The 122,782-nt window shown below is 37.6% G+C and overlaps 8 protein-coding genes and 1 long non-coding RNA gene across 11 annotated transcripts; 4 read left to right on the top strand and 5 right to left on the bottom strand.

The window, feature by feature from the left end:
- The first annotated feature begins 5,949 nt into the window (after positions 1–5,949).
- LOC104758168 (4-substituted benzoates-glutamate ligase GH3.12-like) lies at positions 5,950–8,871 on the top strand. Its single transcript, XM_010480990.3, has 3 exons — positions 5,950–6,298; positions 6,388–6,489; positions 7,319–8,871. Exons 1-3 carry the CDS (start codon positions 6,030–6,032, stop codon positions 8,679–8,681), a joined length of 1,734 nt encoding a protein of 577 aa, XP_010479292.1. The 5' UTR covers positions 5,950–6,029; the 3' UTR covers positions 8,682–8,871.
- A 6,943-nt stretch (positions 8,872–15,814) lies between these two features.
- Positions 15,815–22,145, top strand: LOC109124840 (DExH-box ATP-dependent RNA helicase DExH3). Its single transcript, XM_010480989.2, has 19 exons — positions 15,815–16,543; positions 16,651–16,805; positions 16,903–16,990; positions 17,198–17,428; positions 17,525–17,620; positions 17,712–17,900; positions 18,049–18,208; positions 18,320–18,450; positions 18,564–18,734; positions 18,826–19,098; positions 19,211–19,405; positions 19,505–19,708; positions 19,801–19,870; positions 19,955–20,103; positions 20,205–20,510; positions 20,605–20,664; positions 20,758–20,910; positions 21,004–21,114; positions 21,200–22,145. Exons 1-19 carry the CDS (start codon positions 16,166–16,168, stop codon positions 21,674–21,676), a joined length of 3,597 nt encoding a protein of 1,198 aa, XP_010479291.2. The 5' UTR covers positions 15,815–16,165; the 3' UTR covers positions 21,677–22,145.
- Positions 22,146–23,410: 1,265 nt separating this feature from the next.
- LOC104758164 (lysine histidine transporter-like 1) lies at positions 23,411–40,152 on the bottom strand. 3 transcript variants are annotated; one of them, XM_010480987.3, is made up of 15 exons: positions 39,790–40,152; positions 39,455–39,616; positions 39,161–39,351; positions 38,939–39,069; positions 38,354–38,481; positions 38,055–38,252; positions 37,758–37,965; positions 36,996–37,150; positions 36,550–36,733; positions 36,238–36,437; positions 35,617–36,010; positions 35,391–35,496; positions 35,188–35,279; positions 35,000–35,068; positions 23,411–23,694 (listed from the first exon to the last, which is right to left on the bottom strand). In XM_010480987.3, exons 1-15 carry the CDS (start codon positions 39,801–39,803, stop codon positions 23,596–23,598), a joined length of 2,331 nt encoding a protein of 776 aa, XP_010479289.2. In that variant the 5' UTR covers positions 39,804–40,152; the 3' UTR covers positions 23,411–23,595. The 3 variants fall into 3 exon arrangements, with proteins under 3 accessions (XP_010479289.2, XP_010479290.2, XP_087352172.1); XM_010480988.3 differs by lacking the exons at positions 37,758–37,965; positions 38,055–38,252; positions 38,354–38,481; ... (2 more) ...; positions 39,455–39,616; positions 39,790–40,152 and adding an exon at positions 37,255–37,374; XM_087496046.1 differs by lacking the exons at positions 23,411–23,694; positions 37,758–37,965; positions 38,055–38,252; ... (3 more) ...; positions 39,455–39,616; positions 39,790–40,152 and adding an exon at positions 37,255–37,374 and having other exon boundaries at positions 34,873–35,068.
- On the top strand, positions 28,704–29,388 carry LOC147924695 (defensin-like protein 90). The gene is made up of 3 exons (XM_087497279.1): positions 28,704–28,769; positions 28,862–29,000; positions 29,210–29,388. Exons 2-3 carry the CDS (start codon positions 28,922–28,924, stop codon positions 29,359–29,361), a joined length of 231 nt encoding a protein of 76 aa, XP_087353405.1. The 5' UTR covers positions 28,704–28,769; positions 28,862–28,921; the 3' UTR covers positions 29,362–29,388.
- Positions 40,153–42,849: 2,697 nt separating the features above from the next.
- LOC104758163 (small ribosomal subunit protein RACK1y) lies at positions 42,850–44,483 on the top strand. Its single transcript, XM_010480985.3, has 2 exons — positions 42,850–43,848; positions 44,231–44,483. The coding sequence occupies exons 1-2, from the start codon at positions 42,970–42,972 to the stop codon at positions 44,330–44,332; spliced, it is 981 nt and encodes a 326-aa protein (XP_010479287.1). The 5' UTR covers positions 42,850–42,969; the 3' UTR covers positions 44,333–44,483.
- Positions 44,484–46,105: 1,622 nt separating this feature from the next.
- On the bottom strand, positions 46,106–47,394 carry LOC104759845 (F-box/kelch-repeat protein At1g48625-like). The gene has a single exon (XM_010482725.2). It carries the CDS (start codon positions 47,391–47,393, stop codon positions 46,176–46,178), a length of 1,218 nt encoding a protein of 405 aa, XP_010481027.2. The 5' UTR covers position 47,394; the 3' UTR covers positions 46,106–46,175.
- Positions 47,395–57,740: 10,346 nt separating this feature from the next.
- On the bottom strand, positions 57,741–59,857 carry LOC147924694 (uncharacterized). Its single transcript, XM_087496896.1, has 3 exons — positions 59,155–59,857; positions 58,317–58,891; positions 57,741–58,238 (listed from the first exon to the last, which is right to left on the bottom strand). The coding sequence occupies exons 1-3, from the start codon at positions 59,855–59,857 to the stop codon at positions 57,741–57,743; spliced, it is 1,776 nt and encodes a 591-aa protein (XP_087353022.1).
- Positions 59,858–63,949: 4,092 nt separating this feature from the next.
- LOC147924693 (uncharacterized) lies at positions 63,950–69,715 on the bottom strand. Its single transcript, XM_087496895.1, has 6 exons — positions 68,948–69,715; positions 68,183–68,828; positions 66,599–67,375; positions 65,372–66,085; positions 64,933–65,269; positions 63,950–64,760 (listed from the first exon to the last, which is right to left on the bottom strand). Exons 1-6 carry the CDS (start codon positions 69,713–69,715, stop codon positions 63,950–63,952), a joined length of 4,053 nt encoding a protein of 1,350 aa, XP_087353021.1.
- A 25,174-nt stretch (positions 69,716–94,889) lies between these two features.
- On the bottom strand, positions 94,890–95,390 carry LOC104758162 (uncharacterized). Its single transcript, XR_015586199.1, has 2 exons — positions 95,236–95,390; positions 94,890–95,121 (listed from the first exon to the last, which is right to left on the bottom strand). It is a non-coding gene; the product is annotated as an uncharacterized LOC104758162 (long non-coding RNA).
- Between the last annotated feature and the right edge of the window lie 27,392 nt (positions 95,391–122,782).

Below are 122,782 nucleotides of genomic sequence, written 5' to 3'. Positions count from 1 at the left end.
ATAATATTCTTGTAGAAATTTAAGAATGTTTAATAAATACATAGATTAATGTTTAATAAAAAATTTAAGAATGTTTAATACTATTTAATAATATAATGTTTATTAATATTCTTAAACATATTACAATTATAAAAATTTATAAAATAACATTTTAATTGCAAACTTATAAAATTTTTACTAAAATTCAAAATACAATGCCATATTTTTATGAAACAAAAAAAACATTGTAAATAAAATTTTTTAAAAAAACAAACGAACATATTACTTAATTAATTAAACAAGACAAACATTTTATTTAATTAATACATAGATTAATGTCCAAATTTATTTCATATATTCTTAACCAATCTGAGAGAGACACGTCACACAAGATCAGGCCCAAGAACAGTTCTAGAATAAGATCAATGAGTCTGATCTTAAGTCCACTATTCAATTATTTTTATTTTTAGATAGCCTAAGAACACCCCATCTGATCTCCCTATAAATATGGGTAAGTAGTTTGAGGCTCTTATACCGGGTTAGGAACTTTGTAAGTTTTCGGTTTACAATCCAAATTAGCAATCTCCAACTATCAAATTATAAATTTAAGTGATACCTAAAATGATGTTTTTAATTCTGCGCAGTCACTCGGAGATAAACTAATATATTTGACAGCTTGATTGGTTTTCGAATCGATTCGCACGACTTTTTATGTTCTGATTGCGTATTTTTAATAGTTTTGTGCCGTTGAAATTATCACTTGCACGTAATTTTAAGAGTCCGAATGTTAACCGTGGTGCGGGAAAAACAATTTGATAGTAAGATACGGTTCAACAGTAGTTCATGCGGAAAAAATATTTTTATGAGATAAGTGCATTTTTATAAAATAAACGATATAAAATAAAGTTTGATTGGTGAAAAAGCAAAAAACGGTATTATTAAAAAGAATCATTTGTTAATAAAAAAAATTAAGCATATGTTTTTCTTTAAAAATGATATTTATGGTTATATATTTATATATTATATTAAAAATTAAAAATGATATGAAGCATAATAAAATTATACAATTGTTATATAATTAAACGGACATGTATAATTTTAAAAAATTAAGTAAATTGGATTATAAATATTTTTTTTAAAAATAACTAATACATGGAAACTCCATGATCTATGACTTAACAACCACTATGATAGTAGCATTTATAATCATATTATTTATTTTACAGTAATGTTATTTACTAAACAATAAGATTCATATTTTCTTTAATATACAACTTCAAACACATATTCCAAATCTACTGAGTAATATTGAAACTGAATTTATTAAACATTTAAATTAGTCTTTATAAGTATCTATTAAATCATTTAGAAAATGTATTTTTGTATTAAATCATTTGAAAATATATTAAATATAACTATTATGAAAGTGTTTTAAAAAAACATCAGATTAATCAAAAATTTTTTTAACTGAATGTGAGATAGGAAGGAAAAAAAGAGAACACAAAGATAGATATTTTTTTTCTTTGCTAATTTGCCTTTTTTTTATAAAAATATATTATATATAAAAGTCCATAAAATAATAGTTATATCTGTGCAGTCTAAAAACTGTTGGTTATAAACAGTTGTTGTTTTCAAAAGGCTGTCCATGTTATTATACACTGGACAATCCACATTTTTTTTTCAAAAAACGCAAAAAAGTAAAGTTTTGTGATTGGTATTTTCTCTGCGGTTTTGGTAAAAAAAAGTTTGAAAACCGCTTTTAACATGTTTCCATTCACTGCCTAAGTGTGGTTTTTAAAAAACTGAATTTTACACAATTCACAAAATAACAATTAGCTAGTATAATTTGCGTTATTTAAGAAAGAGAAAAAAACTGTTTGTATTTTTCAAAAAAGTAATTTAACTAATGGATCGCACTTATGTTATAACTGACCAATTAGCTAGCGTTATTTGAGAAAGAGAAAAAAAACTGTTTGCATTTTTTGTTTTTTTTTTTTAATCTTGACTTAGTAATCAACATATTTTTTTATATGTTGAAAACCGCTTTTAACATGTTTTGTGAAAGACGCAAAAAACTAAGTTTTGTGATTGGTGTCTTCTCTGCGGTTTTGGTAAAAAAAGTTTAAAAACCGCTTTTAACATGTTTCCATTCACTGCCTAAGTGTGGTTTTTAAAAAATTGAATTTTACACCATTCACAAAATAACAATTAGCTAGCGTAATTTGCGTTATTTAAGAAAGAGAAAAAAAACTGTTTGCATTTTTCAAAAAAGCAATTTAACTAATGGATCGCACTTATGTTATAACTCACCAATTAGCTAGCGTTATTTAAGAAAGAGAAAAATATACTGTTTGCATTTTTTTTTTTTTTTTAACTTGATACCAATTGTTGTTGCTCAATCCATTCTTCTGAATCTACAAATGCTGTAGCAATGAGAATACTGTAGCAATGAGAATGTTTTCCATATACCCCAAATAAGCCACGGTATCACATTCCTAACATGCTCAGGTAATGAGGGCCATTCCATCTGTTCCAACACATGTTTGATATTCTCTGCAACCAAGCTTGAGAATCCAGCTTGGGAAAGTGGAACCGGAACTTCAGACCAGACGTCCCTTGCCAGAACACAACCAAAAAGCAAGAGAGATTATCTCCTCCTCAACGGTGTCTTCTCTGCGGTTTTGTGATTGGTGTCTTCTCTACGGTTTTGGTAAAAAAAGTATGAAAACCGCTTTTAACATGTTTCCATTAACTGCCTAAGTGTGTTTTCTAAAAATCTGAATTTTACACCATTCACAAAATAACAATTAGCTAGTGTAATTTGCGTTATTTAAGAAAGAGAAAAAAAACTGTTTGCAGTTTTCAAAAAAAGCAATTTAACTAATGGATCGCACTTATGTTATAACTCACTAATTAGCTAGCGTTATTTAAAAAAGAGAAAAAAAAACAATTTTTTTTTTTTTTAATCTTGATACCAATTGTTGTTGCTAAATCTATTCTTATTAATCTGCGAATGCTGTAGCAATGAGAATGCTGTAGCAATGAGAATGCTTTCCATATACCCCAAATAAGCCACGGTATCGCATTCCTAACCTGCTCAGGTAATGAGAGCCATTCCATCTGTTCCAACACATGTTTGATATTCTCTGCAACCGAGCTTGAGAATCCAGCTTGGAGAAGTGGAACCGGAACTTCAGACCAGATGTCCCTTGCTAGAACACAACCAAAAAGCACAAGAGAGATTGTCTCCTCCTCAACAGTATCTTTTCTGCGGTTTTGTGATTGGTGTCTTCTCTGCAGTTTTGGTAAAAAAAGTTTGAAAACTGCTTTTAACATGTTTCCATTTACTGCCTAAGTGTGGTTTTAAAAAAACTGAATTTTACACCATTCACAAAATAACAATTAGCTGTGTAATTTGCGATATTTAAGAAAGAGAAAAAAAAACTGTTTGCATTTTTCAAAAAAGCAAAAAGCAATTTTAATGGATTACACTTATGTTATAACTCACCAATTAGCTAGTGTTATTTAAGAAAGATAAAAAAAAACTGTTTGCATTTTTTGTTTATTTTTTTTAATCTTGAGTTAGTTATCAACATATTTTTTTTATTGAATTGTTAATACTTCTTATAGATTATTTAATTTTTAAATGTGTTTTTTATAGATAATAATTACTTCATTAATTTTTCATAAGTTGTAAAATAATGAGTTTTTATGGAAAAAACAAATTAAAAGAAAAGAAAAAAATAATGAGTTTTTATAATTTATAAAATAATGAGTTTTTATAATTTACTGATATTTGTTATATATATTATACTTATCTTTCAAAAAATCACATATACAATAAAATTATAAAAATTTTCTTATACTATTTTCTTATCTTCTAATAGTTTTATTAATCTATATTTTCTTAATTCAAGATTTTATTATAATAATAGGGTATATATTTCATTTGTAAATAGATAAATATGATTAGTATATAACTATATAGTTATTTTATTATAATAAAAATTAAAAGATAATTTTATATAAACATATAATATGTAATATATCACCATTTTTACAAAAAAACAAACAAAATGGCTTTCACCATGTACTTTGATAATTTTATTTATAATTTGTCATTTGTATCGTTTCTTGCAATTTTACCATTCAAACATTCTATTATAAACCGCAAATAGTTTTTTTCACCAATCATATTTTATTGTGTACCGCTTATTTTGTATAAACCGCACTTGTCCTACAAACCGCATGTACTGCAGTTGACTCGTGCCGCATTCTAAAACCGCTTGCCCCATATTCGTATGGTAACAGCGTATTTGGTTATATGGGAAAAGCGGTTTTATTGTGCGGTACAGTTCAACTGCAGTACGTGCAGGAGAAAAATATTTACGAGACAAGTATGGTTTAGGACAAATAAGTGATACAAAATAATGTTTGATTGGTGAAAAAATTACTAGCGTTACTGTTAATAAGAAAATGTTTTGGTTCTTAATAAGAAAATTTTTAAACATGTTATTTTACTTTTAACAATATATTTGATTATACACATATATATGTTTAGATAATATTTAGAAAAAAATGATAAAGATGTGGAACAATAAAATTTGTACAATTGAAGTATAATTCAAGGACATATAAGGATGGTGATTGGCAACCAGGTTTATAAACACTTTGAATCTATTTTCCTGTTTTTCATCTCACTTGTTTAATCCTTTGTGTGTCCTACGACTTCACCAACTGTACAAAAAGTAAGATTTTTACCATTGCTTGTGAACCGATTCAACTTGGGGGTCACAAGTTATTCAACTTTTGACTCTTTTTTTTGTTTTGTTTACAATTACAATTTAGGGTTTGTTTATCTCTATGTGATTTCTATGTGATTGCTATGTGCTTATAGGGTTAATGGCAGATTGTGGCTTCTCATAATTCGTTTGTTTCATATGAGAAGATGCATATGGAGAGGATAACGTGGAACATGTCTTTTTCATATATTCAAAGTGAACTAGTGGCTGTTCATTGGATTGTTTCAAGGGAAAGTGAGCAGAAGAAAGGCTTGGATGGGGTACATGTACATGTAAAGCTTGTCTCTGTTCTTGTTCTTTGTAATGTTAGTTTTATTTTGTTTAAGACTTGGTGGCATTTGATGTTATGTAAGACTTATCTTGGTTAATATAATATTAAAGTTATGTATGTTGATTATTTTATGAAATATAAAAATATAAAATCTAATTTAATAAATTTTGAAAAAAAAAATACTACCACATTATATAAAATAGCATTAATCGTAGAAGTTCCTAACATAGCGTGTAAAATGACTTATGACATTAGTTTAAAAAATTAGAAAAGCGCAATAACATAGCATTTCGGTACTGCTATGGTAGAAGACTTTATTATAGCATATGTATCCGGTGCTATCATATGTATAGTACCTACGATAACAGTGGCCTAACATACCATTTGTAAAAGAGTTATGAATAACATATTATAGCGTTTCTGTACTGCTATCAATATAGATATTTGTTGTAGTGCATGTATAATTTTTATAAAGTAAAGTAAATTGGATAACAAATTTTACAAAATAATATTCTAAAAATAATCTTCTATTATTGTAAATACAATTTTAATAAAATAAATTTTATAAAAAAGTGAGAAAAACACATTTCTGATATAAAAAAAAACATTAGCATGCAATACATATATATGCTTACAAAAACTGCATAAAAAATTCCAAAACACATGAATTATGAGCGTTATTTACTGCTGCACGCGTTTTTCAGTTTCTTTTTGAAAAATTGAACCGCACATTAAACTACTACTTTTTGGTTAGCAAAAGAAAAAACGCAGTGCATTTTTAAATGTTATATTGATTAGTGAACTTAAATAAAATGCATAAGAAACCGTCCCATCTTTTACAATTACGCTACTCTCATTCACTATCATAGGTATCAATAAATTAATTTACTAGTGCTACATAAAGAGCCCCAGCCCTTTACCAGAGATATCAATAAAAATATTTAGTCAAACTTAACTAGAGATCAAAACCAAATAGTATGAGTTTAAGCGTTGATCTCAAGGATCTGGACGTGTTAACATCGAACGCAAAGCAAATACAAGATGATGTATTGAAGGAGATACTCACACTTAACGCCAACACAGAGTATCTCCAACGCTTCCTCCATGGAAGTTTTGATAAAGATTTGTTCAAGAAGAACGTACCGGTGGTGAGCTACGATGATGTCAAGCCTTATATCGAACGTGTTGCAAACGGAGAGCCCTCGGATGTGATCTCGGGCGGACCCATAACTAGATTCCTCCGAAGGTACATAACTTTTTATTATCATGATCATCAATTAATGGATCAGCTAGTTATCAACTGAAGAGTATGATTAAGAACTCGTTGTGTTGTAGCTCCGGAACTACAGGAGGGAAAGAAAAGATATTTCCAATCAACGATAAGTACATTGAAACGCTGGGATACCTTACGGCTCTATCGTCTCTCGTTACTTCCAAGTAATTTTCCTTCGCTATCTGTTTTTTTTTTTTTTTCCTAGAATGAGTTTGATTTGGTAAATTGAATGGGAAATGAAATGATTTCGATCTCTACAATTTTTCTTTTGGGTCAAACCGTCAAAGTATCCTCAATTTTTAACTTGTTATTACTTATATAGGAAAAGACAAGTTAAAAAGTATAATTTCTTTATTGCTTAAAAAAATATTTGTTAACTTGGGCAACGCAGATGAAAGAATTGGTCAATCTTAATGCATTGTTAAGTTTATCTAACTTTGATTGAGTCTAATTGGACGAAATCAACGTAAAGTTGAAGACTTATTGGTTAGAACAAGAGTTTAATATTTTGAAATAACAAAAATTATTTTAATTTGTAAAAACAATATAAAAATTACAAAAATTTGAAACTTTTTTAAGAATATAATTCCGTTCCAAATGTCATCAATAGAACGAGCGACTTCTAGGCATTGCTACCAGATGCGCTAAGAAAAAAAAAAAAAACACCTAATATCATTTTTTTGCATGTTTACCTTAGATTTCCAAAAAAAAAAATACATAATCTAATCCACAAAGTGTAAACACAAAAACAAAACCCCTCGAGAGGAGAAACCAAAATCTACTCTCAGAATTTATAACCACTAAACAATGTGATGGTACTATCTATTCCAAGATATACATAAAGATTATATTCAGAAGGATAAAAAAAATCTTCAAATAATATATATGGATAAATTTTACTACTACGTACATTTTTTATAACATACATATATATATACTATGAAATAATATACCTTGTACAGTATATTGAATTTATCTTGGTCTGGTGTATAGGCATTTCAATGACAAGGATGCCAAGAAAGGAAAGAAAATGATGTTTCTTTATAATAAATCGGAATCCACAACACCCTCCGGATTACTTGTTGCTCTAGCGTCTACAAGCATTGTAATGAGCCCTTATTTTACTAACCGGCCATCAAAATGTAATTCTGATTTCACAAGTCCCGACCAAGTCATATTGTGCCCCGACAACAACCAAAGTGTGTATTGTCATCTTCTATGTGGGCTTTCCCGAAGAGATGAGGTTGTGGGAGTTGGTTCTTCCTTTGCTTATGCTTTGGTCCAAGCAATCAATGTTCTTCAAATTTACTGGAAAGAATTGTCTAGTAATATCAGATCAGGTCATGTTAGCAAGTGGATCACTGACCTTAATTGCAGAAACTCAGTCTCAGCCATTCTTGGAGGACCTAATACTGAACTGGCTGATGTGATTGAAAAAGAATGCAGCAACAAGTCTTGGGAAGGTATCATCTCACGACTTTGGCCCAAAGCCAAATATTTTGAATGCATTATTACCGGACAAATGGCCCAATACATTCCAACATTGGAGTTTTATTCCAACAAACTTCCTATAGTTTCCACGATATATGGGTCTTCTGAAAGTTTGTTTGGGGTAAATGTGGATCCTTTATCCAAACCACAAGATGTATCCTATACATTTTTGCCGAACATCTCCTACTTTGAGTTTCTACCTGTTGATCATGGGGGAGATATGGCCAGCATTGTTGATCTTGTGGATGTCAAGTTAGGGTGCTACTATGAACCTGTGATCACTAATTATTTTGGTCTACACAGATATCTTATTGGAGATATTCTAGAGGTGACTGGATTTTACAATAGCACACCTCAGTTCAGATTTGTACGCAGAAAGAATATGGTTTTAAGCGTCGAGATTGAAGAAACAACTGAAGAGGATATTTTAAAGGCGTCCGCTCTTGCCACCCTTGTCCTTGATCAGTCTACAAATCTAATGTTGACGGGATTCACATGCTATGCTGATATATCCACTTTTCCAGGTCATTACGTTTTTTATTGGGAACTCAAAACTAAAGATGTTAACTATGTTGTTGAGCTTGACGTAAATGTATTGGCGGAATGTTGCTATGCGTTAGAGGAATCATTTGATGTTTTTTATAGAAAACTTAGAAGTAAAGATGGATTAATTGGAGCTCTCGAGATAAGAGTGGTGCAGGAGGGAACATTTGATTCTCTCATGGAGTATTTCATCTCCCAAGGTGGTTCGATTGGTCAATACAAGACACCTATGTGTATCAAATCTTCCGAAGCCTTGGCAGTTCTTGAAAATAAGGTTCTTGCTCGATTCTACAGCAAAAAATTTCCTCCTCTGGACTTATAGTTTTTTTTGTGTGTGTTTAAATGCTTTGAAGAAAGGGTACTCAAGTTGTCTGTGCGCCTACTGGTAATGTTTGCAATTTATAATAACGGAAATGTGTGACATGCAATGTAATTTGGAAACTTTAGAGAAACATTTTCACAACTAGCACCACAATGTGTTATTTTTCTTATCAAATCTTGCAATCTTTGTACTTGATGATCAATATGATTTAATCTCTTATCTTTTACGATATATATTATGTCATCTTAAAGCCACGGCCAACTATCCGATCGGATTGGGTGTTATGACTTTTGATATGCTCAAATTTACCCTAGAACTACTCTCTCAAATTAAGAGATCACTGCAGTACTTAGGGGTCGAATTCCACAAGGACTCAAGACTACACAATAAATTATAGAGTTTTTCAATTATGCTAAACAGATTAAATTGAATTAAAAATAGCAATGCAAAATATTAAATAAAGCTTGTTGTAAATTCAGAAGATCAAAAAGCTAGGCCTAGGGAATTTCTCAGGAAATTATGAAATATTAAATCAATCAATAAATTAGGATTCAAACAAATAAGAACAGATCTAGAACTCTAAACACTTTTGTAAATTAAATCAGTTCTCACTGCAAATAATATCTAAATTTAAAACCAAAAAATCCAAATCTCTTTGTAAAATTCTAGGTTAAAAATCAGCAATAAAATCAGGTTTAGATTGTTCACAAAATTATTAAATCAAATCTCTTTGCAAAAAATAATTTTGCTCATCAAAAGGTTTTATCAGGAAAACAATTATATTCTCATATCAATTTATTTTCCTAAGGTATTAATTCTAGATGGCCAATCAAGGATTAATATGAAGAACAACCTAAGATGAAGATCTAGCAAGATAAAGAATCCTAAATAATCAGATCTAATAATTCATAAAATCCCTGTGAAAAACCCTAAACCTAACAAGCAAACTACTCAGACATAATCAATGAAGAACAAAACATGATTCTGAATAATAAGCAATTGAAATTAAAAGAGTAAGGAAGGAGTTTAAGAATTCTTCTCTCAAAGCAGTTCAGATCTCTCTCCCAAAAGCTCTCAAAATCTCACAGGGTTGCAGAAAAATAAAACTCTCTAGAATAAAACTTAAGGGTTTTGAAAACCTAAAAACACTATTTATATGTCCTAAAACACGTCAGAGACTTATGTTGCAAATATGGAAAACTTTGGGGCAGATTTGTAAATTTTCCAAAACTTGGGTCTTGAGTCGGCAGAGATGAGTGTCGATCGATGCCTCCTATCTTGGTGTCGGTCGATGCTCCTGCTTTCATCCGAGACCAAATTGATTCTGCAAGATTTATGCTCCAAAACATCCAAATTGCTCCATTTTGCTCCTTCCATGCTAAAAACCTGTAAAGACTCAAAAACAATCTAGAAACAAATGAAAAGACACTAAAAGACTCTTTATATCATGGTTAAAAACCACAAAAACCATGATATATCAACTCCCCCAGACTTAGCCTTTGCTTGCCCTCAAGCAAAACATAAACTTAGACCTGTGAAAGAAGTTTGAAAACAGGGAACTCACTCAATTGCATGATGATTCTTATTTGCACTCTTCATTTACCTGACTCAAGAACTTACTTCTTATACTCAACCATGATAAGCATCAACATTCCTTACTCAAATCCCACAATCCTTTCGAATCTCTGAAATCTCTATTGTCATCTCATTAGTCAATATTAAAGCACAAATAAGGTGAATTCTTACCTTGGATGTATTGATCAGTGACACATGGACTCTCTTCAGGCCAAGACATTCTTCTTACATCTCCTTTCCTCTCCCTTTTCTCACTTCCATTTTTTTTCTTTTCTCTCTTTTCTTATTTTTTTTCTTCTAATCATAGGTGTAAGCGAATACCGGGGTCATCGGTAATTTACCTACCTCTCGCTTCCAAGCTTTGTGTGATCATTTGACTCAAGAGTAGAATAATGAGGTCACAAGTAATTTACCTACCTCTCTAAACTGATCAAAATCATCTCATCTTTTATTCTCTCTTTTTCTGATTTTTTTTTTTAAAGCATTGAAGGGAAGAGAGAGGGGAGACATACTTTGAAAAATTGCACTGTCTTGTATGGCCTGAAGAAGAAGTCTAGTCCACTGATTTCCAACCCAAAGTAAGAGATTAAGTCCGGTTAAAATCCTGATAAAAGTTGAGACAACGTTAGATCAATCATATATCCATTAAATAAGGGCTTTCAGGATTGTTGATATGGCTCATAGTCTTTCTAAGCTTCAGTTCTGAGATCAAGCATAAACAAGTAATCATTAGAGTGTTAGCCAAATAAGAGAAATCATTAGTCAAGATCATAATTCCCAAAGATAAAAAGAAAAATTTTGAAAAATTTGACTCAAACTTTATGGTTTTGACTGACACAACTGGAACTCAAAAACAGAAAACATAGTTAGTAACTAACCTCCCCCAGACTTAAACAACACTGTCCCCAATGTTATCAAGTAAGAGGAAAGCAAAAATAAAAATAAAATAAATAAAAAATCAAAATCAAAAGAAAAAGAAAAACCTACCAGTGGGTTGCCTCCCACTAAGCGCTTGTTTTCAGTCATTAGCTTGACTGTGTTGGAGCTCAGACATCCGTAGGAGCAGAACATGGCATTGAAGTCCTCTTCATCCAAGGTGGTGTATAAGCTTTAGGTGCATGAGGTCTGCCAAGGATGTGAGGAACAGGACCAGGATGGGATTTAGGGATTGGTTTGCCTCTCTTATGTCCTGCAAAATCATCAACGGAAGAAACAAGCGCTCTACGATAATCTCGTGGCTTGGTTAACTGCAAAACAGTTTTTCTCTCTTTGAAATTCTTATTGATGATAGGAGGAATTTTAGGAGAAGGAGAGGTGTACCTTTGCCTTACCTGAGGGCTTTGGAGTGTGGATTGGTGACTCTTCTGTTTGGGAACAGGTTTCTGACTTGAAGCATCAGTTTTGGACAAGCTTTGTCGCGGTCGTGGAGGGGTGTCGATCGATACTCTCTTGGTGGTGTCGATCGACACTGAGCCTGATGCCCGTGTTGCAGAAACTTTTTCAGCAGAAAAAGTCTGTCCATCAATAGTAGAAGCCCTCCTCAGCTTATCCATCTCAAAATTCATACTCAATCCATCCACATTCAGTGTTATGTGTCCTTTCTGCACATCAATGACTACACCAGCTGTAGCCAAGAAAGATCTTCCTAAGATGAGAGGATCTTTAGGCTCTATATCATACTTCAGCACCACAAAGTCAGTGGGAATCATGAAGTTTCCAACCTTAACTGGAATGTCCTCTAAAACACCTTCAGGAATTCTTCGGGAGCGATCAGCCAAGATAAGAGAAATCTGAGTTGGCTTGAATTCTGTCATCCCAAGTCTCATAGCAACAGAATGTGGCATCAAGTTGATGCTAGAGCCAAGGTCACAAAGTGAGTGTGCAAACCTTCCTGCTGAGATTGAGCAATCAAGACAAAGCTTCCAGGATCTGGTAACTTCTCTGCAGTCCTACATTGAATAATTGCACTCACTTCCTTAGAGACAACCACCTCCTGCTTCTTCTCCTTCTTCCTCTATGAAGGCTGGTTTAACAGAATTGCACTGCCATCCTTAGTAAGCAGTGCTCCTTCTTCAGGGCTCAAACCATTGGATACCATTCTCTTTACATAGCGTTTTAGTGGTGGTGAAAGCTTCACTGCATCAATCAATGGCATCTCAATCATCACCTTGTCCATCATTGCCTTGCATCTAGCTTCCTCCATCTCCTGCTTAGACTTTCTTGGCTTGGGAAAAGGAATCTTAGGCTTGTAGACCCTTTCAGCAGCTGGAACCTGAGATTTTGTGTTTTCCGATTCTGTCTGAGAAGGGTGTCGATCGACACCCAGGTGGTGTCGATCGATGCCATCATCTGAAGCCGAAGAATTTTGCGATTTCTCTCCTTTTTCTGCAGAAACAATTTCACCAGCATCTTCATCTCTCACTGATATGGCATTGCAAGCATTTCTAGGATTTGACTCAGTTCTTGCTGGAAGATAATTCTCTTGCCGTTTTACAGACCCAGCAGTCTGTGCAACTTGAACCTCCAGCTTCTTAACATGAACATTCAATGCATCAATCTTCCCATTCAGCTCAGTGTAGACATTGCCAATCTTCCCATTGAATGTCACTGTCAATTGCTCCTGTCCTTGCAAAAGCTGCTCAAGCATGGCTTCCATTCTACTCTCTGAAGAATTCTTAGGAGGTGGAGACTGATAAGATGAGTTCCCATATGTCCTTGTATAGCCATTGTTCTGTTGTTGCTGCTGATACTCTGGCTTGGAAGTGTAGCCTAAAGAGTTCCCACTGTAAGGCCTATTGCCTTGCTGATTTCCAAACCGCTGTCCCTGATTCCCATACACATAGTTCACATCTTCCTCTTGGTGTCCTTGATCAGGTTCTGGCTCATATGTCTCAACCTCAGCAGCAAAATGAACAGATTTCTTTCCCATAAGGAGATTATGCACTGAATCTAGCTTAGCATTAACAGAAGCTAACTGGTTTGAATCAAATCCTCCATGCAATCTCTTCCTTTCAGCATCTGCTCCCTTAGTGCTATTGCTAGAAGCCAAATTCTCAATCAAAACTTCAGCATCTTCTGGCATTCTTGTCTTAAAATTCCCATGACTTGCAGCATCCAAAGCTAACTGATACTTCCAGTCACACCCTCTGAAGAAGATACTCAACAGTTGTACCCTTGAAAAACCATGGTGTGGACAGTCCCTCTGATAAGCTTTGAATCTCACCCAAGCTGCCTTGAAAGCTTCCTCTGGTCTTTGCTTGAAAGTGGATAACTTGACTCTCAACTCATCTGACATTGCATCATCATAAAAATGGTTGAGGAAAGCCACTTTGACTTTTTGCCAAGATGTCAAAGATCCAGCTGGCAACTGCTTCAACCACTGAGATGCCTCTCCTGCAAGTGAGTATGGGAAGAGCTTGCAGAATATGAAGTCCTCAGTTACTCCATTAGCCTTGATACTAGTCACCAGATCCTCAAAATGCTCAATGTGATCCAAAGGCTTCTCATTGGGCAAAGCAGAGAAAGGTCTCTGCCCAACTAGTTGAAAGTACGCAGGCTTCAACTCAAAATCATTCCTCTGAAAAGGGGGAGAAACAATAGCAGACCGGTTCTCATACACCAGATCAGCCCTATTGTAGTCAGCAATGGTCCTGATCAAGTCCCGGTTGTTCTCCTGTCGTCGAACTGGGTTCTATACGTGGTTGGCAGCTCCACGCACGTCTGCAGGTGGGTGTCGATCGATTGTGGCATCGATCGACACCGTCGACACCATCAGCTGGTTCGTCGACAACATCAATTTCAGCAATCACATTGCCCTCAACATCAATCTTTTGGCCCTGCTCATTGCGCAAGTGGCCCTCTTGATCCCTCAAAGCACCATCCTCATCTCGCATCAGAATGATTGGGTTAACCATCTTCAGAGATTTGGCTGCTTTTCGGTTCTCACGCTCAAGTTTTCCCAACTCTTGGTTTGAAAGCTTCAGAATTGGACCAGTCTTGTTGCTCCTTGTGTTAGGCTTATTAGGCATACACCTGAAACACACAAGAGAGAAGAAAACAAAAGCGTGTTAGTTTGAAAATAAAAAGAAAAAATCTAGACAAAATCAAAAACTCAAATCTAATGGTAGATCAAAGAGTCCCCGGCAACGGCGCCAAAATTTGATATGCTCAAATTTACCCTAGAGCTACTCTCTCAAATTAAGAGATCACTGCAGTACTTAGGGGTCGAATTCCACAAGGACTCAAGACTACACAATAAATTATAGAGTTTTTCAATTATGCTAAACAGATTAAATTGAATTAAAAATAGCAATGCAAAATATTAAATAAAGCTTGTTGTAAATTCAGAAGATCAAAAAGCTAGGCCTAGGGAATTTCTCAGGAAATTATGAAATATTAAATCAATCAATAAATTAGGATTCAAACAATTAAGAACAGATCTAGAACTCTAAACACTTTTGTAAACTAAATCAGTTCTCACTGCAAATAATATCTAAATTTAAAACCAAAAAATCCAAATCTCTTTGTAAAATTCTAGGTTAAAAATCAGCAATAAAATCAGGTTTAGATTGTTCACAAAATTATTAAATCAAATCTCTTTGCAGAAAATAATTTTGCTCATCAAAAGGTTTTATCAGGAAAACAATTATATTCTCATATCAATTTATTTTCCTAAGGTATTAATTCTAGATGGCCAATCAAGGATTAATATGAAGAACAACCTAAGATGAAGATCTAGCAAGATAAAGAATCCTAAATAATCAGATCTAATAATTCATAAAATCCCTGTGAAAAATCCTAAACCTAACAAGCAAACTACTCGAGACATAATCAATGAAGAACAAAACATGATTCTGAATAATAAGCAATTGAAATTAAAAGAGTAAGGAAGGAGTTTAAGAATTCTTCTCTCAAAGCAGTTCAGATCTCTCTCCCAAAAGCTCTCAAAATCTCACAGGGTTGCAGAAAAATAAAACTCTCTAGAATAAAACTTAAGGGTTTTGAAAACCTAAAAACACTATTTATATGTCCTAAAACACGTCAGGGACTTATGTTGCAAATATGGAAAACTTTGGGGCAGATTTGTAAATTTTCCAAAACTTGGGTCTTGAGTCGGCAGAGATGAGTGTCGATCGATGCCTCCTATCTTGGTGTCGGTCGATGCTCCTGCTTTCATCCGAGACCAAATTGATTCTTCAAGATTTATGCTCCAAAACATCCAAATTGCTCCATTTTGCTCCTTCCATGCTAAAAACCTGTAAAGACTCAAAAACAATCTAGAAACAAATGAAAAGACACTAAAAGATTATTTATATCATGGTTAAAAACCACAAAAACCATGATATATCAACTTTCATAAAGGAACAAGGCTGACCCATGGCGTATGACAGTGTTAACACCTTAGGTCATCCTTAACTTCTCTTGTCTTGATTAAGAGGAACAACCGAAAATTACATACTAAACTGAGGTGTATACTAAGGAAATTACATACTAGTAGACATGAAATTAAGGAAATTGTATACTAAACCAAATTCTAAGGTTGTTCTCCAAAAATTTGCAATCATATGGGGAAGCAAGAGATTCCAACCAACCATCATATAAACACACGAAGAATAAGAATAAGAATAAAGACTAGTCTTGGTATAATCGGGTTGGCCTAAATACTACTTCAGCCCAAAACAAAAAAGCCCAATAAATAAATCTCAGAGTCGTCTTCTTCCCCGTCGTGGCCGTCATTTGAAAGGGTTGTGGCACCTACGCAGCCTCACAAAAACCTCACCTTTTCATCAAAAACTCAAACACCATTGTCTCTGTTTTAAACTTCACCCAAGAACAGAGACGGGTGTTGTTTGGTCGTGAAAAAGACAACTCTTTTAGCAATTTTTCAGATGTTCTGATATCGGAAAAAAATGCCTTACTACTCTGCAATTTTCCGAGGACATATCAAACCTAACGCCGTCGTCGGTGCTGCCTCCATGTTTATTCAACACAACTCCGTCCAGCTTCACCGGACCCCTAAATTGTTGTTAAGACCTTCATCTGTGGTTAGGTCTCTTCACTGTCGGAGGTCAGGTGGGTTGGTTACGCATTCTCAGAGGTCGAGGGTCTTGTCTGTGAAAGCAGGTCGTGGTGATGCTTCTTCTTCGACTCTTGGAGTAGAGTGGAGAGCAGCTAATTTACCGTACTTCCAGAGGCAAAACTCTAGCTATGGACGTATTGCTTACAATGACTATGAATCAAGCGATGAGTCGGACAGAGATGTTGGGTCTTCTCAGTCTCAGCAAATGGTAAGTTGGATAGAGTCTGTTAAAGGTTGTTTTGGTGGTATCTTCAACACTTGTCAAGTTTGGTGAATTTGAAGGCTTTGTTTTGTTTTCTTGTGTTGTTGTTATAGGCGGGTTCGACTCTTGATAACATTGATCAATGGAGATTTAAACTAACTATGCTTCTCCGGAACAAAGAAGACCAAGAAGTTGTGTCAAGGGAGAGAAAAGATCGGCGTGATTTTGACCATATCTCAGCTATGGCAACTAGAATGGGATTACACAGGTAGAGTTTCGTTATGTTACCAAATATGTCCTTGAGGTTGAGGTTTAAGTTATACTCTTTGCAAGTTTATAGAGATATGTTCTGTTTTTTTTTGCAGCCGTCAGTATTCGAAGATTGTTGTCATTAGCAAATCTCCTTTGCCAAATTATAGACCTGACCTTGATGATAAACGTCCACAAAGAGAGGTATGTTAACTGATTCTTGAAACTTGTTGTCGTTCTTTATATGCTTCTGTGTCTACCTTTTGTTTACTGGGATAGGGAGCTTGCTTATTAGAGATATTCAAAGCTGGCTGATTTCTGTTAGGATATTTGTATTGCAGTTTCTTAACTAGTTAAGTTTCTTACATGTTTTATGCTTTGTTCATTTTCATGGCGTCTTGGATATAAAAGGTGGTCTTGCCTTTTGGTCTACAAAGCGAAGTAGATGCCCATCTGCATGCTTTCCTCGATCAGAAAAAAACATTGATTCCAGAGATGCCTAGGCCAAATAGTAATGATAGTTTGTCATCCGATTATGGAAAATATGAGAACCCAGAGACAGTGATGCAAAATAGTCTTGCAAGGGAAAGAATACTCCGTCCGAGAAGCTTACAACTGAGGAGCAAGCAACAGCAATGGGTGGTTGGTTTCTCAGAAGCTGTAGCCTTTTTTCATATATGCTATGAATCAGATGCCTTTTTCATATCTTGTTTAATGTATCTCTGTGTCTTTTGACAGGATTCTCCAGAAGGCCAGAAAATGGTAGACTTTCGCAAAACCCTTCCTGCTTACAAAGAGAAAGATGCACTAATGAAAGCTATTGCAGCAAACCAGGTGAACTGCAAAGCTTTCATTTATTTCATGTAAATATATTAACTAATCTCTCTAACTGTTTGGCATCCTGCGTATCATGTACATCTTGCAGGTCGTAGTGGTTTCTGGAGAAACTGGATGTGGTAAAACAACTCAACTTCCCCAGTACATATTAGAATCTGAGATCGAGGCTGCCCGTGGAGCTTCATGCAGCATCATATGTACCCAGCCTAGAAGAATATCTGCTATTTCTGTTTCTGAACGAGTTGCTGCAGAACGTGGAGAACAAATAGGAGAATCTGTAAGTTATACACTCTTTTCTTGTGCGGTTAATGTACTTATATATGATTTGTTGGAATGAACAATCTGATTTCACACTATAACCTAAGATGAAATATATTGTGATAATACTATTTTTGAGGTTGATTTGCACTCTTTCGTCTTGGAAGGTTGGCTACAAAGTGCGGCTTGAAGGAATGAGAGGGAGAGATACACGTCTTCTTTTTTGTACAACTGGTGTTTTACTTAGAAGGTTACTTGTGGATCGTAGTCTGAAGGGTGTGACTCATGTTGTAGTTGATGAGATTCATGAACGTGGGATGAATGAAGGTAAAATTTGGTATTATACTAATATGTTATTTTACCAAAGGCGATCCGTCTGTATACTGCCAGTACCATATCAACTCCACTCTTTCTCACTTTCTTTTTTTTTTTGGTCAGATTTTCTGCTTATCGTGCTGAAAGATCTCTTACCTCGTCGACCTGACCTAAAGCTAATCTTGATGAGTGCTACTTTGAACGCCGAGCTCTTTTCTTCTTATTTTGGTGGTGCACCAGCCATGCATATCCCAGTAAGTTTATGCACTTGTTTCTTTTGGTAAACATTATTCTTTTATCCATACCTGGTGAAATGTATCTTATGTTATAGAATAGTATTTGAACTAAAGTGAAAATTTCCATACAGGGTTTTACATACCCTGTCCGAGCCCATTTTTTGGAGGATTTCCTTGAGAAGACTGGGTACAGGCTGACAGCATATAATCAAATTGACGATTATGGTGAGGAAAAGACATGGAAGATGCAGAAACAAGCTCAATTCAAAAAAAGAAAATCCCCGATATCTTCTGCTGTTGAGGTACGAATTTTTTTGTTAAATTACACTACAGAGTTTGTAATTTCTCAGGTTATTTTGCTGAAAAGTATGATTCTTCCAAATTTGTGAGCAGGATGCTCTTGAAGCTGCAGACTTCAAAGGATACAACTTTCGTACTAGAGATTCTTTGTCATGCTGGAGTCCTGATTCAATAGGCTTTAACCTCATTGAGAATGTGCTTTGTCACATCGTTAAAGGAGAGAGACCTGGTGCTGTTTTGGTATTCATGACTGGTTGGGATGATATAAACTCCTTAAAGAATCAGCTCGAAGCTCATTCTCTTCTAGGAGATACGAACAAAGTTTTGTTGCTTGCCTGTCATGGATCCATGGCCAGCTCTGAGCAGGTAATTCTAGTATCCATTGTTTCCTATCAATGCACACAAGTACAACATGTGATAATTTTATTCTGCTCTTGCTATCATTTCTTTGATGATGTTTTCCTTTTCTTTCCTACAGAGGCTGATTTTTGATAGACCTCCAGAAGGAATTAGGAAAATAGTGCTGGCCACCAATATGGCTGAGACAAGTATCACCATCAATGATGTCGTATATGTCATTGATTGTGGTAAAGCAAAAGAGACGTCTTATGATGCCCTTAACAATACCCCTTGTCTGCTTTCATCTTGGATTTCGAAGGCTGCTGCTCGCCAAGTAAGAGACAGAAGTTGATGATTGCTGCTTAAATGTTTTTGTGATTCACTTTCACATGTAGCGGTAAATAACTGTGACATTTCGTGTCCTCTATTACAGAGAAGAGGAAGAGCTGGTCGTGTTATGCCTGGAGAATGTTATCACCTCTATCCTAGATGCGTCTATGATGCTTTTGCTGACTACCAGCAGCCGGAACTCCTTAGGACACCTTTGCAGTCTTTATGTCTACAAATTAAAAGCTTAAGACTTGGAAGCATTTCAGAGTTCCTGTCCAGGGCGTTGCAACCTCCTGAAGCATTATCTGTATTTTTCTACTAAAGTTTTATTTGTTCTCTCCTCGTTGGGTTTTCCTTTGGGGTTTAACATCTATTGTTGATCGTTATGTTGATTTTCAGGTCCAAAATGCTGTTGAGTATCTAAAGATCATTGGGGCTCTTGATGACGATGAAAATTTAACAGCTTTAGGTGTGTTTCTACGGGACTTTTTTCTGTTACTTACATATCTGGTTTCTCAAATTCTGGCAGGAACTCATTATATTCTCTATGCAGGGAAAAATCTGTCTGTGCTTCCGGTGGAGCCTAAACTCGGAAAAATGCTTATTTTAGGGGCTATCTTCAACTGTCTAGATCCAGTAATGACCGTTGTCGCTGGTCTAAGTGTCAGAGACCCATTCCTTATGCCATTTGACAAAAAAGATGTAAGTTTATATTTAATATTCATGTGATTCATTAAATTGACTGGAGGCCAGCAGAAACCAAGAAGTTCCTCTAATTATTGACCTGTTTTCTTTTATCGCAGCTGGCAGAAACAGCAAGGTCCAAGTTCTCTGGCCGTGATTACAGTGATCATTTGACACTAGTTCGAGCATACAATGGTTGGAAAGCTGCTGAAAGAACACAGTCTGGGTACGAGTACTGCTGGAAGAACTTTCTCTCTTCTCAAACTCTTAAGGCCATGGACTCTATGCGGAAACAATTTTTCAATCTCCTCAAGGAGGCTTCTCTGATTGATAACATAGAAGGTTGCAGTAAGCTGAGTCATGATGATCATCTTGTCCGCTCAATCATTTGTGCTGGCCTGTTCCCTGGAATTTGTTCTGTTGTTGTGAGTCATCGTCGCCTTTGCATTTAGTTTTCACCTCTTTCTCTTTCCTAAATTTTGTAATTTTACCCTACAATATAACTATTCTCCTCCGCAGAATAAGGAAAAGTCAATCACGCTCAAGACAATGGAAGATGGACAAGTGCTTCTATACTCAGTGAGTCCATGTTTTTAGCTTACCAGTCTTCAAATTCCCCTCAGAATCAAGATCTTAAGCTTCTTACCAACATCTCCTTTTTATATTTTTCAGAGTTCTGTGAATGGCAATGTACCAATGATTCCCTTCCCTTGGCTAGTCTTCAACGACAAAGTGAAAGTCAATTCTGTGTTCCTGCGAGACTCTACTGCTGTATCTGACTCTGTGCTTCTTTTGTTTGGAGATAAAATATCTTCCGGTGGATTTGTAAGCTATAATCCTATCCTATTTTGTCAAATTCCTTGTTGTTCTTATTTTCACATCTGATTTACATCATCTCATCTCTGTGTTCCCCAAAAGGATGGTCATCTCAAAATGCTTGGAGGATATCTAGAGTTTTTCATGAAACCTACTTTAGCATATACATACCTATCGTTAAAAAGAGAGCTCGACGAACTTATTCAGAATAAGGTAAAGTTCCAACCCTAGTCTTGAGGATACATCTTTTGTTGTCTTTACCCTCGTTGACAAAGTTTTGTATCACGTCTTTCTACAGCTTGTGAATCCAAAACTTGATATTCAACCATACGACAAACTTATGACTGCCATTAGATTACTTGTGTCGGAGGACCAATGTGAGGGAAGATTCGTCTATGGCCGGAAAGCTCTAAGCCCTACACCGACAAAGAAGTTAAAAGAAGTAGGGACTCAGCTGCAGAACAGCGGTGGTGAAAACAACAAGAACCAACTTCAGACATTGCTTGCCCGAGCAGGACACGGAACACCTGTGTACAAGACAAGACAGCTTAAGAACAACCAGTTCCGCGCTATGGTTACCTTCAATGGATTGGATTTCATGGGAAAGCCATGTGGTAGTAAGAAAAATGCGGAGAAGGATGCAGCTCATGAAGCTTTGTTGTGGTTACAAGGCGAGTCCAAGTCGAGTCTGAATGATCTTAACCACATGTCAATGCTGTTAAAGAAGAACAAAAGTAAAAAACCCGCAAGGGCATCATCAGCTAAATGGGGTTAAGGGCTCATAGGAGAGAACCAAAGAGAAAAAAATTGAACCTGCGATGGTATGGATTCTTACCAACCTCATGATCTCTCAGGTTTAAATGACAGAAAGGGTCGTGACTAGGAGATTCTGTAGACAAAATACTGAGTTGAGAGGGCTTGGTGGATTTTGGTTAAAGTTTTCAGATATGCAGATGATTTTATTCTGAGGTCTTGATTTGATTGGAAAATCAAGAACCCAACCAGGAAGTAACTTCACTGCTCTCTAAAAATAGCTCTGTAGGTTCTTGCTGAGTACTGAGTAGTAAGAGCCAAATAAGAGTGGCTCGTGGAACTAGTCTTGTTATGTCTCTCTGTTCTTGTCTTAGTTTAAGTAGGTTATGATTCTTCTTCTTTATCATTGTATACGCATATATACATATAATCTTAAAAGTATGTAAGATACTTGACCAGATATTTCAATATTTGAATGTGTAGCTTCTAAATTGTCTAATTTATTCATCGTGTGTATTCATCAATCGATGGATTAATGTGAGTTAGAGAAAGATTATACACTAATTATGTTTTACCGACCTCACTTGAATTTTGTTCTTTAAGAAAAAAGCACATCAACCGAGCAATCAAGCTCTAGGTCTTTCGGATGCAAAGGTGGTTTGATTTTTCTTGTTTTCGTAGAATGAAAACACCATATACGTCGGTAAGTAGGTTTGAAGATTTGAACTTATCACCTGAATTGATGAAAGGCGTGTACTTTGAGATGAAATTCGAAAAGCTGAACAAGATCAAAGCAATGAATTTTCCCATGATAATGACGCCGCCTTACAAGCATCTGGTTGCTCAAGCGCATAACGGGTCAGGCAAGACGCGCGCCATGTTTCGTGCTTTACATTTGTCCTACTAAAAATTAACAAACCAGGTTAGTTTAGTATTTGATTGTTGACTTGTGAAAACATGTTAAGAGCTTGTGACTTCATCTATGGCAGAATATGGAAGTCCTTCAGAAGATGGGGAAGTTCACTGACACTGCTGAAGTAAACTTTGTTGACGTATTTGGGGTTTTCTTGCAATTTTTATCAGACTACAGAACAGAGATTTTCAGACTTGTGTAGTTTTTTTATTCAGGAAAGCCACATAATTTTGATGTCACTGTAAATCACTTGAGTATGATCCTAACCAACAAAGCATTTCTTTACAACATTGGAGTCATAAGACACAAACAAGACTTGGTTTTCTTCACTTTCAGTATGATTCCAAGTCATAACCAACAAAGCATTTCTTTGCAAAGCTTTCTAGTTTAAAATGATTGAGGTTTTAGCAACAAGATAAATCAGTGCTCGTTGTTGATATCTATTACGCATCTTCTTGTATTTTAATGTGTAAAACGAAACCGCAGAGCATCATTATTGGTAGGTTTGTGATTTTGGGGCTCTTAAATTTTTTAGTATTACAAAGTGTATTTTTATAAAATAAAAACCTTTTGTTTGTTAATTAAAATTGTACTCCTCCAATGGTAAACTCTTATTGATGAGGTTCTTAGTTTTGAAATCAGATATGCATACACACCTTTATTCTTGTAAGATAATATTGTCATCAACTCTCCATAAAGTGATAAAACGTAAAATGGTTATATTAGTTGTATTTTCTTGTACTGAGTCTTGTTTTCTTATGCATAAAGAGAAACTATATAGTTTAGAAGAAGAAGAAGAAGAAAAAAAAGGTCTAGTGATCTGATATTTTTCCCGGCATAAATACCTCAATAACATTTTTACTCATTATCTTTATGATAAGAAAAAATGAGAAATTTATGTATTTGATCAAGGAAAAGTATCTTTCAATCGACATACGAAACATGAATGGAAAATTTGATAAATCTATGTATTTGCTAAAGAAAAATCATTTTTTCTATTGTAGATTGTGTTATTATGGGAAATTTAATCAAGAGAAGAAAGTGTAATCTTTGGATTGAATAATGATTTGCCTTAATCCCCCTATCGATGATAAGATCATCAGAATAACTCCAAGCACTATACATACCTGTTACATACATAACCAAATCTCATTGTTAGAGTTTTTGTTAATTTAATGCATCTTTAAGAATTTATTTATCTTGTTTACGCTAATCCTACTATATTAATTGAGAAGTACAAAAATAAATATAACCTTTAAAATGTAAAAAATTACATTAAAGTGCCATTAGAAATAGTTAATAAAAAGATAGAATCATTAAGAGTAAAAAAAATAATTAGTCACCTAACTAAACAAATTAATGTTACATGGGTAATAAAAAAACGATGAAAAAAAAATCACTTCCATTAAACAAGTTAGATTTTGTAACGATATCCTATATGTACGGAATATATATCCCTTTAACAGAAAAGAAAACAAATTATAATATCAGTTCAGCTAAAGAAAGTAAAAAAATATCACATTGATCCCCTTATCGTATCATACATATTTACAGAATGTTTATCCCATAAACAGAAAAGAATATCTTCTATATTTTTTGAATAATTCTTTCACCAAAAGTAAGATTATACTAATAATCTCTTTTTACATGTTACATCTTTTACGTATTTCAGAACCATAACAAGGATTAAGTGATATTAACAAATATTTAAACAATTTTATATTCATCATTACATGCTAATGGTTTTTTTTTTCAGCACATGCTAATGTTTTATTGACAAAGGTTTTTCATTAAAATATCTCTCTTGACAATCACAATTATCAACTATATACAAATAATATCATTAATATAATGGTAATTTTAAAGCTACCCAAACACAACAACAAATTTTTAATTTAAAACAACATTATTTAAATTCTGTAGAAATTTTTTTTAAAAATAGAAAAGTTATTATATAAGCAAACATAATTTATAATCTCAAACTATTAAAAATAACATAATAACAAAATATATTACAAATTTACATTAAATAAAAAATTCAACCCACGGTCTCTACCGTGGGTCAGTACCTAGTTAAAAGTATAAGGTCAGTTTTGAAAGTTAAGCACTAATTTGAAGTAATTTGTTTCTAAAATAATAACGAATCTATATATAGTCCTGGGCATTCGGATTTTCGGGTTTTTGGATTTAGACATTTAGAATCCGTCCGGCTTTTTTAAACTATCGGCTCGGGTTCAGGTAATTCGGGTATATCCAAACTCAAACAAACTATGAAAAAAAAACTAATTTTTATATTTTATAAATTTTATAACACTGGTATCTATACTAGTATTTTTGCAGCAGTTTTTCCTCAAAAATATTTTTTGGAAAGTTTTTACATTGAATGCTATTTAATGCTTATATTCATATCTAAACAAGTTTAGTTAACTTTCTCTACTATCCTTATAACCAAACACAATAAAAATATTTTAAGTATCCATATATATAATGTTTTATAATTAATATACATATTTAGAAGATTTATTCCATATTAAAAAAAATATTCTCCTATCATCTCTTTTTGATTTTAAAATTTAAATGTAGTGATCATCATATAATACATAAAGTTAATTAAAAAGGTGTATTTTTCCTGATGAATTTCTTAAACAGTCATATATTACTCAATTAATATAAAAAACTAGATAATAACCCGCGCTGGTAGCGTGGGAAATTTTTTTTTATTTTGTTATTTGTTAATATTATGTTTATGTTGTATCATTCATTTACATGTTATATAATATTGTACTATATGGTGAATTTTGATTCATATTAAACAACTAATAGGTAGGCCTGTAAACTACTACTGATACCCATATTGGACCTGTTTTTCGGTTTGTATCCGTCCCGAAAAAAGGTACCCGTAGCTTTAGGGTCAAGTGAAGGGTATAATAATTATATTATCCATGAATAATGATCGAGTATCGGAAATTAATTTAATTTTTGAGCGTCTCGTTACCCGTCTCATTACCCGTTTTATTACTCGACTCATAAATACACGTTAATATTTTGTAGAATAATGTTACCAGCGTGAGGAAATATTTATGTAAATTTGGATTTGTTTGTTACAAAATAATAGTAGAAAAATTTATTAATTCTATACATTTTATAAAATCATATATTTAATTTACTTAAGGTCATACTCTGATTTCGACCCGTAGTTGGTACTACTATTTTGGTTTGGTGCAATATCAAATTCGTTAATTATACATTTGGTAAAGCTAAAAAAATCAAACAAAACATGTATTGACCCGTGATTTGGTATTACAAATTGATGTGATCGTGTTTAGAGATCTTAATATACCAAATTTACAAATTGAAGTTATTGGTATAACATGTTGTATATTAATTTTATAGGTGAAAATTACAATTAAGTTATGTATATTATCAATATTATACACTTAGTATTGTTTATATAGTGAATATTGTGTATAAACAATTAAGTTTTAGCCAATTAAATAGTTTGTTATTATTTCCTAAGATTTATGAAACAATAAATAGAGTTAATTATTTTGTAAACAAATCTAAACTTTTCTTTTGTTAGTTATTAGAATAATTAAAATATAATAGCATTTTGGTAATATGTCACATTAGAACTGGTTAAATTTTTAACAACATAGCTTAAATAAGTATATAGATATATTTAAAAAAAATAAACAATCTTGTATCCTAATTTTAATATATATTTGTTATTATTAAATGATTTGGATATGTAAATATTTAATCTTAGTTTTATAAATAAATTTAAGTTTTATAATTTTCTAAAGAGTTTGTTCTTGTTTCCTAAGATTTCTGAAACAATAAATAGAATCTATTTAATTATTTTATTACATAATTTCGAAATAATTTTATTATTATTTTATTAAATAATTTCGAAATTATTTTATTAATAATTTCTTGTAATCTAATAAATTAATAATTACTATTTTTTTGGATAATCATTTTCAGGTTACAACAAATTAATATTAAGATTCTGTTATTATATTTTGTATTAAAATACAGTGGCATTTTGTGTAATATTTTACATGGAGTAGGGTTATTTGTTTAAAGGGTTGCTTAAATAAGTATATAGATGTGTGTTCAACATAAATATATAGTAAATTATACAATTTTAAGAAGTTTACAATTTATAACTGATATAACGAGTTATATTACATGATGGGTTATATGACATTACATGATCAAATTAATAATACTAAAAATAAACTATCAGTAATATAATATTTTAATACGGGTTAAATTCTTATTTTAATGTTTTAACAACACCAATATAAATATGTTGAATCAAACTGATTTAATTAAGATTATAGTAAACAAAAATTATTGTGCGGTATATCACGATTTATATATTAAATCACTAAAATTAGCAAAATAGTATTAAAATAGTACATTAACAAAAAAAAATTACAAAAACTTATCCCGTGGTGTACCGCGGGTCATAATCTAGTATATATAAATATTTAACGTTTCACATTATGATAGAGAAACGAAGATGGCAAAATGGTTAAAGATGCACCCTTAAATGCTTAAGGTTTTGACTTCAAATACCCTAAGATGCATATTTTACATTTAATTCGGGGTGGTTCGGGTGAGCATTCGGATTCGGATATTACCCGAACCTGATCGGGTATCCAAACTTTAAAAATACTGAACTCGATCAGGTTTTATATAATACCCGAACCGAACCATCTACTTCGGTTTTGGGATTCGGGTCCGGATAATATGCACATGGATATTTTATTATATAAAGTTGGGTTTTCTCTTTCTCTTTCCTCTACCTCATCACTTTTTATTTTCAGTTTTAACAAATTAATCCACATCATCAAAGGAACATATCTAAAGTTAATACATCAATTAATTCACTCATTTGGGTAATATTTTTATTATTATTAGAAACAATAATTTATAATAATTTAAACTAAATTATAAACCAAAAAAAAATGAAAAACAATATACAACCAAAAAAATGTATCAAATTAAAATATAAATAGAGGTTACATAAATAAAAAGTTAAATATTTCTATCATGGTATCGATTAAAAGTTGGTGTGTATTATTTTAAAAAATCCTCCATTATTATTTCAATTTTAATTTAATACAATTAATAATATATATATATATATATATATGTAATAAAACAATTATAATAGTAGTGGTAGATTGTAGAATTTTAATTAAAATTGAAAAAGAATTCTATTTTTGGATAAATATACATATTTAAAAATTAGAGTAATCTTATGAGTTTTTGGATTTAGGAGAATTGAAATAAAAGAAAATTATATAGAAACATAGTAGACTGTACATATTTAAAAGTAAAAAAAGTTATATATGTGAACATAATTTTATTTTGTCAAACAGTTAAGATAAAATGTAATATTTGATACTATGATGTTTATGGATAGAATAAAGTCCAATTATGAGATTCATTACTAGAAGCAAAATTTACGTGTAGTATAACACTTCAATGAAACTTCGCTATAAAAGGTGGGTATATTCTGTAAATTTTTTTACGTCTACATTAGTAAGTATTGATCACTCAAACAATAGTACAAAAGAGTATTGGAAGATGATAAAAGATGAAAAATACTTATGATATGTTTTTATAATCAATATATTTTAATAGAGATAAGAAAATGTGAAAAGAGAGTAGATACAAGAGATGACGAGTGTATACCAAAAAGTAAAAAAAAGTATTAGTTGTAAAAAATATTAAAATAAATAGATAAGTTATGTATGGCTTAATAAAAGAAAATTGAAATCTATATAGATTTGTCTTTTTAATATTGAATCATGTATTTATATTCAACTATTCATATTAATAATAAAAAATTATAGTCTCGCGCAACACGCGGGTTATAATCTAATGTACACATAAATGTTGGATTAAATTGTTTACTTTAAATAGAAATATATTACTTTGACCACAAAGTAGAAATATATTACTTAACATGTAAATGCAATATAAAAGTGAAACATAATAAATAATGAGCCTCATTGACCAAAAATTGTCGACCAGAATTACATGTTAATTAATATAATATGGAAGGTTTATTATATGTGTGTTTATATATATATATATATATATATATATAAACAACACACACAAAACCAACACAATCAGTTCTCAGTAAATAACTTGTTTTACTCAAATATCAACAAAAAAAGAGGTAAATGAGTTATACATATATAAGTGTAGGTTCGTATAAAATGGAAGAACTTGTTTTACTCAAAGTAACAAAATTAACCTTATTTTCTATAGGTTCTATTTGCTTTGCAGGATATATACACAGAGTTGTTTCATCCTCGAGAAAAATAACTAATGGCAACAAATAAGTTTTCATCTGGTTTATTACTTTCGTTGTTAATGTTTGCTCTCATCCTTTTGCCTATGATTTTAGGTAACACATTTATTTGACAAAGGATATAATTTTTTTTTTAATTACCTGAAATTTTATGAAATATGATTTGACTTTTCATTTGAAACAATGGTTTGAATCATAAATACTAAACATACATAAAAAAAAACTCATTTGTAGACATGTTAAAATATTAAATTGATTATTTTGTAATCAGACTGTTATTAATGTGTTTAAGATGAACCACATAGGGCAATATTACCAATGCATTGGCGTATGTAAACTCACACCGGAATGCGATAGGAGATGCATGTCTATGGGATACCCAAGAGGAGGGGAGTGTCGAATATATAGTTTTGGCAGTATTTGTTGTTGTGAACTCAGTGCTAAACCTCCTTACTAATTCATTATTAATGCATTATCTATATATGTACTTACAGTCTCAACTATATATGAATAAAAATATTTTTTAAGTATGGTTCTTGGTATGCAATTGTTGGTGCGGAAATTGACACCCTCAACATACCGATCTAAACCAATAAGTAAACCGGTTATCGGAACCGGAGATTCAGCTCAGAGTTGGATCCAGCCTTCGAACGAAGGCCCAAGAATATCAAGAAGCCCAACTTGGGAGCAAGGAATCGACTATTCAGATCGCCCGTCAGCCGACCTCACAAGAAACAAGTTACTTCCCTAATCTTGATCTAATTCCTTAGGAAAGTAGTTATATTCTGTAATCTAGGGAACCCTATAAATAGGAGATGTCTCCCATCTTGTAAGATCATCCAACAATTAATACAAAAACCCTAATTGTTCATAAGTTCTTGAGCAAAACTCTAACTTGTTTTCCAAGAGATTTCAATTCCCTTTTGCTTGTTAGCTTTGATCCGATTTCTTAGAGATATAGCTTTATTGAATTTGTTTCTCCTTTCAAACAAATTCATTGTGTGAAACTCAGTTTCTACAACAGTCTACATTGAATCATACAGACACTGATAGTAACATAAAAAAATTTCCTCTTTTTTTTTTTTTTTGATAATCCAGGTATCCAAAGCCCAATGGGCCCTGACTAGCCCACTACCCCGAAGGCTTGGCGTGCGTCCCGAAGGCGGCAAGAGTGGTTCCTGGAGGCCGCATAGCCCAATATTAAATTTTTCTGTGGTGGCCACTTAAGGTGTTTGCAGCCGTGAGTATTGAGAATCTCACCCTCAACCCAAAATCCATCCTATCATTGGCCCACCTATGAGTGGTTAAAATTTCCTCTTTTCCTATACATCATATAATTTCTTTAGTTATCCAAGATTATAATTCCTTTAGTTATTCAAACATCAAAATTTTCTCGAAATTCTCACTCAACAAAAAAAAGAAAGCAACTAGCTGAGTTATATACATAATACACATAATATATTTATGTTTGTTTCAGTAATTTTATGTTAAAAGATTAAATTGGTTATTTTTTACTTTATTTATGACCAAAGTAGGAATAAGTCACAAACCGGTTTATAACGTAAAGATATGAACACGTGTAGTGACTAATTTGGCATGAAAAAGAATGGTGTTAGCTTAATTGGAAGATTGGAGATAGAAGAGATGTCTAATTGAGATTTTGAGGAATAATATTCCCAGGTTAGGTATTATCATAATATTATATTTTAGTGATTTGATCAAAAGTATTTGTAGTTTTGAAAGATGAAAAAGTATCTAATTAACATTATTAAAATTTAATCCTCCTATATTAATTGAAAATTACAAATATGAAACTAACTTTATAAAATGTAAAATATTATATTTTTATGTTTTGGTATTATGCCAAATGTTTAATTTTTTAAATAGAGTAAAAATATAATTTTAGTATTAGACTAATGGTGTAACATTCCGACTGCCACCTTTTAGTGGGTTTCATGTCCACTTTCAGTTCATGGGTCCATCTTCTTTAATAGGCCTCACGTTCTTTTATTAGGCTCGTGAGCCCATCCATATCCAGCGGTCGGTTTGCTACGTCCGGGAAGCTTTAAAGACTTGTTACCGTCCCTACAAATCAGCATATGATCTTTTCCTGTGTTTTATCCTCACTCGCACAGTTCCGATAGTCTCTTCCCGGAGGTCACTCATCCTGAGACTACTCCAGCTCAAGCACGCTTAACTCTGGAGTTCTCTCAGAACCCTTGACCGAAAAGATAAGTACTTTGGTAACATAGGTGGCGAAATCAATTCTTTTAAACCTCACCGCAAGTCTCTGAAGCCAAGGTGGCACAATTCACTCCCACTAACAGATAGCAATGTCCTCATTGCGCACCGAGACCATCACCCCCGATGGTGTGAGCCCACTAGACTCCACACTCGTCTGCGTTCAACTCTAATACCACTTGTAATGCCCCGACCGCCACCTCTTAGTGGCTCCATGTCCAATCCCAGTCCATGGGCCCACCTTTTTTAATGGGCCCACCATCCATATCCGACGGCCGGTTTGTTACGTCCAAGAGGCTTTAAAAACTTGTTAAAATATTAAATTGATTATTTTGTAATCAAACTATTATTAATGTGTTTAAGATGAACCACATAGGGCAATATTACCAATGCATTGGCGTATGTACACTCACACCGGAATGCTATAGAAGATGCATGTCTATGGGATACCCAAGAGGAGGGGGGTGTCGAGTATATAGTTTTGGCCGTATTTGTTGTTGTGAACTCAGTGCTAAACCTCCTTACTAATTCATTCTTAATGCATTATCTATATATGTACTGACAGTCTCAATTATATTTTAAGTATGGTTCTTGGTATGCAATCTACATTGAATCATACAACTGATAGCAACATAAAAAAATTATTCTTTTCCTATACACCATATAATTTCTTAAGTTATTTAAGGTTATATATAATTCCTTTAGTTATTCAAACATCAGAATTCAGACAAGTATGAATTTTCTCGAAATTCTCACTCAACAAAAAAAGAAAGCAACTAGCTGAGTTATAACATTATACACATAATAAATTTGTGTTTGTTTCAGTAATTTTATGTAAAATATTAAATTGGTTATTTTTAAAATAAATATTTGCTAATTTTTTTATTTATGAGTTATGACCAAAGTAGGAACAAGTCACAAACCGGTTTATAACGTACATATATGAACACGTGTTGTGACTAATTATAATTTGGCAAGAAAAAGAATGGTGTTAGCTTAATTGGAATATTGGAGAACGAAGTGATGTCTAGTTGAGATTTTGAGGAACAATATTCCCAGGCTAGGTATTATCATGATATTTTATTTTAGTGATTTGACCAAAAGTATCTTTAGTTTTGAAGGATGAAAAAGTATCCGATTAATGTTATATAAATTTTATCCTACTATATTAATTGAGAATACAAATATGAAACTAAACTTATAAAGTGTAAAACATTACATTTTTATGTCATTGGTATCAAGGTAAATGTTTAATTTTTAAATAATGGTAAAAATATAATTTTACTTTTTGACTAATAAAATATTTTTTTTCTAATTAGTTATGGACAAAAATTACTAATTAGTTTTTAAAAAATCGTAAACCAATCAAAATTTTAAAAAGTAAGATTTTGTATCTAAGTATCCAAAATATTATTTTAATAACTATATTTGAAAACTTTTGTTAAGATTTTAAATTATGATTCTACTATTATTTTCTTTTATTTCATTTACAAATTGTTTTGAATTATTATATAATACATATGATAAATATATATACAGAATGTTTCGGCATAAGTTGTGATTTGAATTTAAAAAACCGAAGATATATTACTCAATCTATGAAGAAAAAAATGTTTGTTTTAATGTTCCACATCGGCAGGTTGGTAAAACTAAATTTACGTGGTTGATAAATTAATAAATTTTATTTGCTCACAATTAAAATATAATAATTAATACTTCAATATTTCAAAAAATAATGATGCAAATATAACACATAAAATAAAATAGTAATATATATTAAAAAAATTAAAATATTATAATACTCTAAAATAATTAATATTAAAAAAATATCTAGATTTATCAAACAATTGCAATATTAAAAGTAAATACTGTCTCAAACAAAATAACCTTCTTTTAAACGAATATTATCTTATTATATAAAGGTTGGTTTTCAAAGTTAGTAACTCACTAGATCGTGACACGTGTTAGTTTTAATGATCAGATATCAAAATTAAAAATTCACCATATCTTGACATATGTCAGTTTTACGATTAATTATCCAAATTAATAACTCATCAAGTCGTGATACATGTCAATTTTAACGATCAGAAATCACATATCAAAGTTGGTAACTCATCAGCTCGTGACACACATCAATTTTAACTATCAGAAATCATGGTTTTCAAGCTTGGTAAAACGATGTATAAGAATTGTAATCTTCTTATATTTTTAAAAAAATTGTTAATCATAAAAGGAAAATGATTCTAAATACACTTCTCTATAAGCAAAGAGATGATGAAATATTTTTCACCAAACAAAATAATTTCGACTACCTTTGTTTTTCTTGGTAAAATTTTATTCTTTGTTTTTATTAACTTTTTGTTTGACACATCATTTTTCTTAAAGGCAATTTGTTGTCTAATCGAAGCAAATATATAAAAATATTCATATAAATTACCACGTGTTTTCATCGTCGTTTTTTTGAATTTTGTATTGTTTCACAGTTTCATAATGCATACTACGCAATATTTGACTTTGAAGTGTTAACAAAGTTTATTATGCATAATAACTAAGGTTTTTGGGATTAACAAATTTCTCACTATGTTATTATTATTTATATTAATTTGTAGGATAGGTAGCATAAAAAAAGATGAATACACAAATGCAAGATAACAACAGAGATTATATTAACACTAGATTAACTAAACAGAAAGCGTTCTTAACGTCGAACGATAGTATGTCTTACAAGAAAGTGGGAAGCAAAAAATATTTAAAAAAATAATGAGCTCATTGGAATAAATTTTCTCATAAAATATAAAAGGGAATAAGGAAAATATACAGAACATAATTAATTCTAAAAATGTAAATACTCACTTCTATATAAATATAGACTGTCTCATATTATTCACCTAACAATATAATTTATCTAAAAATATTGATTTCAACTTTGTTCTATTGGTCAAACTTTTTTAATAGGAAAAAAAAATTTTCTTATTTTTTAAAACCAAAATATACTCCTACTTTCTACTTTCTCAGTTTGGAATAGGTAAGATTATTATGTTGACCAAAAAGAAATGGAAGATTAATATATGCATCTTCTTTCTCTAATACTGCATTTTAAAATTTATTGTAGTAGTTGTAGATTGTTTTATTTAATTTATATTTTCATCTTTGAATTATTTGAGATTCATATATTACCGTGCTTGTAATTTTCAATTCTTTCATTAATTATGTCAAATTAATTTTCTTCTAATTTCTCAATCTTGTTTGGTTGGTCATAGACATTTTCTTTTTGTGCAAACATAATTATTACCTTCAATCTCAAAAGAAGATAAAGAGAAGAAGGTTATCAACCTAATGGTTGGATAAAATAAGCTAATCAAACGCAAGCCTACAACAAACATAATAGATTGGAAAAACATAAATCATTGTTGATAGATCCATAGGAGTTTGGAACAGAGGCTACATCATGGTGTGTCAAAGAAGCTTTCATAAATACATTGGGAAATTTAACATTCGTTACTACCAAAAGATTTTGTGACGTTAGAAAATGGTCTTTAATTTCATTGGTTGCTGAAGCAAGCCAATTTTAGATAGCTAAAAGATGTAAACATGTTCTCTCCACACATGAAGAGGATGGAGCCGAGGTTTTCTTTATAGTGGAGGAGGTTGGACACAATGTTATCTCCCCAAAGAAGTAAAATGTGGGAAATTGGATGCAAGGTTATATTTTTATAATAAAGACACATTACCCAATTCATGCTTTATTATTATATTGTATTATATTTTTTAAATAAAATGTTGATCCGTGCTTTATAGCACGGGATATCTTCTATTTAAAAAAAAAAAACAAATAAACAAAAGAGACACATTACCCAATTTGTCCACCAAGACAGGCTAGACCTCTTTGGTTTATAGATTATCAGCCACATTATGCAAGGAAGCTGCAAAACAAAATTGTAAAGCGTACAATATTGATTACATATTAATTTGCTTTTACAGATAAGAAATTAATCTGCATAAAGTTCAAAATTTCATAAGTAATACATATATACACACTTACAAAATACGTTGTCGGAGCAAACGCGAATCCTCCAAAGAAAGCGAGAAGGCCACCAAAGAACGGTATCATTATCGCAATGAACATGGTTAAAGCTGTCCTCACATAGTAGAGAATGTTGTTTAGATTCATATAAGTTGTATCTTATCATCTATTAGGAAAATATTAAGAGATGCGTATAGAGTATATTACACCAAAGTACTTACCAACATAAACATTTCGTACAATAAAACGAAGAATTGTAGATGGTTTGAAATTCAGTTTCTTAACCAGAAATGTCTCCACCATGTCGAAAACCGGCATTGCGAATATCTGCAAGTCAAATTTTCTATTTAGAATTTCAAATTTTCGCAATGTGTCTCATGTAACATTTTCACCAAGACCTAGACAGAGGCTAGAGACTAGACTAACATTTAAAGTTATTGGACTGACCTGGTAACTACCAATGACATGCATGACGACGAACAAGTTAGCGGCTGCGATGGTCCAAACGGGCGTTTCAAGCGACATCAAAACGTTATCCAAAACAGCGTTTCCAAAAACGCCGTATCCAACCAAAGCAACCGGGAAATAACACAAGGCCACGACCACGTAAGCCACCACGACCCCTCTCCACATAGGACCTTTCGAAGGTTTATTTGGAGTAGAAGGTATCGTTGCTTGGATCTCAAGGACCACATTGTGACCTGCATAAGCAAACGCAATGCCCCCAAGCCCCGTAAAGAAACTTAAGACTGTTGATGAGGGCGTGCCTGATTTGTAACCATATTGAACGTCTTCTTGAACGCCCTTGGCGGCTGTTGTTGTCCAAGCAATTGTCGAATAACTAAAAAAAGACGTAAATGATGATTATCGATTAATATACCACTTTTTCAGAAACATGATTCTACCATTTTTATTTACAATTTATCATGTTTCCACATTTTTGAACAAAAACGTCATGTTATTATATACTATGCACATGTTCAAATATAGCTTATACATATAAAATACTATTTATCTATTGTAACGTTTTTCTAGTATATAATGCCTATACAAGATGAGTAAGTATACCTAAGAGACATGACAGCGGCGACAAGAGAGACACCCGAGATGGAATTGAAGTTTGGAAGATGAGATAAAACGAAATGAGAAGAAGCAAATATCATCACGAAGAAAGAAAGTCTGATTGGTGAGCAATCTTGACAGACGAGTTCATGAAACTTCTTCAATGATTGTCCTCCGGTCACCATATAAACTATGCACACTCCAACCTTAAATTTGTTCAAGTAACCAAAATCAAGATTTACATCGTTTAAAACATTAAATGATAAGTATTTAAAATCAATACTTTTGCATACAATCGAATTGGGAATTAATGCTTACTTCGACAACGATTTGCTGAGGAACAATGATATAAAGGCCAAGACGTTCGCCGAACGCAAACTGGCCAAGTTCGTGGTAGCGGTCAAAGCGCTTTCCAGGAACCATCTCGTGCATCTCCACCATTTGCCATAATGTGTAGAGTGTTATTACCCATGATAGTATCAACACTGTTATGCCTGGTCCCCTAACATATACAACAAGATCATGTAAAATCTTTGAATATATGATTTGATTATATATATATCATGAAATACATATACGTTCAATGGGAAAAATAGGTAAACTGATTGTTGTAACTTGTAAGGAAAAATAGATACATATATTCAAAAATACATATTTTGTTATAGTATAAAAATTTGCAAAGGTTTGATGAAACATTAAAATATTTAATTGCTTCTAAAAATGTGGATAACAAGAGATTCAAATGCAAATGCGACGTTGCGTACCATCCGAGCTGGGCCATGGAGTAAGGGAGACCAAGGACGCCGGCTCCAACCATGGCAGTCACATTGTGAAACGTGGAGTACCACCATTTCGCGTTTCTCGATGAAGTTATCGGAAGCCAATCATCAATCTCTTTCTGTCTATCAAGGTCGTCAATCTAGTTATAATCAAGAAGATCAAGATTAACCCTTCATAACTAAAGCAAATTAGATATATAAACAAAAAAAAAAGGATTGAGAATGAAAGGGTGATCTGACCGACCCGGTGGTCTAACGAACTTTGCTCCGGTGGAGTAGGAACTCCGTCAGTCATCTGAATATACATTTTTCCAGACAATTGTAATAACTCTACCACTTTGGTTCTCTAGTAATCTCATAAATGACGGATATATTTATGTATAAACCTTTGTACATGTAGATGTAGATTAGAAAAATCAACCTTAGTTCCGTTGACTTGTGTGCAAGTCCCGGCCGCAATGGAGGGATCGTGGACACTTTAAATGTTACATATATTAAAACTGAAAAATGCAACTTCCTTTACTTATTTTATAATCAAAGTTTCCAAGTGTCCAGTTAAAAAAATGTTTTCTTTCTAATCAAAAACAAAGCAACGAAGTCAACTTTGATTCTACAAGCCTCAACAAAACACAAAAATTCCTGCATTTCTTTTCAAGCTAATAAGACCCTTTGAGGAATGCTAAAGAGAAGAAACAAAAGTTGCTATTGCGGCATATTAGCGTATAAAAGAGTAAAAAAAAGTTTAACTTCAGGCAGATCTTTGATGAGTTGTAAGAACCGGTTCTTGCTTGGTTCAGCTGTAATCACATGCATCGTCTTCTCAATCTGTGGTAAGACCTTTGCTAATGGTTTCCCTGTAACCAAACCGCCTGCTACAGTCTGCGTTTCCATTTCCTCTACCAACGCGTCCGTGAAACACTTGAGCGAAATTTCCACTATATCTGTGAATTCAGTGCTGCAACACAAGAAAGACATCAAGAGATAAGGTTATTCTGCAACCATCCACAAATGTAATAAAGAGGAAATATTGTGTGTTTATCTTACCTAATGAGTACTTCTCGGGTCTCAACCATGAGTTGTTGAAACTTGGACATAGCTTCATCCGAAGAGCCACTTGTGTCTTGAGGCATCATTAAATAATCAACCCAGTGATGTGGACTTCCCGTGCTCATAAACACATCCATAACCCGCATCACAGTTTCTTGAAGAACTGCTGTGGTAATTACATCTTTTAACTGCTTTCTGTAATTAAAAACACACACACACACACACAAACATATATATTAAGTTCTCTCAATTATAGTTAACTTATGAAGGATCTACAAACGCATTTCGGAACGTACCCTTTAAGAACTTCCCTGACTGCATCCTGCATATCTGAAATCAAACCTGGCATTGCATTGGTGACAAGAAAATCAGCACTTGACAAATACTTCTGTTCATCGTTTCTATCAATGAGATCTAACTCTTCCTGCACAAAACAAAGAGGAAGATGAAAAAACGTTTAAAAGCTCACACGGCAAACAAATCACAGGACAAGCGGAAGCTGCTTTATAAGGTAACCAGAACTACGTCAAAGACTAAACAGAGTATAACACTTCAATTTTTAGAAGGGAAACAAAGATAGACAGAGCTACTAGTAGAGACGTGATTATACAAGTTGTCAAAAAATGGACCAATGTGTTTTCCCTAGAAATAGTTTCTTGGTGATGAGATAAGTAACATGTCATACTAAAATCACATAAAAGATGAAAAAATACTTGTTCTCCCAAAGGAACTCTAAGGTAAGGGCCTCAACACCATGATCACATAAAGAGGCTCTGAGAGCCAAGCACACTGACTCATGGGAGCAGGAAAGAACATGTGCAGTATCGATTTATGAACAGTAATTTCCTCAGTCTATAGAAGAGGGAAGGAGATTATCTTACAAGTAAATGAGAGCTGCCAAGAGCTCGTGCGGTGTCAACATACAAATGTCTGCCTAAAATGTTGACTTGAACCCTAATGTATAAGCTAAGCAATGTCACAGACCACAGAGACAAAACCATCCTCGTGAAACCTGGCAAAAAAACAAACACATAACATGAATAATACAGGTAAGAAACAGAAAAATTTGAAAAGAGTAAGTAGTAGGTGAGTGCAGTGCATACTCAAAATCTTGAGCTCGTCCCAGAGCTGAAGCTTCTCGGAAGAACTCAACATTCCTTTGCCTTTGTCCAGTCTCTCCATAACATCAGAGACATCGATATCCTCGCTTATACGAATACTCAAATACTGCATTGCGTGAGGCAGTGTGGTCGAATCCACAATCAACTGAATATTCTCGAAATGTGCCTTCATTCTAAATAAAAAAAAAGCATAGAAAGATCAGTAAGAGAATCCATAAGAACAGAATTCGAAAGACCTGAGGTTTTTATATATCAGCTCAAAAGACAAGACTTAACTGGTTTTTGATGAATTCGTCATTTTCACGCTGGTGAGCGAGTTCTCGTTCCAAATCAGCAAGCTTACGAGTATGGGAATTGTATAGTTTGTAGAGCAAATAACCACTTCCTAAACAACCAGCCGTCACCAAAACCTTCCTTCTATGCTTCCTCCAAAAACCCCTAATTTTTTTTTTATCACAAGGTATCGAATCAATTACAAAAACCCTAACTTTATTCACCAAAAACCCTTTCCTGAGGATTTGGAATTAGTGGGCTAGAGAGAGTGAACGCAAGAAACTAAATTTCGAATTTTCACGAAAACAGTAAATTTAAAGAAAGATGAGAACAAGAACCTGACGAAATCCATGGCTGCTGGTGAAGCTTACTTACTGAAGTCAAACAGAGAGATACATAGCTCACAAAACTCGCAGAATGATGAAGATTCACGAATTGGGTCGCCCACTCGGCTTGAAAAGGAGAAAACTTTGCAGGCGAGAGAGATGATTTTGAGTCAGAGATGGTTCAATAGATAAAACATAAAGAGGGTTTCAGTCTAATCAATCACTTCGTCTTATTCCCCCAAACGAGATTCTTCTTCTTCTTCGAAACTCGAACATGTAAAAAAAGTTTGTATCCCCCACGGGACAGGACAGTCGAAGATTGTGTTCTTTTACTACAACAAGCTTGAAATAGCCCAAACTCGGTTTGTTTACTTTAATTGTACCGACCGACTTTGATTCTATTTCATCAGAAGCTTGTCGGTCGAGTTCTCATGTGGGGTTTATCAAAACGACTTGTAACAAGTTTTGTTTTAGGCTCTAGCCATTAGCCAATTACCGTAGAATTATACTATACTAGATAAGGACTTGTCCGATGTGCGGGTTTAAAATTTTGTATATAAAATTAAATTTAACAAAAATATTTGAAAAGTTGTTGTACGTTCTTTCAAAAAATTATTTTTGCTATAATATATTGATTTATATCTATTTACAAATCTTTTTTGTATGTTACCATTAAAAGTATATTTTTTACATCAAAATATATTGTATGTTACATATATATATATATATTTTACCAGCACCTAAACAATATATGTATGAACACATTAAGTAAACTATTATATGTATCTTTATTTTCACTTTTGCATAGTTTTTTTATTTACTAAAATTTTTGGCTCAAAAAAATTTCGAATAAAAAGATATTACATAATATACTAATCAATGCTGTACAATCACAATAGTGTATGACCAAGAGAACCTCGGCTTCGCCCTCTTCCCTTATGGAAAGAACTTTGCATCCGACCTCCTCCACCATGGAGAGAACTTTGGCTCCGTCTTCCTCCCTTGGAGGGATAACCTTGCATCCAACATCCTCCACCTTCCTCCCTTGGAGAGATAACCTTGCGTCCAACCTCCTCTACCGTCGAGAGAATCTCGGCTATTCCTCCTATTGTATGGAGAGAACATGTTCACGTATTTTAGCTATCTAAAAATGGCTTGCTCCGACAACCAATGAAACTAAAGACCTTTGTCTAATGTCACAAAATCTTTTGATAGTAACTAATGTTAAATTTCCTAAAGTATTAGTGGAAGTGTCTTTGACACACTATGATGTAGCCTCTGTCTCTGCCACTTTGCTTAGTGAGCTCCATGTCCACTCCTAGCCCATTTGCCCACCTTACACAGTGGACCCCACGTCTAATCACGGCCCGTGAGACCACTCATATCTGACGACCAGTTTGTTACGTCCATGAGTTTTTAAATACTTGTTTACCGATTCTACACATCACCATATGATCTTTTCCTGTTTTTTGTTCTCGCTCGCACAATTCCGACAATCACTTCCCGGAAGGTCATCCATCTTGAAACTACTCCTGATTAAGCAAACCTAACTCTGGAGTTCTCTTAGGATCATTGACTGAAAAGATAAGTGCACTTTGGTGATATAGGTGGCCAAATCAATTCTTTTAAACCTATCCGCAAACCAGGGTGTCACAGTCTCCGAGCTCCTACGGATCTATAGACAACGATTTATGTTTTTCCAATCTATCTATCTATGTTAGCTGTAAACTTGTGTTTGGTCAGCCTATTTTATCCAACCATTAGGTTGATGAGCTTCTACTCGTTATCTCCCTTTGGGATTGAATGAATGATAACAATTATGTTTGCAAAAAAAGGTCTATGATAAACTAATCAATGTTGAGAAATTAGAACGAAAAATAATTTGATATAATTATAGATATAATAGAAAATTATAAGCACGACATTATATGAATCCCAAATAATTTAAAGATAAAAATATCTATTAAATAGAACAATTCAAAAATGCTACAATAAATTTTAAAATAAAGTATTAGAAAAAGACGCATATATTAATATTTTTTTTAAGTCAACATATTAATCTTACAATTTCCAAACTGAAAAAGAGAAAATAGGAGAAAATTTTGGTTTAAAAAAATAAGAAAATTTATCTTCCCATTAAAATAGTTTTACCAATAAAACAAAGTTGAAAGAAGTGTATATTAATAAATTATTTTTTTAATGAAAAATATGAGATGTTTATATAGAAGTGAGTATTTACAAAATTTAGAATTAATAATTAACTGTATATTTTCCTTAATCTCATTTCTACCCTTGTTGTTTGTAAAATTAATAACTTAAGTTAAAAAATAAGTAAATAATGTTATATAATTTCATAAAATATATATAGTCTCCTTATAATTATTTAAAAATAACTTTTTAATTTTCGAATTTTTTTATAATTATCTTTTTACAGTATTAATATTATTTAAAACAAAATATTTTGTTTTTTTTGTTGTAATCTCAAATTCTTCTTATTAAATATTAAATTTTACACATGTCAAAATCTCATATTGATAATTTGACACATGTCAAAATCCTGTTAATGGCTAACTTTCAAAATCCAACTTTATATAATAAGATATTGGTGCAGGACATAAAAGTTTTGTTTCGGATTTTAATTTCTAATATAATGGTATTCAAAGTAAACATAATTAATTTTTGAGTTTTACAATTCGTAATTATTTGATAGGTGTGGTGTGGGATGATGAATCCTTAATACACTCACTGCCTCGCAGCCAAACAAATAATGTCACTCCATTAGTCCATTGTAACAAAACATATTATAATTTAATTAAGACTGCAATTAGCTCTATAAACCTCTCTTCCTGCTCCATTCTCAGACAAAACAAAACACAGCAACACATTATATAGAATGACAAATCTAAATATGTGGTCTAAAAAAGACCATCATCATCATCATACATTCAACTGAGAAGAAGAAGAAAAAAAAAAACCTACTTTTATTTTATAGCCCGTTTACACTAATTGGGCCTTAAAGGTTGGCCCAAGTAAGAAGTCTCGAAAAATTCCGATCAGAAACCCTAATTATATATTTTTGTGCAGAGGTATAAAATGATCTCGTTTCTTGTTACCTCCATTTTGCCGTCGCCTCTCTCTCTCTCGGAAGAAGAATCAAAGAACCCTAAATTTCACCTTCTCAAACCCTAAACCATGGCTGAAGGACTCGTGTTGAAAGGCACAATGTGTGCCCACACCGATATGGTCACGGCCATCGCCACGCCGATCGATAACTCCGACGTTATCGTCACTTCGTCGCGTGACAAATCAATCATCCTCTGGAAACTCACAAAGGAAGACAAGTCTTACGGTGTTGCTCAGCGTAGGATGACTGGTCACTCTCACTTCGTCCAAGACGTTGTTCTCTCCTCCGATGGACAATTCGCTCTCTCCGGGAGCTGGGACGGTGAGCTTCGTCTATGGGATCTCGCCACCGGAGAGTCAACTCGTCGTTTCGTTGGTCACACGAAAGATGTTCTCTCTGTAGCTTTCTCTACTGATAACCGTCAGATCGTGTCTGCTTCTCGTGATCGTACGATTAAGCTTTGGAACACACTTGGTGAGTGCAAGTATACCATCACTGAAGGTGATGGTCACAGTGATTGGGTTAGTTGTGTGAGGTTTAGCCCTAACACTCTTGTGCCAACCATTGTATCTGCTTCTTGGGATAAGACTGTGAAGGTGTGGAATCTCCAGAATTGTAAGCTTAGGAACACTCTTGCTGGTCACTCTGGTTACCTTAACACCGTTGCTGTGTCACCTGATGGTTCGTTATGTGCCAGTGGTGGGAAAGATGGTGTGATCTTGCTTTGGGATTTGGCTGAAGGGAAGAAGTTGTATTCTCTTGAGGCTGGCTCTGTTATTCACTCACTTTGTTTCAGTCCCAATAGGTACTGGTTGTGTGCAGCAACAGAGAATAGCATTAGGATTTGGGATCTTGAGAGCAAGACTGTTGTTGAGGATTTGAAGGTTGATCTCAAGGTTGAGGCTGAGAAGTCTGATGGTGCTGTTGGTATCGGTAACAAGACTAAGGTATAATAACTCTTCTGTTTTTTGTATAGTGATCATCTTATTGTAAATTGTCTAGCTCTAAGTTTTGTTGTTGCTGAATCAAAAGTAATGTTTAGTTTTTGTCAATTGGTCTCATGTGTAGTTTAGTTTCTCAAGATTGTATTTCTGTTTTGATTGATGAACTATCATTCTGGTGGGTACGAGAGTAGTTTACTCTAAAATCTAAATTAAGAAACATGGTTTAGGTTAGCTCTGGTAACTGATAATTTAGATTGTAATGTCTGAACGCTGAAGTGATTCCATGTGGGTGTGAAGTAACTGTTTTCAGTCTAGGCTCTACTTGTTGGCTACTCTCTGTTCTGAGATAGATTGTGTTTGTACTAACGTAGAGTGCAAAATGCAGGTGATCTACTGCACGAGCTTGAACTGGAGTGCGGATGGAAACACTTTGTTCAGTGGCTACACTGATGGAATTATCAGGGTTTGGGGTATTGGTCGTTTTTAGAGAGATAAGAAGTTTCTTCTTTAATCTCTTCAATTTTTCCATCTGACTCTAAAGTCTTCTCTTCTGGATTAGTGTTTTGAGGATTTATTTTTTGTTCTTTCTATTTTCGGAATTCACAAACGTGATATTTGATCCAAGGTTCTGTTTCATATTTGTTTTTTTTACTCACTTACGCATACACCGCATAGAATCTGCTTTGAAGTAGCTTACTCTCTCAAGCTGACTTAGTCTGATAACAACTGTAAAACGAGTGTTTTTCTTAAGAATCTAAAAACAGTAGCTACATCTCAATTACAAGTTACAACACAAACTCTCATATTCCAAAAACTCTTAACACCGTTGCACCAACCGTTTTATCTATTTTACTTCCTGTGTTTACTAAAATTACAGATGATATTTGGTTTTCTATCTCTTACTCGAACAAAAGTCTTGAGAGAAAACAATGCTTCAAACTCTGTTTAAGATCAAATGCTACCGAGACTAAAGATTGGTCAGAGTAGGCGACACAGCCATAAGTTTATATGTTACGAATTCTCAGTTAAGGTGACTCGGAGTTTAGCCAAGCTTGGTGTCAGACTTCAGGTTGATGCCCATTCAGAATAGTTCTTGACCAGAAGTTGACCTCCATACGGCACAGAGACCCAAACCATATCATATCTGTTGATCATTTTACCGTTGCTGTCCCTGTTCTCTATCACATTACCTACAGTCAAGAATCACATCACTGAGAGTGAAGAGTCGCTCATGCAAGTTAGCTTAAGCACCATGTGATATAAGGAAATCACGGTCCATCTCTCCAAATTTTATTTCACCAAAACGTTTTCTGTCCACGACTGGTTGGGTTGTTTGGTGAACGGATAGTCTGGTCCCGGTATTCATAAACTTGTCTTTGTCCTCTGCCAGGTGAAAACGTTGCTGGTAAAATGTGCTCCCATTATGGCATTATCATAGAACGCATCATCTCGCCTGTTTTACCGTTGTACACCCTCTGTCCCTCTCATTTCCCCATCTTGAAAACCCAGCCCTACCACAAACATTTAGAAATTCAACAACTAGACCGGAGAGGCGAGAACCAAAGGATGGATGCCAAGTTTGCTTTTAAGTTATAAAAAGAGAAAAAAATAATAATGTTAAGTTACAAGGCAATTAATTGACTCATGCATGGTGTAGTCTTTTTTTTTTTTTTTTTGGGACAACGCATGGTGTAGTCTAATTAATGGGTTTTAACATTAATTTTGTGTGTATCCACAGTTTGAAACTTGAGAAGTTCTTCATGCTCAAAAACACCAAAGCCCTACCACAGTTTTACTGATTTTCAGAAGAAACCAAGACCCCTGGCCTATCCTACGACATGCTTCACAAGAACTATTCATTGTGCTGTGAAAGGAAATGTTTATCTTGTACCTCTAGGTAGCCTTACAATGCCATTCTGGGGCCATGCATACTAGAGAGTTTGTCTCCAAGACATGGAGAACATATAATGGAAACATCAGATTTACTGAAACAAAAGTCTCGAAGGAAAACGACTCCGGGAGAGGAGAGGCCATTTTGATATCAAAACTAAAGATGACATTTTGATAGGACATGTACAGCCCTAAGTTGTATATTACGAATTCTCAGTTACGTGACACCGAAGTTAGCAGAACTTGGTGTCAAACTTGAGGTTGATGGCCACACAGAATAGTTCGTTTAGAGAAAAAAAAAACAAAAGCGCAGCAAAATTATTTCTTTTGTCATTAGATGATAAGACAACCTTTTTTAGGCTTTGTAAACTGAGAAAAAAAAAATAGACTTCTTTATTATTCTGTTTAGTAAGTTGTAACATAACAAATCAGGCTGATATCTACCTCCTTACTGCCTTCTCAAATGCGACAAGTCTCGACATGTTTTGCTTAAATCGACGATTTTCTAGATTACTTTGACGTTTTTTTCTGTTGCCTTGTGCAAGTTCCTTGATTTGGACCGAACTTGGAACATAAGAGCACACATGTGACAAACAGTTATTTTCAACATGTTCTCCAAGATCCAATTCTCTAAAGTATCCAGCCTCTCCGATGATGTTAATTGTTCTAAGATTTTTATTAGACCCCATTGTGATTTTCTTCTCCTCGTCAATAACGAAACTCTCGTGTCTAATTGCCCATGTGTTTATTCTCAAAAACATGCTCCACGACACCATTTCGTCTTCAAGCTTAGTTGTAATCCATATCTCAAATTCATGTACATGTGTCTCGTGGCGCTGAATTAAAGCTGCAAGCTTCTCTTCTTTAACACAAGATAAGATCATATATGCATCATCGCTAACGCTAAACGGCAGAGGCAGAAGCGGTCCAAATCTCTCTCTTGTAAAATCAAAACAGATCAAGTACTTGCTGTAGTCGTTTTCCCTTTTCTCAGCAGCCCAGTATGTGTTTCCCTTGAGGGAAATGCCACTATTCTTGTAAGGTATAAACCAGTGTGGAGTGACATCAAGAGTTGTCCATAAATCAGAGTCAAAATCGTAGATTTCATACCAAAAAAATTGGTGTACGTATTGATACCTATGATAATCTATAAATCTCAAGAATTTGTGGCTGCGACATGATTTCTTACTCACGTATCCGAGAGAGTAATGAAACCTATCCTTACCAAACATGTCCTTTCGATGAGAATATCGGGGTTTGATCCACCTTGTTTGCCCCAAATACGGATTCCAAACCACAAACCTAGTAACTGTAGTTTCGTTCAAGATGCACAACAATAAACCCTCACAGTAAAAGACTTGAGATATCTTGACTTGACGCTCAGACATAAGTTTACCTCTAGGCTCTGTATATGGGTCAACGTCGTTTCTGACCACGACGCTCGTTAAATAAAGTTGGTTATTAATCAACGTGATCATTGTAGACTCCCCTTCTCTTGTTGTTGCTTTACTAATGTGCAATTTCGTAAAGCTCTCACTTCTTAAAATAGTTCCCCACTTTTTGCAAGTTAATCGCAGTGTTCTCATAGATTTCAAGGGAACCCTAGACAGAATCTCTTCTATCAAATCCCTTGGAAGATTAGAGATCATCGTCGTCATTGTTTCAAAATGTCACTAGGGTTTTTTGTTGTAATTTAAGGGATAGATAGAAGTAAATATATCGAAGACACAAACCACTTAACAAAGGTAAGGCCAATGGTGGGCTTGAGCTGAATTTCTCGTGGATACAAGTGTCAACCGCCGACAAAAAAGTGTTCAATTAAAATTTATCAATATTTTTAGATTTTTTGTAATGTTTAGATACTTATAAAAATTATTTTTCTATAGATATTTATCAAGAAAATTTGGAAGGACTTATTTATTTCTCAGATTCTTTTATATAATATTTAAATTTAAAAATATATGTTCATGTTTGATCTTTTTTTCTATCTCTACACATTAATTTTTCATTTTTTTTTTGAGATTTAGATTTGATATTTAATAAGGTTAAAATTTTATTATTTTTGAAGTACATTTGAAGTATATTTAATAAGGTTAATATTAATATTTTTGAAGTACATTTGGCAATCTAACCTTTTTAGTTATATTTAATTACATGAATTTTTTTTGGAAAAAAAAGTTTCCAAATTTTATCTAATTTCCAGAAATCTTTGTACCTAATTCAAACATAAATATATGATTTTCCTTTCACTTTTATTTGATCTTATATTTATTATTTTGAATTATTATATAATATATTTACTTAATAAATTTTGTAATTTTTTCTGCATAAGATGTGATTTACTTTTTTTTTAAACAGATATATATTACTCAGTCGATGAATAAAGAAAATATTTACTCAATGTCCCACATCAAATGAAAAATAAAACAATGGTTTATAGTCATACTATAAAAGAAACACAAATGATTCCAAAAACGAATGAGTAAGAAGCTTAATTTATCAAACATTCAAATTTATAAATTTTACTTGATTTACTCCGGTTTTTTATTTTAAAGAATTTAAATTTTTTATAATTAAATTATTATTAACTCGCCGCTACGCGGGTAAAATATCATTTTATTATTTTGTTAACACTATCCGAAAAAGAGCAAGGTATAGTATCATTTTACTTCTGTTTTTTGTATAGTGATCATCTTATTGTAAATTGTCTAGCTCTAAGTTTTGGTGAATCAAAAGTAAATGTTTAGTTTTTGTCAATTGGTCCCATGTGTAGTTTAGATTCTCAAGATTGTATTTCTGATTTGATTGATGAACTATCATCCGGTGGGCAAGAGAGTATAGTTTACTATAGATTATCTAACCTGGTTTAGATTAGCTCTGCTCACTGATTCCTTTAGATTGTGATGTCTGAAGTGAATCCATATGGGTTTGAAGTGAATCATATGGGTTTTGTTGATGTATTAAATCGACTATAAATAATACTAGAACTTAGTGGGAATAAATTGGAACTGGTCTTTTTATTTAACGTAGAATTTCAGACGGGTTTACAGAAAATGACAATTAAGGAGCTAAGCGCAGTTAATACGAAAATAATTGCTCTTCTCTCTCTAATTGCCCAAAAAAATGGATCCTCTGACGTTACAATGACATCAGGTATTTATAGTGGGACCTTGACCTAGGGTTTCTTCTGTCTCTTTGTAAAATGACGATTTTACCCCTGCGGCCTGATGGGCCTGATCCAAGACTTTTGGCCCAAAACCTCTTGAGAATCTTCTGGGCTTCAGGAATGTTGGAAGCAAAGCAAATATCCAACAATGGTCCCCCCCTAGTCTGATGTGCGATGGCTTGCTTGAGCTCGTCAGATCCAACTATGCGTCTACAGGTCCATCTTGCAGGAAGAACAGAAGATTTTAGAAGTTTTGTCACCTTCCGGAGGGTTCCGGGATGAATAGCGTGTTGCACACGTTTTTCGAGGTTTCCGGAAGATTCCGGAATGAATAGTGCGTCGTGCACATTTTTCGAGGTTTCCGGGAGATTCCGGGATGAATAGTGCGTCGTGCATGTTTTTCGAGGTCCGTTGGGCTTGAAACGGGAATCTTGTGCGTTCTGCACGTTTCCCGAGGCACGGTAAATAGAGACAGCATAAAAACTAGGGTTTTCTTTTTTACCTCGGTCAACGCGTTGGTCCTCTCCATATAAATATGTCTCCTTGACCTAATTTTTACTTCTAACTTTCTACTCTCCTCTCCAATAGGTAAGCTTATTTTCTCTCTCCCTTATCTCTTAATTTTTTTCGATTTTGGTTCTTTGTGGCTCTTGTTCTTCGCCGGCCATGGTGTCTCGTCGCCGTCCGGATTCCTAACTCGCCTACCGCCGGTCACTGCACCATCATGCCCAACTCCTCCGTTGATACACGCCGCCTACCGTGCCGTCACGCTCCGCCACCAAGACTGGGACCGTGAGGCTTCCCGGTCTCGCACCGTCCTGCCTCGCCGCCGACCGAGATTGCACCGCCCCTGCGTTCTCCTTGCCACCGCCAGATCTGGCCGAGACCGTGAGGCGTCTCGGCCTTGCCGCCGCTCCTCCAATTTAGGACGAGCTCTGCGCCGAGCTGCCATGGGAGGTCCAAACTTGCACCGCCGTGGAGGGCTTTGCTCTGGAAGTTTTGCTTCCATACTGGTCCCTTGCTTGTTTGATGCCGCCGCGTTTTCTGCCGCCGTGAAGTCCGGCATCCTGGTCGCGACATCTCCATGCTCGCCTTGCCACTTCCATAACCGGCTAAGAGCGTGAGGCGTCTTAGCCATTCCTCCCGTGCCGTGCTGCACCATCAACTCGAACGGTGCCGATAGAGTCTTGGCGAGATGCTAAGGGCGTTGCCGCGAAGTGAAGCGTTGGAGCGGGTCGTGTTTGAAACTTGATGAGTTCGAGGCTCTGAGCGACGAGGTGGCATGGCGAACGTCATGTGGGTTCTTGGTCGAGTGCTGTTTGGTGGCGGAAATCAAATCTGGGAGGTCGGAGATTCGTGAATGCTGGCGAGGTCGGGATAGCGCTGTGAGATGGCGTGGTGGATGGTTGGCGCGATTGACCTTCGTGGAAACAAAATGCTGAGGTCGAGATTCGTGAATCGAAGTCGGGACATTGGCGTGGCGTGATTGGTTCCGTACGAGACTGGTGAGATCGACGAGATCGACGAGATCGACGAGCTTGAGTTCTGCGAGCTCGAAGCTCGCGAGTTGGCTACAAGGTCGTGGTCACGGCTTGGGCGAGCTCGGATTGGTGAGATTGTACTGCGCGGATGGCGAGTTCGTATGGTGGTGTGACGAGTTCGCATCGCGCAGGTGACGTGACGCTACCAAGAGATTTGCACGGAGTGACGTTGAGGTGGTTCGTACCCAAAGCATTGCGAGCTCGAGGTTTGAGGCCGAGAAGATGTTTGTTGCTGTGATACGCTAGCTTCCTTAGTGTTTGTGCATACCGGGTCATTGGCGAGGTCGCGTGTGATGAAGTGGCGAGATGAAGGTATGACGAGATGGTCGAGCTCCAAATGTCGAGTTCAGGGAACCTCGTACGAGTTCAAGTTGGCGAGATGACCGGTTAGCGAGTCGTGTCTGAGGTCGAGTTGGCGAGATTGAGTTCAGGTATTTATAGTGGTACTAGAGTAGTACTAGGATGGGTGACCTCCTGGGAAGTCCTCGTGTTGCATCCCGCCCCTAGGTCAAGGTCCCACTATAAATACCTGATGTCATTGTAACGTCAGAGGATCCATTTTTTTTGGGCAATTAGAGAGAGAAGAGCAATTATTTTCGTATTAACTGCGCTTAGCTCCTTAATTTTCATTTTCTGTAAACCCGTCTGAAATTCTACATTAAATAAAAGGACCAGTTCCGATTTATTCCCATTAAGTGCTAGTATTATTTATATCGCCGATTTCCATCAACAATTTGGCGCCCACCATGGGGCTGAACGGAATCCTTTCATTTTGACGAAAAGAGTTTCAAGACAAGGCGTTTTCGAAAAACCAGAAGCATGTCTCATACCGATCTCTCCAGCAATGAAGGCGTCAACTCTTCCACGCCACAATCTCCCTCAGCTCGCGTCGAGTCCCCTAGGCCAACCATATGGGGGCGCACCCGTGCAAGGACAAGCCAACTCCAAGGCGTCAACAGGACCAAAGCAGTTACGGGCGAGGATGCAACAGACACTGACCGCGCAGCCGTAGGCGCTACGCGCATCGCTCAAACCAATGGCGTAGCCGTAGGCGCTACGTCCCCTGCTCGTGAAACCACTGGTGTCAATCCAACTGACCGCGAAGCCGTAGGCGCTACGCGCGTCACTCCGACAAATGGCTTAACCAATGGTGCAATCCTTCCTGATCGTGTAGCTGCTGGCGACTCTCCGCAAACCGCAAAGCTAAGGACACTACGCTTGACATTCACCCCCGTCAAGCATCCAGACACATGAAAATCAGTCAAGCCGCGCTCGACAAAGCTGTACGAAGAACCTTGGATCAGATGAGCGGTCAAGCGGCGCAGATAGAATCACAAGGGCGAAGTGACCAAGCTAGGCATCTTAGGTGACAAAATGAAGACGCATTGGCGCTGCACACTCCACGAGCTGACCACCATGCTCCGCGAACCGACCATAACGCTCCGCGAGTTGACTACCACGCTCCGCGAGTTGACTACCACACCCCAAGAGCTGACTACCACGCTCCACGAGCTAACCACAACGCTCCGCGAGCTCACCACCACGCTCCGCAAGCTGACCACAATGCTCCGCGAGCTGACCATAACGCCACAAGCATACCGCGAGTTGAGCACAATGCTAATGGAAGGCCTCGTCTCTCATCGATCATCGTTGGACCCAATAGCGAGCAGCCAAGGGTACATTTTCAGACCAACCAGATACTCGCGGACCAACATGCTGGGCCAAGTCATTCCGAGAATGCTGAAAATCGCGCAATACGTAAAGAACTTCAGCAGATGCAAGCTCAGCTAAAGACGATCACAACTCAGATGCACCGAGCTAGAAACCGTGCTGGCGGAAGCAAGACGCTCACCATTTACTGCAAGGGTCTCAGGAGTTAGGGTCAAGCACAATCCGGACAACAGCAAGACCAGAACAATTCCATACGATGGAGAAGGAGACCCCACCATCTTCCTGAAGTCAATGACAATCCACATCAATCGGTCGTATTTCTCACCTGAGGAAGCAGACGCGGGAAGCTGTCAGTTGTTCGTCGAAAGTCTTTCCGGCGAGGCACTCAATTGGTTCTCCAAGCTTGAGGCCAATTCGATTGATGGGTACGAAGCATTAACAAGCGCATTCCTTCAGCATCACCAGTACTTCATGCGCACACCTGCTTCAAATGCCGACCTGTGGAGAATGTATCAGAAGCGTGACGAGTCATTACGGGCTTTCATGGAAAGGTTTAAGGATGTCGTGTCCCGACTCTCTATAAGTGACGAATCCGCAATCGGTGCGTTGAAAAACGCGCTCGCCCAGGGTACCAGATTCAAGGACGACCTAACAATCCTGCCTGTCACAAGCTTAGGCGAAGTACTTGCACGAGCCAATCAATACATCCTAGTCAAGGAATACAGAGATAAAAAGAACCCCGATCAACCAAGTACGATAGAAAAAGCATCTGAAAAGGTTCCAAGCTTAAAAGGCAAAGCCGTAGATGAGTACCACGAACCATGCCAACACTACAACAGGGACTATGCCCCTGGCGAGAAAGGAAAGAAAGCGACGATGTTCGCTATCGATGGAAAAGAACAGCAGAATAAGTCTTGGAACAAGTGGCACTGCGAATCCGATAACCCTGGCTTCAAAGGCAAACGCTCTTATTGCGAGTTCCACAGATTCAACGAACATTCAACCGAAGAAAGCAAAACGCTTCAAATGCTGCTTCTGAATAAGTACAAGAAAGATGACGTCGATGTAGAACAAGAGCGGAGAAAAGTTGTCACACACAAAGACAACCAATATTGCCTGGAAGACGAGCAGCAACATGAAAGACAGTGCGAAGAGGAAGCTGCGTCACAAAATGACGAGCATGGGCACAAAATGACCGAGCACGGGAAATCACTCGCTTACCCTCTCCCCCCAAACGGAATCACGACGCGGAGGAGCACGATGAACCACCAGCTCCTCGCCGAAGGATCAACATGATCATGGGCGGCTTGTCAACATGCCGCGATTCTATTCGGTCTATCCAAGCCTACTGCCGCGAAGCAGAAACAAAGCGCAACACGCCTTCCCACAGCAACATGTTCAAGACATCCTCCGCTCCAATTACGTTTACTGAAGAAGACACGCGCAACGCAAGTCCAAACAACGACCCACTTGTCGTAGAAATGGTGATCGGAGAAAGTTCGGTGACGAGAATTCTTATTGACACCGTGAGCTCGGTCAACGTGATATTCAAGGATGTACTGATCCAGATGAAGATTGATCTGTGCAACACGGTACATGAAACGTAGCCTTTGACGGGTTTCGACGGAGACACCATCATGACTGTCGGAACTATAACGCTTCCAATCTACGTTGGCGGTACAATGCAGTGCTTCAACTTCGCAATTATGGACAAACCCATCGTCTACAATGTCATTCTGGGAACACCATGGCTCCACAAGATGCACGCTGTTGTTTCTACATACCATCAATGTGTCAAGTTCCCAAACGCATATGGAATCTATACGCTGCGCGGAGACCCTTTGATGGCACAGACTTGTTTTATCATCGAAAAAATGCGGAATGCAAGGGCTTTCATAATTGCTGAATCAACTCCACCGCGAGACCCCCACACACCTCCTCCAAAGGAGTCTGTAATCCAAGTCAGCATCGATCTGTCCGATCCCAAATGCTGCGTCGGAATAGGCGCCGAGTTACCGATGGCTCTAAGAGACGAGCTCGTCCAGTTTTTGTGCAAAAACGCAACCACATTCGCATGGACGATAGATCATATGACCGGGATCGATCCAAGCATTACAAGCCACGAGCTCAATGTCGATCCAACTTACAAACCTGTTAAGCAAAAGCGTCGAAAGCTCGGTGCGGAGCAAAGAACAGCGGTCAATGATGAGGTACGGAAGCTGCTTAATGCGGGATCAATTACTGAAGTGCGTTATCCAGATTGGCTAAGTAAACCCGTCGTGGTTAAGAGGAAGAAAGGTACGTGGAGAGTATGCGTCGACTTCACTGACCTCAACAAAGCTTCCCCGAAAGACAGTTTTCCTCTCCCGCGCATTGATCAGCTCGTTGAAGCCACAGCAGGAAACGAGTTGTTGTCTTTCATGGATGCATTCTCGGGCTACAACCAGATAATGATGCACAAGGACGACCGTGAGAAGACTGCATTCATTACCGAACAAGGCACTTTCTGTTACAGAGTCATACCGTTTGGATTGAAAAACGCTGGAGCAACATATCAGAGACTGGTGAACTGGATGTTCACAAGTCAACTTGGAAGAACAATGGAAGTATACATTGATGATATGCTCGTCAAATCAGCTCAGGCCGCAGATCATATCGCACACCTGAAGCAATGTTTCGAAATACTCAACAAGTACAGCATGAAGCTGAATCCGGCGAAATGCACATTTGGGGTTACTTCCAGAGAATTTTTGGGTTACCTCGTTACGAAGCGCGGCATAGAAGCGAATCCGAAACAAATCTCGGCAATCATCAATCTCCCGTCTCCAAGGAACACATGCGAAGTACATCGACTTACTGGGCGAATTGCCGCACTGAACCGTCTCATCTCTCGTTCAACAGACAAGTGTTTGCCGTTCTATCAACTCCTCCGCGGAAATAAACGCTTTGAGTGGGATGAGAAATGCGAGCTAGCATTCACGCAGTTGAAGGATTACTTATCATCTCCGCCATTCCTGGCCAAACCCGAGCAAGGAGAAACTTTGTATCTCTACATCGCCATCTCCTGTTTAGTTGTAAGTAGTGTGCTCGTCAGAGAAGATCGTGGAGAGCAACATCCAATCTTCTAGGTGAGCAAAACTCTCGATGGCGCAGAACTTTGGTACCCGACTCTTGAGAAGCTCACATACGCGGTCGTTATTTCAGCTCACAAGCTTCGCCCCTACTTTCAATCCCACACTGTAGAAGTCCTGATGAACTAGCCTCTCCGAAAAATCCTTCACAGTCCAAGCCACTGAGGACGCCTCGCGAAATGGGCAGTTGAGTTAATCGAATACGACATTGAGCACAAGAACCGCACCTGCGCAAAGTCACAAGTTCTCGCAGATTTTCTCGTTGAACTCTCTCCTGAACTCGAAGCTGACACCCCTACACCCGAGATATGGTCACTTCACGTAGACGGCGCTTCATCAAAAATGGGCTCGGGAGCAGGCGTACGCCTAACCTCGCCAACAGGTGAAATCTTGGAGCAGTCATTCCGCCTTGCTTTCTCTACCACAAACAACGATGCTGAGTATGAAGCGCTAATCGCTGGATTACGTCTCGCACACGGAATCAGAGTCAAAAAGATCCAAGCTTACTGCGATTCTCAACTGGTCACGCACCAGTTCAGTGGAGATTATGCAACAAGACACGCGCGCATGGATGCCTATCTCAAAGTTGTTCGCGACCTTTCCCAACAGTTCGAGTTCTTTAAGCTCGTCATAATTCCACGCAGCGATAATGCTCCGGCAGACGCACTTGCAACGCTTACTTCTACGTCCGATCCCGATCTCTGAAGAGTAATTCCTGTGGAGAGCATTGATCAACCAAGTATCGACATCACACTCTCTGAAGTTGCCCCCTCAACAGAAACGTCAGCAAATCCGAGCAGCGTCTTAGCGATCGCCTTAGCAGTCACAAGCTCAACCCCAACCGCTAACACCATCTCGCCAAAAGAAGTACCTCCTAATCATGACGGACTATTTCACTAAGTGGGTTGAAGCAGAGTCATACGCCTCTCTCGAAGCCAACGAAGTTCAGAATTTTGTCTGGAAAAACATCATATGCAGGCATGGACTCCCATACAAAATTGTATGCGACAACGGGCCCCAATTCATCTCACTCCAGTTTGAAAGATTCTGCGCTGACTGGCGGATACGCCTTAGCAAGTCGACTCCACGATATCCGAAGGGCAACGGACAAGCAGAGGCAACCAACATGACAATTCTCGCTGGAATCAAAAAACGCCTCGACGAAAAGAAGGGACTCTGGGCAGATGAGCTCGACGGTGTTCTATGGTCTCACCTAACCTCACCGCGGACATCCACAGGACGAACACCATTCTCGCTTGCATACGGCATGGAGGCTCTCGCACCAGCCGAAGTCGGGATCCGGACGCTTTGACAGTCTATGCTAGTCCACGATCGAGAGTTGAACAACAAGATGTTGTGCGACAGACTACTTTTCGTCGAAGAAGAACGCGACCAGGCACTATTGCGCATTCAGAACTACCAGCAAGCAGCGGCAAAATTTTACAACAAAAAAGTCAAGTCTCGCTACTTTGCCGAGGGAGATCTCGTCCTCCGTAAAGTCTACGAAAATTCTGCCGAGAAGAACGCTGGAAAGGTCCCTACTTAGTCTCGAAGATTGTCAAGCCAGGAGTTCATCAGCTACTCGAAATGAACGGCACGCCAGTCCCGCGATCCTGGAACTCTGCCAACCTTAAGCGCTACTACCATTAGTCCAACAAGAATGAGCACGTCTAAAAAAAAAAAAAAAAAAAAAAACCAGCTCGTCACCGAGCATTCTTATGTAATTCGAACTACGAATGGTTTGATCTCTCTCGAGGATACATAGGCAGCCTTTCACGAGGTGCAACTGTAACTTCAATAAAAAAATAAAATTTTCGAGCAAATCATTCGTTTTCACGCTGACGCCCTGGCCAGGTGCACAGTTCTACGTTCCGCATGAATGTAATGGTGAAATAATCTATACTTTACTAAGGTAAAGAATAAAAGCCGAGTCCATACTCGCAAGCGCTCCGCATGGGTGCCGTGGTGAGATAATCCACGTCCTTACTTTGGTAAGGATATTTATGTCGAGCCTAGACTCGCAAAGCTAGCAAGGCGCAGAGTGAATAAGCCAAAGACCCCGACTCGCACACTCTCGCGACCCTTGCAGCACCTACAGGATAAGCCGATCGCGACTAAACGCACCTAACTAGTACGACAATTCAGTCTTGTCTACTCTCGCTGTTATGGGGAATAACATATCCAGGATTAGTCAGGAGACGTCCTGCACCGCAAAATATGCCCCGCAACGATAAAAGATAAATCCAAGGCAACTTCATCTTAATGGAGTAAACAAAAGGTAGGCAATAATCAACATTTGCGAAATAAGAAGCAAGTAGCCAAATTTATAAATCAAAGCAACCAAGGTTGCAAATATCCGGAAGCAAAGTACAGAAGCGATTAGCAATCGAGTTCACAATAACAAATGGAAAAATCAGAAGCAAGAACAACAAGCAATAATACGAGGACATATCACTCGTTTGTGGCATCATCAGCTCCCCCACCAGTAGCTTCCGTTTACGGCTCGAGATCATCGTCATGAAGCGGAGGCACCACAACCCTGTTCACCTTTGCCTGGAACTCCTTTTCGCCAGCAGCAAGACGCACCATCCTATCTGCGGGAATAGCGACACCCTTCTTGATCAGCCTCTTAAGACATTCTTTAGTCCCCGTCACCTGGCTAAGACTGAGCAAATGAGGTTGTTTCTCGCGTGATGCAATCACGTGCGTCCTCAAACGATCGATGCGCTCTTCGCACGCCCTAATCACAACAACGGCCTTGGCGCGCTCCTGCTCTCCGCGCTCATCCCTCGCTTTCCTAAGTCGCTCTGATTCGGAAGTGAGCTTTCGCTGGGATTGTTTGAGTGAAGCTGTGAGCTCCTTGACCATCGCTGCATTTTCCTTGCTTGACCGATAAGCCTGAACAAACGCATCCTGAGCAAGCGCAGCCTCCCTCCTAGCGGTATGCACCTTGTCCTCGTAGTCGCCAGTGAGACGGTTCATCCAGCTCATCGCCTAAGAAGTCAAACAAAATAATCTGAGTACAACTAAGTAAAATTCGAATCGGGGTAAGCCGAAGGATCAGACTCTAACCTGAAACTGACGATGAACGGTTTCCTCATACATAGTTAGGCAAGCCAAATCACGAGGGGCAGGAAGCGGAACGAAGTCACCATGAATCTTGCTGGCGAGCTCTGCGCAAGCTCGTGGATCCCCGGTGATCGCTTGGTCTTTTACATCGTAGCAAAAGGAAAAAAAGTGGTCAACACTCGCGCGACCATCCTCCGCGTAATGGTCAACCCTCCCGCAATCATCCTCAGCGTGATAAGGACGCCTAGAGCTCCCTCCAGCATCACTCCGAGGACTCGAGCGAGATGATCTCTTCCGGGAATGATCACCACCAGCTGCTGAAGCACTCCGACGAGACCCCGAGGAAGGTTTCTTCACAGCACGAGCTGCAGCAACATCGGCAGAACGAGACCTACGGTTGGGCTCACCCTCGAGAACAAGCAACTCGCCATCCTCCGGCTCCACAGCAACGATCTCCATGCCAGTCTTGGCATTTGGTGCAGCAACCTCGGTCGCAACAGCTGGCACCTCCTCAGCATCGAACAAGTCAGCATAACATGGCATCGGGCAGTCTCCCATTTGCAATCCAGTCCGCGAACCTACAAAATAAATAGGGGCCTCAGACACAAGGGCACATAAATCTCGAAGACGAAGATAAGTCAGCAAAACTTACAAGTCTTGAGATGAGAAAGAACTTTCGGCCACCGCAAAGTCTTGCACCAAAGAAAAGCATCACCTTTGTCAACAGTCCCCAAGTCGCACACAGCTGTAGATGGCGGTTTTCTTGCAAAGATAAAACATACGATCAGAAAAAAGAGTTAAGAACACCAAAATGATAGGAACCCAACCCATCAACGGCTACCGGGGGTGAAGTTCCAAGCAGAAGGATAGGCCATGCCGTTATCTTCGACTGAAGTGTCGTTTATCTCCATGAAGAAAAACCACCTCCGCCAATCATGGATATGACTCCTCTGGCCATTCATGATTGTGAGACCGGCCGCACAACAAGCACAACATAGCCCCGAACTGTCACGTGTAAATCGAGTAAGCAACTCAAAGAGGTCTGCGCTCATCTTGATTCTCATATGGTTGCCAATTATCGCAAGCCCCACTGCATTACGGACGGTGGAAATCGATAGCTGCGAGAACGCAATCTTCCGACGCGCACAATAGCTTGTCAAAAATTCCGGGATAGGAAACCACAGGTCGCAGTTGGTAAAATAATCTATGTAAACGCAGAGGTGACCTGCTGGGCAGTCCCACGGGCGCGCGTCAACACTTGGTAACACAAACTTCAGATTGTTTAGCATTCGGAAGAGATTAAGGACGCGGGCTATGGAGCTCTCATCGCATAAGGTACTTCCTGTGTCGCGGGAAATATGTTCCCTATTTCCCGTTTGATCTCTGCGACGTCTCGGAACTCCGTCACCAACTGCCAGGCCGGTGACCAGAGACCTAGGAGCATGCTCCGAGCCAGTGAACTCTTCGTATTGGAGAACCTTCCCGCGGCGCGGACCTAGAGGAGGGGGAATTAGACTAAGGTCCTGGCTATCCCTAGGAAACATTACTTCGAGGTCTCAAACATCTTCTTCCGTCAGATCCGCGTGATCTGTCACGACACCTCCTCCTTCTGACGGCTCCCACAAGGAAGGACAGCTCGGTCCAGCTTCGTCAAAGCCTCTCTATAGCGCTCGATACTGATCATCTCCAAGCTCTTTCGGAACATCATCGAAGACGTCATCCCCATAAGCCATTGTGCGAGACCTTGCAAAACCAACCAAGCAACCGGTCAGTGTCGGAACCACATCAAGAACGCCATAATATTCAATACGGAACGACTACATCCGAGTTACAACGTCCAGCAAACTGCATAGCACGCACCATCTTGCGCACTTTCCAGCCTAAATCTCAGCCTTGTCACTATCTCAAGGTCGCCAACACTCTCGAACATCGACCCGCACGTAACCCCCTTGATAGAGACTCGCAAGCACGCCAATTCTGGAAGCACGACCTCGATAACGCTGTAGGCTCCTACGCAAGGCCTTGATCTCGTCATCAATCTCGTACGCAAAATCTTGACCTCGCCGGAGATCATTGTCCGCTACCACACCATTTCGCAGACATGAATGCGCCATTGAGCTGGACCAAGCAACGTACCATCACAACACATCCATCTCGCCAGGTCACGCATACGATCTCCATGATGTCAAAACACTCAATCACGATCCAAGCTTGCTCGCGAACAGGTACGCAGAGGGAGTCTTGAGCGCGCCCACACGTCGTCGTCTTGCAACCTCGCAATACCAAACACGCACACCCATGTCCATCTCGCCATTATGCCGTCATGCAACTTCGGTGGGGAAGAACCACTTCACATCGTCACTAAAACTTCAATCATCGAACCAAGCCAAGTCTCCCGAACACAATCCACTTCGCCAATACAATCTCGTTTGCGCACGATCAAACTCAATATCGCCAACTCGACCTCAGACACAACTCGTGAACCGGTCATCTCGCCAACTTGAACTCATACGAGGTTCCCTGAACTCGACATTCAGAGCTCGACCATCTCGCCATACCTTCATCTCGCCACTTCATCACACGCGACCTCGCCAATGACCCCGTACACAGAAGCAAGGAGCTTTAAAAAATCTCTTACAGCCCAACCTTGCCAAGCCGCGAGCTCACCCATCTCGTGTCCGCACTCCTGTGGACCTCGCCAAAAGTCTCGCAACCCCGCGCCGTGACACAAACACTAAGGAAGCTAGCGTATCGCAGCAACAAACATCTTCTCGGCCTCAAACCTCGAGCTCGCAATGCTTTGGGTACGAACCACCTCAACGTCACTCCGTGCAAATCTCTTGGTAGCGTCACGTCACCTGCGCGATGCGAACTCATTACACCACCATACAAACTCGCCATCCGGGCAATACAATCTCACCAATCCGAGCCCGCCCAAGCCGTGACCACGACCTTGCAGCCAACTCGCGAGCTTCGAGCTCGCAGAACTTAAGCTCGTCAATCTTGTCGATCTCGCCAGTCTCGTACGGAACCAATCACGCCACGCCAACGTCCCAACTTAGCCGACTTCGATTCCACGAATCTCGACCTCACCATTTCGTTTCCACGAAGGTCAATCGCGCCAACCATCCACCACGCCATATCGCAGCGCTATCCCAACCTCACCAGCATTCACAAAATTCCGACCTCCCAGATTTGATTTCATGCTCACCAACCCATTCACATGACCTCGCTACTGTGGATCTCGCCATTCCGCCACCAAACAGCACTCGACCAAGAACCCACATGACGTTCGCCATGCCACCTCGTCGCTGAGAGCCTCGAACTCATCAAGTTTCAAACACAAGCCGCTCCAACACTTCACTTCGCGAAGAAGCCCTTAGCATCTCGCCAAGGCTCTATCGGCACCGTTTGAGTTGATGGTGCAGCACGGCACGGGAGGAACGGCTAAGACGCCTCACGGTCTTAGCCGGGTATGGAAGTGGCGAGGCGAGCATGGAGATGTCGCGACCAGGATGCCGGACTTCACGGCGGCGGAAAACGCGGTGGCATCAAACAAGCAAGGGACCAGTATGGAAGCGAAACTTCCAAGGAAAGCCCTCCACTGCGGTTCAAGTTTGGACCTCCCATGGCAGCTCGGCGCAGTGCTCGTCCTAAATTGGAGGAGCGGCAGAGCAAGGCCGAGACGCCTCACGGTCTCGGCCAGATCTGGCGTGGCAAGGAGAACGCAGGGGCGGCGCAATCTCGGTCGGCGGCGAGGCAGGACGGTGCGAGACCGGGATGCCTCACGGTCCTAGTCTTGGTGGCGGAGCGTGACGGAGCGCGGCGGCACGGTAGGCGGCGTGTATCAACGGAGGAGTTGGGCGAGATGGTGCAGTGACCGGCGGTAGGCAAGAGGAATCCGGACGGCGACGAGACCCCATGGCCGGCGAAGAACAAGAGCCAGAAAGAACTAAAATCGAAAAAAATTAAGAGATAAGGGAGAGAGAAAAGAAGCTTACCTATTGGAGAGGAGAGTAGAAAGTTAGAAGTAAAAATTACGTCAAGGGGACATATTTATATGGAGAGGACCAACGCGTTGACCGAGGTAAAAAAAAAACCCTAGTTTTTAAGCTGTCTCTATTTTCCACACCTCGGGAAACGTGCAGAACGCACAAGATTCCCGTTTCAAGCCCAACGGACCTCGAGAAACGTGCATGACGCACTATTCATTCCAGAATCTCCAGGAAACCTCAAAAAACGTGCACAACACACTATTCATCCCAGAATTTTCTGGAAACCTCGAAAAACGTGTGCAACACGCTATTCATCTCGGAACTCTCCGGAAGGTGACAAAACTTGTGAAATTTTTTGTTCTTCCCGCAAGACGGACCTTCAGACGCATAGTTGGATCCGACGAGCTCAAGGAAGCCATCGCACATCGGACTAGGGGGGCCATTGTTGGATATGGGCTTTGCTCCCAACATTCTTGAAGCCTAGAAGATTCTCAAGAGGTTTTGGGCCAAAAGTCTTGGATCAGGCCTATCAGGCCGCAGGGGAAAAATCGTCATTTTACGAAGAGACGTAAGAAACCCTAGGTCAAGGTCTCACTATAAATACCTGATGTCATTGTAACGTCAGAGGATCCATTTTTTTTGGGCAATTAGAGAGAGAAGAGCAATTATTTTCGTAGTAACTGCGCTTAGCTCCTTAATTATCATTTTCTGTAAACCCGTCTGAAATTCTACGTTAAATAAAAGGACCAATTCCGATTTATTCTCACTAAGTTCTAGTATTATTTATATCGTCGATTTCATACATCAACAGGTTTGAAGTAACTGTTGGCTACTCTGTTCTGAGATAGATTGTGTATGTTCTACTGTGGAATGGAAAATGCAGGTGATCTACTGCACGAGCTTGAACTGGAGTGCGGATGGAAACACTTAATTTGTTCAGTGGCTAAACTGATGGAATTATTAGGGTTTGGGGTATTGGTCGTTATTAGAGAGATTAGAAGTTTCTTCTTTAATCTCTCCAATTTTTCCATCTGACTCTAAAGTCTTCTCTTCTGGATTAGTGTTTTGAGGATTTATTTTTTGTTCTTTCTATTTTCGGAATTCACAAACCTGATATTTGATTTAAGGTTCTGTTTCAAATTTGTTTTTTTTTTTAAATACTTGCTTACGGGTACACCACATAGAATTTGATTTGAAGTTGTTACTCTCTCGAGCTGACTTAGTTTGATGAAGAACAACTGTAAAACGACGAGTATTTCGTCTTAAGAATCTAAAACAGCAAGTTGGGGTGTCGATCGGGCTGGTCCGGTCCAGCCCGGCCTAAAACCCGTAAAGTCCGCATAAGTTTGAGCCCGGTCCGGCCCGGCCCGAAATATTTCTGAACCTATATTTCAATGCCCGAGCCCGACCCTAACAGGGCTACATGGCTTTTTGGATTTTTTCGGTCTTATCTTACTGATCAAAAAATCAAACTTATAGGCCTAAAAAAACAGTGTTTGAAGGTGCACTATAAAACAAATCAATCAAAAATTTAATAACTCATCTATATTCACTACAACCAACTTAATTTAATAGAAAAGGTTGAAAACTAAATAAAATTTTGATTTTTTTTTTTTTTTTTTTAGCAACAAATGAATTGACTCAAACAAGCCAATTGGGAGAAGACATGCCAACATAAGTAACTACATGCGGTTGAGTACGAACTTGTCGTGCTAATCGATCCGCAAGCACATTTGCATTTCTGGAGATTAGCGTCAAAGAGAAAGTTGTGAATTCCTCCATATCCGCTTTGATGTCATCAAGGTAAGGAGAGAAAGTCGGCCAATCGGAGGGTGAAGACACCATCTTCACCAAATCTGAGCAGTCTGTGTAAAAGGCTACCTCCCTGAAATCATGTCCTATCATGCATCGCAACGCCCACACAAAGGCTTCTACCTCCGCATGAAGTGGTGAAAGACTACGCCGATAATTGGAAGCGCCCAAGAGCGGAGATGCGTTGTTGGCCGACCTACAAACCCAGCCAGCACCAGCAAACTCGTCCGTGTTCTTCCAAGAACCGTCAACAAAACAGCGATAGCCAGCATAGACCGAGTGTAGAAAATCTCCTCCCCTTGGTAACCGAGGCCCCGGAACCAGTGGTTCGGAAAGACCCTCCTCCTCCTCAACCTGAGCTGCATACCACGCCATCGATTCACTAGCTGCCAACTGTGCTACCTCGGCTGGCTTTTCCACCTCATTTTCGAAAACCTTCGCATTCCTAGCTTTCCAAATATACCATATTATCCAAGGAAAGGCTAAGACCTGAGAACCCGGATTGTTTGCGCCTAGAAAATGATCCACATTTGTATAGACTGAATCTGTGGGAAACCCAACTAATCCTGTCGGCACATTAGAAAGAGCCCAAACCTGTCGCGCAGGCGGGCAGTGGAAGAGAGCATGATTACCGTTTCTACTGGAAAGCCACAATGGGCACACTCCAAATCACAATTGATTCCCCGCCGTCTCAAATTTTCCGTCACCGAAAGGCAGCCAGAAAGAACTTGCCACATAAAATGTTGTATTTTTGGGGGGCACTGAACCTTCCACACACTAGCTTTCAAAGGAACAATGTCAGGGCGATAAACCGCCCCTGGGGTCCGATAGGAATTGCCATTCTAGCTGTATGGTATCCTGATTTAACCGTATACTTCCCGGACTTAGTAAAATGCCAACCAAAGGAATCACTTTTCGGTGTAGCACTTAGAGGGATAGCCTCTATCAAAGCCCTATCCAGAGGATCGAAATGAACGGCTAACCGATCTTTCCTCCTTGTGTTTGTGCTGCGATCAATAAGATCAGCAATAGTAAGTAAAGGATCCTGAACCGTAGCGGTCCTCAATGCTGGTCTCGGGAATTGGGCTGGAACCCAAGGATCTGTCCAAATAGAAACAGTATCCCCAGAGCCAACCCGTCGAATAAGCCCTTTGTTTACCAGAGATCAAGCGGAAACAATACTTCTCCAGCCATAAGATGGAGAGTAAGATTTTATTGGATCAATAGGATTTGTATTCCGATAATACCTACTTTTGAAAACACTAGCAAAAAGTGAATCTGGTACTTCTATTAGACGCCATAACTGCTTAGCCAATAAGGCCGTGTTAAAATCATCAATATTCCGAAAACCCAACCCTCCAAGTTGCTTATTGGAGCATAACTTCTCCCACGCCACCCAATGCATACCCCCCGACTGACCATTATTACCCCACCAAAAGTTAGATATGGCGCTTGTAAGCTTAGACGTTATAGTTTTCGGAATTCGAAAACAGGACATCACAAAAGTCGGGACCGCAGTTGCCACTGACTTTATCATCACCTCTTTCCCTCCTTTTGAAAGAAGCTTGGCCGTCCACTCAGTAGTACGACCTTGTAACCTATCCCGGACATAGGAAAACACCTTCGTCTTGGAACCCCCTAAACTCTCCGGAATGCCCAAATAAGACCCCATGCCTCCCAAGTTAGTGATACCAAGAATCGACTGCATCTCCATCCTTGTCTCCAGAGAAACCTTATGACCAAATTGGAGAGATGATTTGTTAAAATTTATCTGTTGCCCCGATGCCTCCTCATATCTCTTCAGCACACCTAAAATAGTCCCACATTCTTCTTGTGAGGCCTTACAGAAAAATAAACTGTCATCCGCAAAGACAAGGTGTGTGATGGGCGGACATTTATTGGCCACCTTAATTCCCGTTATTAACTTATCCGACTCCGCTTTCCGTATATTGGAAATAAGGACTTCTGTACATAAAATGAATAAATAAGGTGAAAGTGGATCCCCCTGTCGCAACCCACGGCCCGGCTGAATGTGACCATGAGGTTGCCCATTTAGTAAAACTTGATACTCCACCGAGGTAACACAAAAAATAATCCAAGATATCCATTTGTCCGAGAATCCCATTTTCCGAAGCACCTGCTCGACAAAACCCCATTCGACCCGATCATACGCCTTACTTATATCCGTCTTTATAGCCATGAATTTTGTTTTACAAGATGGATTTGTCCGAAGTCCATGGAACATTTCCTGAGCAATCAAAATATTATCTGAGATCAAACAACCCGGGACGAAGGCCGATTGTGTTTCTGAGATAAGCTCCGGGAGGACCCGTTTTAACCGTTGGCATAAGATTTTGGATATAATTTTTTATCCCACATTGCACAAACTAATCGGCCGTAGCTCCGCCATTCGAGTGGGTTTTGCCACTTTTGGAATTAGACAAATATGCGTCGTATTCAAACGCTTGTCAAAAAAACCCTGATCAAAGAAAGAATTCACTAGGAGTACCAAATCCGTCTTCACCACATGCCATGCCTTTTGAAAAAATAAAGCCGTCATCCCATCTGGCCCCGGGGCTTTATCAGGATTCATCATAAACAAAGCCGCCCTGACCTCCTTCTCCGTAGCCGGTTCGGTCAGACGGACATTTACCTCCTCCGTAATCACCGTATTCACCTCCCTAAGTAGGTCACCACAATTTGCCGGGTTAATTGTGGAAAACAATTCCTCAAAATAAGATACCGCCGTATTCCTAATAACATCATCATCCGTAGACCAAACATCATGTTTGTCAAAAAGACCAACAATCCTGTTTCTAGCCCTGCGTTGTTTCGTCTGGGCATGGAAATACTTGGAATTCCAATCCCCTACCCGCATCCATTTGTTCCGACTCTTCTGGTACCAGTAAATTTCTTCCTCGCGATAAGCATCCCGCAAACATGCGGTTAAATCAGTAATGGCCTCCGGAGTAGTGGCATCATCCGTCTGCGCAACCGTGAGCTGCCATTTGAGAACCTTGATAGCATACCGTTCGACCGGAACCTGTGTTTTCCGCCACCTTGAGATAGTCTGCCGACAACTGACAACCTTGTCCACAAAACTCTCTTGCTCCTGCCGTTCCGCAGCATCCCATCCGGAGGAGATAGCACCCATCAACCCGTCCTTACCCAACCACCGCCTATCAAAGACAAACCGACGTTTCCCCCGCGGGTACTTTGCTCCAATAAAAGCCAATATAGGCTTATGATCCGAGGCTACCATAGGTAAATATTCCGTCAATGTGTCTGGGAAAATAGCATGCCACTCCTCATTACCCAAAACTCTATCCAACCTACACCGGATTGGTTTTTTATCTCTCCAACACCGCCATGACAAAAAATCGCCAAGATAAGGAAAGTCCAGAAAACCGCAGTCTTGAATCATGCAATTAAAAGACCGAAAGGAAGACGCAGGGCGGAGTTTTCCCCCCCTCTTTTCATGATTCCTGGTTAACTCATTAAAGTCACCAATTATAAACCATGGGGAACTCCTAGTGATACCCATTCGTGTTAATCTTTCCCAAACCAAATCTCTTTTCTTTGGGACTGGATCCCCATAAATAAATGTTAAATTAAAAACCTTGCCTTTGTATATTGCTTCTACGTCAATCATACAGTCCGATTCATAAACAATAGAGACATGAAAATCATCTTTATTATAAAAAAGTGCCAATCCACCACTAGAACCAATTGGATCAACAATTATTAAATTTAAATAGCCAAAATGGCCTACAAATTGCTCCAAAAATCCGGCCGGTGCTGAAACCACAGATCCCTAAGATGTCCGATTGTCGCCTTGTTCCCTAGGCTTTGGCAATTCCAGCTAAGTATCTTCATTTATCCACCTATAGGTTTTGGTGGTTTGCCCCCACCCAGCGCTCCCTTCCCCTTGTCCTGGTTCCTCGGGTTATGTCCATCGGCCCCCTGATCCGAGTTCTTAGGTGCTGGCCTCTTCCTCGGAGTGTTACGTAGATAAACATTAAGCTTCTTTGACCCCCCCCCCCCCCCCCCCCCGCAGCAGACCAACTTTTGGCTTAGCCACCTTCTCCACCGTGGGATCATTGACATCACCAAGCTCCGGTTGTGCAGCCAAACCCTCGGGACACACACCCTCCTCACCCAAAACGAGACCTGTCTCAGAAGGATGATTCGGATTAAGAGCAGAAGCCAGATCTAAACCTACACCATCTGCATCACCTGCAGCAATAGACCTCTCCTCGCCATTGTCCACCTGCACTTCCGGCTCCACCACACCTCCATCCATCTCCGCAGTAGCCTGAGGATCCGCTGAAGAGTCCTCCTCCACCACCATTGGTACAGGAACAGAAGATGGCGACCCAGACATAGGAGCCGCAACAGAGACACCATCAACAGCCTGACCCAGAACCGGGTGAACAGATTGCTCCGAGAGTTGCTCCGTCTGTCCCACCGAAACCTGACTTCCCTCCTCACCAGCTTGTGCTTCCACTACAGCCTCTTGGAAGAGAGCCTTACGAACTCGCTTCTGAACTTGCACCACAGCTTCCAACGTAAGAGAACCCTCGGTACCCTCATGTGCACCATTCACTGCAGTCACCTCCGGGATAGGAGAGGTAACCATTGCCATCCCTCTCTGTTCGCCCAACCGTACAGACTCATGGCACCGCCCACCACGAGGGGAAGAAACCCCCTGGGGATAGCGAGGACGTGAGCTCAGACCACCCTGAAAACGTCTAGCCTCCCTCCGCTGGGACCCCTGCCTCGAAGCCTCCCCTGTTTCCCGAGAGCTCCCCGCAGCTGGTATCTTACCATCTTGACCCCCTGCCTTCTCCTATCTCCACCAACCGCACCCCTGTAGCTCTGAAACCGGCGAGCACCATTATCCTCACTCAAAGGACGAGCAGGGTGATGCACTCCTTCACCAGTAGCTTCCCCACAAAACTCTGCCGCATGACACAAGCTAAAACACCGCACACAGTAACCAAACAGTCGCTCATACCTCAGGGATACAATTGTCTGATCACCATTACCAAATTCGATCTCAGACTCAAAACATAAAGGCTTGAATCCGTTGATTATCACCTTCACCCGACCCCCATCGATATCTACCTCCTGAACCTCCCCAAGGTCTTCTCCAATACTTCTAAATGTGGGATCAGCCCAAAACTGGAGAGGGACACCAAGCACACAAACCCAGAAGGTCAAGCACGCCGGATAGGAAGGATCCACCGGCGGCTTCCAACGAACTAACGCTACCATCCAATGGTCCAAATGGAAGGGTTCCATCTTGAGCACCTCCGCAATGTCCTCCTCACTATCAAAGTCGAACTGGAACTTTCCTAAGCCCAAGTCCGCACCAACAACCTTCCCCTCCAACTGCCAGATGCGTGGGAACATGAGTAGCAGTGCTTTCATGTCTTGGACCCGTGGGTTAAAGCAACGACTGATGACAGTCTTGGAGTAACCTTCAATCAAAGCCGAGTTATCAAAATGTGGGATTTTGATCTTACGCTTCAAAGGCCCCTCAACAACCTTCTTTCCCGCCGACACCTTGGTAAACAGAGAACCTTGCGACATCTTAACACACACGGCAAAAAACGCACAAAACCAAATAGAGCCCGAAACAGCTAAAACCAGGATACAGAAGAGCAAATGAAAGTGTTGCAGATGAGAGAACAATCCGTACACAACCACCCTTAACTACCACACAAGCATCGCATGCGAATCCGAGGTTTTAAATCCGAATCGCAATCCACACCATTCACAAATACGAGATCCACAAAAATCAAGCTCTTGAACACCAGAATCGACTCGCAAATCCGAATCCCGAAACAGCCTCTTGAGATCACGCTCAGCCACAAACAACGAATGGAAGATCGGACTTACCATAATAAACCCCGGGAGGCTCTGAAACAACCCTTCCCGTTTTTTTTTTTATACCTTAAATTACTAGTGGTCCCATACCCACTAACATCCTAACAACAATCAATAACCGCAGATAACCAAATAAAACAATTCCATTAATCCAATAAAATTCCAACATAAATAATCCAATAACACCATAATCCAAACAAGGAAATAACCAAAAGCTAACATCCTACAATGTTCCAATGACTTAATCTAGCAACCTAACAACAGCTAGACCACAATCAATCAAGCCTCTAGAACATCCCTTCACCATCGCTTGATTCCACGATCACACTTTGCCTTTACCTGCACATCGCAAACAACAATTGAGATGCGTAAGTATTATCATAAATACTTAGTGAGGCCGTCCTCCCATCTACTGGGTTATACACACAAGCATATGAGACTCCCAAGTCAACAAACAACAATAACACAATCAATACATCAAACCAGGAAAATAAGCCTCGGCAGGTACTAGTGTCGACCGATGCTCAATCGGTGTCGACCGATGCTACAGAAACTGGTGCCGACCGATGCTAGAATGGTGCCGATCGATGCTACTCGAGACGGTGCCGATCGATGCTCCACAAAAGTGGTATCGATCGATGCCTCTTCTGCAGACACGATCTGCGCGAAACTCAGCGACGAACTCCGATTCCAATCAACACAGAATCGACTCCAAACACGTCTAACCATCTCGGAATTCACTAGAAATCACAAATACAATGTACCCAAGCAAGCAAACACCACAAATAACAAGGAATCACACAAAAACAAAGGAGATCTCATGCTTAGATCAACCATGGTCAAGCACTCACCTCAAGAACAGGAAGATTGAATTGAGAAACGTGGAAAACAACACCCCCAGAAGCTCCCCCTTCGTTTCCAGCAACAACTAACCCTCCTACAGCCTCAGATCTCTCCAAAAACTCCAAGAACAAGCCCAGAAAAAAATCAAGAACGTTTCCTCTCTGTCTCTCTCTTTTTCTCACTAAGCGGCGACCAAAAAGAACTCCCCAAAACCCTCAAATTCGTCCTTAGACACTTATAACACGATTTAGGGATTTAATTGAACCAAACCGAACCAATTCGGCAATTAATCAAACCGGCCGAACCCAGAAATTAGTGGTGTCGATCGATGCCACTAGGGTGTCGATCGACACTCCTTTAAAAATCACAAAATCCGGTTCGCGGATGTTACAATTCTCCCCCACCAATATGGATTCGTCCCCGAATCCCGCAATACCATCCAATTGCCAAGGACCTCCGTGCCACCGTCAGCACGGCCCGCACGTCCCCAGACCGGACTAAACACCATCAGCCAAGGTTTCCCATGCCACTGTCGCAACAGCCCGCACACCTCCGACTGACCCTCGAGGTCTCCCTCTAGCCAATATACTCGCATCATAAACACTATTTGCTCACAACTCAGTGCTTCCCCCGTCCGTGGTCGCAACCAACGAATCATGCCGGCTCGCTATCATGCCAACCGCCTTAAGCTACGGCATCCAGGAAGTCACTCACACACACTCCCCCAGCTCTCGGGTCACAACCCTCGAGACATACCGGCTCACTGCCGAGCTTCGGCTCACAGCTACGGTATCCAGGAAGCCTCACATATCCTGCCCTTGGGTCGTCACCCTCAAGCGCGCTCTCGGATCGTCATCCGAAGCAACATACCACTCCCACTCTCTGGCCACAAAGTCCATCGAGCTATCGGTATCACGTGAGTTGGGCCCGCACGGCCTTGAGCAAAACAAACACTGATGCCAACGAGTATCTCCCGGCTAGATCTACCTCAACATTTCCACAAAACTTTCCCTTTTTAGAAACTTTCTATTTATGGAAACCTTCCTTTTGTGAAAACTTTCTATTTATGGAAACTTTCCAAAAATAGAAACCCGAGCTATTTCTCTTTTCCCATGACAACAACCGTCAAACATAAAGAAAAATACTCATCTTATTAATCTCAAAAATGTCATAATCGTGACAATCTCAACGAAATTACATCAGAAAAAGCAAAAATACAACAACCAGAGCCATCAACCCGCATGCCGAGCACCACCTCATCTTGATACCTAGTCGCACAACCAACCATCCCTAGCGACCAAATATCAAGAGAGATGGGCTGGAATACTCCGTACCCGCTCCAGCCACGGACCACAACTCGGACCCGGCTAGACAAGCTCAAGTCGCGGTCTGCTTCTCAAACCACCTCTTAAACCTTGCCTTCATCCTCGCCTCGGGCTCCTAAGTCTGCTCCTCTACTCCGTCACAGTCCCACAGGACTCTCATCAAAGGAATCTTCTTCTTCCGAAGTTCCTTGACTCTCCTCTCGAGCACCCTCACTGGTCTCGCCTCTAAAGTCATGTTAGGCTGAAGATCCTCAGGAATCTTAGCCAACAACTGATCACCCTCGTGAAGACACTTCCTCAGCATTGACACATGAAATACCTTGTGGAACGCACGCATAACCTCAGGCAACTCCAACCGGTATGCCACTGGTCCCACCCGCTCAACCACTCTGAACGGACCCATGTACCTCGGACTCAACTTAGTCTCTGTCAAAGACCTGTTCGGACCCCGCAACATGGCCATCTTGAGGTACACTCTATCACCAACCAGAAACTCAAGATCCTTTCTCCTCTTATCAGCATAGCTCTTCTGCCGATCCTGAGCCTCCTTCATGTTCAGCCTCAAAACCCGAATCTTCTCCGAGGTCTCCTGAACAAAATCTGCACCAAATATGCTCCTCTCCCCCACCTGAGTCCAACATAATGGTGTACGACACGGCCTCTCATACAGGGCCTCATAAGGAGCCATCCCAATACTAGCCTGGTAGCTGTTGTTATAAGCAAACTCCACCAAGCTCAAGTGATCTGCCCAATGACCACCCCAATCCAGCACACACATCCTCAATAAATCCTCCAAAATCTGGATCGTCCTCTCTGACTGACCGTCAGTCTGAGGATGATAGGCTGTACTCATATGCACCTTCGTGCCCATTTCCGCCTGAAATGCCTTCCAGAACACCGAGGTGAACTTGGAATCTCTATCAGACACAATACTAGCAGGCACACTGTGCAATCTGACTATCTCCCTCACGTACTTCTTGGCCAAAACCGCTGCTCCATCAGTTTTCTTGATGGCCAGAAAATGCGCAGACTTAGTTAAACGGTCCACAATGACCCAAATAGCATCAAATGTCCTCGACACAGGCAAACCTACCACGAAGTCCATCGTGATCAAATCCCACTTCCACTCCGGAATGGGTAAACTCTGTAATAAACCACCAGGAACCTGATGCTCCGCCTTCACCAGCTGGCAAGTATCACACTTCGCCACCCAGTCAGCTACGTCCTTCTTCATCCCGACCCAGTGATAATACCGCTTGAGGTCACGGTACATCTTGGTCGCTCCTGGATGAATAGAGAACTTGCTCGAATGAGCCTCTCTCAGTATCTCCTGCCTCAAATCCTCACCCTTGGGCACACAGATCCGACCATGCACAAGGATAGTACCATTAGCAGAAACCTGATACTCTGCACCCGTAGCCTTAGAGGCATTCACCAGCCCCTCATCGCTCTCCTGAGCTAACCTCACTCTGCTCAACAAATCTGCTCTATCAACTGCCTCCAAACCCAAAGGTTCCTGTGAGATAGCACACAAACTCAATGCACTAATCTCACCTACCAACACCTCCATATCCTACTCCTGAGCCGAAGCCACCCGCTTCTGACTCAAGGCATCTGCAACCAGATTAGCTTTACCAGGATGGTAAGCTATGTCCAAATCATAATCCGCTACTAACTCCATCCAACGCCTCTGCCTCAAATTCAGCTCAGGCTGAGTAAAAATGTACTTCAGACTCTTGTGATCTGTAAATACCTGTACCTTCCCACCATACAGATAGGATCTCCAAATCTTAAGAGCAAAGATCACTGCTGCCATCTCCAAATCATGAGTAGGATAATTAGCTTCATGCTTCCGCAACTGCCGCGAAGCATAAGCTATAACCTTCCCCTGCTGCATAAGTACACAACCCAACCCCACTCTAGAAGCATCTGTATACACAACATAAGGCTCGTCCTGTTCAGGCAGTGCTAACACCGGCGTGGTAGTCAACATCTGCTTGAGACTTGCAAAACTTGCCTCACACTCTGGTGACCACACAAATGGGACATCCTTCCCTGTAAGCTTAGTCATCGGCTGAGCCATACTCGCGAAACCCCGAACAAACCTCTTGTAGTAACCTGCTAACCCCAGGAAACTCCGAATCTCAGTGGCACTCTGCGGCCTCGGCCACTCCCTGATGGTCTGAATCTTCTCTGGATCCACTGAAACTCCCTCAGCTGAAACAATATGACCCAAGAACCCCATCTCACGCTGCCAGAAACTGCACTTACTCAGCTTAGCAAACAACTTCTGCTCCCGCAGCTTCTCCAACACTGCTCTCAAATGTACTGCAAGCTCCTCAGGACTCTTAGAATATACCAGGATGTCGTCGATGAAAATGATGACTGACACGTCCAGAAACTCCTGGAACACGCTGTTCATCAATCTCATAAACACAGCTGGCGTGTTTGTCAACCCAAACGGCATCACCACAAACTCATAGTGCCCATATCTCGTCCTGAAGGCTGTCTTCCTCACATCTGCCTCATGTATAGGAATCTGATGATAACCTGAAGCCAAGTCGATCTTGGAGAACCAAGTAGCACAACTCATCAATCCTCGGGAGAGGGTACTTGTTCTTCACAGTAACTCGGTTCCAACCCCGGTAGTCAATACACAACCGAAAACTCCCATCCTTCTTCTTAACAAACAACACCGGAGCTCCCCACGGTGAACAACTAGGATTGATAAAACCCTTGCCCAACAAATCCTCCAGCTGCTTCTTCAGCTCTGCCATCTCTGCTGGAGCCATCCTGTAAGGAGCCTTGGATAACGGCATTGTCCCCGGTTCCAGCTCAATAGTAAAAGGATCCGACCGAGATGGTGGTAATCCCTGCAATGACTGGAACACATCCTCAAAGTCCTCCACAACCGGAATACCGCTAACCGTAGACTTCCCCACTGACTCTGGCATAGATATAGTAACCAGATAGGCCTCACGGCCCTTCTCGATCATCTTCCCTGCCTGAACGGCTGAGATCACGAGACTCCCCGAAGTCGGTCTAATACCCTGAAAAACCAACTTCCCTCCTGGACGCTCAAACTCCACTCTACCCCGATAGCAATCCAAATGCACCTCTTGCCGATGCAACCAATCCATACCAAGAATAACGTCATACAACTCCACTGGACTGATAAGCAAATCCGCTGGCCACGACTCTCCTGCGATCCGAATATCAACTCCTCCAGCTCGTCCAATAACCCTCAGGAACTTGCCTCCAGCAACTCTGACAACTCCTGAACACTCTCCAGAATCCCCTCTGATCCCCGCACTCCCGGCACACTCCGGAGTAATGAAGCTATGAGAAGCTCCAGAATCAAACATAACATGGGACTTAAACCCGCCCACCAACAAGGTCCCTACACAAACCTCATGTGTTGAGAACCTAACACTTGACCACAAACAAAAACAAATATAATCTAAACTATTGAATTGACTAAGTTCGAATCTTAGAAGTTATACCTGTGATCGCTCCTGCACTAGTGTCACCGGGCTCCTGAGTCGAGTACACCTGAGTCGTCGGCTCAATCCAACCCACCGGCTACACACCCTGCTGCACCCCTGGCTGAGCTCCAGCCTGCAACACTGCTACTGCCCTCTGCTGCAACTTGGGACAACGAGGCTTGACATGCCCGTCTCTCTGCAGTAGTAACACACCCGAGTATCTGTCCGCGGCTCCGTCACCGCCCGCTGCTCTGTCACTGCCCGCTGCTCACCTCTCTGTGGACAGCTAGTCACCTTGTGGTCCCTGCTACCACACCCAAAGCATTTCGCACCCCCGTGCCTCGATCTCTGCATAACATCAAACCTCCTCTTCTGCCCCTGCGCAGGCTTGCCGCCCTTGTTAGGAACAGAAAGCGGCTGAGACTGCTGTGGCTGCACCGAAGAACTGACCACAACCACCTGTGACCTCAAGTCATCCTCTATCCCAGCTGCAACCTCAACCAACTCTTCTCTCGTAGCATAGCTCTTCACTCTGCACCGAGTCCTCAAATCATCCCGCAGAGCCAACAAAAACCTCTGCACCTGAGCCGCCTCTGGCTCCCATGCCCTGCCTGCATACCCCACAAGCCGACTCAACTCTGCATCCAGCTCCCGTACTGTACGGTCCCCCTGAGTCAAACCCAAGAACCGTGCCTCCATACGATCAAGAGCCTCCTGAGGAAAATACTTGGAGTTAAACTCCCCCATAAAATCTCCCCAAGACATACCCCGCTGCACTCTCCGTGCTGTCACCGACCTCCACCACACACGAGCATCTCCTGACAAGTAAAACACTGCCAGATCCACCCTGTACCGGTCGGGACACCTAAGCGAAAGGAAAATATCCTCCATCCGCTCTCTCCACTCATCCGCTACACTCGGATCGGTACTTCCTGAGAAATACCCTGCTCCCACATGCCGCAGCTGCTCCATCATCCGCACATACTGAGCATCCACTACCTCGGCCCCCGGCTGCACACCTGCCTGCAAACCCGCCACAGGCTGCACCGCTGGAACCTGCCCACCACCCACTGGCGGCACTACCAGATCCTGCCCACCAACCACTGGCGGCACTACTGGATCCTGCCCACCAACCACTGGCGGCACAACTGCTGGAAGTCGCTGCAAAACCTGAGCTAGCAAGTCCATCAAGACATCCTCCCTGCCTGGAGCACCTCCCGCTGCAACCCCCACACCCGGGGCAACACCGTGACCGACACCGGGCCCATCCGCCCTACCGTCACCCAAACCAGCCTGGTCTCCAGACACACTAGGATGAACCTGGGACTCCGCCACCTCCTCACTGGCCATGCTCTGGGTCACACTCACACTGGCCTCAGGAACCTGACCTCATCCCCGATCCTGACCACGACCACGCCCACGACCACGACCGCGACCAACAGCATCCTCACCCCTAACCATCTGTATCATCCAAGAACAGAAGTCTAAGCAAACAATAGTTCCAATACACAAAAACACAACTTACCGTGGAATCACAAAACAGGCTCGAAGAGGATGTTCTAGGACTTCATGCCACACTCAATTGACCGACTCACACAATCAATCATAGCATGGAATCCTAAACATCAACAGCAAAAGCACAATGAACCCTAGACCTAGAACCGTAAGGGCTCTGATACCAAAATGAAACAACCCTTCCCGTTTTTTTTTTTTTTATACCTTGAATTACTAGTGGCCCCATACCCACTAACATCCTAACAACAATCAATAACCGCGGATAACCAAATAAAACAATTCCATTAATCCAATAAAATTCCAACATAAATAATCCAATAACACCATAATCCAAACAAGGAAATAACCAAAAGCTAACATCCTACAATGTTCCAATGACTTAATCTAGCAACCTAACAACAGCTAGACCACAATCAATCAAGCCTCTAGAACATCCCTTCATCATCGCCTTGATTCCACGATCACACTTTGCCTTTACCTGCACATCACAAACAACAATTGAGATGCGTAAGTATTATCATAAATACTTAGTGAGGCCGTCCTCCCATCTATTGGGTTATACACACAAGCATATGAAACTCCCAAGTCAACAAACAACAATAACACAATCAATACATCAAACCAGGAAAATAAGACTCGGCAGGTACTAGTGTCGACCGATGCTCAATCGGTGTCGACCGATGCTACAGAAACTGGTGCCGACCGATGCTAGAATGGTGCCGATCGATGCTACTCGAGACGGTGCCGATCGATGCTCCACAAAAGTGGTATCGATCGATGCCTCTTCTGCAGACACGATCTGCGCGAAACTCAGCGACGAACTCCGATTCCAATCCACACAGAATCGACTCCAAACACGTCTAACCATCTCGGAATTCACTAGAAATCACAAATACAATGTACCCAAGCAAGCAAACACCACAAATAACAAGGAATCACACAAAAACAAAGGAGATCTCATGCTTAGATCAACCATGGTCAAGCACTCACCTCAAGAACATGAAGATTGAATTGAGAAACGTGGAAAACAACACCCCCAGAAGCTCCCCCTTCATTTTTAAACACCTTGTAAACGCTTTTAAAAGGTTTTTATAAGGTTTTTAAACACCTTGTAAATGCTTTTAAAAGGTTTTTATAAAGTTTTTAAACACCTTGTAAACACTTTTACAAAGTTTTTAAACACCTTGTAAACGCTTTTAAAAGGTTTTTAAACACCTTGTAAACGCTTTTACAAGGTTTTTAAAAGAGTTTACAATGTTTTTATATGGTATAAATTTCAATTTTCTGGCGGGAAAATTTTTTTTTGGTGGTAATTTTTTTTTTACGGGAAAAATTTTTGATTTTGGCGGGGAAAATTTTTCATTTTTAGCGGGAAATTTTTTTGATTTTGGTGACTGTAGATTCTTGTTGTCATTTAAAGAAAGGGTAATTTGGTCATTTTATTCATAAAGAGGGGTAGTTTTAAAAATGGTCAACATGGAAGAGTATTTTTAAAAAGGGACATGAAAATAGGGTATTTTTTAAAATGCCCCAAACTTTATTTACAATAAATTGTTAATCAAATATTGCAATCAAACAAAAATATTAACAAAAATATAAGAATATATTTGTTAAAGGGCTTTTCGGGCTGGTCCGAGCCCGGTCGGACTATGCCCGAAAAACCCTATAACCTAAATGGGCTAAGCCCGAAAGGTCCGATTTTTTCTGAACATATATAATTTAAGCTCGAGCCTGATGTTTTTAAGGGCCGGGCCGGGCCAGTCCTCGGGCTTTAGCCCTAATTGCCATACCTAACAGCAAGGAGTTTTTTACAAGTGACTACATCTCAATAACAATGCCATTCTGGGCCATGCATACCAGAGAGTTTGTCTCCAAGACATGGAGAAGGAGAACATATAATGGAAACATCAGATTACTGAAAATATTGGGTCATTTAGCTTTGCGTGATTTACAACTTACCTGTCTCAGAGAAAACGCAGCAAAAAATTAGATAAGACAAACTTATGTTACACTAAATTAGGCTTTTTAAATTGAGAAATGAAATATATAGACTCGTTTGTTATTTTGTCTTGCAGTACATTTTTTTGTCAACAAAAGAATATCTCAAACGAGCCAATTGGATTTTAAATTATTTACATACAAAACATGATGCGGAAAAGTACGCGTTTGACGTGCCAAAACATCCGCCTTTACATTTACATTTTTAGAGATAAATGATAAAGAAAAAGACGAAAATTCTTCCTGTAGCACATTTATTAAAATAAAAACCTATTTTAATAAATATAGTTTTGTTTTCCGTGTCCAATGGTCGGAAGCAGGAAAAAAATTTGGAGTATTTTTGTTAATTTAAAATATTTGTTTTATAAATATACCTTTGCTTTTCTTCTCATGTCTTTGGGTCTTAATAAGACGGCTAGCAACAATGTGAATGTTTTGCTAATATATTCCTTTAAATATTAACTCTTATCTAAATATATATTTTATGAATTCATATCATAATAAAACATCCGCTGTAGCACATTGGTTAAATACTAATATATGTTTTATTTACATGACTTTGCATTCCGGGTTCAAAGCTCGACAGCATAATTTTTTTTTAAATTTAATTAAGCATGTCGCTTTATAATTCTAAGAATGCATCTACAATAAAGTGAATGATTTGCTTAAGAATGCATCTTAATATATTCAAATATATCTAAATATATAATTGTAACGCTACGACTGCCACATTTTTTAGTGACCACACTTCTATTCTCAGCATGTGGGATCACTCTATCCGATACCCAGTTTGCTACGTCGAAGAGAATTTAAAGACTTGTTTACCGACCCTACAAATCTCCACGTGATATTTCCCAGTATTTTTTCTTCACCTCAGTCATACAGTTTTGACAATCACTTCTCGAAAGGTCACCCATCTTAAAAAATTTTCAGCTCTAGTACGTTTAACTGTGGAGTTCTCTCGAGATGGTTGACCAAAAATAAAGGTTCACTTTAGTGACATAGGTGACCAAATCTCTGCATGCACCACCATATTTCGTGAAACTAAGCTGTTACAATATTTATGAAGCAGTATGATAAGAAATGATATGTTGTACACATTGGTTCTAATCAAATTCTATGGTTTTGAAATATGGATTTCAAATCTGGTTCAAATCCCGGTAGGAAAAAAAAATTTTGTTTTTATTATTTCTTAATTAAAACGCTATAATGTATCATGTTGTCTTTTGCCTTTTGGTTCTAAAAAACACCTAGCAACAAATTGAATGTTTCGCTAATATATTCCCTAAAATATTCAATGGTATAACATATATAGTGTTTTATCTCATGTCTTCCGTTTTAAATAAGACACTTAACAACAAAGTAATTGCGTAGCTATAATATTAATATTTACATATATCTATATATATACTTTATAAAATCATATAGTAATAACCAACAATCTCCTGCAGTACATTTTTTTTTTGTCAACAAAAGAATATCTCAAACGAAGCAATTGGATTTTAAATTATTTACATACAAAACATGATGCGGAAAAGTACGCGTTTGACGTGTAAAAACATCCGCCTTTACATTTGTATTTCTAGTGATAAATGATAAAGAAAAAGATGAAAATTCTTCCTGTAGCACATTTATTAAAATCACAACCTATGTTTAATAAATATAGTTTTGTTTTCTGTGTTCAATGGTCGGAAGCAGGAAAAAAATTTGGAGTATTTTTGTTAATTTAAAATATTTGTTTTATAAATATACCTTTGCTTTTCTTCTCATGTCTTTGGGTCTTAATAAGACGGCTAGCAACAATGTGAATGTTTTGCTAATATATTCCTTTAAATATTAACTATTATCTAAACATAAATTTTATGAATTCATATCATAATAAAAAATCTGCTGTAGCACATTGGTTAAATCCTAATCTATGGTTCATTTACAAGACTTTGAATTCTGGGTTCAAAGCCCGGCAGCGGAAATTTTTTTACATTTTTTTTACTTTAATTAAGCATGTCACTTTATAATTCTAAGAATGCATCTACAATAAAGTGAATGATTTGCTTAATATATCTCCTAAAATATTCAAATATATCTAAATATATAATTGTAACGCTACGACTGCCACATTTTTTAGTGACCACAATTCTATTCTCAGCCTGTGGGATCACTCTATCCGATACCAAGTTTGCTACGTCGAAGAGGCTTTAAAGACTTGTTTACCGACCATACAAATCTCCACGTGATATTTCATCGTGTTTTGTCTTCACCTCAGTCATATGGTTTTGACAATCACTACTCGAAAGGTCACCCATCTTAAAATTTTCACAGCTCTAGCATGTTTAACTATGGAGTTCTCTCAAGATGGTTGACCAAAAGGTTCACTTTAGTGACATAGGTGACCAAATCTCTGCATGCACCACCATATTTCGCGAAACTAAGCTGTTACAATATTTATGAAGTAGAATGATTAGAAATGATATATTGTAAACATTGGTTCTAATCAAATTCTATGGTTTAGAAATATGGTTTTCAAATCTGGGTTCAAATCTGGTTTTAAATCCTGGTAGGAAAAAAAAAATTTGTTTTTATTTTTTCTTAATTAAAATGCTATAATGTATCATGTTGTCTTTTGCCTTCTGGTTCTAAAAAAACACCTAGCAACAAATTGAATGCTTCGCTAATATATTCGCTAAAATATTCAATGGTATAACATATATAGTGTTTTATCTCATGTCTTCCGTTTTAAATAAGACACTTAAAAACAAAGTAATTGCGTAGCTATAAAATTAATATTTACATATATCTATATATATATATACTTTATAGAATCGTATAATAATAACCAACAATCTCCTGCAGTACATTTTTTTGTCAACAAAAGAATATCTCAAACGAGCCAATGGGATTTTAAATTATTTACATACAAAACATGATGCGGAAAAGTACGTGTTTGACGCGCCAAAACTTCCGCCTTTATATTTGCATTTCTAGAGATAAATGATAAAGAAAAAGATGAAAAATCTCCTGTAGCACATTTATTAAAATCAAAACCTATGTTTAATAAATATAGTTTTGTTTTCCATGTTCAATGGTCGGAAGCAGGAAAAAAATTTGGAGTATTTTTGTTAATTTAAAATATTTGTTTTATAAATATACCTTTAGTTTTCTTCTCATGTCTTTGGGTCTTAATAAGAGGGCTAGCAACAATGTGAATGTTTTGCTAGTATATTCCTTTAAATATTAACTCTTATCTAAATATATATTTTATGAATTCATATCATAATAAAATATCTGCTGTTGCACGTTGGTTAAATCCTAATCTATGTTTCATTTACATGGCTTTGAATTTCGGGTTCAAAGCCCGGCAGCGGAATTAATTTTTAATTTTTTTTATACTTTAATTAAGCATGTCGCTTTATAATTCTAAGAATGCATTTACAATAAAGTGAATGATTTGCTTAATATATCTCTTAAAATATTCAAATATATCTAAACTAGATTAGGACCCGCCCGATGTGCGGGTTTAGATTTTTTAAAATAAAATTAAATTTAAAAGAATATAAAGTAAAATATTTTAGTAATCTATCTTGAAAATAAATAGATACATCGAGGTATCCAATGTGATATTTGGTGTAAAAGGTGCCACTCTACGGTTGAGACTATTAATCACGTTTTCTTTGTGACAGCTTGTCATGTGGGAAGGTTGTTAAAGGGTGGGGACCAGGGTTCGAGGAACGCCTGGCGCACCAATAACCTACTGTGGATTTGGATGAATAGTTCCATTTGCCCAGTGAGGGGTTAGGATCGATGCCCTGCAGGGCCAGCTTCGGGCCTATGGGGGCAAGCTAGCAGTGGGCTAGTGGGGTCAATGGGACGGGTTGTCACAATATATCTTTTAAAATATTCAAATATATCTAAATATATTATTGTAACACTACGACTGCCACATTTTTTAGTGACCACACTTCTATTCTCAGCTTGTGGGCTCACTCTATCTGATACCCAGTTTGCTACGTCGAAGAGGTTTTAAAGACTTGTTTACCGACCCTACAAATCTCCACGTGATATTTCATCGTGTTTTGTCTTCACCTCAGTCATACGGTTTTGACAATCACTTCTCAAAAGGTCACCATCTTAAAATTTTCACAGCTCTAGCACGTTTAACTGTGGAGTTCTCTCGAGATAGTTGACCAAAAATATAGGTTCACTTTAGTGACATAGGTGACCAAATATCTGCATGCACCACCATATTTCGTGAAACTAAGCTGTTACAATATTTATGAAGTAGTATGATTAGAAATGATATGTTGTACACATTGGTTCTAATCAAATTCTATGGTTTAGAAATATTGTTTTCAAATCTGGGTTCAAATCCCGGTAGGAAATGTTTTTTTTATTTTTATTTTTTCTTAATTAAAACGCTATAATGTATCATGTTGTCTTTTGCCTTCTGGTTCTAAAAAAACACCTAGCAACAAATTGAATGCTTCGCTAATATATTCCTTAAATAATTAAATGTTATAACATATATAGCGTTTTATCTCATGTCTTCTGTTTTAAATAAGAAACTTAACAACAGAGTAATTGCATAGCTATAATATAAATATTTACATATATCTATATATATATACTTTATAAAATCATATAGAAATAACCAACGATCTCCTGCAGTACATTCTTTTGTCAACAAAAGAATATCTCAAACGAGCCAATTGGATTTTAAATTATTTACATACAAAACATGATACGGAAAAGTATGCGTTTGACGCGCCAAAACATCCGCATTTACATTTGCATTTCTAGAGATAAATGATAAAGAAAAAGATGAGAATTCTTCCTGTTGCACATTTATTAAAATCAAAACCTATTTTTAATAAATATATTTTTGCTTTCCGTGTTCAATGGTCGGAAGCAGGAAATTTGGAGTATTTTTGTTAATTTAAAATATTTGTTTTATAGATATACCTTTGCTTTTCTTCTCATGTCTTTGGGTCTTAATAAGACGGCTAGCAACAATGTGAATGTTTTGCTAATATATTTCTTTAAATATTAACTCTTATCTAAGCTTATATTATATGAATTCATATTGTAATAAAAAATCCACTGTAGCACATAAGTTAAATCCTTATCTATGTTGCATTTACATGGCTTTGAATTCCAGGTTCAAAGCCCGGCAGCGGAAATCTTTTTTAATTTTTTTTTTTAACTTTAATTAAGCATGTCGCTTTATAATTCTAAGAATGCATCTACAATAAAGTGAATTTTTTGCTTAATATATCTCTTAAAATATTCAAATATATCTAAATATATAATTTTAACACTACGACTGCCACATTTTTTAGTGACCACACTTCTATTCTCAGCCTGTGGGATCACTCTATCCGCTGTAGTACATTTTTTTGTCAACAAAAGAATATCTCAAACGAGCCAATTGGATTTTAAATTATTTACATACAAAACATGATACGGAAAAGTACGCGTTTGACGCGCAAAAACATCCGCCTTTACATTTGCATTTCTAGAGATAAATGATAAAAAAAAAGATGAGAATTCTTCCTGTTGCACATTTATTAAAATCAAAACCTATGTTTAATAAATATTTTTTTGCTTTCTGTGTTCAATGGTCGGAAGCAGGAAATTTGGAGTATTTTTGTTAATTTAAAATATTTGTTTTATAAATATACCTTTGCTTTTCTTCTCATGTCTTTGGGTCTTAATAAGACGGCTAGCAACATTGTGAATGTTTTGCTAATATATTCCTTTAAATATTAACTCTTATCTAAACATATACTTTATGAATTCATATCATAATAAAAAATCCGCTGTAGCACACTGGTCAAATCCTAATCTATGTTGCATTTACATGGCTTTGAATTCCGGGTTCAAAGCCTAGCATTGGAATCTTTTTTAATTTTTTTTTTTACTTTAATTAAGCATGTCGCTTTATAATTCTAAGAATGCATCTACAATAAATTGAATGATTTGCTTAATATATCTCTTAAAATATTCAAATATTTCAAAATATATAATTGTAACGCTACGACTGCCACATTTTTTAGTGACCACACTTCTATTCTCAGCTTGTGGGATCACTCTATCCGCTGTAGTACATTTTTTTTGTCAACAAAAGAATATCTCAAACGAGCCAATTGGATTTTAAATTATTTATATACAAAACATGATACAGAAAAGTACGCGTTTGACGCGCAAAAACATCCGCCTTTACATTTGCATTTCTAGAGATAAATGATAAAGAAAAAGATGAGAATTCTTCCTGTTGCACATTTATTAAAATCAAAACCTATGTTTAATGAATATAGTTTTGCTTTCCGTGTTCAATGGTCGCAAGCAGGAAATTTGGAGTATTTTTGTTAATTTAAAATATTTGTTTTACAAATATACCTTTGCTTTTCTTCTCATATCTTTGGGTCTTAATAAGACGGCTAGCAACAATGTTAATGTTTTGCTAATATATTTTTTTAAATATTAACTCTTATCTAAACATATATTATATGAATTCATTTCATAATAAAATATACGCTGTAGCACATAGGTTAAATCCTAATCTATGTTGCATTTACATGGCTATGAATTCCAGGTTCAAAGCCCGGCAGCGGAAATTTTTTTTAATTTTTTTTTTTTACTTTAATTAAGCATGTTGCTTTATAATTCTAAGAATGCATCTACAATAAAGTGAATGATTTGCTTAATATATCTCTTAAAATATTCAAATATATCTAAATATATAATTGTAACGCTACCACTGCCACATTTTTTAGTGACCACACTTCTATTCTCAGCCTGTGGGATCACTCTATCCGCTGCAGTACATTTTTTTGGTCAACAAAAGAATATCTCAAACGAGCCAATTGGATTCTAAATTATTTACATACAAAACATGACATGGAAAAGTACGCGTTTGACGCGCCAAAACATCTTCCTTTACATTTGCATTTCTAGAGATAAATGATAAAGAAAAAGATGAGAATTCTTCCTGTTGCACATTTATTAAAATCAAAACCTATGTTTAATAAATATATTTTTGCTTTCCGTGTTCAATGGTCGGAAGCAGGAACTTTGGAGTATTTTTGTTAATTTAAAATATTTGTTTTATAAATATACCTTTGCTTTTCTTCTCATGTCATTGGGTCTTAATAAGACGGCTAGCAACAATGTGAATGTTTTGCTAATATATTATTTTAAATATTAACTCTTATCTAAACATTTATTATTTGAATTCATATCATCATAAAAAATCCGCTATAACACATAGGTTAAATCCTAATCTATGTTGCATTTACATGGCTTTGAATTCCAGGTTCAAAGCCCGGCAGCGGAAATTTTTTTTAATTATTTTTTTACTTTAATTAAGCATATTGCTTTATAAATTTTTAAGAATGCATCTACAATAAAGTGAATGATTTGCTTAATATATCTCTTAAAATATTCAAATATTTCAAAATATATAATTGTAACGCTACGACTGCCACATTTTTTAGTGACCACACTTCTATTCTCAGCCTGTGGGATCACTCTATCCGCTGTAGTACATTTTTTTTGTCAACAAAAGAATATCTCAAACGAGCCAATTGGATTTTAAATTATTTATATACAAAACATGATATGGAAAAGTACGCGTTTGACGCGCAAAAACATCCGCCTTTACATTTGCATTTCTAGAGATAAATGATAAAGAAAAAGATGAGAATTCTTCCTGTTGCACATTTATTAAAATCAAAACCTATGTTTAATGAATATAGTTTTGCTTTCCGTGTTCAATGGTCGCAAGCAGGAAATTTGGAGTATTTTTGTTAATTTAAAATATTTGTTTTACAAATATACCTTTGCTTTTCTTCTCATATCTTTGGGTCTTAATAAGACGGCTAGCAACAATGTTAATGTTTTGCTAATATATTTTTTTAAATATTAACTCTTATCTAAACATATATTATATGAATTCATTTCATAATAAAATATACGCTGTAGCACATAGGATAAATCCTAATCTATGTTGCATTTACATGGCTATGAATTCCAGGTTCAAAGCCCGGCAGCGGAAATTTTTTTTAATTTTTTTTTTTTACTTTAATTAAGCATGTTGCTTTATAATTCTAAGAATGCATCTACAATAAAGTGAATGATTTGCTTAATATATCTCTTAAAATATTCAAATATTTCTAAATATATAATTGTAACGCTACCATTGCCACATTTTTTAGTGACCACACTTCTATTCTCAGCCTGTGGGATCACTCTATCCGCTGCAGTACATTTTTTTGGTCAACAAAAGAATATCTCAAACGAGCCAATTGGATTCTAAATTATTTACATACAAAACATGACATGGAAAAGTACGCGTTTGACGCGCCAAAACATCTTCCTTTACATTTGCATTTCTAGAGATAAATGATAAAGAAAAAGATGAGAATTCTTCCTGTTGCACATTTATTAAAATCAAAACCTATGTTTAATAAATATATTTTTGCTTTCCGTGTTCAATGGTCGGAAGCAGGAACTTTGGAGTATTTTTGTTAATTTAAAATATTTGTTTTATAAATATACCTTTGCTTTTCTTCTCATGTCATTGGGTCTTAATAAGACGGCTAGCAACAATGTGAATGTTTTGCTAATATATTATTTTAAATATTAACTCTTATCTAAACATTTATTATTTGAATTCATATCATCATAAAAAATCCGCTATAACACATAGGTTAAATCCTAATCTATGTTGCATTTACATGGCTTTGAATTCCAGGTTCAAAGCCCGGCAGCGGAAATTTTTTTTAATTATTTTTTTACTTTAATTAAGCATATTGCTTTATAAATTTTTAAGAATGCATCTACAATAAAGTGAATGATTTGCTTAATATATCTCTTAAAATATTCAAATATTTCTAAATATATAATTGTAACGCTACCACTGCCACATTTTTTAGTGACCACACTTCTATTCTCAGCCTGTGGGATCACTCTATCCGCTGCAATACATTTTTTTGGTCAACAAAAGAATATCTCAAACGAGCCAATTGGATTTTAAATTATTTACATACAAAACATGATACGGAAAATTACGCGTTTGACGTGCCAAAACATCTGCCTTTACATTTGCATTTCTAGAGATAAATGATAAAGAAAAAGATGAGAATTCTTCCTGTTGCACATTTATTAAAATCAAAACCTATGTTTAATAAATATATTTTTGCTTTCCGTGTTCAATGGTCGAAAGCAGGAAATTTGGAGTATTTTTGTTAATTTAAAATATTTGTTTTATAAATATACCTTTGCTTTTCTTCTCATGTCATTGGGTCTTAATAAGACGGCTAGCAACAATGTGAATGTTTTGCTAATATATTACTTTAAATATTAACTCTTATCTAAACATTTATTATTTGAATTCATATCATCATAAAAAATCCGCTATAACACATTGGTTAAATCCTAATCTATGTTGCATTTACATGGCTTTGAATTCCGGGTTCAAAGCCCGGCGGTGGAAATCTTTTTTAATTTTTTTTTTACTTTAATTAAGCATGTCGCTTTATAATTCTAAGAATGCATCTACAATAAAGTGAATGTTTTGCTTAATATATCTCTTAATATATTCAAGTATATCTAAATATATAATTGTAACGCTACGACTGCCACATTTTTTAGTGACCACACTTTTATTCTCAGCCTGTGGAATCACTCTATCCGCTGTAGTACATTTTTTGGTCAACAAAAGAATATCTCAAACGAGCCAATTGGATTTTAAATTATTTACATACAAAACATGATATGGAAAAGTACGCGTTTGACGCGCCCAAACATCCGCCTTTACATTTGCATTTCTAGAGATAAATGATAAAGAAAAAGATGAGAATTCTTCCTGTTGCGCATTTATTAAAATCAAAACCTATGTTTAATAAATATAGTTTTGCTTTCCGTGTTCAATGGTCGGAAGCAGGAAATTTAGAGTATTTTTGTTAATTTAAAATATTTGTTTTATAGATATACCTTTGCTTTTCTTCTCATGTCTTTGGGTCTTAATAAGACGGCTAGCAACAATGTGAATGTTTTGCTAATATATTTCTGTAAATATTAACTCTTATCTAAACACATATTATATGAATTCATACCATAATAAAAAATCCGTTGTAGCACATTGGTTAAATCCTTATCTATGTTGCATTTACATTGCTTTGAATTCCGGGTTCAAAGCCCGGCAGCGGAAATATTTTTTAATTTTTTTTGTGACTTTAATTAAGCATGTCGTTTTATAATTCTAAGAATGCATCTACAATAAAGTGAATGTTTTGCTTAATATATCTGTAACATCCGTGTTCCGGGAATAGAGTTTGGGTTATGTTGAGTAAACCAAAAGAGTGGATTTTAATTAATTTTAGTTTAATTAAATCCTAGTTTAACCTAATTAAAACAAAAAGCTCTAATCTCTTTCTCAACTCACGCCTCCTCTCATGCTTTTGTGTTTTGGTCGACATTTTCATCTGAGAGAGGGAGAGAAAGACAGTTAAGTGTTGGTTATTTGGTGCAAAGGAAAAAGAGAAGGAGAACAAGATTTTTCCTTACTGTTAAGAGAGAAACATAACTGTCAGGGTTTGGGAGAAGGAGGATTCGTACACTCTCCTTTTTACAGAAGTGAATTTGGGTTAATATTTTAGGAAATATTGGCAGTTTCGTGGAGCGTTTCTTCTCATTCGCGGATTGAGACCAGCAGGTGTTACGGGATCGATTGTGGTTTCATCTGAGATCCGATCGTGCTGAAATTTTGTGGGAAGCTTCTGGACGTATATACCTTGCTTTTCACCGGAGGGATTAAAAAGTTAACGGTTAGTTTTGATTTCGTGGTTTCACTTGTGAGGTTGTTCTTTTCTGTTTTTCTGGCAGTTTGTTTTCAATATTTGTTTGTTGTTGTGATTGGTTGTAGGAACAAGTTTGGTTGTTCTTGGATATTGGAAAGCCTCTCATTTGGTTGTATTTAGTTTTGTGAATCACTTGTTAAGGTAAGTGCAGGACCATGGCTTATCTAAGCTGGAGATTTCTCTAATCTGCTTGTTTATGTGTTGTTTCACTTGTTGATTGTTAATTGTTGATTGATGATTGATGATTGTTGGTTGATGGTTAGAGATGTCTCTATTGCTTGTGTGTATAGCCCAGTAGATGGGAGGATTGCCTTACTGAGTGTTTATTAAATACTCATGCATTGCAATATGTGTTTGTGGTGCAGGTAAAGGCAAAGTGTGACCGTGGAATCAGGGCGATGAAGAGGAGGATGTTCTAGTGGTTCGCTTGGTTGTCTGGCTTCTGTTTGGTTGCTAGAGTTGAGTCCTAGAATGTTGCTTAGGATTGCTGGTTCATTGGTTTATGTTGTTTGGATCATTAATTATGATTGGAATTAATACTGGATATTGTTGATGTTATGGTTATTGGTTATTATTGGAGTATTATTGGATATTTAATTGGTGTTGTTATTTCCGCTGATGATTGTGATTGTGGTTAGGTGGCTAGTGGGTATGGGACCACTAGTTGTAGTTATTTATTATATTATATTTATTTTTTATTATTAAAAAAAAGGTCGGTCCTTTCATTTTGGTATCAGAGCCCTTACGGTTCTAGGTTTGGGTTTGCTAGGTTTCTGTTGTGATGTTTTGGATTGCATGCTTTGATTGATTATGTGAGTTAGTCAATTGTGTGTGGCATGGAGTCCTAGAACATCCTCTTCGAGCCTTCAATGAGATTCCACAGTGAGTTATTGTTATGTTCTTTGTGTGGTATTGATTTGTTTTCTGCTTGTTAGCCTCTGTTCTTGGAAGATCAGTGGTTAAGGTGTTTGAGTTGTTGGTCGTGGACGGGGACGTGGTCGTGGTCATTGTCGAGCGGGTCCCGAGGCCAGCGAGTGTGTGGTCCAGAGTTCCACGAGGAGGTACGTCAGAGGGTCACAAGCGTATCAGGAGGGACCAGAGACGGTTAGCCGGTGAGCGTGCCGGGGGTGCTGGGAACCCAGATGTGGGGTTGCAGCAGGTGGAGCCTAGAGTTGAGATGATCGCTTGGCGGATCTGTTGGCGTGCTGTTGGAGCGGTTACCGAGAGGGGTACCAGTGTAGGCTCCAGTTGTGCCGCATGTGGCGGGGTGCAGCCGAGGGCTGCAGATGTTGAGGACTTTCCACCTTATGTTAAGAGAATGGAGCGGTTGTAGATGACTGGTATGAGATTATTCTCAAGAGGTATCAGACCTAGAGAGGCGGATAGGTGGACATATGCAGTTGGAGCAGATAATTCTCTGTTTAGGGGTTAATCCAGTTGGATATTAGAAGTTTAGTGGGCAGGTGTAACATTGCAATGTTATACTCGGACCACAGGAGGTACTTTGTGTCGAGAGATGTTTATTGTCGTTAAGGATTGTTGCTCCTAAGGGGATGGTGATTCCCCTGAATACCGATAGCTCGAGGGGCTGAGGGCTCCGAGAGTGGCAGAGGGGATGATATTCCCCTGAGGGGATGAGTAGTTCCCCTGATACCGAGATCTTGAGGATTGTGGTCCAAGAGTGAAACGGTATAACTCGAAGACGTTGGTCTGAGAGTGAGATCGGTATGGCTCAAAGGTTGCGACCTAAGAGAGGAAGAGTTGGGAGCAAGCAATGTATAGAACGTGAGTATGAACATAACGACGGAATGTAGACCTCGAGAGTGATGATGGTTTAATCTTGGATTTTAGGATTATGTTAGCCGGTGGGCCAGGGTTTTATGACTGGAGTGGTCAAGAATGTGTGGCTGATGTGCTAGGATTGAGTGGCCGGTGGTGCTGGAGTCTCGGGAAGGAGAGTTGCAGCAGATATGAGCCGGTAAGGGCATGGTTGCCAGGTACATAAGATTCACGAGAAGCCTTCATGGCAGGATAAACTAATCGTTGCGACGATGGTGGATGAAGTTCATTGGAGATGGACAGGGTTACTAGATTTAAGGTTTTGGTAAGCTTGCTGGGGGGAAAACAAGTCAAGTAGGTTAAATTGGCGGTCTGCAAAGCATTTGATACAGTGAATAAGAATATGCAAACATATGGTACTTGTTTGTTTTATTACGCTCGTATTGATGATTTGCTGTGGAGAATAGCTAAGCAGAAAGCTAATTTTGGATTAATCTATCTTGTGGAAGTTTTCCCTAAGAGACAAGTTACCAGAGGTTCTTGGACGAACAAGAGGGTTGACATTCAGGTGGCTTCGAGTTGATGTCGGCATACTTGAGTGTTTGTTTGGCAGAGCTGAAGAAGCAGCTAGAGGATTTGTTGAGTATGGGGATTCATCCGTCCCAGTGTATCATTGTGGGGAGTTTCCGGTTGTGCATTGATTATTGGGGTTTGAACCGGGTCACTGTGAAGAACAAGTACCCTCTTCCTAGGATCGATGAGTTGTTGGATCAGTTGAGGGGTGCTACTTGGTTCACTAAGGTAGATCTGGCGTCGGGTTATCATCAAATACCGATAGATGAGGCAGATGTGAGAAAGACGGCTTTCAGGATGAGGTATGGGCATTATGAGTTCGTGGAGATGCCTTTTTGGGTTAACTAACGTACCAACAACGTTTATGAGATTGATGAACAGTGTGTTTCAGGAGTTTCTGGACGTGTCTGTCATCATTTTCATCGATGATATCCTGGTATTTTCTAAGAGTCCTAAGGAGTATGCAGTGAATTTGAGGGCAGTTCTGGAGAAGCTGCGGGAGTAGAAGTTGTTTGCTAAGTTGAGCAAGTGTAGTTTTTGGCAGCGTGAGATGGGTTCTCTGGGTCATATTGTTTCTGCAGAGTGAGTTTCTGTAGATCTGGAGAAGATTCAGGCTATCAGGGATTGGCCTAGACTATAGAATGTCACTGAGATCAGGAGTTTCCTTGGTTTGACAGGTTACTACAGGACCATGAGATGAAGTCTCTGGTAGGAGAGATCAGTGCCTTGAGCTTGTGTGCGGTTTCTCAAGAACCATTAGGTTAGGAGGCGGCTTATGGAGCGGATCTTCTGAGCAGGGTGTGGTTGGCTCAGGAGAAGGATTTGGGGCTGGTGAATGTCTCTAAGGATATTGATTCAGAGTATCAGGTCTCAGCTAATGGTACTATCTTGGTGCGCGGTCGGATTTGTGTGCCCAAGGATGAGGATTTGAGATAGGAGATCTTGGGGGAGGCTCATGCGAGCATGTTTTCTATTCATCCAGGAGCGACTAAGATGTACCGTGATCTCAAGAGGTACTATCATTAGGTCGGGATGAAGAAGGTTGTAGCTAGTTGGGTCGCGAGGTGCAACGTGTGTCAGCTGGTGAAGGCTGAGCATCAGGTTCCAAGCGGATTACTAAAGAGTCTATCCATTCTAGAGTGGAAGTGGGATATGATCACGATGGATTTTGTAGTAGGATTGCCAGTGTCACGGACCTTTGATGCTATCTGGGTCATTGTGGACCGGTTGACTAAGTCAGCACATTTTCTGGCCATTAAGAAGACTGATGGAGCAGCGGTCTTGGCTAAGAAGTATGTGAGGGAGATAGTCAGATTGCATGGGGTGCCGGCGAGCATTGTGTCTGATAGGGATTCTATGTTCACTTCGGTGTTCTGGAAGGCATTTCAGGTAGAGATGGGCACTAAGGTGCATATGAGTACAACTTATCATCCCCAGACAGATGGACAGTCTGAGAGGACGATACAGACACTGGAGAATTTGCTGAGGATGTGAGTGTTGGATTGGGGTGGCCATTGGGCAGATCACCTGAACCTGGTAGAGTTTGCTTACAACAACAGTTATTAGGCGAGTATTAAGATGGCTCCTTATGAGGCTTTGTATGGGAGACCATGCCGTACACCATTATGCTGGACTCAGGTGGGGGAGAGGAGCATGTTTGGTGCTAGTTTTGTTCAGGAGACCTCAGAGAAGATTTGGGTTCTCAAGCTGAACATGAAGGAGGCTCAGGATAGACAGAGGAGTTATGCTGATAGGAGGAGGAGAGATCTTGAGTTTCAGGTAGGAGATAGAGTGTACCTCAAGATGGCCATGTTGCAGGGTCCGAACAGGTCATTGTCAGAGACTAAGTTGAGTCCGAGGTATATGGGTCCATTCAGAGTGATTGAGCGGGTTGGACCTATGGCATATAGACTGGAGTTACCCGAGGTTATGCGTGCATTCCATAAGGTTTTCCATGTGTCTATGTTGCGGAAGTGTCTCCGTGAGGGTGAGCAGGTGTTGGCTAAGATTCCTGAGGATCTTCAGCCTAACATGACATTGGAGGCGAGACCAGTGAGGGTTCTCGAGAGGAGGATCAAGGAACTTCGGAAGAAGAAGATTCCTTTGATGAGAGTCCTGTGGGACTGTGATGGTGTTGAGGAGCCTGAGGTAAAGATAAAGGCAAGGTTCAAGAAGTGGTATGAGAAGCAAGCCGCGACTTGAGCTTGCTTAGCCTGGTCCCATCTGTAATCCATGGCTGGAGCGGGAATGGAGTATTCCAGCCCATCTCTCTTGCTACTCGGTAGGCCTGGGCATTCGGTTCAATCGGTTTATTCGGTTCAGTTTATTCGGTTTTTTAATTTTTCGGTTATCTAAAATTTCTGCCGAATTGAACCAAATAATCTTTCAGTTCGGTTCGTTCGGTACTCGGTTTATTCGGTTCGGTTTTAGCATTTATTATATCTTCCGAAATTAACCGATTTGTTTCCTAATTCGGTTAATTCGAACCGAATAAGACCAAAAAAAAAATTAATGGGCTCAAATTTATTTACAGACCTAAAAAAAATTTATAACAAGTCCAACTAAAATTACAACCCAAACCCATCTACATTTAGGGTTTTCGACAAAGTGGTGAGGCGACGGCGTACGACGTTCGATCTCTCCATCCGGTGAAGCTTGATATCCGTTAACCATATATATATCTGTCCCGACGAGTTCTGTCACCTTCGATCCATAACATAAAACTGAAACTGAACCTGAAAAAAATAAGAAAAGCAAAATAAATAAAAATGAAAATCCATAACATAAATCACTAAAGAGAAGCTGAGAAAGATTTTTGGAAATTAAGAAAATGAAAAGACTTGACAAACCTGAAGCTTCAGAATCTCTCAACAAGGAACACTTCATGAGCAACGGGTGAAGAAGTGATAGAGATGGTGTCGGCAAAAGGAAGACTACGGTAGTGGGAGACTGGAAAATCGATTATAAACTAGGGTTTTTTTAATATATAGTTGTGGCATATGATACAGTGGGCTCGATTTTTAGCTTATTTTATAAGTTATTGGGCTTGGTTGTGAAACAATAAAAATCGAGTTTAAGCCCATAAACACACAATTAATAAAACGACACCAAGTCTATATTTGTCACAGCAAAACGACAACAACTCTATATTTCACATTCATCGTCTTCTTTATAGCTTTTCATTTGTTATCCATGGTGGATTTGCAGGGTTCGAGTCAGATTCGCGGTGGATGGGAGTGGAATCCGAAGGGTTAGAGTAAAACCGGGAAACCCGATCGGTTTCAGCTCGCCGAACCGAACCGAACCAAATACCGAAATCCCACAAAATTCTCGCCGAACGGTTCGTATCTCCTCTCACAGTCGGTACCGATAACCGAATTTGTCGGTTTGTTCGGTTCGGTTCTTTCGGTTTGTACCGAATGCCCAGGCCTACTACTCGGTCGCTTGGGGTGGTTGGTTGTGCGACTCAGTAATAAGATGAGGTGGTGCTTGGGGTACGAAGTTTCCGTGAGGCGGGGTTTTTGGAGGAAAGTTTCCTGGAATAGGAGCTTCCAAAAGTGGAAAGTTTCCAAAAATGGAAACTGCTAAATATGAAAAGTTTTACGGGAGTTAGAATTTGTCCATTTTAGCGGTGGAGAGCCTGGGAGGGGCTTGTGTGTGGTCTTAGTGGCGGACTTTCGAGTCAGTGTGCCCGTGTGTGGCGGTCTTTTTAGACATTGTGTGGCCTTTGTGGCGGGCTGTTTAGCCGTGTGTGGCCTTTGTGGTGGGCTGTTTAGCCAATTGCGTGACCTTTGTGGCGGGCTGTTTAGCCAGAGTGTCTTTGTGACGGTCTTTCGGGACAGATGGTCTTTGTGACGGTCCTTCGGGACAGATGGTCTTTGTGACGGGCTGTTTAGCCAGAGTATCTTTGTGATGGTCCTCTTTAGGACATTTGTTTGGCCTTGGTGGCGGTCCTCTTTAGGACATTTGTTTGGCCTTGGTGGCGGTCCTCTTTAGGACATTTTGTTTGGCTTTGGTGCCGGTCCTCTTTAGGACATTTTGTTTGGCCTTAGTGGCGGCCCTTGTGGCATGTATATGATCCTTGTGTGGTCATGAGGTATTCCAGTGAGGGGATATGTGGTTGGTAGGACATTGAGATGTTTTACGCGAGCCACGGGAAGGAAACCTGGATAGGGATAGGACTCAGACGTGTTCAGAAACGTTTGCTCGTGACTCTTGGGGGACCTTGGTTCTCCTAGTACTGCCATACTCGGAGACTTTGTGACTTGGGAGTATGGTTGGTATATCGACTTCGGATGACGATCCGGAGGCGCGCTGTAGGGTGACGACCCGAGAGACGAGTTTGGATTTTTCCTTATATATATTATGGCATGCGGGTTTAGGCCCGATGAGGAGCCAACATTTGGCATGCAGACTTAGGTCTGATGAGGAGCCAATAAAAACTCAAGGTTTAGGCCTATGAGTAAAGGAAAGTCCAAAAAGTCGAGAGCAAATGACGCCTGGAGCGTGAGTCTATCGCCTAGAGATGACCTTCTGTAGATCGGTCGCAGGAGTGCGGACCGTAGAGACGGTTGCACGGGAGTCCTTGACTGATAGTTGTTCGAGATTCGAGGACGAATTGATGTTGGTGGGGGAGAATTGTAACATCCGTGTTCCGGGAATAGAGTTTGGGTTAAGTTGAGTAAACAAAAAGAGTGGATTTTAATTAATTTTAGTTTAATTAAATCCTAGTTTAATCTAATTAAACCAAAAAGCCCTAATCTCTTTCTCAACTCACGCCTCCTCTCATGCTTTTGTGTTTTGGTCGACATTTTCATCTGAGAGAGGGAGAGAAAGACAGTTAAGTGTTGGTTATTTGGTGCAAAGGAAAAAGAGAAGGAGAACAAGATTTTTCCTTACTGTTAAGAGAGAAACAGAACTGTCAGGGTTTGGGAGAAGGAGGATTCGACTGGTCAAATCGTTTTGAAAGGTACTGATTTTTGGTATGGTTGTAGCTAAGAGATTTTCGTACACTCACCTTTTTACAGAAGTGAATTTGGGTTAATATTCTAGGAGATATTGGCAGTTTCGTGGGGCGTTTCTTCTCATTCGCGGATTAAGACCAGCAGGTGTTACGGGATCGATTGTGGTTTCATCTGAGATCCGATCGTGCTGAACTTTTGTGGGAAGCTTCTGGACGTATATACCTTGCTTTTCACCGGAGGGATTAAAAAGTTAACGGTTAGTTTTGATTTCGTGGTTTCACTTGTGAGGTTGTTCTTTTCTGTTTTTCTGGCAGTTTGTTTTCAATATTTGTTTGTTGTTGTGATTGGTTGTAGGAACAAGTTTGGTTGTTCTTGGATATTGGAAAGCCTCTCATTTGGTTGTATTTAGTTTTGTGAATCACTTGTTAAGGTAAGTGTAGGACCATGGCTTATCTAAGCTGGAGATTTCTCTAATCTGCTTGTTTATGTGTTGTTTCACTTGTTGATTGTTAATTGTTGATTGATGATTGATGATTGATGATTGATGATTGTTGGTTGATGGTTAGAGATGTCTCTATTGCTTGTGTGTATAGCCCAGTAGATGGGAGGATTGCCTTACTGAGTGTTTATTAAATACTCATGCATTGCAATATGTGTTTGTGGTGCAGGTAAAGGCAAAGTGTGACCGTGGAATCAGAGCGATGAAGAGGAGGATGTTCTAGTGGTTCGCTTGGTTGTCTGGCTTCTGTTAGGTTGCTAGAGTTGAGTCCTAGAATGTTGCTCAGGATTGCTGGCTCATTGGTTTATGTTGTTTGGATCATTAATTATGATTGGAATTAATACTGGATATTGTTGATGTTATGGTTATTGGTTATTATTGGAGTATTATTGGATATTTAATTGGTGTTGTTATTTCCGCTGATGATTGTGATTGTGGTTAGGTGGCTAGTGGATATGGGACCACTAGTTGTAGTTATTTATTATATTATATTTATTATTTATTATTAAAAAAAAAAAGGTCGGTCCTTTCAATATCTCTTAAAATATTCAAATATATCTAAATATATAATTGTAACACTACGACTGCCACATTTTTTAGTGACCACACTTCTATTCTCAGCCTGTGGGATCACTCTATCCGCTGTAGTACATTTTTTTGTCAACAAAAGAATATCTCAAACTAGGTCTGGGCAAAATACCCGGATCCGAATATCCGATCCGAACCCGATCCAAAAAACCTGATCCGAATCCGTATCCGAAATTGTAAAATATCCGAACGGGTTCTAAATCTCTAAATCCGAAAACCCGAATCCGAACCCGATCCGAACCGAAATCCGAATGGATATCCGAATATACCAACATTATTAATATATAGTAGTAATATTTTAGTAATATTTATAATTTTAATAATATAAGTGTTCAAAATATTCAGATTTTTAGATATTTTCGACAATTTGAAGTATTTAAACATTTTAATAGTAAATTTGGGTAGAAAATACTCTAAATTTTTAGATATATTGCGTATTATTGAATAATTTCGACTAAATTAGATACTAAAATTTTGAGTTTTGTGAACTTTGGGTAATCCGAATCCGAACCCAAAGTACCCAAACCAAACCCGATCCGAACTCGAAGTATAGAAATACCCGAACGGGTCCTATACCTCTAAACCCGAAAACCCGAAAACCCGTAATACCCGAACCGAACCCGAACGGGTACCCGAATGTCCAGGCCTATCTCAAACGAGCCAATTGGATTTTAAATTATTTACATACAAAATATGATACGGAAAAGTACGCGTTTGATGCGCCAAAACATCCGCCTTTACATTTGCATTTCTAGAGATAAATGATAAAGAAAAAGATGAGAATTCTTCCTGTTGCACATTTATTAAAATCAAAACCTATGTTTAATAAATATAGTTTTGCTTTCCATGTTCAATGGTCGGAAGCAGGAAATTTGGAGTATTTTTGTTAATTTAAAATATTTGTTTTACAAATATACCTTTGCTTTTCTTCTCATGTCTTTGGATCTTAATAAGACGGCTAGCAACAATGTGAATGTTTTGCTAATATATTACTTTAAATAATAACTCTTATCTAAACATTTATTATTTGAATTCATATCTTCATAAAAAATCTGCTATAGCACATTGGTTAAATCCTAATCTATGTTGCATTTACATGGCTTTGAATTCCGGGTACAAAGCCCGGCGGTAGAAATATTTTTTATTTTTATTTTTAGTTTAATTAAGCATGTCGCTTTATAATTCTAAGAATGCATCTACAATAAAGTGAATGTTTTGCTTAATATATCTCTTAAAATATTCAAGTATATCTAAATATATAATTGTAACGCTACGACTGCCACATTTTTTAGTGACCACACTTTTATTCTCAGCCTGTGGAATCACTTTATCCGCTGTAGTACATTTTTTGGTCAACAAAAGAATATCTAAAACGAGCCAATTGGATTTTAAATTATTTACATACAAAACATGATACGGAAAAGTACGCGTTTGACGCGCCCAAACATCCGCCTTTACATTTGCATTTCTAGAGATAAATGATAAAGAAAAAGATGAGAATTCTTCCTGTTGCACATTTATTAAAATCAAAACCTATGTTTAATAAATATAGTTTTGCTTTCCGTGTTCAATGGTCGTAAGCAGGAAATTTAGAGTATTTTTGTTAATTTAAAATATTTGTTTTATAGATATACTTGTGCTTTTCTTCTCATGTCTTTGGGTCTTAATAAGACGGCTAGCAACAATGTGAATGTTTTGCTAATATATTTCTTTAAATATTAACTCTTATCTAAACATATATTATATGAATTCATACCATAATAAAAAATCCGCTGTAGCACATTGGTTAAATCCTTATCTATGTTGCATTTACATGGCTTTGAATTCCGGGTTCAAAGCCCGGCAGAAGAAATCTTTTTTAATTTTTTTTTTGATTTTAATTATGCATTACGTTTTATAATTCTAAGAATGCATCTAAAATAAAGTGAATGTTTTGCTTAATATATCTCTTAAAATATTCAAATATATCTAAATATATAATTGTAACACTACGACTGCCACATTTTTTAGTGACCACACTTCTATTCTCAGCCTGTGGGATCACTCTATCCGCTGTAGTACATTTTTTTGTCAACAAAAGAATATCTCAAACGAGCCAATTGGATTTTAAATTATTTACATACAAAATATGATACGGAAAAGTACGCGTTTGACGCGCCAAAACATCCTCCTTTACATTTGCATTTCTAGAGATAAATGATAAAGAAAAAGATGAGAATTCTTCCTGTTGCACATTTATTAAAATCAAAACCTATGTTTAATAAATATAGTTTTGCTTTCCGTGTTCAATGGTCGGAAGCAGGAAATTTGGAGTATTTTTGTTAATTTAAAATATTTGTTTTACAAATATACCTTTGCTTTTCTTCTCATGTCTTTGGGTCTTAATAAGACGGCTAGCAACAATGTGAATGTTTTGCTAATATATTACTTTAAATATTAACTCTTATCTAAACATTTATTATTTAAATTCATATCTTCTTAAAAAATCTGCTATAGCACATTGGTTAAATCCTAATCTATGTTGCATTTACATGGCTTTGAATTCCGGGTTCAAAGCCCGGCGGTGGAAATATTTTTTAATTTTTTTTTAGTTTAATTAAGCATGTCCCTTTATAATTCTAAGAATGCATCTACAATAAAGTTAATGTTTTGCTTAATATATCTCTTAAAATATTCAAGTATATCTAAATATATAATTTTAATGCTACGACTGCCACATTTTTTAGTGACTACACTTTTATTCTCAGCCTGTGGAATCACTTTATCCGCTGTAGTACATTTTTTGGTCAACAAAAGAATATCTCAAACGAGCCAATTGGATTTTAAATTATTTACATACAAAACATGATACGGAAAAGTACGCGTTTGACACGTCCAAACATCCGCCTTTACATTTGCATTTCTAGAGATAAATGATAAAGAAAAAGATGAGAATTCTTCCTATTGCACATTTATTAAAATCAAAACCTATGTTTAATAAATATAGTTTTGCTTTCCGTGTTCAATGGTCGGAAGCAGGAAATTTAGAGTATTTTTGTTAATTTAAAATATTTGTTTTATAGATATACCTGTGCTTTTCTTCTCATGTCTTTGGGTCTTAATAAGACGGCTAGCAACAAAGTGAATGTTTTGCTAATATATTTCTTTAAATATTAACTCTTATCTAAACATATATTATATGAATTCATACTATAATAAAAAATCTGTAGCACATTGGTTAAATCCTTATCTATGTTGCATTTACATGGCTTTGAATTCCGGGTTCAATGCCCGGCAGCGGAAATCTTTTTTAATTTTTTTTTTTTGATTTTAATTAAGCATGTCGTTTTATAATTCTAAGAATTCATCTACAATAAAGTGAATGTTTTGCTTAATATATCTCTTAAAATATTCAAATATATCTAAATATATAATTGTAACACTACGACTGCCACATTTTTTAGTGACCACACTTCTATTCTCAGCCTGTGGGATCACTCTATCCCCTGTAGTACATTTTTTTGTCAACAAAAGAATATCTCAAACGAGCCAATTGGATTTTAAATTATTTACATACAAAACATGATACGGAAAAGTACGCGTTTGACGCGCCAAAACATCTGCCTTTACATTTGCATTTCTAGAGATAAATGATAAAGAAAAAGATGAGAATTCTTCCTGTTGCACATTTATTAAAATCAAAACCTATGTTTAATAAATATAGTTTTGCTTTCCGTGTTCAATGGTCGGAAGCAGGAAATTTAGAGTATTTTTGTTAATTTAAAATATTTGTTTTATAGATATACCTTTGCTTTTCATCTCATGTCTTTGGGTCTTAATAAGACGGCTAGCAACAATGTGAATGTTTTGCTAATATATTTCTTTAAATATTAACTCTTATCTAATCATATATTATATGAATTCATACCATAATAAAAAATCTGCTGTAGCACATTGGTTAAATCCTTATCTATGTTGCATTTACATGGCTTTGAATTCCGGGTTCAAAGTCCGGCAGCGGAAATCTTTTTAATTTTTTTTTTACTTTAATAAGCATGTCGTTTTATAATTCTAAGAATGCATCTACAATAAAGTGAATGTTTTGCTTAATATATCTCTTAAAATATTCAAATATATCAAAATATATAATTGTAACACTACGACTGCCACATTTTTTAATGACCACACTTCTATTCTCAGCCTGTGGGATCACTCTATCCGCTGTAGTACATTTTTTTGTCAACAAAAGAATATCTCAAACGAGCCAATTGGATTTTAAATTATTTACATACAAAATATGATACGGAAAAGTACGCGTTTGACGCGCCAAAACATCCGCCTTTACATTTGCATTTCTAGAGATAAATGATAAAGAAAAAGATGAGAATTCTTCCTGTTGCACATTTATTAAAATCAAAACCTATGTTTAATAAATATAGTTTTGCTTTCCGTGTTCAATGGTCGGAAGCAAGAAATTTGGAGTATTTTTGTTAATTTAAAATATTTGTTTTACAAATATACCTTCGCTTTTCTTCTCATGTCTTTGGGTCTTAATAAGACGGCTAGCAACAATGTGAATGTTTTGCTAATATATTACTTTAAATATTAACTCTTATCTAAACATTTATTATTTAAATTCATATCTTCTTAAAAAATCTGCTATAGCACATTGGTTAAATCCTAATCTATGTTGCATTTACATGGCTTTGAATTCCGGATTCAAAGCCCGGCGGTAGAAATATTTTTTAATTTTTTTTTTAGTTTAATTAAGCATGTCCCTTTATAATTCTAAGAATGCATCTACAATAAAGTGAATGTTTTGCTTAATATATCTCTTAAAATATTCAAGTATATCTAAATATATAATTGTAATGCTACGACTGCCACATTTTTTAGTGACCACACTTTTATTCTCAGCCTGTGGAATCACTTTATCCGCTGTAGTACATTTTTTGGTCAACAAAAGAATATCTCAAACGAGCCAATTGGATTTTAAATTATTTACATACAAAACATGATACGGAAAAGTATGCGTTTGACACGTCCAAACATCCGCCTTTACATTTGCATTTCTAGAGATAAATGATAAAGAAAAAGATGAGAATTCTTCCTGTTGCACATTTATTAAAATCAAAATCTATGTTTAATAAATATAGTTTGCTTTCCGTGTTCAATGGTTGGAAGCAGGAAATTTAGAGTATTTTTGTTAATTTAAAATATTTGTTTTATAGATATACCTGTGCTTTTCTTCTCATGTCTTTGGGTCTTAATAAGACGGCTAGCAACAATGTGAATGTTTTGCTAATATATTTCTTTAAATATTAACTCTTATCTAAACATATATTATATGAATTCATACTATAATAAAAAATCCGCTGTAGCACATTGGTTAAATCCTTATCTATGTTGCATTTACATGGCTTTGAATTTCGGGTTCAATGCCCGGCAGCGGAAATCTTTTTTAATTTTTCTTTTATTTTAATTAAGCATGTCGTTTTATAATTCTAAGAATTCATCTACAATAAAGTGAATGTTTTGCTTAATATATCTCTTAAAATATTCAAATATATCTAAATATATAATTGTAACACTACGACTGCCACATTTTTTAGTGACCACACTTCTATTCTCAGCCTGTGGGATCACTCTATCCGCTGTGGTACATTTTTTTGTCAACAAAAGAATATCTCAAACGAGCCAATTGGATTTTAAATTATTTACATACAAAATATGATACGGAAAAGTACGCGTTTGACGCGCCAAAACATCCGCCTTTACATTTGCATTTCTAGAGATAAATGATAAAGAAAAAGATGAGAATTCTTCCTGTTGCACATTTATTAAAATCAAAACCTATGTTTAATAAATATAGTTTTGCTTTCCGTGTTCAATGGTCGGAAGCAGGAAATTTGGAGTATTTTTTGTTAATTTAAAATATTTGTTTTACAAATATACCTTCGCTTTTCTTCTCATGTCTTTGGGTCTTAATAAGACGGCTAGCAACAATGTGAATGTTTTGCTAATATATTACTTTAAATATTAACTCTTATCTAAACATTTATTATTTAAATTCATATCTTCTTAAAAAATCTGCTATAGCACATTGGTTAAATCCTAATCTATGTTGCATTTACATGGCTTTGAATTCCGGGTTCAAAGCCCGGCGGTAGAAATATTTTTTAATTTTTTTTTTAGTTTAATTAAGCATGTCCCTTTATAATTCTAAGAATGCATCTACAATAAAGTGAATGTTTTGCTTAATATATCTCTTAAAATATTCAAGTATATCTAAATATATAATTGTAATGCTACGACTGCCACATTTTTTAGTGACCACACTTTTATTCTCAGCCTGTGGAATCACTTTATCCGCTGTAGTACATTTTTTGGTCAACAAAAGAATATCTCAAACGAGCCAATTGGATTTTAAATTATTTACATACAAAACATGATACGGAAAAGTATGCGTTTGACACGTCCAAACATCCGCCTTTACATTTGCATTTCTAGAGATAAATGATAAAGAAAAAGATGAGAATTCTTCCTGTTGCACATTTATTAAAATCAAAACCTATGTTTAATAAATATAGTTTGCTTTCCGTGTTCAATGGTCGGAAGCAGGAAATTTAGAGTATTTTTGTTAATTTAAAATATTTGTTTTATAGATATACCTGTGCTTTTCTTCTCATGTCTTTGGGTCTTAATAAGACGGCTAGCAACAATGTGAATGTTTTGCTAATATATTTCTTTAAATATTAACTCTTATCTAAACATATATTATATGAATTCATACTATAATAAAAAATCCGCTGTAGCACATTGGTTAAATCCTTATCTATGTTGCATTTACATGGCTTTGAATTCCGGGTTCAATGCCCGGCAGCGGAAATCTTTTTTAATTTTTTTTTATTTTAATTAAGCATGTCGTTTTATAATTCTAAGAATTCATCTACAATAAAGTGAATGTTTTGCTTAATATATCTCTTAAAATATTCAAATATATCTAAATATATAATTGTAACACTACAACTGCCACATTTTTTAGTGACCACACTTCTATTCTCAGCCTGTGGGATCACTCTATCCCCTGTAGTACATTTTTTTGTCAACAAAAGAATATCTCAAACGAGCCAATTGGATTTTAAATTATTTACACACAAAACATGATACGGAAAAGTACGCGTTTGACGCGCCAAAACATCTGCCTTTACATTTGCATTTCTAGAGATAAATGATAAAGAAAAAGATGAGAATTCTTCCTGTTGCACATTTATTAAAATCAAAACCTATGTTTAATAAATATAGTTTTGCTTTCCGTGTTCAATGGTCGGAAGCAGGAAATTTAGAGTATTTTTGTTAATTTAAAATATTTGTTTTATAGATATACCTTTGCTTTTCTTCTCATGTCTTTGGGTCTTAATAAGACGGCTAGCAACAATGTGAATGTTTTGCTAATATATTTCCTTAAATATTAACTCTTATCTATACATATATTATATGAATTCATACCATAATAAAAAATCCGCTGTAGCACATTGGTTAAATCCTTATCTATGTTGCATTTACATGGCTTAGGATTCCGGGGTCAAAGCCCGGCAGCGGAAATCTTTTTTAATTTGATTTTTACTTTAATTAAGCATGTCGTTTTATAATTCTAAGAATGCATCTACAATAAAGTGAATGTTTTGCTTAATATATCTCTTAAAATATTCAAATATATCTAAATATATAATTGTAACACTACGACTACCACATTTTTTAGTGACCACACTTCTATTCTCAGCCTGTGGGATCACTCTATCCGCTGTGGTACATTTTTTTGTCAACAAAAGAATATCTCAAACGAGCCAATTGGAATTTAAATTATTTACATACAAAATATGATACGGAAAAGTACGCGTTTGACGCGCCAAAACATCCGCCTTTACATTTGCATTTCTAGAGATAAATGATTCAGAAAAAGATGAGAATTCTTCCTGTTGCACATTTATTAAAATCAAAACCTATGTTTAATAAATATAGTTTTGCTTTCCGTGTTCAATGGTCGGAAGCAGGAAATTTGGAGTATTTTTGTTAATTTAAAATATTTGTTTTACAAATATACCTTTGCTTTTCTTCTCATGTCTTTGGGTCTTAATAAGACGGCTAGCAACAATGTGAATGTTTTGCTAATATATTACTTTAAATATTAACTCTTATCTAAACATTTATTATTTAAATTCATATCTTCTTAAAAAATCTGCTATAGCACATTGGTTAAATCCTAATCTATGTTGCATTTACATGGCTTTGAATTCCGGGTTCAAAGCCCGGCGGTAGAAATATTTTTTAATTTTTTTTTTAGTTTAATTAAGCATGTCCCTTTATAATTCTAAGAATGCATCTACAATAAAGTGAATGTTTTGCCTAATATATCTCTTAAAATATTCAAGTATATCTAAATATATAATTGTAATGCTACGACTGCCACATTTTTTAGTGACCACACTTTTATTCTCAGCCTGTGGAATCACTTTATCCGCTGTAGTACATTTTTTGGTCAACAAAAGAATATCTCAAACGAGCCTATTGGATTTTAAATTATTTACATACAAAACATGATACGGAAAAGTACGCGTTTGACGCGCCCAAACATCCGCCTTTACATTTGCATTTCTAGAGATAAATGATAAAGAAAAAGATGAGAATTCTTCCTGTTGCACATTTATTAAAATCAAAACCTATGTTTAATAAATATAGTTTTGCTTTCCGTGTTCAATGGTCGGAAGCAGGAAATTTAGAGTATTTTTGTTAATTTAAAATATTTGTTTTATAGATATACCTGTGCTTTTCTTCTCATGTCTTTGGGTCTTAATAAGACGGCTAGCAACAATGTGAATGTTTTGCTAATATATTAACTCTTATCTAAACATATATTATATGAATTCATACCATAATAAAAAATCCGCTGTAGCACATCGGTTAAATCCTTATCTATGTTGCATTTACATGGCTTTGAATTCCGGTTTCAATGCCCGGCAGTGGAAATCTTTTTTAATTTTTTTTTGATTTTAATTAAGCATGTCGTTTTATAATTCTAAGAATTCATCTACAATAAAGTGAATGTTTTGCTTAATATATCTCTTAAAATATTCAAATATATCTAAATATATAATTGTAACACTACGACTGCCACATTTTTTAGTGACCACACTTCTATTCTCAGCCTGTGGGATCACTCTATCCCCTGTAGTACATTTTTTTGTCAACAAAAGAATATCTCAAACGAGCCAATTGGATTTTAAATTATTTACATACAAAACATGATACGGAAAAGTACGCGTTTGACGCGCCCAAACATCTGCCTTTACATTTGCATTTCTAGAGATAAATGATAAACAAAAAGATGAGAATTCTTCCTGTTGCACATTTATTAAAATTAAAACCTATGTTTAATAAATATAGTTTGCTTTCCGTGTTCAATGGTCGGAAGCAGGAAATTTAGAGTATTTTTGTTAATTTAAAATATTTTTTTTATAGATATACCTTTGCTTTTCTTCTCATGTCTTTGGGTCTTAATAAGACGGCTAGCAACAATGTGAATGTTTTGCTAATATATTTCCTTAAATATTAACTCTTATCTAAACATATATTATATGAATTCATACCATGATAAAAAATCCGCTGTAGCACATTGGTTAAATCCTTATCTATGTTGCATTTACATGGCTTAGAATTTCGGGTTCAAAGCCCGGCAGCGGAAATCTTTTTTAGTTTTTTTTTTACTTTAATTAAGCATGTCGTTTTATAATTCTAAGAATGCATCTACAATAAAGTGAATGCTTTGCTTAATATATCTCTTTAAATATTCAAATATATCTAAATATATAATTGTAACACTACGACTGCCATATTTTTTAGTGACCACACTTCTATTCTCAGCCTATGGGATCACTCTATCCGCTGTAGTACATTTTTTTGTCAACAAAAGAATATATCAAACGAGCCAATTGGATTTTAAGTTATTTACATACAAAATATGATACGGAAAAGTACGCGTTTGACGCGCCAAAACATCCGCCTTTACATTTGCATTTCTAGAGATAAATGATGAAGAAAAAGATGAGAATTCTTCCTGTTGCACATTTATTAAAATCAAAACCTATGTTTAATAAATATAGTTTTGCTTTCCGTGTTCAATGGTCGGAAGCAGGAAATTTGGAGTATTTTTGTTAATTTAAAATATTTGTTTTACAAATATACCTTTGCTTTTCTTCTCATGTCTTTGGGTCTTAATAAGACGGCTAGCAACAATGTGAATGTTTTGCTAATATATTTCTTTAAATATTAACTCTTATCTAAAAATATATTATATGAATTCATACCATAATATAATATCCGCTGTAGCACATCGGTTAAATCCTTATCTATGTTGCATTTACATGGCTTTGAATTCCGGTTTCAATGCCCGGCAGTGGAAATCTTTTTTAATTTTTTTTTTGATTTTAATTAAGCATGTCGTTTTATAATTCTAAGAATTCATCTACAATAAAGTGAATGTTTTGCTTAATATATCTCTTAAAATATTCAAATATATCTAAATATATAATTGTAACACTACGACTGCCACATTTTTTAGTGACCACACTTCTATTCTCAGCCTGTGGGATCACTCTATCCCCTGTAGTACATTTTTTTGTCAACAAAAGAATATCTCAAACGAGCCAATTGGATTTTAAATTATTTACATACAAAACATGATACGGAAAAGTCCGCGTTTGACGCGCCCAAACATCTGCCTTTACATTTGCATTTCTAGAGATAAATGATAAACAAAAAGATGAGAATTCTTCCTGTTGCACATTTATTAAAATAAAAACCTATGTTTAATAAATATAGTTTTGCTTTCCGTGTTCAATGGTCGGAAGCAGGAAATTTAGAGTATTTTTGTTAATTTAAAATATTTTTTTTATAGATATACCTTTGCTTTTCTTCTCATGTCTTTGGGTCTTAATAAGACGGCTAGCAACAATGTGAATGTTTTGCTAATATATTTCCTTAAATATTAACTCTTATCTAAACATATATTATATGAATTCATACCATGATAAAAAATCCGCTGTAGCACATTGGTTAAATCCTTATCTATGTTGCATTTACATGGCTTAGAATTCCGGGTTCAAAGCCCGGCAGCGGAAATCTTTTTTAATTTTTTTTTTACTTTAATTAAGCATGTCGTTTTATAATTCTAAGAATGCATCTACAATAAAGTGAATGTTTTGCTTAATATATCTCTTTAAATATTCAAATATATCTAAATATATAATTGTAACACTACGACTGCCACATTTTTTAGTGACCACACTTCTTATCTCAGCCTATGGGATCACTCTATCCGCTGTAGTACATTTTTTTGTCAACAAAAGAATATCTCAAACGAGCCAATTGGATTTTAAGTTATTTACATACAAAATATGATACGGAAAAGTACGCGTTTGACGCGCCAAAACATCCGCCTTTACATTTGCATTTCTAGAGATAAATGATGAAGAAAAAGATGAGAATTCTTCCTGTTGCACATTTATTAAAATCAAAACCTATGTTTAATAAATATAGTTTTGCTTTCCGTGTTCAATGGTCGGAAGCAGGAAATTTAGAGTATTTTTGTTAATTTAAAATATTTGTTTTATAGATATACCTTTGCTTTTCTTCTCATGTCTTTGGGTCTTAATAAGACGGCTAGCAACAATTTTAATGTTTTGCTAATATATATTTTTAAATATTAACTCTTATCTAAAAATATATTATATGAATTCATATCATAATAAAAAATCCGCTGTAGCACATAGGTTAAATCCTAATCTATGTTGCATTTACATGGCTTTGAATTCCAGGTTCAAAGCCCAGCACCGGAAATTTTTTTAATTTTTTTTAATATTTTTTTACTTTAATTAAGCATGTTGCTTTCTAATTCTAAGAATGCATCTACAATAAAAAGAATGATTTGCTTAATATATCTCTTAAAATATTCAAATATTTCTAAATATATAATTGTAACGCTACCACTGCCACATTTTTTACTGACCACACTTCTATTCTCAGCCTGTGGGATCACTCTATCCGCTGCAGTACATTTTTTTGGTCAACAAAAGAATATCTCAAACGAGCCAATTGGATTTTAAATTATTTACATACAAAACATGATACGGAAAAGTACGCGTTTGACGCGCCAAAACATCTGCCTTTACATTTGCATTTCTAGAGATAAATGATAAAGAAAAAGATGAGAATTCTTCCTGTTGCACATTTATTAAAATCAAAACCTATGTTTAATAAATATATTTTTGCTTTCCGTGTTCAATGGTTGGAAGCAGGAAATTTGGAGTATTTTTGTTAATTTAAAATATTTGTTTTATAAATATACCTTTGCTTTTCTTTTCATGTCTTTGGGTCTTAATAAGACGGCTAGCAACAATGTGAATGTTTTGCTAATATATTACTTTAAATATTAACTCTTATCTAAACATTTATTATTTGAATTCATATCATCATAAAAAATCCGCTATAGCACATTGGTTAAATCCTAATCTATGTTGCACATGGGTTCAAAGCCCGGCAGTGGAAATCTTTTTTAATTTTTTTTTTTAATTTAATTAACCATGTCGCTTTATAATTCTAAGAATGCATCTACAATAAAGTGAATGTTTTGCTTAATATATCTCTTAAAATATTCAAGTATATCTAAATATATAACTGTAACGCTACGACTGCCACATTTTTTAGTGACCACACTTTTATTCTCAGCCTGTGGAATTACTCTATCCGCTGTAGTACATTTTTTGGTCAACAAAAGAATATCTCAAACGAGCCAATTGGATTTTAAATTATTTACATACAAAACATGATACGGAAAAGTACGCGTTTGACGCGCCCAAACATCCGCCTTTACATTTGCATTTCTAGAGATAAATGATAAAGAAAAAGATGAGAATTCTTCCTGTTGCACATTTATTAAAATCAAAACCTATGTTTAATAAATATAGTTTTGCTTTCCGTGTTCAATGGTCGGAAGCAGGAAATTTAGAGTATTTTTGTTAATTTAAAATATTTGTTTTATAGATATACCTTTGCTTTTCTTTTCATGTCTTTGGGTCTTAATAAGACGGCTAGCAACAATGTGAATGTTTTGCTAATATATTTCTTTAAATATTAACTCTTATCTAAAAATATATTATATGAATTCATACCATAATATAAAATCCGCTGTAGCACATTTGTTAAATCCTAATCGATGTTGCATTTACATGGCTTTGAGTTCTTGGTTCAAAGCCCAGCAGCGGAAATCTTTTTTAATTTTTTTTTGACTTTAATTAAGCATGTCGTTTTATAATTCTAAGAATGTATCTACAATAAAGTGAATGTTTTGCTTAATATATCTCTTAAAATATTTAAATATATCTAAATATATAATTGTAACACTACGACTGCCACATTTTTTAGTGACCACACTTCTATTCTCAGCCTGTGGGATCACTCTATCCGCTGCAGTACATTTTTTTGGTCAACAAAAGAATATCTCAAACGAGCCAATTGGATTTTAAATTATTTACATACAAAACATGATACGGAAAAGTACGCGTTTGACGCGCCAAAACATCTGCCTTTACATTTGCATTTCTAGAGATAAATGATAAAGAAAAAGATGAGAATTCTTCCTGTTGCACATTTATTAAAATCAAAACCTATGTTTAATAAATATATTTTTGCTTTCCGTGTTCAATGGTCGGAAGCAGGAAATTTGGAGTATTTTTGTTAATTTAAAATATTTGTTTTATAAATATACCTTTGCTTTTCTTCTCATGTCTTTGGGTCTTAATAAGACGGCTAGCAACAATGTGAATGTTTTGCTAATATATTACTTTAAATATTAACTCTTATATAAACATTTATTATTTGAATTCATATCTTCATAAAAAATCCGCTATAGCACATTGGTTAAATCCAAATCTATGTTGCATTTACATGGCTTTGAATTCCGGGTCAAAGCCCGGCGGTGGAAATCTTTTTTAATTTTTTTTTAGTTTAATTAAGCATGTCGCTTTATAATTCTAAGAATGCATCTACAATAAAGTGAATGTTTTGCTTAATATATCTCTTAAAATATTCAAGTATATCTAAATATATAATTGTAACGCTACTACTGCCACATTTTTTAGTGACCACACTTTTATTCTCAGCCTGTGGAATCACTCTATCCGCTGTAGTACATTTTTTGGTCAACAAAAGAATATCTCAAACGAGCCAATTGGATTTTAAATTATTTACATACAAAACATGATACGGAAAAGTACGCGTTTGACGCGCCCAAACATCCGCCTTTACATTTGCATTTCTAGAGATAAATGATAAAGAAAAAGATGAGAATTCTTCCTGTTGCACATTTATTAAAATCAAAACCTATGTTTAATAAATATAGTTTTGCTTTCCGTGTTCAATGGTCGGAAGCCGGAAATTTAGAGTATTTTTGTTAATTTAAAATATTTGTTTTATAGATATACCTGTGCTTTTCTTCTCATGTCTTTGGGTCTTAATAAGACGGCTAGCAATAATGTGAATGTTTTGCTAATATATTTCTTTAAATATTAACTCTTATCTAAACATATATTTTATGAATTCATACCATAATAAAAAATCCGCGGTAGCACATTGGTTAAATCCTTATCAATGTTGCATTTACATGGCTTTGAATTCCGGGTTCAAAGCCCGGCAGCAGAAATCTTTTTTTATTTTTTATTTTATTTTAATTAAGCATGTCGTTTTATAATTCTAAGAATGCATCTACAATAAAGGGAATGATTTGCTTAATATATCTCTTAAAATATTCAAATATTTCTAAATATATAATTGTAACGCTCTGACTGCCACATTTTTTAGTGACCACACTTCTATTCTCAGCCTGTGGGATCACTCTATCCCCAGTAGTACATTTTTTTGTCAACAAAAGAATATCTCAAACGAGCCAATTGGATTTTAAATTATTTACATACAAAACATGATACGGAAAAGTACGCATTTGACGCGCCAAAACATCTGCCTTTACATTTGCATTTCTAGAGATAAATGATGAAGAAAAAGATGAGAATTCTTCCTGTTGCACATTTATTAAAATCAAAACCTATGTTTAATAAATATAGTTTTGCTTTCCGTGTTCAATGGTCAGAAGCAGGAAATTTAGAGTATTTTTGTTAATTTAAAATATTTGTTTTATAGATATACCTTTGCTTTTCTTCTCATGTCTTTGGGTCTTAATAAGACGGCTAGCAACAATGTGAATGTTTTGCTAATATATTTCTTTAAATATTAACTCTTATCTAAACATATATTATATGAATTCATACCATAATAAAAAATCCGCTGTAGCACATTGGTTAAATCCTTATCTATGTTGCATTTACATGGCTTTGAATTCTGGGTTCAAAGCCCGGCAGCGGAAATCTTTTTTAATTTTTTTTTGACTTTAATTAAGCATGTCGTTTTATAATTCTAAGAATGCATCTACAATAAAGTGAATTTTTTTCTTAATATATCTCTTAAAATATTCAAATATATCTAAATATATAATATTAATACTACGACTGCCACATTTTTTAGTGACCATACTTCTATTCTCAGCCTGTGGGATCACTCTATCCGCTGTAGTACATTTTTTTGTCAACAAAAGAATATCTCAAACGAGCCAATTGGATTTTAAATTATTTACATACAAAACATGATACGGAAAAGTACGCGTTTGACGCGCCAAAACATCTGCCTTTACATTTGCATTTCTAGAGATAAATGATAAAGAAAAAGATGAGAATTCTTCCTGTTGCACATTTATTAAAATCAAAACCTATGTTTAATAAATATAGTTTTGCTTTCCGTGTTCAATGGTCGGAAGCAGGAAATTTAGAGTATTCTATTTAATTTAAAATATTTGTTTTATAGATATACCTTTGCTTTTCTTCTCATGTCTTTGGGTCTTAATAAGATGGCTAGCAACAATGTGAATGTTTTGCTAATATATTTCTTTAAATATGAACTCTTATCTAAACATATATTATATGAATTCATACCATAAAAAAAAATCCGCTGTAGCACATTGGTTAAATCCTTATCTATGTTGCATTTACATGGCTTTGAATTCCGGGTTAAAAGCCCGGCAGCGGAAATCTTTTTTAATTTTTTTTTTACTTTAATTAAGCATGTCGTTTTATAATTCTAAGAATGCATCTACAATAAAGTGAATGTTTTGCTTAATATATCTCTTAAAATATTCAAATATATCTAAAAATATAATTGTAACACTACGACTGCCACATTTTTTAGTGACCACACTTCTATTCTCAGCCTGTGGGATCAGTCTATCCGCTGTAGTACATTTTTTTGTCAACAAAAGAATATCTCAAACGAGCCAATTAGATTTTAAATTATTTACATACAAAACATGATACGGAAAAGTACGCGTTTGACGCGCCAAAACATCCGCCTTTACATTTGCATTTCTAGAGATAAATGATAAAGAAAAAGATGAGAATTCTTCCTGTTGCACATTTATTAAAATCAAAACCTATGTCTAATAAATATAGTTTTGCTTTCCGTGTTCAATGGTCGGAAGCAGGAAATTTCGAGTATTTTTGTTAATTTAAAATATTTGTTTTATAGATATACCTTTGCTTTTCTTCTCATGTCTTTGGGTCTTAATAACACGGCTAGCAACAATGTGAATGTTCTGCTAATATATTTCTTTAAATATTAACACTTATCTAAACATATATTATATGAATTCATACCATAATAAAAAATTCGCTGTAGCACATTGGTTAAATCCTTATCTATGTTGCATTTACATGGCTTTGAATTCCGGGTTCAAAGCCTGGCAGCGGAAATCTTTTTTAATTTTTTTTTGACTTTAATTAAGCATGTCGTTTTATAATTCTAAGAATGCATCTACAATAAAGTGAATGTTTTGCTTAATATATCTCTTAAAATATTCAAATATATCTAAATATATAATTGTAACACTACGACTGCCACATTTTTTAGTGACCATACTTCTATTCTTAGCCTGTGGGATCACTCTATCCGCTGTAGTACATTTTTTTGTCAACAAAAGAATATCTCAAACGAGCCAATTGGATTTTAAATTATTTACATACAAAACATGATACGGAAAAGTACGCGTTTGACGCGCCAAAACATCCGCCTTTACATTTGCATTTCTAGAGATAAATGATAAAGAAAAAGATGAGAATTCTTCCTGTTGCACATTTATTAAAATTAAATTATGTTTAATAAATATAGTTTTGCTTTCCGTGTTCAATGGTCGGAAGCAGGAAATTTCGAGTATTTTTGTCAATTTAAAATATTTGTTTTATAAATATACCTTTGCTTTTCTTCTCATGTGTTTGGGTCTTAATAAGACGGCTAGCAACAATGTGAATGTTTTGCTAATATATTCCTTTAAATATTAACTCTTATCTAAACATATATTTTATGAATTCATATCATAATAAAAAATCCGCTGTAGCACATTGGTTAAATCCTAATCTATGTTGCATTTACATGGCTTTGAATTCTTGGTTCAAAGCCCGGCAGCAGAATTCTTATTTAATTTTTTTTTTACTTTAATTAAGCATGTCGCTTTATAATTCTAAGAATTCATCTACAATAAAGTGAATGATTTGCTTAATATATCTCTTAAAATATTCAAATATTTCTAAATACATAATTGTAACGCTACGACTGCCACATTTTTTAGTGACCACACTTCTATTCTCAGCCTGTGGGATCACTCTATCCGCTGCAGTACATTTTTTTGGTCGACAAAAGAATATCTCAAACGAGCCAATTGGATTTTAAATTATTTACATACAAAACATGATACGAAAAAGTACGTGTTTGACGTGCCAAAACATCCGCCTTTACATTTGCATTTCTAGAGATAAATGATAAAGAAAAAGATGAGAATTATTCCTTTTGCACATTTATTAAAATAAAAACCTATGTTTAATAAATATAGTTTTGCTTTCCATGTTCAATGGTCGGAAGCAGGAAATTTGGAGTATTTTTGTTAATTTAAAATATTTGTTTTATAAATATACCTTTGCTTTTCTTCTCATGTATTTGGGTCTTAATAAGACGGCTAGCAACAATGTAATGTTTTGCTAATATATTTCTTTAAATATTAACTCTTATCTAAACATATATTATATGAATTCATATCATAATAAAAAAATCCGCTGTAGCACATTGGTTAAATCCTAATCTATGTTGCATTTACATGGCTTTGAATTCCGGGTTCAAAGCCCGGTAGTCAAAATCTTTTTTAATTTTTTTTTTTACTTTAATTAAGCTTGTCGCTTTATAATTCTAAGAATGCATCTGTAACATCCGCGAACCAAAAATTGGTTTTTGGGGATGGGTGTCGATGGACACCAAGGTGGTGTCCGTCGACACCACTTATTTCCAGTTCGACCAGATTGGATTTTTGATGGATTTGGTTCGGTTTGGTTTAAGGAAACCATTGGACCGAGGTTTAAAAGAAAGAAAACGACCTAGGGTCGTGTTTTTGGTTGTCTTGTGCCGTTTGAAAGAAAAATAAAGGAGAAAAACAGTTCCTAAGGTTCTTGAGAGAGTTTGTGAGATTTCAAGGCGTTTTTGGTGAGATCTTGCTGTGGGATTGAAGATCCAAGGCTAGGAACGTGTTGGAGGGTTGCTGGGAGTGTTGGATTCGTTTCTTTTGGTCTAAATCTTCCTTCAAAGAGGTGAGTGCATGACCATGGCTAATCTAAGCCTTTGATTCCCTTGTTCTTGCTTGTTGTTGCTTGTTTGTGTGTTTTCTTGCTGGGAATTGGTTGACACAAGTTCCTACGGAGGTATAAGGCTTGGGTTCTGAGTATTGGACGATTTGGAGGAGATTGGGAGCGGGATTCGACTCTTGACTTTGCGTGGATCGCAGTTGCAGAGGGAGTGTCGATCGACACCACTTGGTGTCGGTCGACACCAGCAAGTCAGGCATCGATCGACACTGTGGGGTAGTGTCGGTCGACACCATTGAGCCAGTGTCGGTCGACACTAGGCTGGTATCGGTTGACACCTCCCTTCCAGCGAGACGATGTTTAATTTCCTGGTTTGTGTGTTTGTTTGCTGCTTGTTTTGGAACTTTGGAATCATTGTTGCTTGTGTGTATAGCCCAGTAGATGGGAGGATTGTCTCACTAGGTATTTGTGATAATACTTACGCATCTCAATTGTTGTTTGTGGTGTGCAGGTAAAGGCAAAGTGTGATCGTGGAATCAAAGGCAATGAAGAGGAGGATGTTCTAGGTTGCTAGGTTGCTGGTTCCTTGTTTCTTGTTGTTTGGTATTTGGTTATTGCTTCTGCTATGATATTGGATTATTATTGGTTTATTATTGGATATTGGTTTTTGTTATTCCGCTGTTGATTGTAAATGTGGTTAGGTGGCTAGTGGGTATGGGACCACTAGTTGTAGTTTATTTATATATATATATTAATTATTATTTTTTAAAAAAAGGTCAGTCGTTTCATTTTGGTATCAGAGCCCTTACGGTTCTAGGTTTGGGTTCACTAGCTTTCTGTTGTAGATGTTTGGGATTGCATGTCTTGATTGATTATGTGAGTTAGTCAATTGTGTGTGGCATGGAGTCCTAGAACATCCTCTTCGAGCCGATTGTGTGATTCCACGGTGAGTTTATGTTCCATGTGTTATAATAAAAATTGTTGCTTAGCCTTTTGTTCATGGTAGTGCAGATGGTTAAAGAGGAGGCTGTTGCTGGTCGAGGTCGTGGGCGCGGACGTGGTCGTGGACGTGGACGTGGTCGTGGTAGGGGCAGAGTCCCAGTGGTTAGTGAGACCGAGGACCAGAGTGTGACAGTTGAGGGTGTTGGTGAGTCGCAGGGTGTTCTGGGGGATTCCGTGAGTGTGGCAGGAGGGGGCGGTGTTGATGCTCTAGTGGCCGGTGGGAGTCCCAGCGGGTGGAGTCCCTGGTACTGACTTTGCGGCTATGCTAGCACAGGTGTTAGAGCGGTTACCACCAGTGGTACCGACTCAGGCTCAGGTAGTGCCACCGGTGGTGGCGGAGGAGTAGCAGCCAGTGGTTGCGGATGTGGGAGAGCATGGACGTTATTTGGCTATGCTCAAGGAGATGAAGGGTCTGTTCACTGAGAGGTTTTTGGGTGGTACAGATCCTACTACTGCGGGTGCTTGGTGGACGAGTGTGGAACGTAACTTCCATACTCTGAGATGTCCTGAGGAGTTTTGGATAGACATAGGGGTCTACTATTTGGGTGGTGATGCTGAGTTGTGGTGGAGATCTGTGGCTGCTAGGAGAGTGCAGCGGGAGATGACTTGGGCTGACTTCGTCTTGGAGTTCAACCGCAAGTATTTCCCTAGGGAGGCATTGGACCGGTTGGAGGTGCAGTTCCTTCAGAAATCTCAGGGGGCGCGGTCAGTGCGAGAGCTGGACTTGGAGTTCAGTCGACTTCTATGTTATGGGGGTCGGGCTATGGATTCTGAGGAGGCTCAGATCCGGAGGTTTTTGAGGGCTCTACGTGATGACTTGAGGGTTCACTATAGAGGGCAGAGTTATGCTACGCGTGCAGAGCTGGTTGAGACTGCAGCAGAGATTGAGGAGGATATCCGGGCACAGTCAGTGGCAGTAGCTCCAGCAGTTCAGCCTAGTAAGGCTCAGCAGCAGGGTGGTTCTAGCAGGGGCGGTAGGCATGCTCAGGGAACCAAGAGGAAGTGGGAGGCTACGCAGAAGCCTAGTGGTGCGAGTTGCTTCGGTTGTGGGAGCAAGGATCACAAGGTTCCTAGTTGTTCCAAGAGGAGTGTTCTGACGACAGGGCCTCGGGTATGTTATCATTGTAGGGAGACAGGGAACATCAGGCCTTTTTGTCCCAAGTTGCAGCCGGCAGCAGTGGCAGCGTTGCAGCAGGTGCAGCCTGGAGCTCAGCAGGTGGTACGGATTGAGCAGGGGCCATGCGTTTACACGACGGTAGAGACTGGTGGAACCAGTGCCGGGGCGATCACAGGTATAATTTCTGGTACTTAATCTTTGTGAATTTTAGTAGGGTCAGATTTTATGTTTTCCTGTGATAAAGTGTTAGGTTCTCAACACATGAGGTTTGTGTAGGGACCTTGTTGGTGGGCAGGTTTAAGTCCCATGTTATGTTTGATTATGGAGCTTCGCATAGCTTCATTGCTCCAGAGTGTGCAGAGTGTGCGGGGATCAGCGGGGATCCTGGAGAGCGTGCATGAGTTGTCAGAGTTGCGGGTGGCGAGTTCCTGAGAGTGATTGGACGAGCCAGAGGAATTGATATTCAGATCGCAGGAGAGTCGTGGCCAGCAGATTTGCTTATCAGTCCAGTGGAGCTGTATGATGTTATTCTCGGGATGGATTGGTTGCATCGGCATAGGGTGCATTTGGATTGCCATCGGGGTAGAGTGGAGTTTGAGCTTTCAGGAGGGAAGTTGGTTTTTCAAGGTATTAGACCGACTTCGGCGAGTCTCGTGATCTCAGCCATTCAGGCTGGGAAGATGATTGAGAAGGGCCGTGAGGCTTATCTGGTTACTATATCCATGCCAGAGTCAGTGGGGAAGTCTACGGTTAGCGGTATTCCAGTAGTGGAGGAGGTTGAGGATGTGTTTCAGTCCTTGCAGGGATTACCACCATCTCGGTCGGATCCTTTTACCATTGAACTGGAACCGGGAACGACACCGTTATCCAAGGCTCCTTATAGAATGGCTCCAGCAGAGATGGCAGAGCTGAAGAAGCAGCTAGAGGATCTGTTGAGTAAGGGATTCATCCGTCCTAGTGTATCACCGTGGGGAGCGCCGGTGTTGTTTGTGAAGAAGAAGGATGGCAGTTTCAGGTTGTGTATTGATTATCGGGGTTTGAACCGGGTCACTGTGAAGTACAAGTAACCTCTTCCTAGGATCGATGAGTTGTTGGATCAGTTGAGGGGTGCTACTTGGTTCTCCAAGGTAGATCTGGCATCGGGTTATCATCAGATACCGATAGATGAGGCAGATGTGAGGAAGACTGCTTTCAGGACGAGGTATGGGCACTATGAGTTTGTGGTGATGCCTTTTGGATTGACTAACGCGCCAGCAGCGTTTATGAGATTGATGAACAGTGTGTTTCAGGAGTTTCTGAATGTATCTGTCATATTTTCATCGACGATATCCTGGTTTATTCTAAGAGTCCTGAGGAGCATGCAGTGCATTTGAGGGCAGTTATGGAGAAGCTGCAGGAGAAGAAATTGTTTGCCAAGTTGAGCAAGTGTAGTTTTTGGCAGCATGCGATGGGCATTCTGGGTCACATTCTTTCTGCAGAGGGGGTTTCTGTAGATCCAGAGAAGATTCAGGCTATCAGGGATTGGCCTAGACCGCAGAATGCCACAGAGATCAGGAGTTTTCTTGGATTGGCAGGTTACTACAGGAGATTTGTGCAGGGGTTTGCAAGCAGAGCACGTCCTATGACTAAGTTAACAGGGAAGGATGTTCCTTTTGTTTGGTCAGAAAAGTGTGAGGAAGGCTTTGCAAGCCTGAAGGAGATGTTGACTACTGCGCCAGTGCTGGCTTTGCCTGAGCAGGGAGAACCCTATGTGGTTTATACATATGCATCTAGAGTTGGGTTGGGGTGTGTTCTGATACAGCATGGGAAGGTGATTGCCTATGCTTCGCGGCAGTTGGGGGTGCATGAAGGCAATTATCCTACTCATGATTTGGAGATGGGTGCTGTAGTTTTTGCCCTGAAGATTTGGAGATCTTATCTTTATGGTGCAAAGGTACAGGTGTTTACAGATCATAAGAGCCTGAAGTATATATTCACTCAGCCTGAGCTGAATTTGAGACAGAGGCAGTAGATGGAGCTTGTGGCGGATTATGATTTGGAGATAGCTTATCATCCTGGTAAGGCTAACACAGTTGCAGATGCTCTGAGCCGGAAGAGGGTAGCTTCGGCTCAGGAGCAGGAGATAGAGTCTCTGGTAGGGGAGATCAGTGCTTTGAGTTTGTGTGCTGTTTCACAGGAACCGTTGTGAAACGACCGACCTTTTTAAAAAAAATAAAAATAAATAATAATCATAATATAATAAATAAACTACAACTAGTGGTCCCATACCCACTAGCCACCTAACCACAATCACAACCAACAGCGGAATAACCAATACCAATCAATATCCAAATAATAATCCAATAATAACGAATAATCATTATATCAACAATATCCAATAATCAAATAGCAGAAATCATAGAACCAGCAACCTAGCAATGTTCTAATGACTTAACTCTAGCAACCTAGCAAGCCAGACAACATCAAATCAAGTCCCTAGAACATCCTCCTCTTCATTGCCTTGATTCCACGATCACACTTTGCCTTTACCTGCACCACAAACACATATTGAAATGCATGAGTATTTTATAAACACTCAGTAAGGAAATCTTCCCATCTACTGGGCTATACACACAAGGTATAGAGACATCTCTAACCATCAAACAACATTCAACAATCAACAATAACAAACCAGGACTCTGCATCGATCGATACCAACATGCATCGACCGACACCAGATGGAGGTTGCGTTGACCGACGCAAGATCTACGTCGACCGATGCAAGATTAACTTGCATTGACCGATGCAAGATATGCATCGACCGACGCATGCTCGACATAACACGAAAACCCTAAAGTTTACGCGCCGTCCTCGCATCTGCATTGACCGACGCACAAAGTGCATCGACCGATGCAATGCCAAGCATCGTTTTCCTCCAAAGCTTCTCGCCGGATCTTCGTTCTTGCAACCACGAAACTCGATCCCAAGCCACAAGAAAGCTTCCCAACGTCCCAAATAACATTCTAACCAGCCTCACAACACATAACAAGCAAATCAGAGCGATCTCTAGCTTAGATAAGTCATGGTCATGCACTTACCTTTGCCACAGAAGAATCTGAACCTTAAACAAACAAGAACAAGCCTCTAGGAAGCTCCTACAACGATCCCAACTACAGATCTCACCAAGAACACGCCTCAAATCTCCAGAAATCCCCAAGAACACCAAGAACACTTTCTTTCTCTTTTGTTTCTCTCAAAAGCAGCTCCACACGCGAATGAGACAAAAACCACGATCTTAAGCGTTTCTTTCCCCAAAACGCAGCGTTTGACTTAAGTCAAAACGCAGAGACTCAACCTTGCATCGACCGATGCAACATTTGCATCGACCGATGCAACTCCCAAACCGGGATTCTGGTTCACGGATGTTACAATTCTCCCCCACCAAACTAGATTCGTCCTAGAATCTCGAACAACCATCAGCCAAGGAAT

The sequence above is a fragment of the Camelina sativa genome, chromosome 17 (assembly GCF_030686135.1).
Source record: "Camelina sativa cultivar CO46 ecotype springtype chromosome 17, ASM3068613v1".
Taxonomy (NCBI): domain Eukaryota; kingdom Viridiplantae; phylum Streptophyta; class Magnoliopsida; order Brassicales; family Brassicaceae; genus Camelina; species Camelina sativa.
The sequence above is the reverse complement of the archived record's forward strand: the minus strand, read 5'-3'. Positions and strand labels throughout refer to the sequence as shown.

Excerpts from the sequence above, each read along its gene's own strand:
- LOC104758168 (XM_010480990.3), top strand. The coding sequence starts at position 6,030 with ATGAGTTTAAGCGTTGATCTCAAGGATCTGGACGTGTTAACATCGAAC. Across the intron at positions 6,299-6,387 it reads ATAACTAGATTCCTCCGAAG|CTCCGGAACTACAGGAGGGA; the intron begins GTACATAACTTT and ends GTTGTGTTGTAG. Across the intron at positions 6,490-7,318 it reads TCGTCTCTCGTTACTTCCAA|GCATTTCAATGACAAGGATG; the intron begins GTAATTTTCCTT and ends TCTGGTGTATAG.
- LOC109124840 (XM_010480989.2), top strand. The coding sequence starts at position 16,166 with ATGCCTTACTACTCTGCAATTTTCCGAGGACATATCAAACCTAACGCC. Across the intron at positions 17,429-17,524 it reads GCAAGCAACAGCAATGGGTG|GATTCTCCAGAAGGCCAGAA; the intron begins GTTGGTTTCTCA and ends GTCTTTTGACAG. Across the intron at positions 20,104-20,204 it reads TGCCATTTGACAAAAAAGAT|CTGGCAGAAACAGCAAGGTC; the intron begins GTAAGTTTATAT and ends CTTTTATCGCAG.
- LOC147924695 (XM_087497279.1), top strand. The coding sequence starts at position 28,922 with ATGGCAACAAATAAGTTTTCATCTGGTTTATTACTTTCGTTGTTAATG. Across the intron at positions 29,001-29,209 it reads CCTTTTGCCTATGATTTTAG|GGCAATATTACCAATGCATT; the intron begins GTAACACATTTA and ends TGAACCACATAG.
- LOC104758164 (XM_010480987.3), bottom strand. Across the intron at positions 37,151-37,757 it reads TCATCAAAGATCTGCCTGAA|ATTGACGACCTTGATAGACA; the intron begins GTTAAACTTTTT and ends GATTATAACTAG. Across the intron at positions 35,069-35,187 it reads TTGCTCCGACAACGTATTTT|CTTCCTTGCATAATGTGGCT; the intron begins GTAAGTGTGTAT and ends TTTGTTTTGCAG.
- LOC104758163 (XM_010480985.3), top strand. The coding sequence starts at position 42,970 with ATGGCTGAAGGACTCGTGTTGAAAGGCACAATGTGTGCCCACACCGAT. Across the intron at positions 43,849-44,230 it reads GTATCGGTAACAAGACTAAG|GTGATCTACTGCACGAGCTT; the intron begins GTATAATAACTC and ends TGCAAAATGCAG.
- LOC104759845 (XM_010482725.2), bottom strand. The coding sequence starts at position 47,393 with ATGACGACGATGATCTCTAATCTTCCAAGGGATTTGATAGAAGAGATT.
- LOC147924694 (XM_087496896.1), bottom strand. The coding sequence starts at position 59,857 with ATGTTTCCTAGGGATAGCCAGGACCTTAGTCTAATTCCCCCTCCTCTA. Across the intron at positions 58,892-59,154 it reads TGCTTGGAACTTCACCCCCG|GTTCGCGGACTGGATTGCAA; the intron begins GTAGCCGTTGAT and ends TTTATTTTGTAG. Across the intron at positions 58,239-58,316 it reads CCGTTCATCGTCAGTTTCAG|GCGATGAGCTGGATGAACCG; the intron begins GTTAGAGTCTGA and ends TTGACTTCTTAG.
- LOC147924693 (XM_087496895.1), bottom strand. The coding sequence starts at position 69,715 with ATGTCGCAAGGTTCTCTGTTTACCAAGGTGTCGGCGGGAAAGAAGGTT. Across the intron at positions 66,086-66,598 it reads GAATTCTTTCTTTGATCAGG|AAGTCCTTATTTCCAATATA; the intron begins GTTTTTTTGACA and ends TTTTATGTACAG. Across the intron at positions 65,270-65,371 it reads TTTTGCTAGTGTTTTCAAAA|GGCTTATTCGACGGGTTGGC; the intron begins GTAGGTATTATC and ends TGGTAAACAAAG.